The 121,896-nt window shown below is 37.9% G+C and overlaps 1 protein-coding gene across 1 annotated transcript; it reads left to right on the plus strand.

Moving 5' to 3' along the window:
• Nucleotides 1-16,492: 16,492 nt before the first annotated feature.
• Dcx (doublecortin) lies at nucleotides 16,493-112,838 on the plus strand. The gene is given in 8 exon segments (XM_048336318.1): nucleotides 16,493-16,594; nucleotides 16,596-16,711; nucleotides 17,034-17,419; nucleotides 24,937-25,277; nucleotides 92,029-92,131; nucleotides 92,849-92,971; nucleotides 104,125-104,219; nucleotides 112,782-112,838. Coding segments are annotated over 8 exon segments (1,323 nt in total).
• Nucleotides 112,839-121,896: the final 9,058 nt, after the last annotated feature.

The raw sequence follows: 121,896 nt of genomic DNA on the forward strand, positions 1-121,896 counted from the left end.
TAAAGCACTAACTAGCCCGAGTAAGCACAAGGTCTTGAGTTCAAACAACCCCACTTCCATTACCATATCTTCCTACAAATCACTATCCCTTAGAATATTTAAGCCCTTTAAAGTATTAATAGAATTTAGCAATGCACAAAAAGGATTCTTTGTGGGGAAGGATGAAAAGAAAGAGTAACAGAGAGGGTAGATGTGATCAAAATACATCATAGGCTTGTATGGAAATATTGCAATAAAATATTTGTACAATTAATATAACTAAGATGAATGGATTCTATATAATAACCTATAGAATTTATTCAAAAAATGAAGGTAACCACATTGGTAAATATGAAAGCAAATAAATAGCTTTGCCCTTGTTTTTGTTTGTAACTTCCATTTCTCTCCATCTGATTTAAAAGGCAGGTGAGTGAAGTACTAATCATAAATGTATATTAGTGGTACTAATATTTGTAATGATGCAGAATGTGAGAAAGTAACATAAAGGATTCACGAATATATAAAACTTCAGAAGTTTTTTTTTTTTAAACATACATTGGTCAACCTAGGCTTTTATTCACTCAACCCTGATTATTATGAAGTTAAGGTGTTAATTGTAATCCTGAGGTCAAACACTAGGGAAAAACTTAAAATACAGAGAGAAAAATGAGAAAGTAATCACACTACAGTAGAAAAAAATGAGTAACCAAGGTACAGTAATAGAAACACTAAAGGACAAGTGTTCTAAGATACATCAGAAACAAAGAAAAATGACAGAAATAAGCCTTTCCCTATCAGTGATTATTTTAAGTACAAAAATCTGTGCAAGTAAAAGAATAGGTAGAACAGATTGAAAAAAATAACAGAAACATGTTATTGTGTAGCTATAGCTATGCTCCTGAAGGGATTCACTTCAGATTCACAACCTGTTGATACTTAAATGACCTGAATAAATCTCTCAAAAATTATGCTGAGCGAAAAAAAAATTGAGTCCTCAAAATGACATACTACATGCCTCATTTGCATAACATTCTTTTTAAAATTAAATTTTATTGCCAAAGTGATGTACAGAGGGGTTACAGCTACATACTTAAGGTAGTGAGTACATTTTTTTTTTTTTTTTTTTTTGCCAGTCCTGGGGCCTTGGACTCAGGGCCTGAGCTCTGTCCCTGGCTTCTTCCCGCTCAAGGCTAGCACTCTGCCACTTGAGCCACAGCGCTGCTTCTGGCCGTTTTCTGTATATGTGGTGCTGGGGAATCGAACCTAGGGCCTCGTGTATCCGAGGCAGGCACTCTTGCCGCTAGGCTATATCCCCAGCCCAAGAGTACATTTCTTGTAACAAATTTTACCCCTTCCTTTATTTTTCTCCCACTTTCCCTCTGCCTTCAGTTCCCCCCAAACCCTAATTTGTACAGTTAATTCCCAATGTATTGTCTTCTGAGTCACGCTGTTGCATTGGTTCACCCTTTGTCCTTTGTCTCACCATTGTAATTTTCCCCTTCCTTTCCCTAACTCATATAAACATATATAAAATACACAGGGTACCGAAATAAAAAACAGTGACAATAGGGGATAAGCCATAGGAAAGAAAAACTAAAGAAATAACTTCACACAGTACATTAAAAACAACAACAGCAAAGAAAAACCTCTTGTTTCCATATTTTGGAGTACATTTTACTTATCATCATCTTATATGGTCATATGTACGTAGGTATGGAGCTACCGTGTTCCTCTTCTATACACAGCATTCTTGAAAGCAAAGGGGAGACAGATTCTTGTTTACTGGTGGTTTATGCCTGTAATCCTAACTACTCAAGAGGTTGAGATCTGAGAAATGTGATTCAAAGCCAGCCTGGATGGGAAAGTCCTTGAGACTCATCTCCAATTAACTACCAGAAAACCAGAAGTAGAGCTGTGGCTCAAAGTGGAGGAGTGCTAGTCTTGAGCATAAGAGTTCAGGGACAGAACCTAAGTCCTGAGTTCAAGCCCCATGATCGACAAAAAAATAAAAATAATAATTTAAAAAATAGGGAGGAGGAAGCTGTAAATGGGCACCATGACGGATTCTTGTTGTAAAGGATTGTTCTATATCTTGACTGTGACAGTGCCAATATTATCTTCATGATGTTAAATGTTAGCCTGATGGTACTAATGAAGTAATCTAGGTGATGGGTATATGATATCTCTCTATATCTTTTTCATGCATGTAACACTAAAATGACACAAAGGACAATATAATTTACTATATTAGAATACATGGAAAGATAAACAATTAGATGGCAATATAATATCTCTGGGCTAGCCTATAGCTTTTTCCCCCACATGCACACTTGGGCTTCAAAAGATTTGTCTAATATGAGCTGCATTTGGTGAATTTATTTTTGGTATTTGTACAGATAAATGTGGAACTATGGCAGTGGGTCACCCTTCTACTTTTCTATTTCCTTTCACACAAGACACACAGATTACTTCAGTGGTCTTTCCACAAGGTCTTTCACTTCAGTATGCCTCTATCTACATTTATAATTTACATTTACAATCTAGAATCTACCTACTTAGCTAGCAAAGACAAAAGCCTGGATGTGTGAATGGATTTCAGGCTTCAATATGGGGAAAGGGAAATTAGCAAGGAGGGCAAAAGGGCCTTTGCAACATCTCTGCTAAAATATAATACGCAGATGGAAAATGAGAGGAAGACTCCTGGGGTATGGTCATGCTTCTTATTTTTCATTCACCCACAGAGCTTTTTAAAATAAACCAAGAAATAGACATCTGCTTACTCTTTCTTCTCTAGAAATGCTAATTCTTGTCTTCTGAGGAGTGAGTGCCTTGCCTGCCTACTAAACAATAAAGCAAAGCCCTGAAAATTATTTGAAACATACCAACGTTTACCTTTGAGTCTTTTTAGACATTTCACCTTGTGTTTTTCAGCTAATGCTGAAAGCATGTGATATTTGAAGCATCTTCCCAGCACCCCTCCTCCACTCCAGGAGAGTTCAGTTAAAATTTCCGGAATTTCATTATGAAAATTTCAAAGATATGGAAATATAGAATTTACAGCGACATGTGCATACTCATCACCCAGTTCCTACAATTTACATTTTATTGAACTTGCTTTATCACAGTATTATCCATTTGTCCCTCTATCTTATTTCATTGCATTTCAGTCCACCTCCCCCTAACTACATTACTATCCATTTCATTACCTAGAGTTCAATAACTGGCTAAGGTTCTTCTTTGGTGGAAAATTTACATACAACAAAGATACAAATATTTTGGGAGGCAGGAAAATCAGGGGTAAAATACCACCCTAGTGAGACCCTGTCTCAAAATGAAACAGAAAAAAAGATATGGGACACAATCAACATAAAAATTTCCCTTCATGCCCTTTCCCATTCATTCCTAGCCCCATCCCCAGTACCCTGTAGAGGTAACTAGTGTTCTAGTGCTCTTGCATGATAGTTTAGTCTTGTCTGTACATGAATTAGGTATAATAGAATCATGCAGTATGTTCATGGGAGGCTTTTTTCCCACTCAGTACAAGGCATTAGAGAATTGTGACTGTTGTATAGATCAATTGGGTCTCCTTTTATTGCTTATTATTTTATTGTATGAGTACATCACAGCTTATCGTAGATACTTGCTTCTTTTCAGTTTTTGTGTATTATTAATAAAGTGTCTGTTTGTGCTCTTTAATGTTAATGAATGCAACTAATGTGAGGAAGTAGCCTAGGGAATTGCAGCTGCAGCAGGAGTATGCATGAGGGCATATGGCTATCTCCCACCTGGTAGCCTGGGACCTGCACTCTGGCTCAATGCTGAGTTTCCTGAGAAGTCAGCACTTAACCTCATGTCAGTTCAGCGCAAAGGTTTGCACTGTCCTGAGCTGTAGCTCCTCACAACTCATAAATCCCCCTGTTAGAGCAGGCTTCACTGTTTCAGAAGTTATATTCAATAGAAACTTTCACCTCCAATCAGTTGATTTGTCTCATTATCCACCAGCACAAACCTAGCCTAACCTTCCACTTCTTTTAGTGTAGACAGCTATAATAGGCTCCATTGGATAGCTCTGTTTCTGTTCTTGGTCATTCATTATGTCGGGGTCACTGTATGATTATTTTAATTTTTAATGCTTAGAATTATAAACAAAATGGATTTGGGTGTATATAGTCCTCTGGATTTTAAAACATGGCAGAGAAAATTGTATTTAGTGGAAAACTACGCATTGCCTAAAGAACACCCTTCCAGCCTGTCTGATTCAGTTTTGAATTTGTCTTTGCAAGGAACAAAATTATTTTGCAAATTGTAGATAACTGACAGATGTAAAAACTCTTCCTTATCCATTAGCATTTTGATTGGCTTCCCTTCACTATGTGGATTAAACCACTTTTGTCTCCCATTACAATTGGATGTCATCATATAATTGTGTACTTTAAAATTTTTTACTTGGAACTAGTTATTACAACTGCTTATATTCCTCACATGAATAAAAATGTCTTCATCACATGTTCATTTGTATAGTGTAGCCATGGTTTCACCTTTGTGTGCATGTGGTGTGTGTTTGCTGGTACTGGATTTGAACTAAGGGCCTAAGTGCTGTCCCTTAGCACTAAGGCTGGTACTCTACCACTTGAGCCACACCTCCACTTTCAGCTTTGAGATTGTAAATTGTAGATAAAAGTCTCATGGGCTTTCCAACCCTGGCTGTCTTTAAGTCATGATAATTAGATGTCAGCCTTCCAAGTAACTAAGATTACATGCATGAGCCATTGGCACTCAGCGTATGCTTTGTTTGACCATACATTTTTTTCTGATTTTGAAATTTATATAAATGGAATCACACAGTATGAACTTCTTGATGTAAGGCTTCTTAGCATTATGTGCTTGAGATTCATGTATTAGTAGTTAAGTCCTTATTCTTCTTATTTTTAACCATTTTATTAGCATATATATTCAGGGGTTTCATTAAGACAATTGTATTACTCCTTAATTCTGAGTATTCCATTGTATGAACAATTCATAGATTATTCTTATATTGATAACCATGTGGGTTATTTCCAGTTTGAATTATTACAAACACACCTACTATGGACAATAAGTTCTTTCTCTGAACATATATTGTCATTTATCCTGAGTAAATATCCAGTGGTTAAATTGCAGGATCACAAGAGGGGTACATATGTAAATTTACAAGAAACTATCTTATGTTTCCCAAAGTGCAGAGCAGTACTTATGCCATCAAGATGCTTACAAATCTCTGACTCATGGGTTTCCCAGGAATAGAAGTGCTCTTTATTCTGGAAATTGTGGAGGTTGAATGGATCCACCCCCTTCCTGGATGAGAAATGATTCAAGAATATGTTTCCCTGCTAACAGCTCTGTTCTCCCAGCTGCCAGCCCTGGTCAGAGAGAGGCAGGGAAGTTTAATTATAATGCTTCTGACAGTTCTGAGCAGAGAGCCTGGTGCCTGCTGCCCCAACAGCTGAGCTCAGCCTGGAGCTGCAATACTGAAGATTCAGCTCACAATGTGTGACTCTTCCTCTGTGGGTTTGCTTAATGGCCTAAAAATTTCATGTTTCCACATGTTCAGTCCTGGTCAGGTGCAGGTGGCAGGAGCACTTGAACTTAAAAAGCTTACGTCACTGTTCTCATCTTACCATGGGGCTAGCTGCCAGTATAAGCTACAGCTCTGTGAAGCCCAGATAACTTAAGAATGAAGCCCTGCACACAACCTAAGTTTTCAGAGCTTATTTCACTTGAACATACAACAAACGACTGAGTTTGCTCAGGTCCCTTAGGGATCCATTTATGTGTCCTCTGACACCATGGCTAAGGAAAGCAGGGGCAGCCAGGAGCACTGAGAGGTGAGGCACTTCTATTTTTCTCCTTTCATGAATTCTCATTACTTCCTCTTTATATTACTTTAGCTGTCATCCAGGCTGGTATTGAACTTTCAATCCTTGTGTATTAGCCTCTTGAAGACTTGGAGCAACTGCTTTTTAGCTGTATCACTTTTATGGCACAAACTATTTTCCATCCTGTATCATTGCCATTTGAAGTAATTTGTTAAGTGATACTCCACCTTGCTCACACAAAGGCTTGACGTTATTCTTCATCATAAATAAAATACAAATAAGATACTGCAAATTTAAAATGGAACAAAAATTATACAATGATGAAGACATAAAATGGGTCCACCCATTTCTGTTGTTTGCACACTCCTTGTCTTCCTAATAAATACGGAGAGCCATAAGGGAAGGATTATGTGTTGTTATTTTCTTTGTTTTCTCACAAGAACCAGTCCATTATTTTAAAGAGTATCTTTATTGACCTATAATTAAAATAATATAAAATTCAAATGTAAATTCAACAATTTTAGTATATGGACAGCCATATATGATCATTATCACAATCCAGCTTAGATCATTTTTATCATCCAATAAATTGAAATGGAATATCCAAATCGAGAGACAAAGGATAAAAAGACAAACGAATCCAAAAGCAATACTTGCAAAACCATTTGGTGTAAACCAACTGAACAACTCATGGGGGGAAGAGGGAGAGGGGGAGGGGGGAGAGGGGAATGAGGGAGGAGGTAACAAACAGTACAAGAAATATACCCAAGGCCTAATGTATGAAACTGTAACCTCTCTGTATATCAATTTGACAATAAACAAGAAAAAAATAAACCTAATCTTTAACTCCAAAAAAAATAAGAAATTAGAGAAATTAGCATTTACTCTCCACCCAGCCCTGGCAATCATTAATCTACCTTCTGCCTCTATGAATTTACCTATTCTGTATATTTCATAGAAATTAACTCAGACAGTATGTGGCCTTTTATGTCTGGCTACTTTCATTTTGCTCATCCGTGGTATACGTCATGTATCTGTGTTTTAATGGCTACATAATAGTCCATTCTATGGATATATCACATTTTGTTTTTCTATTCATTTATTGAGTTGTTCTATTCATTTATTTGAGTTGTTTCAAATTGTTAGCTATTATGAAAATTCTAGTATGTAGATATATGCATGTTTTAAAATTCTTTTCTTGGGCATGTACTTATAAGCAGAGCTGCTGGATTATATAATGACATTATTTTTAATTTTTCTTTTTAAAAATTTATTGTAAAGATGATGAACAGGTTACAGTCACATAAGTAAGTAAATGAGTACATTTTACTTTTTAACACTGTTATTCCCTTTCTCATTTTCTCCCACTTACCACGCCCCACTCAGTATTTTTAATTTCTCTAGGAACTGTCAGATTAATTTTCAGAGTGGCTTAACTATTCCCAGCACTAGTACAGAAGGATTCTAATTTTTCTACTTCCGTGCTAATACCACTTATTATCTGTCATTTTTTCTTCTTTATTGTCAAAATGATGTACAGAGAGGTTACAGTTTCATGTTAGGCCTTGGGTACATTTCTTTCATCCTAACAAGTAAAAAGTAGTATCCAATTTTGACTTTGCTTTAAATTTCTCTAATGATTAAACATGTTAAGCATCTTGTCATGTATTTATTAGCCAACTGTATGTCTTTGAAGAAATCTTTATTCAGATCCTTCTTCATTCATATTAATATTTTTCTACCTCCGATAGGCTAAATTTTGGGGATGTTTTCTCTAAAGATGATTAGCATATATTAATTGTAGAAAGGAAGACTTCATTATGACATTCCCATGCATATATACAAGTACCCCCAACCTACTTTCCCCCCTCATCTCTCTAATTCCCCTCCCCCTTCCTTTAAAAGTACTTTGGTTGTACTTACCCTCTTTATTGGCTCCTACCCCTTCAACAAAGCCTATTTTGCTTTCCTGTGATTAATTTTGTTCATTTTAATAATAAAGTTGCTTCTTATTTTTAGTTTTAGGAGTTCTTTATGTATTCTACCTCTCTCTCTTTCTCTCTCTCTCTCTCTCTCTCTCTCTCTCTCTCTCTCTCTCTCTCTCTGCCCAAACTTTATCACTGTCCCTGAGCTCTTTTACTCAAGGCTACTGCTCAAACAAAAACTAACAAACCACTTTGAGCCACAACTCCACTTGTTTTTCAGTGGTTAATTGGAGATAAAAGTCTCACAGACATTCTTGGGACTTTCTTGCCCGTGCTGGCTTTGAATCATGATCTTCAGATCTCAGCCTCCTGATTAGCTAGAATTATAGGCATAAGCTTGTCTTTTCTTAATGGTATAACTTTAATTACAAATGTTTTTCATTTTGATGAATTAAGTTCAAGATACCTGGCTTTTCATTGTTCATGGGTGTTTTTGATGTTGTCTATGAGAAAATTTTGTTTACTTGAAGTTTATTAATATTTCCTAGTTCTCTTTTGCAGACTATGGATGTCAGTACCAGCAACAATAGTGAGTAAATTTGTTGAGCTTGCACATGAATGATCCCATTTAACATTTGTGAAAAATCATTGAGGTAAACATGAATGTTTTCATTTTAAAGATAGGGAAACTGAAAATCAGAGATGTTTTCTGCTTATGATGAATGACCATAAATTAAACATTGATGTCAAACTGTGGGGGACTGAGGAAAGTATAGAAAGAATCACTTAGCAAACTGAAAATCAAAATAACACCAACCATAACATTATTTTTTTGGAAAGATTTATTTTTTTCAAATTTTTATTATCAAACTGATGTACAGAGAGGTTACAGTTTCATACGTTAGGCATTGGATACATTTCTTGTACTGTTTGTTACCTTGCCCCTCATACCCCCCTCCCTCCTCCCCCTTTCCCTTCCCCCCCCTTGCTGATATTTATCAGGTGTTTCGCAAGAGTTATCTAATTTACTAACCACATCAGTTATTTGAGAGGAAACATGTATTATAAGGGTCAGAGATGTTAACTATTGGAACAACTCTTGTTGATTACTTCAACTTCTTCCTTACTAAAAGAATCCCCATCTTTTCATCTTCCTCCAAGAAACTATTATTTTCTGGAGAGACTGAACTCTTTCACATTTTGAAGAGATTAATTTGAGCCAGTTAGTGCCTCATTCCACTTGCCAGTAATTGTTTTGGGCAAATATTGCTTAATATGGTTGGCCCTGTGTATGATGACTAGAACATTTGTAATGTAGTGGCAGATATGGTGAATTGGGGTATCTGAAAATTCACTAGATTCCCTATTTTTTGAAGGCTGAAAAAATGTCCAGGTTATCAGCTAAGAGTAGCTAACATGTCACTCTAGGTAGATATAGTGCTGACATTTGCCCCTTTGAACTTGCAAGTTTGGATTAAATGAAAGGTTGTATTTTACTGTATCACTATAGCCGTAACTTGAATCCTGCATGTTTTTCTTAAAGCATGACGTCAGTGTTCCTCCCATGTTCTTTTTGTTGCAAGTCCTGGGCTTGGGACTCAGGGCCTGAGCACTGTTCTTGGCTTCTTTTTGCTCAAGACTAGCACTCTACCACTCGAGCCACTGCTCCACTTCTGGCTTTTTCTGTTTATGTGTTGCTCAGGAATTGAACCTGTGCATGCTAAAGCAAGCACTCTACCACGAAGCCACATTCCTAGCCCCGTTCCTCCCATATTCTCTGTTCTATGATCTGGTTCCACTGAATTTCTGTGGGAGCTTATGATTGTGCCAATCCATTAAGTATAGTAGGAGTGATGCTATATTTTTTTCAGTGATTGAAACGAACCAAAGTAGCTTCTTGAAATGAAGGCTTTTCAGTTACTGAAGTTCCTTATCTATCTAAAAATAGAGCTTCTTGTTTTTCTTTTCCTTTTGCCAGTCTTTTTTTTGTCATTTTAACTTGTATGCCCCTAAATATTGAACCAAAGGGAGTAGAGGAAAAGTACATCTTACCCAGCACCAGCCATCATATTTTGAAACAATCAAAGCAGTCCAAGTAGGTAGACTTCATAGAGAAGCTCCATATGGAGGAGAATCAAGTCCTCCAGCTGACAGCCAGTATCAACTGACAAATATTTGAATGAACTAACATCTCTTAGGGTAATTTTTAAGCCTAACTCTATGAATTGTTACTATTATTTAATATCACCAAGTAACAGCCCAAAACTTTTTTTATTAATTAAATTTTGTTGACAAGGTGCTGTGCAAAAGGGGTACAGTTACATAATAAGGCAGTGAGTATATTTCTTGTGATATCTTACACCCTCGTTTTTCTTTCCCTTCCCTAGATCAGGTAGACATATATACAATACCCACTGTACCAAAATCATATACAGTAACCACGTAGCATACACCAAAGGAAATTCACCTAGAACTTTAAATGTAATGTCAACAATAGAGTCCTCCTGTGTCCTTCTCTTGGAATTGTTTTTGCTTATCCTTGTCTTATATGATCATATATACATAACTGTTGAGCTATTGTGATCCACTGATAGGTCTATTCTAGACCTTTTTATGTTTAGTAGTCATTTGGTTTTAGATACATAATGTAAGGTCGCTGACCCAAGCCTGTGGAAATACCATTTGAAAAGAAGTTTTTTTGTTTCGCAGACCTGGTCTCTACTGCCTCCCCCCCCAACAGTCATATATCAAGGAGACCATGCCCCTTTGTTCTCTGTGTTCTAGGTTTGTCTCGCTCAACATTATTTGTTCAAGTTCTGACCATTTCCCTGCGAATAGCAATATTTTATCATTTCTAATTGCTAGGTAGTATTCCATTGTGCATAGGTACCACATTTTTTGGATCCATTCATCTGTAGTGGGGCATCTGGGTTGTTTCCATATTTGGCTATTGTAAATTGTGCAGAGATAAACATGGATGTGCAGATGTCTTTTTGATATCCTGAGACCTGTTGTTTAGGATAGATGCCAAGGAGTGGTATGGCTGGGTCATAGGGTAGGTCTATATTGAGCTTTTTGAGAAACCTCCATACTGTTCTCCAAAGTGGTTGTACTAATTTGCACTCCCACCAACAATAGAGAAGGGTTCCTCTTTCCCCGCACCCCCTCCAGCATTTGTTGTTGCCTGAGTTCAGAGTATAGGCCATTCTAACTGGGGTGAGGTGGTATCTCAGGGTTGTTTTTATTTGCATTTCCTTTACTGCCAGGGATGTTGAAAATTTCCTCATATGTTTCTTTGCCATTTTTATCTCTTCTCCTGTGAAGTCTCTCTTTAGCTTCTTTGCCCATTTAATAATTGGTTTACTGGGTTTGGAGGGGCTTAGTTTTATGAGTTCTCTGTAGATGATGGATATTAGGCCTTTGTCTGTTGCTGTGCTGGTGAAGATACTTTCCCATATGGTTGGCTGTCTTTCTGGTTTGATGGCTATGTCTTTAGCTGTGCAGAAACTTTTTATTTTGTAGTAGTTCCATTTGTCCAGAGTCTCCCCTATAGTGCCCCTGGGACTATATTCAGGAAGTTCCTACCTGTGCCTATAAGTTCTAGTGTCTCTCCTACTCTGTCCTTCTGTAGTTTCAAGGATTCAGGTCTGATATGGAGGTCCTTAATCCATTTTGAGTTGATCTTGATGCATGGCGATAGGCTTGGGTCTACTTTGAGTTTTTTTACATGTGAACAGCCCAAAACTTTATGTGCCCAAACTTTATTCTTACAACTTTATGTGCCCAAAACTTTATTCTTATAACTTTCCTACAAGACTAGTACTGTTATTAGCTATATTATATATCTGAGTAAACTAAAGCTCAGTGAGATTAAATAGCTTGCTTGGGGCCATACAGTTAGTGTACATGCTGGGGTTCCAGGGTCATTTTGTTCCTGTGGTGCGAGAGTCCATTCTTACCCAGGACACACTGACAAATCAAGTGATATTTCTCAAAAAAAAAGTTTCCTTCAACAGCTGGGGAAGTGGAGGGGGATACATAAGTGTTTATCCCCTTGGGATTTGTCATCAGCTTTGTGGTATAGCCTCTAGTTGCTATAGCAACTAGGTTGATGAGTCATAATGGCCAAGGGCCAGGTATCAGGTGAAGCAATCCTGTCCTCTCAGTCTAGCGTGGACCAAGATGGTGTAAAGACTGAACTCCCTTCTTCTGGCTTAACGTATGATAGAGAACCAATGAGTTGATGTACTTCTGAAACCAGATGGTAAGAATATATTGATATTAGAAGAGTGTACTTTAAGATATTAATTAAGAATAAACAAATGAAATTACTATTTTTGCTATTTACTATTTTCTGGTTATCAGGCTAGAGAAAAGTGCCAGATGGTAACTGTATTAAACCTTTGAAGAGATGTGTTTATTTTTTAATAAATACATTCTACCTGAAAGAACTGTTTGCAATTAGGAAAACCTTAATCATGATGATAATTTGTTGATATTTTCTGTGTCTCATCCCTCTTTGGTACAGGCCAATAGATGAATTAAATGAAACTGATAGAAATTACTATCCTTGGGACTTTTAAGTTTTAGTGGGTGTAAGAATCTTTGTCACCATCTTAAAGGGTATGAAATTGTTGTCTTCAAGAAGACACATCTATAATATATCATATATATCTTATATGTATAGACATTAGTCTTTTGTAAATTATATACATTTCAAATACTTTGAGTCTATTCTTATCTTTATAACATTTTAATATTGTATTTTGCCTGCAGAAGCTTTGAATTTTCATGTACCAGTATATTGTTGTCATATTTCTACTTTGTGTGTGAGCTGGTCCTGGGGCTTGAAGGCAGGGTCTGGGCACTGTCCCTGAGATATTCTCTTCAAAGCTAGTGCTCCCATTTTTCTTCTTCTCTCTTGCTCTTTTCTCTCTTTTTCCCTTCTTCCTTCCCTTCTATCTACACATGGCTCCATCTTATGTGGGTCAGCAGTTTGTTCTCCTCCCACTAAACTCTTTTCTGCCTGGAAAAAAGCTAGTGATCTACAATTTGAGCCACAGCCCTACTTCCAGCTTTTTTTATGCTTCATTAGACAAAAGAGTATCATGGACTTTCCGGCCCCGGCTGGCTTCAAACCATGATACTCAGATCTCAGTCTCCTGAGTAGTTCAGATGATAGGTATAAGTCACCAGTGCCAGCAAGTTTTTTATTTTTTGTATCTAAAATATTTTATCATGAATTTAAACACAGATTTTTACATATTATCTTAATAATTTTTAGGCCAGCTCCTGTTGGCTCATACCTGTGATTGTAGCTACTCAGGAGACTGAGATCTGAAGATCATGTCTCAAAGCCAACCTGAGCAGAAATATCTATGAGACAGCATTGTATTTTGCTACCCATGAGCATGATCCCACTCTACAAGTACCCCCAGCTTCTTTTATGTTCTCTAGCAGTTTCATGATTTTTCTGCCAGAAGTCTTACGTTTGTTGGATTTCCTTCTAGATAACTTGCAGTTTTGTTGTTGCAAATTCACTTGCTATTTTTTTACTCTGCCCTACTTCTGAAATGTTAATTAAAGTAATAGTGTGTGTGTGTGTGTGTGAGAAATGGATCATCTTAAGATATTAGCCTTACTGGAATTTCCATATTCCCATGCTCTTAGTGTTTCTTGTTTTTGTTTGTTCAGTTTATTCCAGTACTATGGCTTGAACTCAGGGCTTCATACTCTCCCTTAGCTTTTTTACTAAAGGCTGGCATTCTGCCATGTTAGATATACCTCCCCTTTCTATTTGTTTGCTCTTGATCTGTGATGCTTCTCTTTCCCTGGCCTGAAAAATCCTAATTTTTCAGAAATTCCAACAGTGCATGGGTGGGGAGGCGTAATTGGGGAGGAAAGACGATAGAAGGAAAATGAAGGACGAGATAACAAGTTTGACAAGAAATGTACTCACTACATTGCATATATAACTGTAACTACTCTGTACATGACCTTGACACTAAAATTAATTAAAAAAATAATTTGCAACAGTGTCAGGTAATAACAGATGGAAAAAAATAGGGAAGAGTCTGTGAGGTATTTATCCAGAAAGTAGGAGAGCAGCAATGAGAGATATTGGTTGCATACTTGAGAAGCTAATACAGAAACCTTAGGCTTTACTGAGACAATAACTTCCAGAGGAAAAAAAGTACTTTGTAATCCAAATTAGAGGTACAGTATTAGCTCTAAGATTTCCAAGAACCAGGCAAAATGGAACCATGATAGTTTAAGCCTACTACCCTTTAAATGTATGAAGTCTTACTTGTCTTACTTGTAAACATGGTAATTCCACTACACACTTTCTCTTCCATCTTTCTCTTCAGTACTTTGGTCTGCTCTAATGAGGTCAATTTGAGTGTTTCTTTGTTCTTTACCACACACTTGATATATCTAGTTACACACACACACACACACACACACACACACACACCTTGTAGATATCAGATTCACTACATATGAAAAGTTCTCTGTGATGTACCCATCACGGAGAATTGAACTATCAAACTCAAGAGTAAATGTTACCGATTTCTTTAAACAATTTCTTACATAAGTTCTATCCTTCCATGAAAATCTGTAACTATGTTGTCTTGTCATTTCCTTCCCTCTTAATTTACATTGCTGAGACTTTATATACAACTAGCAGGGCTGGGAATATGGCCTAGTGGTAAAGTGCTCGCCTCGTATACATGAAGCCCTGGATTTGATTCCTCAGCACCACATATATAGAAAAAGCCGGAAGTGGTGCTGTGGCTTAAGTGGTAGAGTGCTAGCCTTGAGCAAAAAGGAGCCGGGACAGTGCTCAGGCCCTGAGTTCAAGCCCTAGGACTGGCAAAAAACAATAACAAAAAACCAACTAGCTGTGGATACATGAACTAAAATGACTAAAAGAATCTGCAGGTTTGATTTTCATCTGAAGAGGGTGAAAGGACGTTGAGTGTTGTGGTACATATCTATAATCCCAGTGCTTGGGTGGCTAAAGCAGGAGAATTGGGAGTTTGAGGTCAAAATGTGCTACACAAAAAAGAGATAGTGGAATCCTGTTTAACCCCCAACCCCCATCCAAAAGAAGGGGTAGAAAAGAAGGGAGCTGCAATTTCTAAGAAGCAAGCTTTGGTTGTCTGAGTCTATCCACCAGGCAGATTAGGCTAAGGCTAAGGTTTGGGCTAAATGAAATTGCGAATTTTCTGAAAGAAAGGGATAACACATTGCTCATTAGAGCATTCTGAACTTGCCTATGCAATCATTTGCTACCCTGCAATTTCCTGTTGGTTATAAATGAAACCTTTCTAGCTGTTAATGTGGGCTGTGAATTGAGGGAAAAAAGCATGCAATTAATCATAGGAGGTGGGGAGGGCGGTTCACTAAGCCTGAGTTACAGAGAGAAGCTGCACAAGGCACTAGGACCTAGAAGGCATCTATCCACCCTGGCAGGAATTTCTTGCTTGGAGCTCAGACAACAAAGGCATAGAGAGATTGGTTTTCTTTCTCTCAGCATCTCCACCCAACCAGCAGAAAACCGGTGAGTGAGGCTTTCCAGTGATTTTCAAGCAGAATGTAACAGATGTCAAACGGGAAAAGCACAAGGCAAATCTCTGCCTTTCTGTGTCTCTTTCTCTCTGTCTTCTCTTGCTTTGTCTTATTCTTTTGAATTTCCCCCCAAGATTCTACCTGGGATTTTCCTTTGGAAAAGTGAGTTTGATCATCTTTTGTTTTGACTATGATGTTCATTTAGAATAATTCTACCTCTGACTCTAAGGGGAAGCAATGCATTATTGGCATGTCTGGGAGAAATGCTTTGCTTGCTACTAATCTTGAGGAGGTGGGGTCTGACTGCTGCAGGTTGTCTGACAGAGACAATGCTAAGCTCAGCATAGGTCGTGGTGACATTGGGAAAAAGAAAGGGAGACTGAGACTGGCAAAACCACTAGCCACCAGTTCCCCTTTATCTTCTGTCTCCCTGGTCCGTTGCAAATCTCGATGTGGCAGTGTGTGGCAGCTGAGCCACACTTGCTTTGTGAGTCCTTTTTTTAATCCCCGTCTGTGAGATGAATGCTAATAGTTTGGTTCCTAGGGTGGCAGTACCTTGGCTTGCATTTGGGGCTTTTCTTGTATTTGGTTTCATATTTCCATTGTTTGGGTTGGGGCGTAGGGTTCAGCAGAAGGGGAAAAAATCAATGCCTGGCAGATGACCATCATTTGCACTGGCTAATACACCTGAACAGTAGACAAGTTTGGGGCAAATTTCCTGTCGTGAAGACGAAAATGCTGTATGGGTCAGGGTAGAAACTCAGAACAATGAAAGGTATTCTTGTCTCTAAAGGTCCCATATGCTTTTCGAGAGCTCATTTGGGAATCTTTGCATGATTAGATTCCATTAAGAGGTGTTATTGCATGCATTGGGAGGGGATAAAGCACCTGGGGATAAAAGATGGTGTGACCAAATGGTACTAAGAGGAAAGCAGAGCTAAAAACATGTTAAATCACTGTTTTTTCCCCTTGATGCCCGTTTTCAGCTTATTTCTTTGGAATTGTTGGATAGCTGTACTAGCTTGGTAGGGAGAGGGTTTGATGAATAGCACAAAGACATTGGCTTTTCCCTGGAGGCTGTCCCTTTAAGAGAGAATCCTAGTTTATTCTGGGGGAGGGGGCACACACACATTAAAGTAGGGAAAAAAGGTTTGGAGTAAAATGAAAATACCTCCTTTTACTCCTTGTACTGGGATGCAAATACTGCGTCCTGAGCTGGAGATGCTAACCTTGGCTAGTTCCTTCTGTTCTCTTCAAGGGGAATTGGTGTCAGGCTATGGATTCATTTACAACTGTTAGTAGTGTGGGCATGTGTGAGGAAACAGATGCCAGTTTTAATGTATTTAGCCTGAAGTTACAATTTGATCGGAACCAGTGTCAGTAAGTTCCAGGATTTTAAGCTGTTTCAAAATGCCCCCCCCCCCCGGTTTGGAACCATGCCAAAAGTGCCTCCCTTTCTATCTCTTACTCCCAACCCCCCTGCCCCTCCCTGGCTCAGCCCCTCCTCCTTCTCTATTAAGATCAATATTCCTGTGGGTCAGGGGCAAGCAGCAGATGGGTCACAGGCTTTCTTCCCCCACCAATTCTTTTCACAGGCAGCAGATTGCAGATCTGAATCTGGCTAATATTTGAATTTTTTTTCCCCCCTCATCCCTTTTTTTCTTTGCCACTCCTTACCCCTACCTCTCTTTCTAACACTCAGGTTTCTGAGGTTCCATAAAAATATGGAACTTGATTTTGGACATTTTGACGAAAGAGATAAGACATCCAGGAACATGCGGGGCACACGGATGAATGGCTTGCCTAGTCCTACTCATAGTGCCCACTGTAGCTTCTACAGAACCAGAACCTTGCAGGCTCTAAGTAATGAGAAAAAGGCGAAGAAGGTACGTTTCTATCGCAATGGGGACCGCTACTTCAAGGGCATTGTGTATGCTGTGTCCTCTGACCGTTTCCGCAGCTTCGATGCTTTGCTGGCAGACCTCACTCGATCTTTGTCTGACAACATCAACCTGCCTCAAGGGGTGCGCTATATTTACACCATTGATGGATCGAGGAAAATCGGGAGCATGGATGAGCTGGAAGAAGGTAATTCAAGTAGTGGGTGGTGGCTCTTAGCCTTCATGGGCTTCAGTCGTGGTCATGATAATTCATTGTGCTTATCTGCCAGGATATACAAAGGGAAATCTGAATTGCAGATCTAAATTCTAGCTCTTGTTCATAATCAAGCACTATCCAGGCTGACTATGAAACTATTAGGGTTTAGCAAGGAAGGTTGTTTGGTTGGGTTAATAGAGACAAATGTACTCACATTTCTTTTGAACTGCTGAAAATTTATTTGTGAATTACAACTCATTGCAAATAGGCACTCTAAAAGCAGGACTTCCTGGACATATTCACAGAGGATTATACTTTTAGGTAAGTGGTCACTGCTCAGCTGTTGCTTCTAAAAAGCTCACTTCAGGGTGTGTCCATGAGGCTGAGATCACTGGGAGAAATACCAGTGAAAGCTGTAGGTATGCCTGGTATTTTAATAAACATTGTTTTTTTAGAGTAGGAATGACTCAATATACCTAAATCTTTTTAAATCCCCTGTAGATTTTCATATTGCAACTGAATTTTACTATTAAATTGTCAAAAATCCTGACAACAAGGACACCCAATAAATGGGGAAATTTCACTTCTTACCAAAATTTACTCAGGTATAAAATCTCCTTTATGGCCATTCAGAATATAGACCTTGGGTCAGGTTGCTCATATTCGATATTGTCAAATTTTGTGGAATATGTTCGCCTATCCCTACTTTTAAACTGGTGAGCATAGCATAGGATCAGTTTAACCAGGTACAGTGCTTTGTAGATCAGCCTCAATAATGACCATGTCCTTTCTCCAAAGCTTCTCCTCATTATCCCTTCCTTCTTCCCTCCCTCGATTCCTTGAATAAAGATGTGTTAAGAGCAGTAGATCACTAAGGAAAACCAAATTATGAAATGACAAAAAAGGAGAACCAGCACATTGAATGACTGGGAGGTAATACCCATCCTGTACATTTATTGCTTTTCAGATTGCTGTGTTCCTAGACAAAGGAGCATGAGGGCTTACCTTGTACAAGACCCTGTTTCTCTCCTGTAGCTGCTTTTTCCAAGGTAGTAAGGCAAAAGGACTGGAGCTAATAACTTAGAAAAGATAGGTACATATGGCTGTTGTTCCTGAGTCTCAGGGTCCAAGCCTTCTGCATAGGTGACCTTGAAAAGCAATACTGAGGAGGCTTCATTATTTCATCATGTACAGAATGGAAAAGCATAGCTTAATCTTTAGCTTTTCCTGACCATCAAAGGATTGACCCTTCTAATGTATATCTTGAAATAAAAGCAAGTCAAGGCAAACTGGAAGGGCTTGAAGCTATGTTGAGGGAGCTGTCCAACAGAATAATAAATAGGATACATGGTCTTTGTTGCTGTAAGAGGCAAAGCTGAGGGATTTGTGGGATTTCTCTATAATGCTATTTACAAACATGTCTTCATTTCCTCTATCTGTGAACTTCTAAAAGTCTTAATAGATGCTGAAATATAATTCTGAACCAAGTGACATTGTATTTGGAACAAAGATTAGAGTATTCTTATATTGGTTATAAGAAAGGTGTTATTTTGATATATATATATATATTTTCAACCTAAATACCTATCTCTCTCTCTCTCTTTCTCTCTCTCTCTCTCTCTCTCTCTCTCTCTCTCTCTGTGTGTGTGTGTGTGTGTGTGTGTGTGTGTGTGTGTGTGTGTTAGGGGAGAGCAGATGATAATGTCAAATCAATATAAGTAGTTATTATCTGCAATTGTTAGAAGAGTGCAGCTTTCTTTTTCACTTCAGTCCTGCTAGGTTATACCCCTCTCACCTACCCTTCCTGGATGCAGTGGTACTTTCTCCTGAATTCCCACTCAATATAGAATGTAAGTAGGAATCACTAGTATTTATTCAATGTCGTCTACAAAGATAAGACAATGGATGAATGTCAGTGTTTTCCAGTCCTGAGCACTATCTATTTGGTCAAGGAAATTCAGGGGTATTCCTGGCACAGTGTTACTAAATATGATCAGTTTTCACACTTCCACAGAGCTAAGTAGGAAATGATTGGAATGAAAAGGATAAAGAAAAATTGTATTTTGTTCTTTACTCATCTAGTTTAAAAGGACTGAATCTCTTTATTTTGTTTGCTTGTGCAAGAGTTTGATTGAAAGATCCAAAATGCATACACATTGCTTCCTATTATGCTCCAAATTGAAAATATTTGGAAATAATAATACTAGATAAATAATCAAGCCAGATGCAGGTCGCTCATGCCTTGTAAACCTAGCTACTCAGGAGGCTAAGACTGAGGATGGAGGTTCAAAGCCAGCCCAGACAGAAAAGTCCATGAGGCTCTTATCTCCAATTAATGAGCAAAAGGAGCTAAAAGTAGAGCTCTTTTTCAAGTAGTAGAGCACTAGCTTTGAGTAAAAATAGCTCAGGGACAGTGCCTATGCCTGAGCTCAAGCCCCAGGACTAACACAGGAAAAAAAGTCAGGGGGTTGCATTGTAGTCTTTGAGTCAGCAGATTGTAATGGAAAAGGTACTATTAAGTTAGTTTTGTACTGCCAGCTGTTACTCTGTTCAATTTAGGGGGGAGCCATTAGAAGCTCTAGGCCTTGCTTTTCCTATCTGTAAAATGGGAATAACTGCCTTGATAGTTAAATGAGACAATGGATATGAGGTGCTTAACTTTTTTCAGGGTACACAGCAGCACTATCAATGGTAGCCATTATCATTTGAATCATTCTAGTTTATAGCTACTTAGCTAAATGATCAGGTGTTTGTGCTAATCACCAATGTGACTAATGGTATCTTTTTCTAAACCAATTTTTTTAGCTCATTGTGATAGCATACACTTGTAATCCCAAGCATTTGAGAGGCTATGACAAAAGTTTTTTTTGTTTACTTCCTAGGATAGCCTGTCCTATATCGCATCACTAAACAATATCAACAACCACAAAAATGGAACAAAACACCTTCTATTTTTTGTCTCATTGTGTGTGTGTGTGTGTGTGTGTGTGTGTGTGTGTGTGTGTGAAAGAGAGAGTTAAATTATACACTACATGTCTTTTGTGTTCAGGATGTTTTCAATGTTTATCCATGTTGTACCATGTATCAGTATTTTGTTCCATTTTACTGAGGATTATTCTTTGTGTTTTATAGTGCTCGTTTGGTATAGCTCTCAAGAGACAACTGAAATGAGAGTCTAGTAGTATCAGTTTTCTCTTTCCATTAGGATAGTTGTGAAGATAAAATTAGATATGGTATGGGTACATAGTAAAACTATAATAATGTAATAATGTTTTACATTATTGTTAATGATGTGAAAATACTAAAATAATAATAATCTAATAATAATGAGGCCAGTGACATCTTGTAATGGCCAGTGGTTCCGAAACCTGCCTTCCAAAAATCTTTCACAGCTTTAGAAAAGATAGGTTCTTGTACCATACTTCAAACCAATTGGATCCAAATCCCCAGGGCTAGGTTCCTAGAATTTGTTTTGACAGATCTCATTGAGTGCTTCTTATGAGATCATAGGCTTAGAAAATGTTCAGTTAGGTGATCATGACTATCTCCTGCAGCTAGCAACAGTGTTAACCATTCCTAGGAATGTGGAAATCCTTGATTTTGTTTTTTTAGTTTGTAGACCTGAAAGAAAGAATGGAGTGTATATAACATACTGTGTTTCCCAAATGCCACGTAATCGAATGATTTGCGTTAAATGAAATGAAATAAAAGGCAACTAATAATCACTCTGACCTTGTGGCAGCCATTTGTCTAGTGCCTCTTGACAACTGTCTGCTTACAAAAGCTAAAAGTTATCAGCGGGAGCATTTTGAACCAAAGGCAGGTTTTTGATGTCAGCTTTTCCATAGTTTCTTGAGTACACAAAGGATCTTAGCAAAGCCACAAAGGAAGTGGTTCTCATTAACTGCATCCCCAGGCAAGTCAGTGAATGCAATCCATTGGTGGCATTTCCTTTTGTCTTGTCTTGCCTTTGTTTTTCATTTTAGAATCTTTCTCTTTCCTCATATATCCTGTTCCATAGTTGCCACCTCTTTGTACACATGTACCTAGATCAAACTGAGGGGTGCATTTATGACTTTTCTGCATCTGAATGCCAATTGTGATAAATTTGAGCATTATAAAGCAGATCATGGGATGGAATATTTACAAGAGGACAGTCTTGGAAAATCTCAGCTGTATAATATCACTTATGATCCAGTTCCTTTGCCAGATCTCACTTGTTCCAGTGAGATGAAACTACTTTTTCACTAATTTAGTCTCATTACTAAAGCAGCCTATTTCTCAAAAAGAGGATTTTAAGATACCTGGAAAGGGATGCATTGCTAGTAGGTATGATCATTCAAAAACTATTATTTATGGTTTTAAAGTAAAAATATGACAAAGTATCATTTAATATTTTCCTTCTTGTTTAAAAAAGAGCCCTGGGAAAAGGGGAAAGCCCAGGTAAAGTGCTTTTGCATTTGTGGCTGAAAAAAACTGAGGCTCTGAGAGATTATGTGATTTGCATGAGGTCACATAGCAATTCAGTGCCTGGTTGGGCTATGAATCAAGATCACTCAGCCTCCTTAGTCACTCACTGGGCAGCAGCAATGGAAGTAGTAGTTTCGCTGAGTGCAATTTGCAGCACCTGGAGGGCTTCATTCAGAAAACAGCAAACCTTATCTTTGAGGTGGGAACCACCTCCCTCACAGTGCTCTTGTTGTATAGTGTTATATGTCTCCCTCATGGTTGACATTATTGCCTTCTCTCTCTTTCCTTCAATTGTAACTTCTTACTCCTCTTCCTTTCTCGCATTGTTTACTTCCTCCTTTCCCTCTTTGCACTTTGCTTCTTGTTCTCTTTTCTATTCTTTCACATGAAGGGCTTAATAATAATTATGACAATTTATAAAATGATAGTTTATAGGCTAGGTGCTTTCTGCCCACCATCTGATTTGTGATCCCCAACAATTCTATAGTGTAGGTATTATTATTAGCACCTACACTTTGCAGTAAAGAAAGTACAGGCAAGGAAAGTTTGGTAGCTTGCCGAAGAGCACACAACTAGAAAAAAATGTGCCATTCTGAATGACATCATAGCAGCTGTTCTTTTTCCATTACTTGGTATTCAGGCCAAAAGGAGAGAGTGGAGTGACTGAAATGTACCCTCAGTAGGTACTCAACATAGACTTGGCTGAAGGCTAGGCCCTCTGGAAAGTTCTTGGGGGCCATATGATACTATAGTTGTTTGTCATCATGCTCATTTTAATCTGGGGGTAGTTAATCATACTCATAGTTCAGAGGCTTAAGAGGTTTTAAGAGAGAGGAGCAAAAAAAAGTCTAGTCTCCTAATAGGGCTACACAGCTGACTCTCCAGAAGAGACTGTGGATGAGTGAATTCATAAATATATAGCCTTGCACATTTCCACAGCACCAGTTGTCTGACATGGTTTTGAAGTGTATGACAAGTAATGGAAAATATCTGACTCATAGGCAGTGTCCTTTTGGAAGGTACCCATGAATCGGATGAAGTACTAAGGCAAGAGGACCTTTCCAAGACTGAGGATGTTGACTGTGAAAGTATAATTCAAAGAGTCTCTTCACCATTTTCCCCCAGTGGGTGCCAGTCCTGGGGCTTGAATTTAGGGCCTGGGAGCTGTCCTGATCTTTTTTTCCCCTCAAGGCTTGTGCTCTACCACTTGAGCTACAGCTTCACTCTGGCTTTTTAGTGATTAACTGAGGATGAGTTTTAGGGGCTTTTCTGCCCAGGCTGGCTTTAAACATGGAATAGCAATCCTCAGATCTTAGCCTCCAGAGTAGCTAGGATTACTGGTGTGAGCCACCATTACCCAGATTCCTTTGCACTTTTGAGTCACAAATTAAATACTTATCTTTTAATCCTTTGTGTTAGATTGGTTAGCCAGTCAGGAAGCCAGAGCAATTAGGGTTTATCTTAGCTGGATATGCGTGCCAATTGGGGGGGGGGGGGGCGGTATTCCTCTGCTGACCTATAAGCCATTCCTCAGTTTCCGCTGTCATGATAGAACACTAGTGAGGCTGAGGGCATCTTTGAATGCCATTTATCCTTCCCTCAATGTCCTCAGAGGTCCCTTACAGATTGTGACAGAATATTCTCATAGCATTGAGAAATTTATTAATTAACATAACACAGGCATTTGGTGCTACTGCAGAGCAATCAATATTTGCAAAGGGAGTAAATTATTAACCTGAGGTTTTTAAATGTCTCTGTGCAGTTATCCTGCTGAGACCAAAGGAAGGAGAAGAGCCATCAGACTATAATTGCATTGCATGCTTTCTAGGGTTTATTTATTTATTTATTTATTTAGGGTTATTACTGCTTGACTTGAGCCTGATTAAATCACTGCATCTGCAGCTCAACCTCTGAATGAACTCCTGTAGCCCTTGAGGCTTATGTGCTTCATTCACCCAATTCAACCTTTTTCAATATTCTAGCCCTCAGGCTAATCTACTTTTCCTATTTTCTTCAACTTCTAGTCCTAGATGTCCAATCCCTTCCTCTTGCCTCTAATACCTACGTTTCTTCCACTGTACTAGTCATTTCCTCTAGCCCAAGATAAATGTAAAATTTTGACTATGTACCTCCAATTCACAAGGGCTGTGTAATATACTCTCACATTTCTAGCTCACTACTTGTGGCAGCCAAAGGAAGGGATCCATGAAGATGCCTCCAAATACACAGACCTAGTGTGCAGCATTAGAGAGGATGGAAAGATAGAAAGTGGTGAAAGAACCAAGGAAGCATATTTTTCAAGAAAAAGTTAGACTTGCAAACATAAGAAATGTGTGTGCTGGTGTGTGTGTGTGTGTGTGTGTGTGTGTGTGTGTGTGTGTTTGTGTGTAGAGATACTTGTTTCCACTCTGGACATTTGGGTGTATAATAAGCTGTAGAGGACACATTTAGGCATTGAACACACACATACACTTCATATTTCAGTGATCTACCACTTAGCACAATAATTTGTGTGAAAGATGATCTAGCTTTTAACCAAATACATATTTTATACATGATATACAAGGTTACTTGGTTCACTCTAATTGGAATAATAATGTGTTAACTTTGAAAATTCTCCTTGGTTCATAGTATAACAAAGAGATGGATCCGTAAGATTAAGGCAGCAACAGTGGGAAATACTCATTTAAAAAATGCACTAGTATTTTCCCAGAAGTTAGCAAACATTCTAGAAATGAATATGAACATTTAAATTTGAAGAAAACAATACTAAGGATGAGATCCTCAGTGTTTTAGCGTAAGCTTGAGTGTACATGATCCTTAGAACTATTAAATTATCTGGGTTCTTCAATTAGGTAGTCCATTAGATTAAATAATGTTGGCTGATTATCTTTGAATTTGAATGAGCTAGTTGTCAAGGAGTCCATTTAGGAATCATACCAAAGGTTGGTATTTCTTTTTACTCCAATGTCAATGTAACTTTAATTGGAGTCTATATCAAATGAACTAATCACCTAACCACTTATTTCTTCCCTTAGGGGAAAGCTATGTCTGTTCCTCCGACAACTTCTTTAAAAAGGTGGAGTACACCAAGAATGTCAACCCCAATTGGTCTGTTAATGTAAAGACATCTGCCAATATGAAAGCTCCCCAGTCCCTGGCTAGCAGCAACAGCGCCCAGGCCAGGGAGAATAAGGACTTTGTGCGCCCCAAACTGGTGACCATCATCCGCAGTGGAGTGAAGCCCCGCAAAGCTGTGCGGGTGCTTCTGAACAAGAAGACGGCACATTCCTTTGAACAAGTTCTCACCGACATCACTGAAGCCATCAAATTAGAGACTGGAGTTGTCAAGAAACTCTACACTCTGGATGGAAAACAGGTAAATAACTTTTCAGTTGTGTTATTTTCACTTTTTTATAAACTTTTTGATGACCATCTTACCCTTATTCATGGTTGCAGGAGGGACTCTTCACCTCTTGTCACCATCTCTCACTGATAAAGCATATGTCTCATTAGGTGAAAAAGTATTTTTGGTGGCAAAAAGTGGGCCAAGAATCTGAGGTATTGTAATTTGATCTGCTTCTGATTTATCTACTGAGGAAAAAAATGTTTTAGAAACCAGATCCTATGAATTCTTATTTACAAGTATGAATTTAGCTAGTGTATGATATTGCATTGAATATCCAAAACATATGACAGAAGATGTGATTTTCTCACTCATTTTCTTAGTTAACCTCTTGTTAGTATTCTGTCTGCCTTCTGTGAAAGAAGTTGAAGTGACCATCAGATTCTTTGAAAGGAGTCACATATGGAGTCACACTGATTCCTCTGGTTTATTGTCTTTGTTTACACTGCACCCTATTTTTCTTTCCATTTTCCATGTGACATAGCCTTTGGTTCCACTGATGATTTATGTGAGAAAGGGACTATTTGAGGATCCTAAAATTTGACCAGGATAAATGTGCTATCTGTTCCTCTCCAAATCAGGTTCTTCATTCCTTATACTACTAAAGTGCCACCTATATTCGTACCTAGGAAAGAATGCAGCCAGGCATCTCCATATGACAGATGCACCATTCTCTTGAGCACAGGGATCTGAAAATATATGTCAAGAAATGTTCCAAGAAAATTAGAACAAGGGCTCTGGGTGTAGTGGCTCTAAAGAGAATCTTGATCCATCATCTAGAAGACATGTGTGGATTATGATCAGTGCATAAGTACCTCTTAAAATGCCTTTTGCTTGAGCAACTATAAATATTCTATGTATTCTAAAAAAGAAGATTCACCATGCATGAAAATAACTGATGAGTGCTTCATCCAATAATTTGATATATATGTTCCAGGATTTTAGGTTTCGAATTTTACTAAATTTGTGGCTTTTACCTACTCAACATTATTTGATCTGAGAGATAGTTTACAAGCATTGGTTTTATCTAATTTGTATTTGTTATGCCGGAATACTGGATTTGAATATAATGATGGGGAAAGTTTCAACTTTCAAGCATTCTGTAAGAATATGCCCCTCTTCTGATCTATCTATCTATCTATCTATCTATCTATCTATCTATCTCGATCTAAACAGGAGCTGCTTAAAAACAGGGTTAATTACTACCACCTTTTCTGCGAGCAATATAACAAAGGAATTTTAGAAATATAGGATCTGAGTAGAAACTAAGATGCCTTAATCTTCTATGTAATGCACATGTTCTCTATAACCATTTCAAAAGTCAACCTACAGTTCAACAGCTGCAATGTAAAGTATGTATGTTCTCTACAACCATTTCATAAGATAACCTAGTCTTCTTTTCAACAGCTGTAGTTTTAAAATGTTTTATTTTGACTTGAGTTTGCTCTCCTATATCTTTTGCCTCTTGAGGTAATAAAGGAAAAAGATAAATCAAGGACAAAGACTGGAACTCAGAAGACTTGGTTTCTAGTCTTTTTCCCCATTTTTTATTACTTATTTTTTAAATTTATTGTCAAAGTAATGTACAGAAGGGTTACAGTTACATACATAAGGCAGTGAGTACATTTCTTATCAAACTTATTACCTCCTCCGTTTTTCTCCCACCTTCCCCCTCCTTGGTTCCCTCCCCAACATCCCCCAAGTTGTACAGTTGGTTTACAGGATATTGTCTTGTAAGTATTGCTGTTGCATTGGTCGGTCTTTTCCCTTTGTCTCTCCATTTTGGTATTCCTCCTCCCTAGTCCACAATGGAATTCTGTGCTACCTTTTGCTCAAGGCTAGTATTCTACCACTTGAAGCACAGTGTCGCTTCTGGCTTTTTCTATTTATGTGGTGCTGAGGAATCGAACCCAGAGGTTTATGTATGCTAGGCAAGCACTCTACTGCTAAGCCACATTCCCAGCCCATATTTACAGATTCCTGTGAGGATTATTTGAAACTGAAATACTTGCACATTTGCATACCATTCACCATTAACTAACATTTATGGTAATTCATACATTAATTAATAAAATTAATTCTTTCTGTTTTCTTTCCATTCTTTTGAGTTTCCAACATTTTATGAAGCTCTATTATTTCTTTGCATTCTGAGACTGCTCTAAACCTATAAAGAGACACCTACATATCTCCAGTAAGCAAGTTCTAGTTAAATGATGAGTGGCTTTTCTTCCTCAGCAGGCCATGCAGAACGGCAAGCTCTCTGCAACCCTTCTCAGTTCTCATTTCTTTGGGGAATACAGTACAAAATGTCAACATATGATGCAGTATTTATGTACAGAAACACAGGTGAATAATGCTCAGTGAAGCAGACTAATGCCCATTCAGGCATCTGTACCTCTGCATGTATAGGCCATTTGCCTTGTTTCTTCCCTTTTCTCACCCTAATCCTAGGAAATAATCTTTTAAGATCTAGTTCAAATGTTATTTTATCTTCTGAAACTTTTCTCTCCACAAGGGACACTACAAGAATTTTTCTTTTTAAACAGATGTTCAGTTTCCAATATATTTTGAATGTTTTACAAGTGTTACACACTTGATCTTAGCCAAAAGGCTGAGAAGCGATGCCTTATAAGTGTTGATTAAATGATCTGGCATAGTTTTTTGTGTGTCTGGTAGACATTGTGAGAAGCCTCTTCTTCCAGTTACTCAGACACCACCCTTTGGTCTAGCAGAAGAGACAGAAAATTTCTAAAGAAGGCCATATTTCACCTGGGCAGCTTTCGTTGCTATTTTTCTTGGAAATGCCCAAGAATAGACATTTAAAGCAGCGTGTTCAAACATATTTTTAAAGGATAACTATCTCCATATCTCCACCTGTAGAAGCTCAGGAAAGGATTCTATTTATGAAAAATAGATTGTAATAATACAAACTGTATGCTTTTCTTAGACATTCACAGTACTCATTAGAACATCTATGTTCTAAAAAGTGCTATAGCAAGGAGCAACGAAATCCATTAATTTTGGTCAATAATTTCCCAATATTATTGAATCATGGATATTTTAATAAAATAATATGTGAATATACACAGAAAGAAGAAGATGATAGATAGAAAGTTAGATAAGAGAGAGGTGCTACTTACAGAAGACACTGATGATTAGGAATTACCCTACTAATCTTAATCATATGCATGGGGCACGCCAAATAAATCAAACATTATTGTGTCATTTCAACAAGCACATTAAAATAAAAAATAGGGAATTTATTGACCAAAAAACCCACAAAATATATATTGATTATATTGACAGTTGATGTAAACTTCAAATTTTGAGACTCATTCCATTTCCCAATTCTCATGATAATAACTTTAATATTACCACTTGCCAGTCACTTCAATTTTTATTGGGTTGTCACACTAGGAACACAGTCTTCCTCTGTGGAAGGTAAAGACATTTATGTTGCAATTGTTTGAATTTGATTGCATGAGATTCAAGTGTCTGTGTTTGGCTATCTATGGCAGCAGGAACTAGTTGGAAAAGGAAAAAATATGGTCAAATCTATTTGTTGTGGAATATTTTATTCATGAAATTGAGGCTATAATTTGATGTGAGTGTGTACTGCAACTGGATCCCAATTCAACCAAATCATGGGTGATTGTTCCTTACATTAAAGTAGTGATTGACTAAAAGAGCCAAAATTTATTATTAGCTTAGTCTGATGATAAGACTGTTTAAGTAGGTCTGCCTTTGTTTTTATTTTGTTTGGAAGCGGTTTTAGAGCCCTTCATCTTTTAGGGCTTATGTTTTGCTGGCATTGAAGACTGGATTCCTATGCTCTTGTTGTAATTGTGTGGTTTATGTAGATAGGAAAGCTAACTCTCACTAGTACAAAGAGGTCCAAATTGATTCCTCTCCTCAATGAGGAATCGCTAACAGAATCAATGGTTGGAAGGCAAGACTCTCATTATTCACAGGAGCTGAGAAAGTTTTCTGCAAAGACCCAGAGGATATGGTAGAGCATTGGGCAATTATGTTTATCAATCTACTCTCAGGTTAGGTTGTTCTTTTGATTCTTTGGCTTTGGAATGATTGTGTTTGAATAAAATTCCTCAAGTATCAGTTTCTATAGTCAAGCCATACATTGACATTCATGTATAAAGGTCATGGATACATAATAACCGCAAACCACATTTCTGGTTTGCTTGATAATTAATAGTTCAATAGATGTATATAATCTAGCCTTAAAGTTAATTTGGAGAGCAGAAAGCATGGTGATACTGTGAGAGATTCACAGCTCTAATAATAGGTTTCTAGCTTTTTTTTTACATCAAACACAGTAGTGCAGCTAGTTCTTACACTATTCATTTTCATGCTAAATTAATTGGCAGCCCTAGGTTCAGTTTTGCCCACAGTAGGGTATATTTAAGAAAAGATTGATTATAAAGCCTCAAGATACCTGCCTAATTACATGAATTTGACACTATTTCTGTGCGCTTTCTTAGGCCAGTTTTCAATTGGATGAATTTATGTCATGCTTCTGCCAGCCCCATTCTAGTCCCAACTACTTAGACAAGGGATGGTAAATCTCCGGACAACAGGAGAGGATTAAGCTGATTCCATGATTATGCATAGCCTTGGGTTTCTAGAACAAGAGTGTAAAGAAAATATTTTAAATCTAGGAAATGAAAACACAAGGTACGTTTGAGCTGATACTACAGGGGTTTTCAAAATCTCATTGTACATAGTGATTGGATGCTGTGAGCGCAAAGACAATGGCAGGAAACACAGAAATGAGTGGATTTCCCAAGCACATTTCTTTCCCTTGTCTGTGCAGCCAGTTTTTCTTTCCCTTGTTATCTTTGTCCCTCTATTCGCTTCTGCTCTTAAATTTCTTAACTTCCAGCTATCCTAGAGTCTCTCTCCTGCTAGTGTTATGACCCTGTCAGTCAATGCTAGGCACAATAAAAAAGGCCACATGGCCCTAAATTATGCCCCAATAGGGAAGTCACTTATCATTGACCTGCACTTGAGAAAATAAAGGCTAAAAAAGTGATATTTATGAGATCAAAATTCTATCTTCTCAACTTTTCACAGATTCCTGGAGACAGATTTTGGGAAGACACACATGAGCATGAAATAGAAAATACCTAAGGTAGAAATCCAAGCTAGGCTTGTTGAAAGAATGCAAAGATACTTTGGGTATATGGTGGTAGATTTTGTACTTTGAAAAAGGGAATCTATAATGGAGGTGGCCAAATACCAAATTTATTGTCATTCTGGAAAAAAGGATGAAGTGTAACCTGGCAGTCAGTTAGGTCTTCAGGATTTTATTGTTGATGAGATGCTCTTGGCTCATAGTGGTGAAGAGGCAGGAGCTGGATATTTCAAAAACAAGCTTTGGCTTAGTAGTCTAGTCTTCCAGAAGGACTAGTCTGTCACTATCTAACATCCAACAACTCTAAAGAATCTTAAACTGGAATGGGAAAATCTGAGTTGTAGTTTTCATTGTTTCCTGTGCTATCCATGTGATGAAAATGCAATAAATCTCTTCTTTGAGCTTCAGTTTTTTTAGGGGAACTTAGTATATAGTAAGTAAGAGTTTTTCTAGCTCCACTCTAATAAGAATAATGTCAGAGTTATTAACCAAGCTTCAGTGTACTCCAGTGATTCTGGAATTGCAACATGATATAGTACTCATTTTGATGGATGTTTTATTAGTATGCATCTAATTGGTATCTACACAGTTCTGTTCAGTTTGTTTTTGTTGCTACTTACAATATTATCAAACAATATCTTCAAACTCATAAATCCAGTTTCACTTCCTTTTCTTTCCAATGTAGATTATATGAGATGTTGAAACTGAAAGATTCAGAAAGTAAGCAAGACAAAAAGCTGATGTTGGAATTGTGACAAGTGTGTCACAGTTCCATAATTAAGGCATCTCAGCAGTGGTGCTATTTTCATTGTTGGAGAAGGATGGTTGCTGGTGGGCCAGTTATCATGAGAGCTAAATGAATTGCTAATAAGTTGTTGTAATAGGCTTAGCAATGGGGATCTACATGTACAGGGACACAGACTGTTCAATTACTAATGATTGGAATGACTGGCCTCTTGTTCTTGGTTATTGACTTAATCTTTCTCATTATTTTCACTCCTTCAACATAGAAAATCCATTCTCTATGCAAATAAGCATATTAGTTATTTCTTCTCTTTTAAAAGTAAGCATTTTGAATAGTTTTATTGAGAGATAATCTCCATTCCATAAAAGCTATTCATTTAAGTGTGAAATACAATGACTTCTACATTCATGACTTCTATATTCATAGAGTCCAGTATCCATCACTACTACGGAATTTATAACATTGTTATCATTCCCCAAGGAAATATGTACCTTTTAGACCTCACACTCCAATCTCCCTATTCCACTTCTATCCCCAACCCCTGGGCAATCACTTATCTACTTTCCATTCACATAGATTTACCTTCTCAAGACATATGTGGCCTTTTTTCCCAGGATTTCTTTATGTAGAATAATGTTTTCAAGGTTTATCTATGCTATAACATGTATTAATGCTTTGTTCATTTTAATGGATGAATACTCTTCCATTGAATGGACATACCACATTTTATTTGGTCATTTGTTGATGAATGTTTGAGATATATTTATAGGAATAGTATCACAAGTGAGGCATGTACATGCTTATGGTTTTAAGAAGCAGTCCAAATGGCTTTCAAAGTGGCTGTATATTTTCTATCCTCACCAGCAATGCACGATAATTCTAGTTTCTTTACATCTCTACCAACACTTGTTACTATATATCTTTTAATGAATGTCATCTTGTAAGTGTGAAATAGTATCTAGTTGTGCTTTTTATTTGAATTTTCCTTATGGATAATTATGTCAAACATAATTTCACACATGGACATATGTCAATGATCTGTTGATTAGAGTGAAAGGTGAAACGGGTTACTCTTGAATTCTTTTGAAGAGGGTTCAGGCAACACTGAAGCTTATAGCTAAGCTGTATGGGTGGATAGTGAGGTCTATCAATGGGATAAGGAAATCCAGGGCAAGAAGGTAGGGTTTGGACACACTGAGTGTGAGGTAACTTCCTACATCTAGGTGGAAACTCTAAAAAGGTAAGAAAATATATGCACTGGGAGCTCAGGAAAGAATTCTGGGCCAGAAATACAGAGTAGGAAGTAATATGCAAAAAAAAAAATCTCTGGCTAAATTCAAGCAAATGAATGAGTTCACCAAGGGTATATATGAAAAGTTTATCCAGGAAAAGCCCCTTGGAGGATTTGCATTAAGAAGAATTGGTGAAAGGAGGATCTCAGACTTCGAATCATAAAGTACTAGATAAAGATATGGAGAGAGACGCTGAATAATTTTAAGACAGAAATGGACAGCAGTGTCAAATGTAGCAGGTAATGTCCATTTCTTATTTTTTCTAGATAGATCATATCATTGTACTAAGGGAATTTTTTCAGACGTCAGACTCTGCACTATACTTTAATCTTTTTAAAATTTAATTTTATTGTCAAGGTGATGTACTGAGGGGTTACAGTTAGATACATAAGCTAGTAATATATTTCTGGACAAACTTGTAACCTCCTCCCTCATTTTTCCTCACCTTCCCTCCTCCCCAACCCCTCTCCCCGAGTTGTACAGTTGCTTTACATCATATTGTCTTGCAAGTATTGCTGGTGCACTGGTTCACCTTTTACTCTTTGTCTCACCATTTTGATGTTCACCTTCCCTTCCCTAATTCAGATAAACCAGGGTACCAAAATCAAATTCAGTGATAATAGGCTAAACCATAGGGAAGAAAACACAAGAAAAAAGAAATAATTTCACATAGTACATTAAAAATAACATGAGAAACTACTTGTTTCCATACCTTGGAGTTCATTTCACTTAGCATAATCTTATATGATCATATGTACTTAGTTATTGAACTATTGTGATTTTCTGCTAGGACTATCCTGGATATATACTAATTACCAATGAGGGAAAACATAAAGTCTATGTTTCTTTGAGTCTGGCTCGCTTCACTTGGTATGATTTTAATTTAATCTTTTTGATTATCATCTTTAAGTAGTTGTACAAAGAAGCTTCTTTTATGACCGGAGATGTTGAGCAGTTTTTCATGTGTCTGTTGCAAAGTCCATTTCTGATGATGATTTAGGATTATGAAGCAATCAAATCCAGGTCATTTGGGGCATCATTATTCTTGGAAACAAGAAGAAAAACTGTCCAGTAGACTAGAATCAAGGCCTGGCTTAGGAAGATCCCCAGAGGTCACTAGCAAGATTGAGCCTTGATTGAGTCAGTCTATGGGGATCCTTTAGTTTCTTGGCAACTCCTAATGTTGCAAATCTATTTAAACTTGCCTGTTCAATGTCCTGTTTTCTCTCTGCTGACTCTTCTCTTATATGTGGTTTGTTGCCAAAATGCCTTTCCTGTATAACTAATGTCATGTATAAATATTAACATACAGAACTAGCCCTTAATATAACATTGCTCTGGTATTATATTAACATGTAAAGTCGTAACCTCAGGTAGGCTACAGCACTTCTGGGTGTGATTTTCTCAGAGCTTTGACTTCAACATATATATTCAGTTGGCAATTCTCCAAAATTAATCTGTAACATGATAGCCTCTGTTGATTTAGGGTCCTTTTTCCAAACTAGGGTGTGTGTGTGTGTGTGTGTGTGTGTGTGTGTGTGTGTGTGTGTGTGTGTGTGTGTGTGTGTAATACTAGTCTGATACAATACTCTTCAGTCAAGTAAGTTGAGTAACATTGCATAGTATACTCTCCTCTTAGAAAAAGACTGCAAGAAGCCTACTGTAAAGAATCCGGATCGATGTTTAGATCAGTATCCTCCAGTCTACTTTGAATACCAACAATGTGACACTATAGTAGAATACAGTATACAGTTTAGGAATCATTGGCCTTTGCCTTAGGTATTTATTTGCATTTTAATTAGAAAGTCTTGCAAAGGAAAACCCTTCAAGGCCCAAAGGAATAATTATGTTGAAAGAAAACAGGCATCATTGCATTCTGACAGGTCTTATAAACTGGAGTAAAAAAGGCTATTATAAATACAATACTGATAACCCTCAGAAAGGTAATACCCAGTCATAGACTGGACAAAGCAGCTTGAGAATATCTATAACTGAAACAGCAATTAGAAGGAAAAGGAGAAATAGAACAAAAATAGTGATATTTTTCCAGAACACATTTTAAGAATACTCCAAAGTTATAAAGATTGGAAAAAGTCTCTAACCTTAGTGGTAGATGCAGAAACATCCATAGCCATGTTTAGATCCCTCACATTAGATTTAGTCCAACACAAACCAGCACCCTCTCCATTTCTCCAGGCTGCAGAAACTCACTGGAAGAATCATACAGGTTCACTAATTTGGCTTAACTTCCATAAGTAGTGCTTAGCATTTAAATAGACTGCACACTTTCTATTGCACCGTGTCCATGCTTCCAGCTGACAACAATTTAGCAAAGTCGAAATGGCTTGTCCAGTGAGATAATTTCTCCTGAAAGAGGTTTTGGGTCAGAGAGCAGTACCTCTTCTATCTTCACACACACACTAATGTCCCTATTTCTTCAAGAATTGGCTGTCTCATCTGGTCGAACCACATGTAGTTACTTATGTCAGGACATTTCTAGTTTTACCAGAGACATTATGGCTTTGATGACAAGCTTCCTTCTGGCAGTATTTGACTCTACAGTTTATTTAGGAAGGCAATTAATAGGTGAACTTCCTCTTATTGTTTTCCTTGCTTAGTGTTTCAAGTGCTTCAAGTGTTTGACTTCTCTCAAGTGTATATTGGTGTTTGTTTTTTCAAAGATGTCCCTGAATTAAAGAAGTGTTGGTTCTCTCAATGGTCCATCCTACTGTTTAGATCTTGTATATTCAGTAACAGCTGATATACTATCAAAGGTGTTATGAGCTTTGAGGGCTCTAATCCTTTTAGCCTTTGGTGATCCCTTATTCTATTATAAAAGCATGCCACTGTGTTAGAATGAAGAGGAATATATTAATTTTATGTATTTAAATATTTTATTCAACCTAAAAGTCCATTTTGTTTCTGATCTGTAAAGAAACCACAATTTCTCATGGGCAAATGAAAGTAGTGTGGCTCTTAATCACTGTGCCTCATGTCTCTGCTCTTAGCTCAGGGCTGTCTGGCTCATGGGTTTGTATTGAGGACACATGTACTCATCAGCGAATAGAAGAATAGAAATACAATGGCTGAATATTCAGCCTAATAGAATGGTAGCTTCTTGGGTCTCACAACTAATACAGATAAACTAAGGGAGAGCTTTCCCTACCTCAGTTCTAATATACTTTGCCCATTATACAAAATATGATGAAATGCTGCTAATGGTTGCCATATTCTATGACTTGGTGGACTTTGAGTGGGGAATAGCCATCTGCTTCCTCAGCCTCTTCAAAGAGGGGCTTGTGGGACTGATAGATAGCATGATTCATTTCCAGGCTAGAATTGCTTCTGCCATTTAGACTGTATAACGGCAACTGTGAAGGTAGCATGAAAGCTGATTAGCCATGAGATAGATGGCAGCTGTGCATCCATAGAAGAGAGGGTAAATCTGGTTTAATTCATGCCTATATTTTGTGCTAGTTAGTATAGATACCTCTATCTCAACCCCAACCATAGAAATGGTCATTCAACCCTGGTAAAACTCTGAATGTTACCACTGCTGTTATATTAACTGCCAACGAGTTGTATAAAGTTTTACCAATAAACCCCATCTAGGAGCTGGTGGTACTTGGTATTGGGAATACACAGATATAGAAGACCAAGTAGACAGAATGCTCTTACAGAGTTTGACTTTTTAAACTGTCATCCTTGATTTTAGATTTTCATCTATGACTGAAACTAGTACTTGAACTCTAGAGACAATAGCTATTACTAACCAGGCTTAAAAATTTACTCATGCAACCTCACTCAGCTTAACAGCCCTGGCTCTGGTTCAGTTCAATGAGTGGTATGGAGTTTGGCTACTCCACAGGGACCTTAAGGAGACCCTGAGGTCAGACAGCAATCAGTTCTCTTACTTTATTGAAGAGGAAAACATCTGTTTAAATCAATAAGTCCCATCCCCCCACAGCTGAATGTGCCTTTCAAGGATGACAGAATCTGCTCCATACTGCCCTTGCCCTTGTCAAATTCCAGCCTGAAACAGAACAGAACAGTATGGAGGTAGTCAGGTTTGTGTACATAGCACATACAGAATGAATGCAAAGATACAGACTCTGGAAATCTTCATACAAAAGGCAGAGCTAGTGGGGATACAAAACAGGAGTAATCAGAGTGAAATATAATTATAAAGAATTAAGGCTCATCAGAGTTTGCATTCTCTAAGGAATGCTCCTTTGGAAAACAGAACTTGATCTTCAGTTACTCGCAGTACAAAAGATCAGAGGTCATCAAATTGTAGGTTTAAAAAAAGTAAAACATTGACAGAGACCAGGTGAGATCACAAAATTCAAAAGTTTCTATTGATATATAAAAATGATCATATTTACAAGGTAACGTTTTAATATATGTATACCTTAATGTATATTATCTTAAATATTTATCATTTTTTGTGAGAGGATCTTTCAAAATCCTCTTCTAGCTGTTTCACAATACTTGTTACAGATTGTTAGCTATAAGTAACAGACTGTGTGAAAGAATAACAGAACTTACTTTTCCAAGTAATGTGTTTATTATATGGGCTATATTAGAGTTCTCCTGAGAAATAAAACCAATAAGATGAATACATAGAGATACATTTTATAGAATCGGCTCATGTGGTTATGGGAGCCAATAACTCTGAAATACACAGGGCAGGGCAACAGATATCAACATAAGAGTTGAAGATTTTGGCCCAGAGTCCAAAGGCAAATCTTGCAGATCAGGAAGGAATAATGTAAAGAAACTTTCAACACAGGACTCAGAGACGTGTCCTGTCACAAAACAACAGCTGGTTAATCTAAGTTAAACTACTTATATTCTCTGAATTTCAGTTTTTCATTGGTAGATTACCCTAAAGTTCCTTCTATAATGAAATAATTCTACATATATAGTCATTTCTTACCTAAGGCTCCCTCATTCTAAAACTCAATTTTGAAAGATTTCAATCAAACTTCTTCCTGGGAATATTTAGAAATAATTCTGTGCTCACAAAGATTTATAGAATGAATTCTAATTATCCATAAAATTAAAAAGTCAAGTGTTTCTAATTTCTTAGTGACTTTCTTAGTAGTGGATTCCATTAATAAGAGCTAAAAGTCCTTTATAATCATTAAACAGAGATATACTTGTTATTGTACAATATACAGAGTGTTGTTGTACATAGGTACTTTGGGAACTTCTATAAGTACCAGAAACCAAAGTATCTAATCTTTAGGTGCTTACAGTCTATTTGCAAACAATTTTTCCATTCTAAAATGAAGCCTTATATATTTTAGCATAATATAAATACAACTTTGGGCAACAAAAGCCTTTTCTTGCTCGTAGAGGCATCCTTAAGGTCTAGAACCTTGCATATGCATAATGTATACTATATTTTGAATATGAATAAGTAGAGAGTAATTTAGTGAGTAGTAAACAATAAAGGGATGCATATACACTTAGATCAGGACCAGCAGGAGGCTAATTCAGGATAACATTCTAGTAGAGGCTCTTGTGAATTAGAGGAGATGTATAGTAAACTCAACACAGGAAGGCTTAAGGCACTTTTTATAAAGATATACATATGCAGTTATACCATACAGATTTAGACAGCTAGCAACAGAAGACTATGATTTGAAGTAGTAAGATAGAGATTAGGTTCTATTACCCTTCTTAGAACTGATAGTCAATTATCCCTTCTACCTCTGTATGCTTATCCATAAAATAAAAATGACATCACAATGTCAGAGCTGGAAGTGATCTTAGACTTCATTCTGTCCAGTGGGTCTCAATACTGCCTGCTCATTTAATACTTGGTAACCTTTTAGAAGGCCCAATAACCCAGGCCTACCCCATACCATTTATGTTCAAATTTTCCAGAATTGGGACCCAGGTATCAGTATCCATTCTTTAAAAATTCTCTCCAGTAAAATCAATGTTCACACAAGAGTAAGAACCATTGTTTTAGTCCAAACTTCTTTTAAATGACAAACTGAAGCTTAGTAATCATGCCAAAAGAAAGTATAAGTTCCAAAGTATCTCCTGTCATTAAATTACACTATGAGAACCATGCATGAAGTGAGTGTTCTTTTTCATTTTCCTAGTCCCTCAGGAAATTAGTAAAGGAATAAGTGCTTTCTTTCAAATGATAGAATATGGATTACTGGACTGGATTTTTGGCCAATGAAAATGATATGCATTGCCCTTGAAATGTACATTTTTTTCAAGGGGAGAATTTAATCATATTGTAAGATAAAAATGGATCCACAGCAAAGGATGCTAGTTATTTTAGCATAGTTCTAGCTACATCATCTGTTTGGGACATAGTCCTGTTTAGAAAGCGAGGAGGCTTGGGAGTTTTAGCCTGGAATCAGGTATTTTGGCTTGAGGCCTTGCCTCGTTCTTGGCTCTAGTGTCTTCAGCCTGTACTAAGTTTGTTGATGCCACACCCAATACTAGCCATTCAAGATACATTTCTCCATTCCTCCCTCTCTCTCTCTCTCTCTCTCTCTCTGTGTGCATGTATGTGAGAGAGAGACAGACAGACAGAGACAGACAGAGACAGAGAGACAAAGAGAGAGAGAGAGAGAAACTGAGAGAGAGAAGTTCTTGGGCTTAAACTCAGGGCCTGAGTACTATACCTAAGCTTCAGGCACAACTTCACTTTGAGCTTTTTGTTGTTGGTGGTGGTCATTTGAAGATAAGTCTCAGCCTCCTCAATACTTAAAATTACAGGTGTGATCCACCGGCACCTTGTAATTTCCCCATTCTTATTTACCCTTTCCTATTGAATTAGATCTACTCTTTCTAATTCATGCTCCTGTACAAAAGTATGAGGTTAAATGCATTCTCTAGTTCTCCTGTTTGGTTCTATGTTGCTGAGTTATGCATTGTCTTTGCCTTACAGATCGTTTTTGTTGAACAATATCAGGGAGAGAGACAAAATGTAAGATGATGGGCTTGGAATGTGGCTTAGTATTAGAGTGCTTGCCTAGCATGCATGAAGCCCTGGGTTCAATTCCTCAGTGCCACATAAACAGAAAAGGCCGGAAGTGGTGCTGTGGCTCAAGTGGTAGAGTGCTAGCCTTGAGCAAAAAGAAGCCGGGGACAGTGCTTAGGCCCTGAGTTCAAGCCCCAGGACTGGCAAAAAATGTAAGATGGTGTCCTATGCATACCTACCTCTTTTGAGAAGTTTCCCAATTCACAAACCTAGTTTTTGTGTAAATTATATTGATATATTACATGTTATTTTCCATTTGTAACAAGTTCTGAGGTGGCATTGATACTGGTTATCAAAGAGAGCTAGGGAGGTGGTAGTTTGTAACATATATTCCTTGGGCCAGCATCATCAGCATCACCTAGGAACTTGTTGGAAATTCAAGTAATGGCCAGCAAGCTAGTGTGGTGGCCATGCCTGCAATCCTCGCATTATGGAGGATATGGCAGGAAGAGTGAGAGAGATTTCAAGGCCTGTCTTATGATATAGTGAAAACTTGTTTCAATAAATAGCAGTAAGAGAGGGAGAGAGGGAAGGAAACATGAGAGAGGTAGGGAGGAAAGAAAAGAAAGGGAGGGAGGAAGGGAGGGAGAGAAAAAGGAGGGAGGAATGGAAAAAGGAAGGAGAGAAAGGAAGGAAAATTCCTTCCAAGTCTAGATTTACTGAGTATAAAACTGGATCTGGGCCTAGCATTCTGACTCAACAGTTCTGATGAGTGAGTCTGTCAGTTGTCAAACAATGAAAATCACTGCTGTAAATATTATTAGTAATGAGGTACAGCAGTGTGATGGTGTCAATTAAATCAGGTTTTTCACTCAGCTAGTCATGCCTCTCCCTAGACCCTGGTTTGCTCATTTATAAAATGGACATAGAAATTATATGCACAATTTCAATAAAAATTTATCCTGCCATGCATTTTGTTAGTTGTTGTGAATATAGGAAGGTGATTAACGTATATTCTCATTTTGTGTTACCCTGCCTAACATGAAAGAAGGATATTGTAGGATTTAAATGTGACTGTCTTTGTGAAAACGATCTGTATGAAACAAATATTTTTGATTTTGATTAGAACATCAAATCTTGCCAATTTCTCTTACACTGGGTGTCTGTAGGAGCTCTCTATAAATCTTAAGCTTTGTTTATGTTTAATTAAACTTTTTTCTTTATTGTCAAAGTATAGAGGTGTTACAGATTCATATGTAAGGCAGTGAGTAAATTTCTTGTTCAACTTGTTACCTCCTCCCTCATTTACCCCCTTCTCCTTTCCCCTTTCCCTCTCCCCCCAAGAGTTGTGCAGTTGATTTATGCCAAATGGTTTTGTAAGTATTGTTTTGGAATGGATTGTCTTTTTGTCCTTTGTCTCTCAGTTTTGATATTCCCTCCCTTCCCCAGTTATACTACCTGTATAAACAGTGTCCACGATATTCAGATGAGATATAGTGGTAGCGAGGGTACAACCACAGGAAAGGAGTACAAGAGAAACAAAACTAAACAAAACAATCAAACAAACAGAAAAGAAAAAAAAGCCAAAAAAATACAAAAGGAAATTGTATAGTAATAAACATATAGTCGTCTTATAGTTCATACTTTTATGAGTCCTCTTACGTTTTCTGTTCATTTTTTTGTAACAGTATCTCACAGTGTTGCCCAAGCTGGCCTTGTTAATTTCTGTCCTCCCTCATCCTCTATAGTGTTAGGATTCAAGGCTTGTGTCACCACAGCAAGCTCCTTTTACTTTATTGTCTGCTAGTTGTCACAAGAACCCTATGAGGTAGCCTGGGTAGAGAGGACTATTTTCACTTGACAGATATCAAATATGATAAATTCCATGATGTAAAGGTATTTATCCAAGGTCATAAAGCTGATCAATAGCAGAGTCAGAGCTAGAATTCAACCCTCTTGCCCCTTAGGTCAGTGTTTTCGCCCCAAATCATGCTGACTGATCAAAAAATTCATTCCCTAGATGCACAACGTGCTAATTAGGTTACTGAAAGCACAGATGTGAAACGAGCTGTAACGTTCTTTAATAATCTTAAATCTGTCCTGCTTTTCCTCATCTCCTTGAGTTAAAGCAGATATCCAGTGTTGGATAGGCGTATTCTTCTGTTTTAAATTTCTACATATTAGGAACCTTATCAACTACTGGCAGGCAGTTGGATTACATGTTAATTTCAAGAATTAAAGGCACATTTGATAGCTACATCAGGGAACCAGTATGATATTCTTGCATCATGGACATCCCTTGAGAACAGATTAAAAATAAGAACCCTATATCTTTTCATACAGGCTGAAAAGAAGCCTCTTCTTCTCCACTGATTTTTTTTTTTTGACACATGGCCTAATTTTCAGAGAAAGTGAGTGTTGAGTAATTCCAATTCTGGACACCACAGTTATTAGAACTTACATCTTAGTATGGACATTTCCCATTTGCAAATAAATGCTTGAACACATGAAAGTAAAAGATCAAATATGCTATTTTCTGGAGGAGGGAAGGATTGATTTTAAATAGGCTCTGGAAAAACTTGTCTCCTTCATAGTAAATACAGGACAAATTGTTGCATGATTGGGCCTTGAAGCGATTCTTTACTTTTCAAGCCAGACTTCCTGCTTACTCCCATGGAAACTTTACTCCTCTACCTGTACACAAGATAATTCTTCCACCTAGGATTCTGTCTAAAGTTCCTCCTTTGTATTTACCTATGTCATCAGCCAGTTTTTTCATTGGTACTGTCATTCAGCATTGTGGCCTGTCTAATCTTTCATGCTACATTTGGATATATTGCATATTGTTGATTCAGGAAGCAAATATTTTAACTGTAATGCAGCTAAAATTAAACACAGACTTGAAAATATCAGGAAATGTTTACTAGCTTTTTTATTGCTAATAGTTTGGCATATGGGAAAGAGGGAAAAGAAATTACATTCAAAACACAAACCTAACAGAGTTATTTCAAGAATATTTTCTATCATTAAAAATGAAAAGGAGAAAGTTTAGGCTGGTGATAAGGTCTTTGGGAGTCCAAAACTTTGAATTTAGGTGCAGCTCTGGCATTGTGTTAATGCCCAACTTGTAAAGCAGCTACTTAATCTTTCAGGGAGACAGTTTCCACATCTGGGAAATGAGGTAACTAAGCTTGATTTCACTAAATCACAGCTATTAGGAGATAGTTTGTGAAAAGGATAAAATCATGACTCATACAGTTACAAGGTGAAAATGTGCTAAAGAGTTTAATAGATAATCACTGGGAAAACAAGACAGATGTTTTAAACAATTTCAAAAGAGTATTGATAATGTTGTTAAGATGACAGTACTGCTTAGATTGATGTACTGATTCAGTGAAATATCTATCAAAACACTAGCATGCTTCCTTGAAAGAATTGATGAGCCATTCGTAAACTTCATTTGGAAATTCAAAAGAAGAACCACATTACAAGGACTTACACTTCTGAATTTCAAACTTAAAATGATCAAAATAATTTGGTACCAGCATAAATATATATATTGAGAATGTAGGGTTGAGAGTTCCAAAATACTGCTCACATTTACACCCAGCTAATTTTCAGAAAGCTTGTCAAGAGAATTTAATCGGAGAAAAGTAGTTTTTTCAACAAATGGCTTGAAATAAAGATATTTACATGGCAATGATAAAGTGTAGCTTATAACAAGTATTGGCTAAGAAAAAAGACAAAAAGAATCCTTATAAAATGATGGTAGGAATTCAGATGACACTTTTCAAGTAGTCTGGCATTTCTCTAAATGATCACAATTACATTCCAGAAAAGTGAAAACTTAGTCTACATAAAAACTTGTACACAAATGTTTTTATTTTCTATTTGGTAGTACAGAGGTTTGAACTCAGGGCCTTACTTACAAACCAAGCAACCTATAACTTAAGTCATGACCCCAGCCGTTTTCCACCTTAGTTATTTTTCAGGTAAGGATTCACACTTTGGATTGGCCTCAGACCAGGATCTCCCTACTTATCCTGTATAAATATGGTTGTCGACGTGCACAACAAAGTCCAGTTTTTTTTTTCTTGAAATGAGGTCCCAGTAAGCCTATGTTGGCCTAGAACAACAATCTTCCTGATCTCTACACCTCAGATTACAGGTGTTAGACACCACACACAGCACACATTTTTTGTGCCTTATAGTGGGGCTTGATGTTTAGGCATTAAGCTTTTGTTTGGATTTTTTTATGCTGGTCCTGGGGCTTGAACTCAAGCCCTGGGTGTTGCCTCTGACCTCTTTTTCTTTTTTGCTCAAGGATATCACTTTACCATTTGAGCCACAGTTTCACTGATGGTTTTTATGAGAACTTTATTGGAGATCAGAGTCTCACAGATTTTACTGCCTAGGCTGGCTTCAAACCTTGATCCTCAGATCTCAGCCTTCTGAGTAGCTAGGGCTACAGGAATGAGCTACCAGCATGTGGCTTACAAATTGTTTTAATGGCATTATTATAAGAGCAAAAAGGTGGAAACACTCCAAATGCTTACTAAGGGACAAATAGATAAAGGAAATGCGCTATATCTATGCGACACAATATTATTTGGTCATAAAAAGGAGTAAAGTACTGATCACATGCTATTATGTGGATGAACTATGAAAATATTATACTAAGTAAACTAAGTACAAAAGCCTATATGGTGTATGATTCCAGAAGGGGCAAATATCTAGACCCATAAAGGGGATTACTAATTGTCTAGAATTTGGAGGTTTGGTGAGAAATGTGGACTTACTATCAATAGATTCAGGGCTGATGTATTTGTGTGTGTGTGTGATGTGACAGTTTTAATATGGTGATGACAGTTTCATAACTGTGAATTTTTTTTAAAAAAATGGACTCTCCACTTCAAATTGGTGAATTGCGTGATATATGAATTATTTATCAATAAAGCTGATTTTAAAAATAATATCTATTTTACTACTTGGGAAGCAGAGAACAGGATCAAGGCCAGCCCTGGCATCAGAATTTGCAAGACTCTATATCAATCAATGGCTGGACAATCTGTATCTCCCCTGTTAGCTAATCTAGCTGCAGGAGAATCCCAATGGCTGGGAACTGTGGTATATACCTGTGATCCCCAGAAACACAGGAGAAGACCAACACATGTAGGAAGATCTCAGCCCCAGCATAAAGTGAAACCCCACCTTGAAACAAGCAATTAAAAAGGGGCTGGAAGAAAAAAAAGGGGGGGGGGGACTGGAAGTACTCAAGTGGTGGAGCAGCACTTGCCTTTCAAGCCTAAGGCCCCGAGTCCAATCTTTAGTACCATTCCAAAGGTATTATAAAGATAGTCGAATTTAGTAATATGGTTACTATGTGAATTAAAAATGTTTATTTATGAACCAAACTCCTGTTTTATGGTGATAAAAGAAAATACATAAACCAGTTCTAAAGGCTGAGAAGGCACAAGTGGATTTGGTTGTCTAGTGAGCACTATGTTTCTAGAAGTGAGGAACATCATGATTTCATGTGACAGAAGGGCAAGAGGGCTGAACATTGTGTGAAGATTCCTTTTTTTGTTTGTTTGTTTGTTTGTTTTTGCTAGTTCTGGGGCTTGAATTCAGGGCTTGGGCACTGTCCCTGAGCCTCTTTGTGCTCAAGGTTAGCACCCTACCACTTGATCCACAGTGTTACTTCTGGCTTTTTTTCTGAGTAGTTTATTGGAGATAAGAATCTCACAGACTTTCCTGACTGGACTGGCTTCCAACTGTGATCCTCAGAACTCAGCCTCCAGAGTAGCTAGGATTATAGGTGCCTAGTTTGAAGCTTTGTTTTTAAGACATTAATCATGAGGGAAGAGCCATCATGGCTTAATTACTTCTTAAAGGTACCATCTCTTAATTCTACCATATAGAAAACACTTAAAATCCAGGGAGGATGCAAGGGAATGGTTACAACAATCAATTTCAAACTTATTTCAGATCAGAAATCAGAATAAAATGGGTGCTTACTACGCAGACTACTGAAGACACAACAGTAGAATTAGTTAACTCCCTGAAGGGGCTTTCCATTCCCAGATACAGAAATTGATCCACTACAGAACTGGTAATATTAGGAAGCTAGGTCTTTCAAGGAAGATTGATTAGATGACATGAAGAACCCTATTTGGTTATCTAAAGACATATAATAAGTCTTGAATTGTGCTGTATAGATCTTTAGTTAAGAATCCACATGGGAAAATTATTCATTTCTTGAACCTTACCATATACTTGATAGACCAGATTTGCTAGAAGGTCAGACCTAAACTACATTTTAAGTAGCTTGACCAGGTAATCATCTACATGCTAATGTTTGAAAACCACTGAGTGAATCCTTTACCTTTATCGGTATTTGGAGCATCTCATCACTGGATACATATTCTAAACACCTGAGAAGTTTTAAAACCAGGCACGGTGACACACATTTGTAATCTCAGCACTGTAATCAGGAGGTGGAAGCAAAAGAATTGTGAATTTCAAGGCCAATCTGGGCAATATAGTGAGACTCTGTAGACCTTTCATTATCTGTCTAATTTCTTTGTCTGGCTTCTATGTTCTTCGACCCTGTCTGAACTGTGGTTCACCATCTAGTCATAATCACTGATTCTGAAGGCTCTTCAAGGTCAGGATTGCTCCAATTGCTGAACATCTACATTCCATCCTGATCGTTTCTTTGTTCTCCCAACATTTTCTTTTCACTGTTGCTCGTCTTAACACTCTAACAAGACAAACAGGATTGTAAATTGTTCAGAATAGGCCAAGTACTGTAAGCTCCATCTGCCTTAATTTACATCACTATTTTATGATCAAAAGTGGTCATAGTGGAAGGAAGGATGAAAAGAAGGAAGGAGGGATGGAGGGAGGGAGGCGGCGAAGGAAGGGAGGAAGGGAGGGAGGGAGAGAGGGAAGAAGAGTAGAGGGACAAAGGAAAAAACAAAGGGGTTGAATATTGATGCTGTATTCCATTGTTAAAAAATAAAAGCCTGTGTACCACACAGAGTACTTGACATATCTAGGAAACACCTTCATTCCCACCCTCCCTCAACCCTCTCATTTTCATACCTAGAGGTGGCTTCTAGAGAAGGTAGAGGTGACAGAAAGCTGAACTCAAGTGGCCTGATTTAACAATTGATTCTCAACAGGAAGGGGCTTCCATTCCTGCCTATCTTCCTTCACTGTAGCATAGTATTAGACCCAAAGACAAAGCTCAGATTGATGCAGTCCCCACCCCACTCTACTTCTCCTGGCTTCTTTTCTATAAGTCATGTTTTCAGTGTTCAGAGTCTGGCAGCTGCAAGGCCTGGTTGCTAGGGAACAATTTCTCAGCACAAAGAACCCTCAGCTGGGAAGGTCAGGTCTGTCAGTGTGAAACAGCTGTATGGAATATTTATTTGTCTTCCTCTTGTTTTGGTTAATCACAGGGCATGAAACCAGAATCAAACTTTTCATAGAAATGGAAAATGCTGGAGGGAACCAGTTCAGCTGCTTCTTTTCTTTTCTTTTCTTTTCTGCTCTTCAAATCACAGCCTTTCTATTTTAGCTCAAGGCAGCCCCAACAAGCTGCTAAGGCTGAAAGTGGTGTCAGGAGGTGGAGAAGTCAGGTGTTCCTTGGCCTTCTTAGTTTATAGGACATAGGTGAATCATGAACTGAGATATTGAGTCCTTTCCTTCAAATTGAAGTATTTTTAGGATTAGGCTTGCAAGACTAAATGTTAGATGCACCTAAATTTTAGTATCAAGTCTGGTGTGGTAGAGTACATCTGTAATCCTAGCACTCTGGAGACTTTGAGTAGTTGGCTCTAGAGTTTGTTAGCCTACTTGACATAGTAAGATACAGTCTAAAAATGCGATTTTAGATAAACCAATGAACAATTGAAATGTAACTTGGCCATTCTGCATTCTTTTTTTTTATTCTGTCTATTGTGGGGCTTGAACTCAGGGCCTGGGAGCTGTCCCTGAGCCTCTTTGGGCTCAAGGCTAGCGCTCCACCACTTGAGCACACAGCCACTTCTGGTTTTGTAGTAGTTAACTTGGAGATAAGAGTCTCATAGGGACTTCTCTGCCTAGGCCTACTTCAAACCACAATCCTCAGATTTCAGCCTTCTGAGAAGCTAGGATTACAGGCATGAGCCACTGGCACCTGACCATCCTGCATTCTTACTTGCCAAACTTGTAACTAATTAGTATACAATAACTTTTATGTAAATTTTTATATGTGAGTATATCAAAAGAGTAATAGAAATGGGAAAAGTAGATGGGTTTGGTGCTATTATAAAGGGTCAGCAGTGGCTTGGCAATGCTTTGACTAGTGTGATAGAAGCTGAAGTTAGAGGAGTTGTGTTTTTTTCTAATAGAGTTGCATAAAGAAAGCTATGATCTTGTTCTTAATGATGTCACTTCTCTTTTAGTTATTCATTAGCTCTTAGTGTAGTGATTAAATTTGAGCAGGGTTCACCATGATAAATACATGATTACAAATCATGTGGTACAATATGTAGGATTTGATGGGTGGATTCTTAAGCAGCTAAAGTGATTGTGGCCAAGTCGTTGCTCTTTTGGACTCAGTTGCCACTCTACAGTATAGCCTAGAGACTGATTTCCCAAGGTACCCCTTCCTCAATCAACAGCATCAGGAAACCTGGGGTCTATTAAAATGCAGAAGATTGTCAAGCTACCATTTATACCTTCTCAATCAGAAGTTGGAAGCCGAACCCTGTAATCTGTTTTAACATCCTTCCTCCTAATTATGATGCAAACTCACATTTGCGAATCACTGAGGTAGAGAATCTTTATTAACTGTTTCAGCTCTTACTTTTGTTGGTTCTGCATACTAATTGCCAAGCCCCAGTGCTTGGCTAGTTATATGGAAATCATAGTTTCATTCCCATCCTCTTCAGAAATTTATTCGAAATTATCTCAAGGCTAGTGAGTTGTCTATGTCACAGTACAAAGGCTTCCCTTATATTTTCACTTTCATTTGACCTTGTAGCCTTTCTTATTTTCATATACCTTGCATATACTTTGGCATATTGGGCAAGGATTTCTAAGATCAATTCTGCCAACAGGCTAGTGCCAAAGTGAAACCCTCTGTAAGCATCAGGAAGGCCTCTGAGCACTGCACTCTTACTTCATCTCACTGCTAGAAAAAGGACTATTTGGATGAATGTTTGTATGCAATAATGACTATTGAAGGACTCATTTCATTCAGGCTTCCTAAGTTGTTTTGAACCACAGCTGTCTTGAATTCTGATTTTTTTTTCTGTAAAAAGCTAATATGAAAGGGCTGGGAATATGGCCTAGTGGTGGAGTGCTCACCTCATATACATGAAGCCCTGGGTTCGATTCCTTAGCACCACATATACAGGAAAAACCCCAGAAGTGGTGCAGTGGCTCAATTGGTAGAGTGCTAGCCTTGAGCAAAAAGAAGCCAGGGACAGTGCTCAGGTCCTGAGTTCAAGCCCCAGGACTGGCAAAAAGCATACTCCTCCCCTATCTTGTTCTGGATTTTTCCTATAAAGCAGTATAGAATCTCACCCTATGGTCCTTATAAATATCTGGTTATTAAGGAGAGGCTAGAATCAAAAGGAGAAACTCAGGAGCCACTGAGCACCCTCTGCTGCCTGTTCCCCACTGTAGCCAATGGTGTTGTCCATGGTGCTGAATCTGGTTGTCCATCCTAAACTCAGAATTCTTTGTGGGAAATGAATGCAAGAAAGGGAAGAGAAGCTGGATTGTTGTAGCAGTTTGTCCTTTGTTTCACTAACCCAAAGAGACAGCATAATGAGTCAAACCATGCCATGCCACTTAGTCAGGAAGACCAGTGCAATTATGTTGCCAGTGCTTTCTATGATGCTTTTCTACTTGAGTAGCAGAGATACACTCCTAGCTCAAATAAGGGTATTTTATTCTGATGAAGAGTATTTTATGTAAAATGTGTGGTTGTGTAAGAGCAAAGAATCATTTCCAATTGCTGACTATAAATATGAGTGGGTGAGAAGAATGCTAAGATATGAAGTTAGCAATTGAAAACTGCAGTAGGACTCACAAGTCATGCTATCAAGCACCCTTAAGTGTGAGATTATTCAAGTATGCTGCCATAATACTGCCAAAGATAATTACAGAATCTCATTGCTGTAATAATGTACCTGACACAGACTACATATTGAGAAATGGAGCTTTATTAAGATCTCAGTTTCAGAGGTTTGAAGTAGAGGATTTGGTAGAACCCATTGATGGGGTTTCTGATGAAGGTGCAGATGGGGGCACATCATGGTGCATGTGCATCTAGAAGCATGCTTTCACATTGGAAGCAGGAAGCCTAAGATGATGGAAATGGCCCTCTTTGCTACTTTTAGAACAACCCTGTCAAGAGCTCAAGGAAGTCCTATGACAGCTACCTTACGAGAACATCCCCCCAGTGACCTAAGGAGAATACTACACCCTAAATCTTAAAGTTTCACCATATCCCAATAATACCACATGAGACTGCATGGAGAAACAAACCATATTCAAACCATAGCTTCACCACCACAAACTATATACATAAGTGTTCTATCACTGGTCATGCTTACTATAAACCCACAGTCATTCCTCCCTCCTGACATACCTATGTATATAACCCTTAGAAAGCACTGATCCATTCTCCATTGCAATAATTTTGAAATTTTCAGAAGGTTGTATTGATCATTTATATTTATTCTCAGTCCCTTGAAGTTTAACTAAGTGTGGCATGTTTCAATAAATTTTGTTGTTGTTGTTGTTGTTGCTGCTGCTGCTGCTAGTACTAGATAATATGGTAATCAACAACTGAGAAGACTGACAGGAGATGCTAGTTCAAAATATCAGCATGCTGTTACTACTCTTCCCTAGAACTGAGGAAACAAGTTAGTATTATCTGAGCTTAGGGGCAGGGTCACCTGATAAAAAGCTGTAATTGTCAGCTTGACTGGTGGAACTGTATTCATGTAAGTTCTGTGGCTTCCACAAGGGATGATATTTGAAATGGATGTGGAGACGGGGCTGGTTGAGAAATGTCTTGTCTCTCCCTTCCTTCCATGTTCCATTCTCCCTTCCATTGCTTTCAATTGGATAAATCAACTGTAAGGCAGATGATATCGGTATTGAACACAGGCAGCTTTGTAACACTCGCCCTACTGGCAACTTGAGCATCCAGGGAGCAGAGGATAGTGGATCTGAGGATAAATAAGCTCAAGCCCTGAAATTTGTATCAATTTTACAGACAATGAAATATTACTTTTCAAAGTGATGGTAGTAGCATGTATTCCTATAAAAAGGTTGCATAGATTCATATGTCTCCTAATATTTGGATTATCTGTGGACACAATAGCTTATGAAAGTCACTCTTGGGTATACTCAAATGGGTGAATACATGGATCCAAAAAGCTGGTACAGAATAGCCCATCTCTTAGAAAGATCTCCAACCCTGCCCAATGGAACTTGGTTTTCATTACTTCTTTGAGGTTCTCATAATGGTATGGGTTCTATTTTAGTTACTTTTGGGGGGTGTCATGGGGGTTGAACTCAGAGCCTAAGCACTGTCCCTGAGCATTTTTGCTTAATACTAACACTCTACCACTTTGTGCCACAGCTCCACTTCTGGTTTTCTGGTGGTTCATTGAAGATAAGAGTCTCATGGACTTTCCTCTCTGGGCTGGTTTCAAACTGAGTTCCTCAGATCTCAGACTCTTGAGTAGCTAGGATAACACACATGAACCACCAGCTCCTGGCAACTTTTAAAATAAATTCTTTGTACGTCATAATGTACTATCAGACCTACCCTACATAAACACCTATGTAATGACTTAAATGAAATTCTATGCATTTCATAATCATTTGGGTAGTCCAAGTAAGAAAGGACAGACAGAGAAAACCCATAACTATTTTTCTACACCATGTCTAGGACAAGATAAGGCAGAATGTGGATAGGTAGGTAGGTAAATAGATAGATAGATAGTAATACTAAATAAGTTGGTAAGCCTTAGAACCTTGGTTTTATCATCTATAAAATGGGTGCAGCAATATTGAATATTGCGTGGTTACTATATGCTATAAACTGGTACAACAATGCAGGGCCCAGGTAATAATTAGATTAATCTGTTGTGAAATATCTGATGCACAGTAGGCACTCAAAAATGGCACTTGTTAATACTACTGGCAACAAATATTTACTCAGCTTGTAAAGGGAATCTGAATTCTGTTGGAATAACTTTCTTGTTGGCCAGGAGCTTATTTTGCCTAATTGCTCTTAGCATGCCTGGTAAATGTGTCCCCCAAATCACAATTGTTCTGGGAGACAAGAGTAAATGTAGCCAATCCTTGGCTCAGCAAACACCCCTGTTGTGTGCTAACAACACTGAATGAGTAGCAAGTTATCGTGGAAATACTTGACTCTCAAGACTGAGAGTCAAAGAATCCATGCAGGCAAGATGCCCTAAAGTGCTGGGCGAACTACTGATGAAAAGTATTCACACAATTTCTTATTCCTGTTTAATGGAATCAGGAACTAGGGAAAAGATTTCTTGTATCTTGATCTTGGCCCTCTGTCTTTTATCCCTACAAACTAGTTCCTCTGGAGTTAGAAGGAATAATGATAGAAAGGCTAAAGGCTAGCTTTGTTGTGTTTTGGGCTAAGTCTAGTAGTTGCACAAATCAAATCATATTGACCTCCCTCATAGAAAACCTCATTCATTGCATCAGCTTTCACCTTTTCTCTATTGGGAAAAATCCCTTGATATTATAATAACCCAGTCACTCATTTTTGAATTGCTAGCTGTTTTTCTTCCCTAGCACAAGGATCCCTAATAAACCTTCCTAATGACTGAAAGTAGTATGCATTGTGAAATTCCAAGGAACCACTGAGCTTGAAGGCTCAGTACCTCTCCTTGTCTACTTCCCATTCTGCTGCCTGCCTGGTTGAATTGTCATTCCAAAGCTTCAAATTCACCAGCGATTTGTTGGTTTCCTAATGGTGATGAAAGAAGTTCTTTGTGATTTTCAGCTGTCACCATATTGCCTCCTTTAGACGCATCTATAGAGTTTACTTCTTGATGTTCATCTACTGCTTTATTCAGAGCATGCCACCCTCTTTCCTGAACCAGATGACTAGTATCATACCTCTGTGCAGACAAGCTATTAGGCTGAGTGGCCCAATGAAGAAGGCTGAGGGGTAAGATGGTTCCATGTGATGCTGCCTTACTTAGGAAGAAAATGGCCTCTGATGTGCATAAACAGCCACCTTAAATAGACTATGGCTAATTGTCCTCTTTAATGGGGTTTTCATTAGGGGAAAGGGTAACTTAATATAGCCTTAGCCAGTCCCAGTCCTGCCCATTCTCTGATTCCTTGGAGATGTTAATCATGCTGCTCCTGGCAGGTCTGTCAGAGCTGAAGGCGATGATGTAACCAATTTTCCAGCAAGCCTTTTGTCTGAGCGACTGCAGCACAGCTGCAGAACAGATCAGAATGCCCGGAGAGCTGAATGTGTTAATGGGAAGAACCACTTTTCCTAGTTCTTTCTTCCAGATGAGTGTTGTCACTGAAAGCCTTGTATGTTGGTCAGCATAACTGTGTTGCTGTAGGTGTTGGTAGCTGATCTTATTGTGAGTGTTTTCCAAATCACAAAGAGAAGGGTATTGTTGGGAACACAATAGATATAAATGCTTGTGCCAAGGTTTAGAGCAGCTCTGTGCCTTCATTTGGACTCTAATTCAGTAGACTCTATAAATATTGTGGGTGCACGTGTGTGTGTATATACAATGCATATAATGAATATATAGCATCCCTGACCTCTTGTTCTCTGTTATGTAGAAAGAAGGAAGTATAGTGGTTAACTTGTGGGAATGTGTTCTTCAGAGTAAAACCACATAAAGATTATATTCTGGCCCTTCCCAGGATTAGCTGTGCAATTTTGAAAAAAATTACTTACTCTTTCTAAGCTTCTTTTCCCTATTGTAATGGACTTCTAACAGTTGGAAGGATTAGAGAGATCACCCATGCTATTAGCTTAGTGTGTAACAAATTGTAAGCCTTTAACAAACAATAACCTTATAACTAGTTTACTTATTTTATCATATTTGTCTCCCAATCAGTCTTGCATAGTAAATACTATTGTGATCCCTATGTTATGAGTGAAGAAACTGAGGTATATGCGGGTTAACTTGTCTAGAATCTTATCAATATTGTTTGAAGTTGATTTGGCTTCAAGATTATAGATTTCAGAGATGTTAGAGCCAAATACAGTAGGGATTGATTGCAATGCTAATAAATAAGCTCAAGCTACCTGTCTCCCTTGAAAGAATACAGGCCTCCCTGTATCCCTTGTGGCTTCTCTGGCTATATAAATTGGAGTCACTTGGGAAAAAAAGTCAGGACAGAACAGTGTTGGTCCTCTGGGTGGAGCTGCTATTTACTGGAAAGACTAACAAAGAGATTGGTTCCATATTATGCATTTGTCAAAGTTCATCAAATGACACAAGTTCAATTTATACATTTCACTGTATGTAAGAAATTAGTAAAATGTACTATATTTTTTTATGTGCGGGTAGTGGGGCTTAAACTCAGTGCCTGGGCATTGTCACATAGTTTTTGTTTTTTTTGTTTGTTTGTTTTTGCTGAATGCTGGTGTGATACCCCTTGAATCACAACTCTACTTCCATCTCTTTGCTGGCTAATTGGAAAAAAGAGTCTTGTTGTCCTTTCAGCCTCAGCTCCTTTCAAACCATGACCCTCAGATCCCAGCCTCCTGAGTAGTCAGGATTACAGATATGCATCACTGGTACCTTGCTAAAAGGAACTTTAAAGAAATATGGAACTCTCACTAATTATCCATGTAGAAGTGTTTAAGGGTAAAATGTACTGATGACTGTATCAAAAATAAAGTGCTTTGATAGAGGGATGAATACAGGGAGAAAAAGCAAATAATAACTACAGCATCTAGATAAAACTGAGTTTTGTTATGTGCTTGAAAACACTACTAAAATTAAAAACAAAGAAAATGAATCACTCTGAGTGTAATTTGAAAGAATAATGGCGCCTAGGGTCCTCTCAGTTTCAGAAATAGTCAGGAGTAGGACACTGGTATGTAGTTTTTTAAGTTCCACAGATAATTTCAACACATACCCAAGAATGAAAACCATTCATTCTAGGGCAAGCCTAATTTTCATATGTGCATTTACTAATGGATAATTAATAATGTACCTTAAATATTCACAGAAGACCCTGGGCTTTGAAAGCCAGTTCATAATAAGTACCTCTGAATTCCAAACTGAAAATATCTTGACAGACTATTTCTGACACTGCTGAATGATAAGCACTGGAATGTCCTCCACACAATAAAGACTTATCCAGCCAAAAATGTCAGTAGTGCTAAAATTGAGTGCCTCACAAATTTAACAGCACATACCACTCATGTAGAAATTATATTAAAATGAAGATCAGGAAGGTGAGGTGAAGTCTGAGATTCTACATCTCTTGCAATCTCCTGACTGATGCCCATCCTATCAAAAACATGGACCACACATACAGAGTAATTAGGACCTACAATTCCCTTCTTTGTCTTTCTACCAAATAATGCTTATCTTCATGTCTCATGCTTAGTACGATATTCTCTTGAACAGACTCTTCCAAGAAACTATTAAAAAGAAAAAGAAGGATGGGGAGTGGATTTTTGTTCTGAGATATCCTTCTGAGGGTTAGGGCAATATTTGAAAGAAGAGTTTTTAAAAGTCCAGTGCCCCCAGACTTGTTGATTTTCCTTACCCTGCTACCCAGCACAGTGCTTGGCTCAAAACAGATGTCCAAAACATGCTTCATGAATCAATTGACAAATTACTCATTGCTCTAGAGATACCCACTAAGAATAGTTGAACAAGAAAGTTAAGTAAGGCAGGTCTAGCAAGACAGGACCAGCTCATGGATACCTAAAAAAGACAGGAAAGAATGCACTTCAACAAATTTCCATTCAAATAGGTATCTCAAAATGGCAGTAGGATATCAAGATGGCTGCAAGATCAATTAAAATGTCAGTGTGCTCATTCCTCCTCCTTGTTGCAAGTAGGATGATTTGAATGTCCAGAAAAGAGAACCTTTACCTGTTCTATTTTCTTTGTCACAGGGAACCCTTTGTAGTGGGGACTAAAGATTCAGTCTATGGGAGAAGGAATAGGAAGAGGTGCAAACAGGTGTCCTCTTTCAGTGCTGACCTAATCTGTTCTCAGTATCCCTCTAACTCCTACTTTTGATTTTTGAAAACAAGTATTAATTTGATGATGTAATTTACTTTCTGCCAACCAAAAGGCCACCCACATTCCCTGTGTTATGTCATACTTCTGTTATGCTATCAAAATGTACTTCTTTTGAGAGTTTTCCTTGGATCATGCAGCTTTTCTAGTGATTTCTATTAAAATATATAGGTTTGGGACCTGAATTGTAGCTTAGAAGTAAGGAACAATTTTAGCATTCTTGAGGCTGTGAGTGCAATACTCAGCTACCAAATAAATAAAAAAACATATATAGGCTACTATATATAGAGAAAGCTAATTGGTTTTTTGTTTAGGGATGGGAAGATGTAAGAATTGTGGAGTGACTTCTAAGGACAGTATGCTTCTTTCTGATTTGACTTTGCAATAATTAGACACATACTAATAAGGTAGAAAATTTTCTACCCTGCAAATTGTAGATTGAAATAGATTGAATATTAAAAACAGCTCATTTATTTATTATCACTGTTGATTTCTTTCTATGAATAAAGGTTCTAATGATTTGATTAATCTGGAAAAAGAAAGACCTTCCACTAGGGGAAGCAGATACAGACTAAGAGGTTGGGAGCTAAACACAAAGGCTTGACTTTCTCTCCGTTTTCTCTGGGTTTCCCTGTCTCTGCTTATGGTCAGTAACTCCTGCACCTGGAAATATAAATTGAGTCAGGGCTTTCAAAGCAATCCAAAATTTTCATAACAGCCTCCAAAGACCTGAGTATAATACTATAGAGTACATTGTTCATGATTTGATACTCTTTTTGCCACCCCCCACCATGATGCCAGAGAAAACAAGACAAAGGAAAGGTTACAGGAAGAGAAAGCAACTGGGCATTTGATGTAGTTATTAATGCTTTTCACAGCAAAGTGTCATCTCTTTTGGATGCTTATTGGAAGTGGTCCAACATTTGTACAGTGAATGGCCTTGGGTATAAGAAAATACCAGTTTTCAAAGAATATATTGTGGATACTCCTCTGACTGAACTTATCTCATTTGGTAGAGGACCTTGGATTGTTTACAAGGCATAATGACATCCTGCGAGACTCCTTTTCCTGCTAAGAAGAGATTTTTATTATCACTCCAGATTTAGCACCAGGGTCAGTCTCATTTGGCTCCATTTCCTTATGTCTGCAGTCTTCAAATAATCAGGGAACATCTTGTCAGGATAAGGCCAGATGGGCAGACAGGGAAGCCATCCAGCCCCTTAGGAAATACTGTTCAACCTAGCTCTGCTCCCAGACAGCAATGGAAAGTCAGGAAGCAGTCAGAGATGCAGAAAGGGATACCTCCAATTTAGCTCAGAGCTGCAAAAACCTTGGGCCAGAGGAGCATTTGGGAGTTTGAAGAGGAAGAGATTCAGATTTCCAGGCTGTAACATCTTATGGTGAAATCTGATACCAGCTTCTCTGTGTGCTCTACATGAACTCAACCCTTTGCTTGAACTGGAGTCTCAGAGCCACAGAATCTTACAATGTAATTCTCCCTCCTCATACCTTCTGAGTGTGGGAGGCATGGAGTAGATAGTGTGCTACGTGCTCTAATTATGTGTCCAAAGTAAGGGATATTCTCACCGCTTTTACATTTCAATCTCTGAGAGATCTGTTTTCCTTTGAAGATGATGTGGTAAGTGCATTTTGCAGTACAACATTATTTGCATTCCCACCATCCAGCACAGTGCCTCCTATATGGTAGCATTCAAATGAAAGTTGATAATAAATAGAGCATGGAGGGACAGAGAAAAAAATCAAAAGACCGGCTAGTCCTGACAGCATATATATGTATATGTATGCATATTATACATATATTATACATATATCATAACTATGTATGTATGTCTATATATGAAGCCACAAGAAAGCTTGAAGTACAGCTGTGGCTCAAGTGGCAGAACACTACCCTTGAGCAAAGCAAAAAACTCAGGAATTGTGCCTAGGCCCTGAGTTCAAGCCCTAGAAATGGCACATGCAGAGCATACATTATAAAGGCCTAGGATAAATATATACAGATCAGAATGAGTATGAAACAGACAACACATTAGCATTAAGTTTGGAAGCATGGGACAGATTATGAAGAACATAACATGACTTTATGTTCTTTCTTTCTTTCTTTCTTTCTTTCTTTCTTTCTTTCTTTCTTTCTTTCTTTCTTTCTTTCTTTCTTTCTTTCTTTCTTTCTTTCTTTCTTTCTTTCTTTCTTTCTTTCTCCAGTCCTGGGACTTGGACTAAGGGTCTGAGCACTGTCCCTGGCTTCTTTTTGCTCAAGGCTAGCACTCTGCCACTTGAGCCACAGCGCCACTTCTGGCCATTTTCTATATATGTTGTGCTGGGGAACTGAACCCAGGGATTCATGTATAGGAAGCAAGCACTCTTGCCACTAGGCCATATTCCCAGCCCTTAATTATGTTTTCAACCAATGATTTTTGACCAGGAACCATCTTGCCCACCAGGGAAAATACAATAAGGTCAATGTTGGTTTGGAATAGCAGATGTCTTTATCTTGAGGCTCCAGTCTAGTGGTTTGATTTTCAAATACTCCCACCTTACTCTTTGTCCTTTTCTGGGAGTGACACAGTTAGCAGGCACCTGTGTATTTATTTAAAAATACTCCTGCCTCACTCCCTCCTTTTCTCTATCTGACTTACAACCCTTTTGCATTACTAACACCCACTTTCTTGCACCCTCCCTTGCCTAACTGTGAATGTCTCATCATTACCTGCCCTCTTACCAATCCCCACCAGACTGCACTACACATCTAGCTTGAGGCTCCCATCCATAGGTTTTTATACCCCCAATAAACCTGTGGAGATGTTGAGCCAGCTTTCTATGTTCAGCTGAGGTTGAACTCCACATTCTATAGTCCTATTTTTGTGATGTTATCTTTGAACTTTTATATTTGCTAAGCAAGTACTCTACTACTTGAGCCATGCCTACCAGCTTTTTTGTTTTAGCTATCTTTCAGATTGAATCCTATACTTTTTGCCTCAGTAAAAATGTGTGTGATAACATGTCTGGCTTATATGTTGAGGTAGACTCTTGCTAACTTTTTGTCTGGGCTAGCCTTGAGCTACTACCCTCCTAATCACCTTCTCTCTAGTAGCTGGGATTATAGTCATGAGTCACTATGCCTAGCTCTCTACAGACACATTAATTTTTTATTGTTATTATAAAGGTGATGTACAGAGGGTTTACAGCTAAATAAGTCAGGTAAACCGTACATTTCATTTTGAACAACATCACACCTTCCTTCGCTCTCTCCCAGTTTTTCCCTCTCATCCCCACCCAACAGTTGTATAGCTCATTTTCAACACAGTGCCTAGTGAGAAACATGGCTATATTTGTTCACCCTTTATCCCACCATTTTTTGTGCTTCCCCTTACCATCCCAAAGACACATAAATGAACAAAGAAGAAAATATAAAAAGAAAAAAATGAAGAAAAATAATCTCTTTCCATTTTCTTGAGTTAATTTCAGTATTATTTTATATGATCAGATGCACATAGGTATTGCACCTTTGTGTTTCTATCGTAAGAATATCCAAAGAATATCCTTTGGTCTAACTGTGTGTAAATGCCTAGTATATTTGATGCCCATGACTATGTGTGCTACTGGCATTTAGTTGGTAGAGTCCTGGGATACTGTTAATAGTCCTACAATAGTCAGGATACCCCCCACCCCGCCACAATAGTGAATTATCGGATTCAAAATATCAGTAGTGTCAACCTTGGGAAACTTAGTATTAAAGAAAGAAGCAAGATATAAATAATAGATCAAAATCATATAAATTATGCCTAGACGCATCCTGAGTCTTTTCCTGGCCTAAGGTACACTTTGTTGACTTTATGAAAAAAAACAGGAAAGCAGTTCTATTAGGGAACAAATTTTCCAGGCCTGTTTCTGCCACTGCTGCATGTTTCTCTAGACTGTGAGCCTTTATGATGCCAGCATCTTGACATTGAGCAGCCAGCAGGTACTGCCAGTCAGATTCGCTTCAGTCACATACAAATCTGATATGTGGTAAAGTATAAAGGACCATGAAAGGCAGCGTGTGAACGGGATGTTATCTGTGGCCCGTGCAAATGGCAATTAGGACCATTAAATTTCACTTAATCTTCATTAAGAACATCTGTTGTCTAGCCCACATGAGAAAGCCAAAGATGGGATTGGGTGATTGTGACTACTGAAAACAAGTTTTTTTTTTCCACTAGTTGAGGATAAACCAAAAGTGATGTGCCACCGAAAATGTATATGTAATAAATAGTGGCCCCAAAATACACTGTGAAATAGTAGAAGTAAATGGAAAGATTTGTCAAGACTCTAGCATATTTGAAAATTAGGGAGCTTATAAGCCAGGTACCTTTGCAGTGAAGAACATGATTTATTTTATTGTTGTAAATAGGATAAGGAAAAGGGGTTCCAAAGATTTGACCAAAGCTGGCCTTTGAACAGATGGAATATGGCTAAAATAGGTATGCAAAATCACACCTTTGTGGCTTGCTTCAGTTCTTTTGGTTACCCCAGATGTGGAGGGATTGAACAAGGCTTATATATTTCCTAATATTGCTGTTTTCTTTGGTTCATAGAAAGTGTCTAAGAAATGTTATGAAAGGATCACATTGGTCATGGGTGGGGGTTGCTGTTCTCTTGCAGCTGTGTGCTTACACTTCAGTTAAGTTACTGGTATTCTGTGGTGATACCGTCAGTTTCAAAAGTGTTCACACCGAGGAGGTACAAAAGGGATGTCAGAAGAAAGGCAGGGCTTTCTGCACCTTAGCCTGCATTTAGGCAGTTAGGTTTTTCCTGACCATCAGCTACTATGGTGAGACTTTTCATTTCTAAGTAAGTGAGGAATCAGTTGGAAAGTCAATGGGTAAGTAAGCGATCAAAATCATGTTCTTTTGTTTTATGTACCAAATGACTGACTTTGATAACCTTACCACATTTGTGAATTTACATCTTTGTGGTGACTGTTGGTTAATATCAATCTTCTCTACCAGCTTGTTAATGCCATAGGAATAGAAACCTTATCTCCCTTGTTCATCACTGAATCCCCTACATTAAGCACAAGTGTTTATCACATGCTAACTTCAAAGTCATATTTATTAAATAAATAAATATTTGTGAATTTCAGGTTCTTAAATTAGAAGAAAGCCAGACATTCAGACAGGATGATGGGGGAAAGGCATTTTTGAGGGATAGGGCATCTCGCCATCACTCTACTCACACCACAGAGAAACAGCTCACCCTGAATCTCCAGTCCAGCTTTGTCTAAAGCTGCCCACAGCTGTGACAGTCGTTTGACGTTACTAACAGTATCTTCACCTAGGAAGGCTGAGAATGACTGAGGTTGAGGCCTTGCCTTTGAAAATTTAGTGTTTTCCTATCTTGAAGGTACTGTTTTCTCTGGGACCCATGTCCATTCTCACGCACACAATCATTTTGCTTCTGGGAGTCTGGGGGAAAACTGCCCACGAATAGAAACTTGAATAGAAGGGGAACTGAATGACTAAATTCAAAACAAAGCCAGGCTGGTGTATTTCTTGTACAGTAATTGCCCCAAAAATCTACCAGTATAGAACTATCTTGGCTCTCAAAGAAAATTAACATGGAAGGAGGAGAAAATAAAAGTTTGGAAAATATACTAGAAATGGAACAAAGATAGTATTTTGAAGAAAGTTTAGCTCAAGCTTTGTTCATGACAGTGGAGGAATGCTGCTTTCTCATTCCTTTCCAAACCTTAATTTTTCCCATAATCGTCCTCCTAATCTATTATCTATTGCCTGAAATTCTTGCAAAGTCTATGCCTCTGTTCATCAACAGTAGGAATGAGATTCTGACTGAGTCCACAACCTCTCCCATATTACTCTGGATTCTGGTTCAGAGGAGCAAGTTGAAACATTGAATGCTTTAACCACATCAGCCCCACAGCTGCTATTAACTGGGATAGCTCTTATTCATAAAACCAAACCCAGAGATTTCCAGTGAGACCATTGCTAATCCCATAAACTCAGGAGCTATATAAGGCAGTTGGCTTGGGTATCGCTAATTTCATTTTCATGCTCATGTTTGCCATCATTTACTGAAGGACAAGAACAAGTCAGCTATGATAAGGGCAACTCTGGATGAGCGTTGGGCAATGTAGCTGTAAATTTCACTGTAAATGAAATGTACAAATGATTTGAAGCCAATTATAGAGGAAACAAAAAGATACAAATGAGCTTTTGATGGAAAATAACGTGGTTATTTGCTTAGTTGGTCATTTGGGATTGGTTTCTTTTTTACACTTTTACAAGGATATAGTTCCCAGTAGGCCTGGAGATTGGGTTTCTAATAACAGTTTAAGAGCTTACTGAAATTTATAAAATCAAACATTAAATGTACTGAGATGAATGCAAAAGTCTGAACTCTGGCTGTTTTAAACAGACTGACAATTCCTCCCCTTAGAAGCCTGACATTTCTAGGTGCATAGAGTAAACTTTATGGGGTCACTCACTCTCGCCTTCCATACAAAATAACAACAACAAGAAAACCTCTTTGTCCCAGTGGTCTTTCAAACTCTATGCCCAGAAACAAGAAGCTTATTGTTCTTTTTTTTCTGACAGTTGTGGAGCTTGAACTCTGGGCCTGGACACTGCCCCTGGGCTTTCAGATCAAGGCTCGCAGTTTACCACTTGAGCCACAGAGTCACTTCCAGTTCTCTGGTAGTTAGAGATAAGTCTTTCCTGGGTTGGTTTCAGATGCTAGCTATGACAAATTGCGCTGCGATGCCCCTCAGTAGACGAATGGATCAGGAAAATGTGCTACATATACACAATGGAATTTTATGCCTCTATCAGAAAGAATGACATTGCCCCATTTGTAAGGAAATGTAAGGACTTGGAAAAAATTATACTAAGTGAAGTGAGCCAGACCCAAAGAAACATGGACTCTATGGTCTCCTTTATTGGGAATAATTAGCACAGGTTTAGGCAAGTCACAACAGAGGATCACAAGAACCCAATAGCTATACCCTTATGATCACATAAGATGATGCTAAGTGAAATGAACTCCATGTTATGGAAACGATTGTTGTATCACAGTTGTAACTTCTTTCAACGTCCCATGTGTAGCTGTAGCTTCTACTATTGATGATGTTCTTGTATCTCCTTCCTGTGGTTGTATCTACACTATCTCTGTAATCTTATGAGTATATTGGAAACCGTCTATACTGGTATTAGAACTAGGAAATTGAAAGGGAATACCAAAATCGAGAGACACAGGGTAAAAAAAGAAAAACAACTACAAAAGCAATACTTGCAAAACTGTTTGGTGTAAGTGAACTGAACACCTCATGGGGGGAAAGGGAAAGGGGGAGAGGGAGGGGGTAATGAGGGACTAGGTAACAAACAGTACAAGAAATGTATCCAATGCCTAACGTATGAAACTGTAACCTCTCTGTACATCAGTTTGATAATAAAAATTTGAAAAAAAGAGTCTTTCCTGCCTGGGCTCAGTTTGAAAAGCGATCCTCAGATTTCAGCCTCTTGAGTAGCTAGGATTACAGGCGTGAGCCACCAGTGCTTGTCCGAGTTCATTTTTCTTTATCATTGTGTCTTTAAAAGATACACATAATGTATTAGCCCAGTATCATTTTGAGACATACATTTGCTCAAGGGATTCTCAACCAGAGCCAATTTTGCCCCACCAGGTCACACTTTTGGTTAGCTATAGGAAACTACTGGCACCTAGTAGGTAGGTAAAAAACAAGGGAAGAGGCTAACCATTTTAAAATTATTGGGACACAATGTCAATAATGCTTAGGTTGAGACACTAAACATAGAAGTAGAGATCAATTTAATTATACCTTCCTTTCTCAAACAAATGGGATCACACAATCTCTTATTCTGTGACCTACTTTGGAACATTTAGAGCTCTTTTTATATGGTGCATATATTTCCACTACATTCATTTTAACAGCTGTATGCTATTCTATAGTATGAGCACACTGATTTAAATAATCACTCAGCCCTTCCCAATTGGTAGATATTTATGTTAGTTTCAACTTTTGTAATCCAATATTGTATTAAGCATTTTTGTACAAATATTATATATTAGATAAGTTCATACAGTCATTATATCAAAGGTTGTATGTATATCCTATCTGCCAGGTACACTTCCCTAAAGGATTCATAAATGTATCCTTCTATTTGTAATATCTAATAGTGCTGTTTTCTCAAACTTTTAACAATATTGCTTATTCATCTTTTTTTATCAGTCACATAGGAAACAATAATATTTAATTGGGCTGGGAATATTGCCTAGTGGTAGAGTGCTTGCCTCGTATACATGATGCCCTGGGTTCAATTGCTCAGCACCACATAAACAGAAAGGGCCAGAAGTGGCTCTGTGGTTCAAGTGGTAGAGTGCTAGCCTTGAGCAAAAAGAAGCCAGGGACCATTGCTCAGGCCCTGAGTTCAAGCCCTAGGACTAATAAAAAAAAGCACATTAATAACATTTAATTGCTGCTGTGATTTGTACTGGCCTGATACTATAAAGCTGCACAATGTGAGTGTAGACATTTAAGATTAATTAATTGCCTGTTTCTTTTTCTTATTTTTGGTTTCTGTTTTCCTTTAAATTATATATTTTAAAAGGAATTACTTTGTTGAAAATGTTGCAAATATTGGCTCATATTTAAAATTGTAATACAAATTGTAATTACAAATTTGGACTTATTAAACACATCTGTCCAAAAGTTTTTAAAATTATTTCATAGTTAACTTTATCATTCCGTTGTTTTACAGCTGTTACTTTTTGAGTCTTTCTGAAGAGGGACTTCCTCATCTTCTTTAAATACTTATTTTCCTTTTCTGTTCATCTCTTCTTTTCTGTTTGGAGTAAGCTTGGAAGGATGATGTCTAAGTTAAATTTGTAAGATAATTTATTTTCTACTCATGTTACCAGGATCATATAACTAGTTCCCACTGTTCTATTTCTGGACTATATTTATCCCACATGTCTATTTCCTGGACTTACTTCCGTGTATTCCTGCCCCAATAACTCCCTAGTTTCAAGTAGTATAGTCTATTTAATGCCTGATATCCTAAGTCTACATTTGTGATTTTTTTCAAAATATCATAAGCTATTCTTATACATTTTATGCTATATGACCGTTAGACTCAGATAATTTTCATAAAATTTTATTGACATTTTATTTGGACTACTTTGAAGTTTATACCTAAGTTTACCTGGAGAATTAATAACATGAAAATATTTTAAAAACAGAAAGATTTTCATTTTCTTCAGTAAAAATTATGTAAACCCTCACCAAATAGCTTAGTATATTTCTTGTATATTTATAGTAATTCTATAATTTTTCTTGCTATTATGAATACACCATTTTGCATTAACTTTTTTATTACTAGTTATTACTGCAGAATAAGAAAATTATTATCTTTGTATGTTGATTTGGTCTGTGGCTGCCTGGTTGAACTATCTTACTGAAGCAAATATTTTTAACTCATTCCTTAAGATTTTCTGAGTAGACAAATATACAGAATGAAAAGAATGATAATATTTTTATTTTACAAAATTTATACCTCATTTTTTATTATGTTTAGAAGATCATTGTGTCATAAGGTTAAATGCTTAAAGTTCATTATTATATTGAATAAAAATGTGTTCTTAAGTGTTCCCATAAAGTTCTTTTAGATCAGTTTTCTAGAGGTAAGTAGAATAAGGCAAATTCTTTTTCTGCAGAATACCTCTTCAAATATTGGATTGTCGTTTTCATGGTCATCTCCCTTGCTTCTTCTGTTTTCCAAGATAAGCAACTCTGTTACCTTAAATATATGGTATACATTCTCATATCCTTTCCCATTTGGATAATCTTTTCTTAAATTTGCCCTATTTTCCCCATGTGCCTTTCAACACATAGCACACAAAGGTGATGGAAATTAGGTGTTTTCTGAATATGATTGTAGAATATACAAATATTAATTTCATTAATTGGTACATAATGTGCTTATAAATGTGTCATCATTAGAGCTAAATGATATACCATTGTTTTGCAATATAATCTTCTTATAAATGAAATTTTAATCAGAACTTCAGTTGTTCAAATGGGTAAAAGCAGTATTTTTTTCTTAGAATGAAAGAAGAATAAATTATAGAACCTTCATTCAATTTCCTTTTTGTCTCACAATGTAGACCAAGAGGAATCCTAAGGATCTCTAGAGAACCATGAATTAAGCTCAACTTCTTCATAGGACAGTGTGCCTCAAAGAGCCAAATACTGTACCAATAGCATACAATTCCTAAGTCAAATATAGAATCTAAATTCCATTTTAGTTTTTTTTTTCCTTTGCTGTGTCATGCTATTTCTCACCATGAACAACCCCCCCCCCCCTTTTTGGTAAGTCCTGATCAACTAAAATTGTTAAGTTTCTGTTATTATCAGTTTTGTTCCATCTCATAGCACTAAATTTTGAAGGTCCTTATATTTACATGAGACATTCATAAAAATTCATAGAGGCATTAAAATATTTTCCTTTGTCCCATATGGCCTGTCTTTAAGAAACTTGTAAAAATTTTATTTTATTGCCTATAAACAATCTTTCAGCTTTTGATTCTTTTGGTAGAACTTTTCTATTGCATTACAACTCAGTGCACTGAAATTCCTCCATTTGCTAACAATGTGTGATCAAGAACTATCTTTACTATCTCTAACTTAGGAACTCAATTATTGAAACCTATTTCAAATGCTATTTCCTATGTGAAATCTTCGTAAGTCCCCAGATTCTATTGTTGAAGCAGAATGGAAAAGGTCTTATTTCTGTTTGTTATAGAAGTATCATATCTAATACACTTCTTCTAGTCGGTTTTGAATTCCTCACAATTCTTAGGTATTCACTGCATTCCCAGACTGTGAGTCTGTAACGGCAGGTGGACTACTAAGAAAAACTGTGAACTTGTATAGTAACTCAGTGGAAAAGAATGCTATGAAGGGATAAGGATTTGTCTCACAGATTTAGAAGAAGGTATTTTGTCAACCTAGTACTGATCCTGGAGCCTGACTAACTTCACTTTTGATACATTTGACTTTTACCCACCCCCCAGATATCTAATAATTTTGTCAAAAGTGAAGTGAGCTTGATATGGTGTGTGTCAATGTTTATTTTTGTTTACTGATAATTTCACTTGAGTGCTCAAGAACTATATTCTAATAATAATTTTTATATTTTTTTCTGGGTCACAGCATCAATTACTAATTTTTATTTTTTGAGATATACTTCTTCCCAATTGTAAAAATTAGGATAACATTTTCTTGTGTTTAGCCTTCTGGCACCTCTTCTATTTTCCAAGAACTTTCCAGGTGGTGGTGACTCATTTGGAGAAAATGGTCTCTTTCACTCAGACCTTTCAACATCATTGTTTGTAATGGTCAGGGGCCATAACTAGGAGAGCTGTTTCTTGGAAAAAATATATTTGAATTGGGCAAATCAGAGGATGGAGTCAGGATGGCCAGTAAATGTGTTATTGACAGAGGCTTGGCTTAGAAAAAGAACCAAGTCTAGGGAGGCAGTTTTCTCTGAACCGTGGCCCAACAAGCATTTCAGACGGCCATCCCTATCTTTCTTCCCTTCCTCTTCTCTTGGCTTTATGTTCTCTTCGCAGCATTTTGTCTCCTCTGAGCTGAATTTGGATGGCTAAAGTGTAGCCTCAGCACAAAAACGACCAAAAGAATGCACATCTGTCCTTGAGTTCCCAATTAGGGCCAAGGTTAGTAACAGTGACAAATATAAGCAAAATAGGAAAGGGTTTCAAGAAGTTAAGCATAGTAGACTAAAAATGTTCTTCAGGATGAATATGTTTGAGAGAGAAGACATCACCTATTTAAATACTTAAAAAAAACAGTAGAGTGATCATTCGTTTCATTCTTAAAAATAACAGACTTTTTTGTGGACTTACTATCTGCCCAGTCTTGTGTTAGACACCAGAAGGAGGCAAAGATATAATCTTCAAAGGGGTGCAATAAATTTTAAAAATCTAAAATAATAAAAAATGACAAACAAGAGTTTCGTTTTTAAAGCCCTTTACTTTAACAAAACTTGGAACCAAAATATCAGTGACGTTTTTAAAGGTTAGCCTCCAAACTCTCTGTTCCAACCATATGTTAGTTAAATGACCCTTATCTACTGTAAATTTGAGGAAAATGTGGGTTGTTTTGTAGAGGTTGCAAGAAACTTGGTTCACCATTGGAGGAAAACTCTTCAGGTTCAGTCCAGCTAAGGTTCCAACCCCTTCAACGTGGGTTGTACCACTTTTTGGTTAAGATATGCAGAGAGAAAGGATCCTGTGATCCTGCTAGGTGTTGTCTACTCCTATAAGCTATTGCAAGCTAAGCTTCTGATCCAGGAGCCCATGCAAAAGGCAAGTGTAAACAGGGCTGCTTTGCTCCAACTGAAAGGTTTGAGTTGAGCTCCTTCCAGGTGATCACACTGGTTGCCATTTTATACAGTCTATTTCTGTCTTCCTGTACACATCCCTCAATTTGCATTTCTGCTGAAACTTGCCACTGGTTCTACCGCTCTGTGGGGGAGGTGGAATAGACCTGGAGGGTAAAAAGAAAGGCCTTATTTGTGAGGAGTGGCATATAGGACTTTCACTGGATGTTCTTCCTAGATGTCTTCAGAGACGAATTTTTTCCTTGGCCTCTTTGAGTGCAGTTACAGAAACTCTTTTAGCACAGATACAAGCCTTGGTTTCTAACATATTTGACCTTGACTGAGCTTGAACTAATGTGACTCATTTTTAAAAAAAGTAATTGGCCTTGTAGTGGTAGCTTATAATCCTGGCTATTCAGGAACATGAGATCAGGAGGATCATGGTTCAAAGCCAGCCCAGGGAGAAAAATCCATGAGACTTCATCTCCAATTAACCAGTGCAAAGCTGGGTTAGAGGTAAGGCTCAAGTGGTAGAGCTGAGCGAACAAGCTGAGTTGGCATGAGGCACTGAGTTCAAAGTTCAGAATCTTAAGAATAAATTACTGTTATAACAGCAAACTAAAGGAAAGAGAGGTGAAAACAGAGCTCTTAAAGCTGATTTGTATAAAGATGGTGATTTAAAAGATCATGATAGGTCCTCAATACCTCTCACCATGTAAGTAACTACTATTAGAGATTTATTCCCCTAGATTCAGTTCTGTTCTCCTTGGGTATCTATATCCTTCCAGGATTAGGGGAATACCTAGAAATGACTATAACTGAGCTAGAGCACGAATTAGCTTATCACACTTTGGCTATGTGCTCAAACTTTCCTAACAACCAGTTGTTATTAGTTGCCAATGTATCAACCCTGGACTCCTCCCACTCCATCACTTTTTTAAATTTTTTTTTAAATTTTTGTTATCAAACTGATGTACAGAGAGGTTACAGTTTCATACGTTAGGCATTGGATACATTACTTGTACTGTTTGTTACCTTGTCCCTCATACCCCCTCCTGCCCCTTTCCCTTTCCCCCCATGAGGTGTTCAGTTCACTTACACCAAACATCTATGCAAGTATTGCTTTTGTAGTTGTTTTTCTTTTTTTAACCTGAGTCTCTCAATTTTGGTATTCCCTTTCAATTTCCTAGGTCTAATACCAGTATACATGGTTTCCAATATACTCAGATAAGATTACTGAGATAGTGTAGGTACAACCACAGGAAGGTGATACAAGAACATCATCAATAATAGAAACCACTCCATCACTTTTTAAAAACTGAATGTGATGTACAGAGGAGTTATAACTCCATAAGTAATGAGTACATTTGTGCTCAATCTGTGTTACCCCCTCCATTTCCTTCCTCTTTCCCTCCTTCCGGCTGCCTTCCCCTACCCAAGTTGTAAAGGTCATGTCCAACATAATGTTTTGTGAAGAACGATGTTGCATTGGTTCGCCCTTTGTCTTTTGTTTCACCATTTTGTTATTCCCTTTCCCTTCCCCAAATCAGATAAATGCATATATAAGACACAGGATACAAAAAAGTGACAACAGGGGGTAAACCAAAAGAAAAAAAATAATTTTACACAGTACATGTACATTAAATAAAGACTGTTGTTTCCATATCTTGGAGTCATTTCAATTAGCATCATTTTATATGATCATATGTACATAGCTATTGAGCTATTGGGATCCCATGCTAGGATTATCCTAGTCATATACTAATTATTACAAATGAGGGAAACAATGGAACCTATATGTCTTTGGATCTTCATTACTTCACTTAATATGATTATTTCCAAGGCTTCCTATTTCCTTATGAATGGAGTGATGTCATTCTTTCTGATAGAATTCCATCATGTATATATACCACATTTGTTTGATCCATTCATCTGGGCATCTGGTTTGGTTCCATATCTTAGCTACAGTAAATAGTGCTGCAATGAACACAGCTGTGCTGGTAGCTTTATTGTGGGCTTTGTTTAAACTCATTTGGGTAAATGCCCAGGAGTGGGATTGCTAGATCATAAGAGAGCTCTATGTTTAATCTTTTGAAGAACCTCCATACTGTTTTCCAGAGTGGTTGAATGAATTTGCATTCCCACCAACAGTGTAATAGAGTTCCCTTTTGGCCACATCCCCACCAACATTTGTTATTATTTATTTTCTTGATAATGGCCATTCTAACTGCAGTGTAAGGAATCTCAATGTAATTTTTTTATTGCTCTCCACCTTCTCTTTTAAAAAAAACGTTTTATTTTATTGTAAAGGTGGTGTACATAAATGTAGCTTTGATTTGCATTTCTTTTATGGTCAGAGATATTGAACATTTCTTCATGTCTATTGACTATTCTTATTTCCTCTCCAGAGAAGTCTCTTTTTTATTCTTTTGCCCACTTATTAATGAGGTGGTTGTTTCTTTGAGGAGTTGTTATTGGGGGACATTATTTTTTTTGCCTCTAGGTATATTTTTTATATGAGGCCCTTGCCTATTGTATAGCTACTGAAGATCTTCTCCCAATCTGTGGGCTTTCTATTTATCTTGGTAGTTATGCCTGTTGGCGTGCAGAAGCTTTGCAGTTTAGTGCAGACCCATATATCCAGCTTTCCTTGATTTGTTGTATTTCTGGATCTTTATTTAGAAAGTTTCCAGCTGTGCCAAGGAGACCTGTGTCCCCTATCCCTTCCTGTCAGTGTATCTGTAATTACCTCGAGGTCATTATCCATTTGGAGTTGATTCTGGTGCAGGGTGATATATAAGGATCTAACTTCAGTTTTTTACACATGTATAGCCAATTTTGCCAGCACCATCTGTTGAAAAGGCTGTCTTTCTTCCATCTGATAATTTTGGGCCCTTATCAAAGAATAGGTGGCCGTAGGTCTGTGGGATCATGTCTGAGACTTCAATTCTATTCCATTGGTCCACAGACCTGTTCTTGTGCCAGTAACAAGCTGTGGGGTTGTGTGTGTGTGTGTGTGTGTGTGTGTGTGTGTGTGTGTGTGTGTGTGTGTGTTTATAACTACGGCTTTATAAGAATTTGAAATTTGGTATTGATATTCCTTCACCACAGTTTTTTCCCTGCTAAGGATTGTTTTGCTATTCTATTATTCCATAGAAATTTTGGGACAGTTTTTTATAGTTCATTAAAGAATGTTGTTGAGATATTGATGGGTATTGCATTGAATATGTAGATAACTTTTGATAATTTTGCCATTTTCAGAATGTTATTCCTCCCAATCCAGGAACATGGGAGGTTTTTCCACTTTCTAAAATCTGCTTTAATTTCCTTTCTCAGGTTTTTAAGGTTTTCATCATAGAGGTCCTTAACCTCTTTGGTTGAGCTAATTCCTAGGGTTTAGGTTTTTTGTTTGTTTGTTTTTAAGTTTTTATAAATGGAGTTGCTTTTCTGATTTTGGAATACAAAAAAAGCTACTGGTTTTTATAGGTTAATTTTATACCTTGATACACTGGAAAAATTTGGATCAGGTCAAGTAACTTGGGAGAGGAGTCTATGGGGTTCTTTAAATACCAGATCATGTCATCCACAAAGAACGAGAGTATTACTTCTTCTTTCCCTAATTGGATACCCTTTATCTTTGTCTCTTGCCTTATTGCTCTGTCTCGGAATTTCAGTACTATATTGAAGAAGAATGGAGACAGCAGACATCCTTGTCTCATTCCTGCTTTTACGGGAAATAGGTCTATGTAGGTTTCCATATACAATCTTTTTTACATTGAGGAATGTTCTATAGATTCCCATTTTCTCCACAGCTTAGAACATAAAGGGGTGGTGTATCTTGCCAAATGCTTTTCCACATATATTTAGACGATCATGTGGTTCTTGACATTGCTACTACTGATGTGCTGAACTACAATATATGACTTGCGTATATTGAACCAGTTTTGCATCCCTGGAATGAATCCTATTTGGTCATAGTGTATGAACATTTTTTATTAGTTATTGATATCAGTTGGCCATAAGCTTTTCATCATTGGTGTTCATTAAAGAAATGGGTTCACAGTCCTCTTCTTTATGGGTCCCTATCTGGTTCTGGGATGAGGGCATGCTGTCCTCATAGAATGAGTTTGTTAATGATCTTTTGCTTTTAATTTCATTGAAGAATTTGAGGAGTATTGGAGTGAGTTCTCCTTTGAAATCCTTATAGAATTCAGCTATGAATCCATCTGGTCCTGGGCTTTTCTTGGATGGGAGGTCTTTTATTGCCATTTTTATTTCAATACTTGATATGGGTCCAATTAGTTGGTTAGATATTCTTAATTAATATGGCTATATCAATATTTGCTAGAAATTCCTCCATTTCTTCCCAATTCTCAAATTGTTATAATAAATATTTGCAAAGTATTCCCTTATAATGTTCTGAATCTTGCTTGTTTCTGTCATGATGTTCTCATTCTCAACTCTGATTTTATTTATTTGGGTGTGTTCTCTTTTTTGTGTGTGATTTGCTAAGGGTCTGTCAACCTTGTTAATTTTTTCAGAGCCAAATCTTTGTTTTTTTGACCCTTGCTATGGGTTTTTCTTTTAAATTTTGAATTCATTTAATTTTTTTTAAAATTTATTTATTTATTTATTTATTTATTTTCTCAAATTTTTATTATCAAACTGACGTACAGAGAGGTTACAGTATCATACGTTGGGCATTGGATACATTTCTTGTACTGTTTGTTGCCTTGTCCCTCATGCCCCCCTCCCTTCCCCCCTTTCCCTCCCCCCCCCAGGTGTTCAGTTCACTTACACCAAACAGTTTTGCAAGTATTGCTTTTGTAGTTATTTCTCTTTTTTTACCCTGTGTCTCTCGAATTTGGTATTCCCTTTGAATTTCCTACTTCCAATACCAGTAAACACGGTTTCCAACATACTCAGATAAGATTACAGAGATAGTGTAGGTACAAACATAGGAAGTTGATACAAACATTATCAATAATAGAAACTACACATACACATAGGACGTTGAAAGTAGTTACAACTGTGATATATCACTTGTTTCCATAACATGGAGTTCATTTCAATTAGCATCATCTTATGTGTTTCTAAGGGTATAGCTATTGGGCCTTGTGATGCTCTGCTATGGCTTGCCTAAACCTGTACTAATTATTCCCAATAAGGGACCTTCTGCACGGCAAAGGACATAGCTCTCAAGAGAAACAGAAAGCCCACAGACTGGGAGAAGATCTTTACCGGACATTCAACAGACAAAGGCCTCATCTCTAAAATATATGCAGAACTAAAAAAATTACCTTCTTCCAAAACAAAACTGCAAAGAACCAATAGCCCCCTCATCAAGTGGGCTAAAGACTTACAAAGAAACTTCTCTGATGAGGAAATGAGAATGGCCAATAGACATATGAAAAAATGCTCTACATCACTGGCCATAAAGGAAATGCAAATCAAAACAACATTGAGATTCCATCTCACCCCAGCAAGAATGTCATATATCAAGAAAACTAATAATAACAATTGTTGGAGGGGATGTGGCCAAAAGGGAACCCTACTTCATTGTTGGTGGGAATGTAAACTGGTTCAGCCACTCTGGCAAGCAGTATGGAGATTCCTCAGAAGGCTCAATATAGAACTCCCCTATGACCCAGCAGCCCCACTTTTGGGTATCTATCCAAAAGCCCACAAACAAAATCACAGTAATGCCACCAGCACAACAATGTTCATCGCAGCACAATTTGTCATAGCGAGAAGCTGGAACCAACCCAGATGCCCCTCCATAGATGAATGGATCAGGAAAATGTGGTACATTTACACAATGGAATTTTATGCCTCTATCAGAAAGAATGACATTGTTCCATTTGTAAGGAAATGGAAGGACTTGGAAAAAGTTATACTAAGTGAAGTGAGCCAGACCCAAAGAAACATGGACTCTATGAATTCATTTAATTTTGATTTAATTTTTTAAGTTTAATTTTAATTCTTTGTTTCTATCTACTGGATTGGAGTTTGTCTTGTTCTTTTTCAAGGAGCTTAAGGTGAATCATTAAACTGTTGGTTTGAGATTTCTCCAATTTGTTATTGTAGGAATTCAGATCTACAAATTATTGTCTGAGTACTGCCTTTGTTGTGTCACAAAGGAGCTGATATTTTGTATGTTAATTTTTGTTAAATATGAATGTTTGAATTTCTTTTCTGATCTCTTCAATGACCCACTGATAATCCTTTAATGTGTTGTTCTGTCTTCATGAGTTATAAAATTCTCTATGGTGTCTGAGCTCTAATTTTATTCCATTGTCATCTGAGAGTAAGCAGGGAATATTTTCAATATTTCTGAATTTACATAAATTTGCTTTGTGATCTAAATGTGGTATATTTTGGGGAATGTTCCATATGCTGCCTAGAAGAACATATATTCTAATGCTGCTGGGTGAAATACTCTCTGTAGATGTCTGTAAGTCTAATTGGTTGGTGCAATTCTTTAGTTCTGAGGTTTCTTTGTTGAGTTTTTGCTGCGTTTATCAATTCAGAGATGACAGTGATGTTTTAAAGTAACCAACAATCAATGTGTGATTTTAGATTAGTGTTTATTTGATGAATTTGAATGATCTGGAATTTGGTGTACAGATATAAAGAATTGTTACATTATCCTGTAGAAAGATTCCTTTATTTGTATGTATTGTCCTTTATCTCTTCTCACAAATTTTAATTTGAAGTCTATTTCATCTGATATTAGAATTGCAAGTCTGGCCTGCTTATGGGGGCTGTTTGCATGATAGATTTTATCCAAGCCTTTCACTTTAAGAATATGTTTGCTTTTGTGGGCAAGATGTGTCTCTTGAAGACAGCAGAAATATGGACCTTGCTTTTTGATCCAGCTAGTGAATCTATGTCATTTATTTGGAGTGTTAAGAGTATTGAGAGGTGTTTGTAGTTCCTGCCATGTTGTCCACCTTCTTAGGGTCTGTGCCTCATTATATCCTAGTATGATTATCTGATTCTCTGTTTTGGGGCAGTTTCTCTGCCTATATATTGTTCTTCCTTTTTTCTTTTTTTTTTTTTCTTTTTTTTTGCCAGTCCTAGGGCTTGAACGCGAGGACTGAGCACTGTCCCTGGCTTCTTTCTGCTCAAGGATAGCACTCTACCACTTGAGCCACTGCGCCACTTCTGGCTGTTTCTATATATGTGGTACTGAGGTATCAAACCCAGGGCTTCATGTATATGAGGCGAGCACTTTACCACTAGACCATGCTCTTAGACCCCTATATTGTGTCCTTGTTGGTTTTCTATGTGTAGAACATTTTTAAGTACCTTTGTTAATACTGATTTGGTATACATATATTCCTTCAATTTTTCTTTGCTGTGAAATGTGTTTATTTGTCCCACAGTTAAGGAGAGTTTAACTAACTACACTTGGTTGATAGTTGTTTGTCTTTTGGGCGTGGCATACTTTGTTACAGGCTCTTCTGGCTTTCATGGTCAATGCTGAGCTATCTGTGTTACTCTGATCGGTTTTCATTTATGGGTGGTTCATCTTTTCTCCCTGACAGTTTAAAGGATCCTTTCCTTGGTCTCTGTTGATCCTGTGGGGATTACAATGTGGCAGTAGGATGTGTAGTTCTGGCTGGTATGTTCTGTTTGGGGTTCCAAAGGCTTTTTGTATCCAAATCAGCCTATCCTTTTGAATGTTCAGGAAGTTCTCTGCAAATATTCTTCTTTTTTTGTGTGCCAGTCCTGGAGCTTGGACTCAGGACCTGAACACTGTCCTGGCTTCTTTTTGCTCAGGGATAGCACTCTGCCACCTGAGCCACAGCGCCACATCTGGTCATTTTCTGTATATGTGGTTCTGGGGAATCGAACCCAGGACTTCATCTATATGAAGCAAGTACTCTTGCCACTAGGCCATATCCCCAGCCCCCCTCTCTGCAAATATTCTGTTAAATATATTTCCTGTTTATTTAGCTTCTTTGTCCAGGTACTCCTCATTTTGTATTAGCCTGAAATTAGGCCTTCTGACTGTGTCTTGTACCTCTAGTAAGGATCTTGTTTCTTAGATTTATTGTTATTTCTCTGTAAAGTATAGACTATCTTCATTTCCAGAGAATCTACCTTCTGCATTGTCTAATCTACTGTCAATATTTTCTACTTCATTTTTTAATTTCGCTTCCTTCTAATTGCTCATTTTTGATGGCTTCAATTTATTTGTAAAAGTTTTGTTTTAGATTTTCTATAAAATTCTTTACTTCTTTACCTGATTTGATTTTCAGTGTTCTCTCTCAATTCCATTAATTAAGTAGCTATATTTTCATTGGACTACCTTTCCTTATCTTGGAAATCATTCAGCTTTCTGTTTGTGGATTCCATGAATTCCTCTAATAATCTTTGGTTACACTCATCATGCTCATGCATAGTCATATGCAAGCTTTGTCTTTTTATTCAGCATGATTACTAGTAGTGTTTGTAGAGCATTTTGAGAACTGTCCTCTTGATTTTTCCTTAATAGCTCTGTTTCCTTTTTATTATGAGTGGGAATTGAGGTTCCTTGACTTGCCATTTTTCTTGTGCTTCTATGGCTTGTTCTGCCCATTTGTAAATGAAAGCAAATCCAATACAACACCAGAACACAATTTTAAGACAATCAACCCAGAGTACTATAGATGGATAGACTTTAAAGGTTCACAATCACAAACAAGTAGTTTCATGCTATCTCTCCTTTCATGATACAAAAGCAGATCCAGTATTACCCGAAGAACACATTTTAAGACAAAACCAGCCTCAAGCACTGTAATTGCATTGATTTTACAAGTTCAAAGTCATAGATAGGTATTCCCCTATGTACCTCTCTTTTTATTTGTTAGGGGAGGGGTATTGTAATTCAGGAGTGGAGATTATATATAGTTGACAGCAAATCTGTCATGAGATTTATAAAAATGTGAACCAAAAGGATAACAAGATGAGCCACTTTGACACAATCAAAATGGATAGAGAGCTAGCTTATCTCAATGACTAACAATTGGAGTCTTTGTGTCCCTCCCCCTAGACTAACCCACTGGGAGAGTGGATCTGCTTTGTGTGTAAAGAAGGAAGGAAGTGGCTGAATTTTGTAGTTTGGAGTCTCTGCAAGTGAGCTTCAGTGTAGGTGGGGTTGTGGTGTGTCCTGAACCAGTGGCTTTTCCCAGAGGGAATAGCTCCTGAGACTCTCTTTTGGCCCAGTCTACAGATGCTCTCAGCTTTAGTGGCCTTTTTTTCTCTTTTTCTTTTCCAATGAGGTTTTACAGACTTCTGGCTTTTTAATTCCTACAGCCTGCTAAACTGCAGGTTTAGCTGCTTTATGAAGTCTTTATTCACTGCAGAGCCTTACTGAGCCTACCCTAATCAGATTGTCCCTCCCTGGGAGGAGATTCCTCCTCCTGGGTGAGGGAACCTTCCTCTGGGTAGAGCTGACTCTCACTGGTCAGATTTATTTCGCATGTTGAAAAATAGCACAGCTGTTGCTGCTTCTCCATCCCGAGTTATCTACTAGCTGCTCTGGCTAGCTGTATGCCAGTATCAAAGATGGCGTTCTTTAGCTGCGTAGATTGTGAGGCGCTGTGCTGGGTGCTGTGCTGGCGCCGGCACTGGCGTGGCAGCGGGACACCGCCTGCAGCTCAAATCTGTGTTTTCAGACCAGCAAAGTCGATTTTTCCTTCCTGGCCAGAATCCCTGTACTGTTAGAACTTACTTGGGCTGTCTTTCTAGGAGTAGAAGTTTCTCTGGGGTAAGAAAACTGCGATGTCGTAGGGAGCTCAGCTAGGGCTCTGCTGCTCCTCTGATTTGTAAGGAAATGGAAGGGCTTGGAAAAAATTATACTAAGTGAAGTGAGCCAGACCCAAAGAAACATGGACTCTATGGTCTCCCTCATAGGGAATAATTAGCACAGGTTTAGACAAGTCACAGCAGAGGATCACAAGAGCCCAATAGCTATACCCTTATGAACACAAAAGATGATGCGAAGTGAAATGAACTCCATGTTATGGAAACAATTGTTATATCACTGTTGTAACTACTTTCAACCTGCCATGTGTAACCCTAGCTTCTATTATTGATGATCTTCTTGTATCCCTTTCCTGTGGTTGTACCTATACTATCTCTGTATCTTATCTGAGTATATTGGAAATCGTGTATACCGGTATTAGAACTAGGATATTGAAAGGGAATAACAAAATCGAGAGACACAGGGTAAAAAAAGATAGACAACTACAAAAGCAATACTTGCAAAACTGTTTAGTGTAAATTTACTGAACAACTCATGGGGGGACAGGGAAAGGGGGAGGGGGGAGGGGGAATGAGGGAAGAGGTAACAAACAGTATAAGAAATGTATCCAATGCCTAACGTATGAAACTGTAACCTCTCTGTACATCAGTTTGATAATAAATTTTTTTAAAAATTTAAAAAAAAGATGGCGGTCTTCTCATGTGGGTGTGGAAGGGCTACCTTCCATAAGCTGTTTTGTGAAAAAGGAATGAGGATGTCTTTTATGGGGGTATTCACATTTTCCCTTGGGTTTTCAGTCCATCCGCAGTTTGTGTCTGTTTGTGCCCCCGCAGGATGTGGATTTCCACTCCTAATCATCCAGCTTGTGCTGGAGGTGAGTGAAAAGACACATGCACTCTATCTCTGATGCCTTTGTTCCGGCTCTGTCTGGACACGACCATGGCTGCTGCAGGCATGTGCTCAACTCTGTCTTCAACTCTGTCTTCTTGGACATGCCGCCTGAATTTTTCCTCTTTGGCCAACATCTCTGTACTATTATGGCTCATGTGGTGTGACTCTTTAGCTGTGAAATTTTTGCTGGGACTTTAAAACTGTTTTCTTGGAGAGAGCTCAGTTAGTCTCTAGTTGTACCTCAGCCATCTTCCTCAGCCTCTACCTCCATCATACTTAATGAGAACAAGTTTAATTGTGTAAGTAAACAATTATAATAGGCTCTGAAAACAATGGTATGAATCAAAACTTGGAAGAGAAGAAGTTTGGATGGCTACATAAACAATGTCAAAAGTCAATTTTTGTAAAATGAAATGTAAGTTAGATGCAGGGGAGAAAACAAATTATGATAGAAAGAACTCAAATGAGAATTTTCTACTATATAGCTCCTTAAGGATAAGAAGCATGTTGTAACCATTACTGGACCCCTAGTAATTACCAAAGTGAGTGAATTATCATAAATACTAACTGAAATTTATTCAATAAGTGAATGAATTGAGAAGGTTGATTCTAAGATTGGTTTTTGAGTATGTTAGTTCTGGGAAATCCTTTTCCATATAGTATATAAATTCATAATCAGAAGGTTAAGTGTGAAAATTATATTCTCCATAAGTACAGAGAAAACTGAAGCTTATCTATTTCCTCTTCTCCTCCTCCTCTTTTCCTCTTCTTCTTCCTCTGTCTCTGTCTCTCTGTCTCTCTGTCTCTCTGTCTCTCTCTGTCTCTCTCTGTCTCTCTGTCTCTCTGTCTCTTTGTCTCTCTCTCTCTCTCTCTCTCTCTCCCTCTCCCTCTGGTTCACACAACCAGATTTTCTGCTGCAAAAACTAATAATTTGTGTTCATATAGCACTGATAATTTGGAAATACTTTCATATGCACTATTTGTTATAATTTTAAAAACAACACTCTGAGGCAGTCAAAGTAATGTTTTCCACTTTTAGATGAGGAATATAAGATGTAGAGCACTTAAAAAAATATGTAGAGCACTTATATTACTTGACTGCAGTGTGTAACTAAACCAGGAATAGACACAAGTCCCTGTGCTCAACACCACGTAAGTCTCAAAATGTAGGCATGAAAATTTGTTAGGAGAATCATCATACATTTTATTGTTTCAAATTCTTTTTGTCATACTCCTTTCTAAATATATTAGGCTGATACTGGAGAAATTATCAAACCTTACATTTTCACAACTACAAGGTTCAAATATGTTCAGCTTCCCTGTTTAAATATGTCATTGATACTTAACTAGCTCTAAAACCATCCTGAGTAGGGTACCTTTCTCTGTCTGCTTACACCAGCTGACATAGAAGTCTAAAATGTGTTGCCCCGCGATATGATGTATCTCCTTTCTCCCTACTTCTCTCTCTCACTCTCTCTCTCAAACACACACACACACACACACACACACACACACACACACACATTCTTCTCATCATTTGGCTGCCACAGCAGGAAAACCTCTTGTACCAGTTGATAGTTCATAGTCAATTATTTCCTGGTTCTGGCACCTTTCTTGTGGAGATTCAGGAAGCCGCATGTCCAGTGTAATTACCAGCCCAAACCCTTTCTGGTACCCCAGAATGGAATTATTAAAACAGTATACAACTGAAACCATAGAAGAAGGTTAACCTCAGAGCCTGGGAAGGATGCCAGGACTAGAAAAACTTGCAAAACCCAGAGGTCCAAGCAGGCAGAGTCATTAACCAGACAAGCAGTTAGAAACTAGGAAATGAACTTCTACTGCAGTTAAAGCAAGGCAAGGGTTAAGAGTTATGTAGCAACACACTATAGGAACAATAAAATCACCCTGGAAATGAAATAACTTTTTCATTTACTCAGAAGCCTGCTGATATGGAGCTGATTCTAGGAGTTGTCTGAGATCCATAGGTGGGAGGAAGAAAATCATCTTTGTAGCTGAGGAGTATATAGTTTAGTTGCCAAAACTAAGCTGATAATATTGGCTCACTAGTGCCCTTGAACAGGGTTTCTCAACTGTGGCATTACTGATATTCCTAGGTATGAAAGCAGAATAGAAAGAGAAGACGAGAAGCTTTTACTAAGACAGTTTAGAAAATACTGTGTCTGATTACCTCTGCTTGGAAGAAGTAGAGTATTAAACTCACTTATTTCTGTCCTAACTTAACCTATTCCCTCACAACATAGCATATGGATCCTTTTCTCTAAAATATGCAGAAGATGTGTAAGTATTTTTTCTATATTTTTGCTTCTGGGTGGGTTTGTTGAAAATAGGAGAAGTCCTCTGAAAACTTGCCAGAATAACATTGTAAATTAAAACATGATACAAAGGATACAATATGATATATTAGAAATGGCATTAGGACCCAGAGTACAAATTCAAGTTCTAGTTCCTCATCTTCTGCTCTTGCAAATCATTTAGCTTTGGTGGAATCTCAGTTTCCTCCTCTATAAAATAGCATTATTTGTGGGCACTCACACCCATAATCCTAGTTAATCAGGAAGCTGATACTTGAGGATCGCAGTTCAAACCCAGCCCAGGCAGAAAAGTTTGTGATACTCTTATCTCCAATAAAATACTCTGAAAAAGCCAGAAATGACACTGTGATTCAAGAGGTAAAGCGCTAGCCATGAGCATGAGTAGGCTCAGAGACAGTGCCCAGGCCCAGAGTTCAAGCCCCACTACTGGCAAAAAGCAAAAACATTAGCATTATTCACATTATATACCTCGGATGAAACAATTGTGTGAAAATAATATGAAATGTGTAAATACTTTTACAAATGCAGACTGAAATTTTTTCTGCTTAATTGCTATGCATACTTTTTCTACATTCCAGATTATAACAATGGTGCTTTCTTCCTGCCTACAGTGGTACATGAACTCTCTAGGCTTTCCTCTCCAGATATTCTCCCTATTCTACTTACTCTACTTGAAGACCTTGTCAAAAAGTTCCCTTTGGGAGTGGCACTGTGGCTCAAGTGGTAGAACACTAGCCTTGAGCTGAAGAGCTCAGGCATAGCACTCAGGCCCCGAGTTCAAGCCCCACAACCGACCAAAAACCAAGATCTCTTTGTTTGCTGGACTGAAGTTGTGTTTGGCTAAATGAGAGCACAGGCTATTTCCTGGCACTCTGCCTGACTGAGACATCACTGGCTGTCTGTTGACTAACAATCACAGGTCTTACAGCACTCTTTCCATGTGATTTTTTTTCCTTTCTCTCTCCTTACATTTGAGACCTGGTTACTTCTACTTGCCCTCTCTTCTTCATTTCTAAAGCTAATAATGAATCCCACTATTGTTATTCCTAGGATAATACAGTATCTCCTGGGATTTCTCTATATCTTACTTCTCTTTCTGTTATCATTCCCCTTTATTAAACTTTACTCAGATGTTGGAGACATGGCTTTGGTAAAGTACTAGCCAATGAGTGAAAGCAGCATGTACCAAGATCGAGTCCAAGTCTTAGACCTTAAAAAATAAACTTCTACTCTATCTCCTCTGATTGTCACATGGTTTCTACATAGACCCTGACTATGTACCTAAAAGAAGATTTTATTTGCTTCTTCCCTTCGCTTATATACAAAAGGCAGTAGGTTTAGGACCATTACTACTCTGTCCAACTATGTGGAGAATTAGCTCCTAATCACCATCTCAGAACATTTACATTACAGCTGTATGTCCCTCACCAATTGTGCAGTCATGCTTTTTGTCCTATCCCCCAATCAACCATGAGGAACGTATTTAGAGGCCATGACTCCCATGCCTACTCTCTCCCACAAAGTTAGTATCCTTGCTAAATTCCAGCAACCTGGGAGGCAATGGTCTAAGGCATACTCAAGTCTCTGGTTTGCTGTAAATCAGTTTGCACTCACTTGCTTCCCTTGGACTCAGTTTGCATAGAATGAGCTTATATCCTTTTGCTTCCCTTGGATTCGAGTCTCAGGAAGCCTGGGAAGGGGGGTACAGTTAAGCCTCTGGGATTCCACGACAGCTGCCAGCATTCTGGCCCGAGTGTCTCTGCTCATTAACTGTGTCCAACCTGGAATGTTTCATAGATTGTTGGAGCTAGAAGAGACTTCTGAAATCAAATAGGCTAGAAGATCTTAACTTAGGATATACAGACAAACTGCAAAGAAATCCTTAACTACTCTAGATTATACTGAAGCTTCACACTCTGTACACACATGTAATTTTCTGGGGAGAATCCCCATAGTTATCATTAAAGTCTGCAAAGAGCTTTTGAGGAAAAAAAAAGTGATATAAAACCAAAATGTCTCTAGACTAGTGTTATTTACCTTCTATCAAAGGAAACTAAGGCCCAGAGGGAAAGCAATGGGTCAGTCACCAGTCTTAACTTTGAATGTGGGTAGACATGAACTTTCTTAAAACAAGCAAACCCTTCTCTGACTAAATTCCTAAAGCACCTCCCATCATGCTTTGTATGTAGCAGATGCTAGGTAACTATTCCATGTAACAGATAACTACAAAAGACCCTACATACATACTCTTATTTAATTGACCTTACTAAACAGAATCTGGAGTTGTGTGGGGCCCAGGGCCAATATCAGAGCTTAATGGTGCCAAGGGATCAAGCAAGGTTTTTCCACCCCAGTTCTCTCTGATGAATGGAGTTCTGTCTCATCCCTATTTTTTGAGCCAACTTGTCCCCAGGGCCCTATGGCAGGGCAGGTGTCAGTCCTGGGCATGGACTCAGCAGCCCCACTCCAGTGCCTCTGCAGCTGTTCTCATCCTTGAGAGGCCCCCAATGGGAACTGACATACAGTCGTGGAAAAATGGCAAAAGGAAGATAAGGAGAAAACACTTTTGAATATTTAGTGGTTGCCAGACTTCCAACAAGGAGGTGGCATGACCAGCTCCTGAGAAAATGGGGCATAAGGTTGAAAGTCTCATTCTTTCTGATATCCCCTTGATGCCCCTCTTTCTCAAACCCAGTGGTATATTTGCATGTTATTGAGAGTTTCTTTGTTTTCTTACCTAAAGTTTCCCTGTTTAGACTATAAAGACCTATACTTTATACCTTATATAGTCGGTGTGTCAGAGTAAAATAAACTAACTTGAGTTCTACTATAAGGTCTGTCACTAACAATGTGACCTGTGCATGTCACTTAACTTTGGTGGACTTTTATGTTTCATTATTAATAATGAAACTAATGGATCAAATGAAGTAATAGAAATAAGAACATCTCACAAATGTAAAACAGACAAAGCTATCTTTGGTTCTTCAGCATTAAAACTTAAATTGTAAAGATTTTTCTAGGTGATCAGAGGAAGTCAATCCCAATAAGACTTGCCATAAGTATTAGTAAACTGAAAAGAGGCTAGAAATTCCCAGAGAATGACATAGAAGAGGACACCAATGCCTCCCTCAACCATCACTGGTGAATGCTGTTGCCCAAGGCCTTGGTATGTCACACACTAAAGCTAAGCTTGGGAAGACAAAATCAAAGATATAGTTAGACTTCCCAAGAAATAGGAGAAAGAGGTACAAGGAGCAATAACACATTGGAGGACTTAGGTAGTAAGCCAAGGAAAAGGTTTGACACGATTATTTTAAAATATGATTAACAAACAATTGATTAGGCCACAAGACAATTGGTTAGGAAACAAACAATTGATTAGGAAACAAGACCTAGAATTCAGTAAACAAGTCATAACACAGAATAGAGTGATTAATAGTCTAAAGATAACTTGTGTTATTCTATGTCCTTCATTTGAATTAAGGTTTACTTATTATTACACTTAAAATTACTAATAATATTAATAATAATGTTTTAGGTACATGACTCTTTACACTTGAACTTAGTGCGTATAATGATGAACTTATCAGGCAGTCTCCACTTCTCCTTTTTCTAGCACTTGAAATAATATATAATTGACACACCACACAGTTTACACATTTAAAGTATGCAATTAAATGATTTAATGTATTACTAGTATTCTAGATTTGATAAAATATATCTAATATAAAATGTACCATCTGACTATTTGTATGTACGATTCATTAGCACTAATAATATATTGGTAAATCAATGGTTATATCCAGAATTTATTAACAACCCAAATAAAAACTATAGGCATTAAATATATCTTCATATATCTACTTCCTCTACAATTCCCAAATAACCTCTAATCTCTATGATTTTTATTTTTTAAATATTTCCTATGACTGGGCTCATAATACGTGTCTTTTCTTTGCTGGCTACTTCATTTCACATAATGTTTTCCAGGTCCATGTATCACAATTCTGGATAAATAATATTCCGTTGTGTGCACCTGCTACATTTTGTTTGTCCACTCATCTGTTGGTGGACACTTGTGTTGTTTTATTTGAGATTTTCTGCAGTGAGTGCTGGCATGAAAGAATCCTTTTTAATTTCTCTTAAAATTTCATTGGTATATTATACCTACAAATAGAGTTATTGGGTCATAAGGTAATTCTATGTGTAGGATGCTTTTATAAAATGGAAACTATACCAAGCCATTTGAAAATGCAATACTTATAAATGCTTTTTCAAACTTGCAGAAAACAAAGAAAGGAGAAGGGAAAGAAACCTCAAATTGTAGGACGAGTAATAGGCAGTTTCTGAAAACTTAGGCTTCCAGGGAGGTAAAAGCCTATACCTAGAATTCAATGTTTTGGATATTAGTATGCATTGAGGCATACATGGTCTTGAGAAATTGAGAAATATGAAGGTATGCCCCTTACATTAAATTACATAATCTTACATGATCTCCCTTAAAAGAAGATATATTCTAATGAAATTATAGTTGTAAAACAAGAAACTGACATGGGAAAAATGATTCATCTTGCTTCTTTGATGAATACAAGTGTAAAAAAAGAAGTAATTAAGGGGCTGGGAATATGGCCTAGTGGCAAGAGTGCTTGCCTCGTATACATGAAGCCCTGGGTTCGATTTGCCAGCACCACATATATAGAAAACAGCCAGAAAGTGGCACTATGGCTCAAGTGGCAGAGTGCTAGCCTTGAGCAAAAAGAAGCCAGGGACAGTGCTCAGGCCCTGAGTCCAAGGCCCAGGGCTGCCCCCCCCCAAAAAAAAATAAGTAATTAAGACCGTTATTATTGCTGCTATGCTGACTTATCCTGAAGTATATTCTTAAGAGTCTGTAACCCAAAGCTTGCTTTTAAGCAAATCTGCTGTTAAATATTTACTATTCATGCAGCAAGGGAAACCATAGTAGACATCTAAAAAGTAATACTATCTTAGTACCTCCTTCCTGGCATATAGTAGGAAAAAAATCACTTTTTTTGAAATTCCCATACCCAATTTAGGTCCTCAGATTTTCCAAGGATTTAGCTTAGCCAAATATATTCTTATAGTAAAATCACATTCTAAACACATAATGAAACAACTATGAAGGAGAGAATTAAGTAGAAGCAACCTATTAGGATGCCAAGGATTTTAAATACTAGAACTATCAGATACAGGACAAAAATAACTATCATTATGAATTGTGTGAAGAAATAGGAAACCAAAATGGAATAAGAAAAAGAGACTATTAAGCTATGACTAAAAATATTTTGGAAAGTTTAATGTAATTTTTAAAAGTAAAAATAATTAGTGAAATGTAAAGTTTTGTGAGGGAGTTCAATAACAAATGCATTTGAAGAGATAGAGAACTGGAAAATTTGAAGACATTATTCAGAGTACAGCATTAAAAGTTAAATTAGAAAATATGAAAGCAATATTAACAGATATCCAAGTTAGATTGGGAGGGTCCAACATGTACTTAATTTAAAAGTGATCCTAAAAGAAAAGCCTGAGCTTTAATGAGAAATGGTGAAGAAAATTATATATAGGTAAATCAAAAATATTTAGCACGGAAAATAATGTAAACAACACTTCATTTGTGTGATTTAAAACACAACATAATGATCTGTAAGTTCAAGATTGCTCAAGACACATTTGTGATATTTAAAATTAATTGTGAAGAAGATCCAATCATAGGAATGTCTGGGAAGAGAACCTTCTAGATAAAATGAACTACAAGATTGAAAACACTGGGGATATTGATGTGTTTGAGGAAGAAAAAGAAGGCAAATGTGGCTGGAACTTGCCAGTTAGCACATGTGATAAGACTGACTAGGTAACACAGAGTTAAAGCAAAAAGGTTAAATTTTATGCAGGCTACAATGTGCAGGGAAGCCAAACGGAAGGTTTTAAGCAAAATGATATACTTGATTAAAATTGCCTGATAAAGACTTAGTAGGTAGCATAGAGGTAGTTCTTGCCTAGCATTTGCATGAAGCCCAGGGTTCCAACCCCAGTCCCATATAAAAGAAAATAAAATTTGTAAAAATGTACTTTGAGTACTGTATGGAAACAAAATAGGTATATTTGGTGGCAACTGGGGTACATGCTGCCGAGTGGATATGTTTGGAGTCCCCGTAACAAGCCTGTTATAATGCACCTCTAAATTGTATCAGTAATCATGGAAAGGGAAATAAATGACTTAGTTTTCTCATCTGGGCAACTTAGAGAGAGTTGTGGTATTAGTTACTGAAATGAGGAAAGCCAGTGGAAAGTAGGATTTGCAGAGGGGGCAAATAAAAGTTTGGTCTTTGATATATTAAATTTGGGATGCCTATCAGATAAACAAGTAGAGATATTAAGCAGGCAAAGGATTATGTGTCTACAATAAAGGGGAAGAGGTTGCCTGGTGCTGTTAAAGTGTGAGTCATCAGTATATAAATGTGTAAAGCCTTAGGACTGCATATAATCAGTAAATAAAGAGAAAAGTGATCTGAGAACAGCACTGAGATTTTCAAATATTGAAAGATCTGGAAAAGTATGACTCTCTGGCAGAGGAGATTGGAATCCAGAAGACTGTAATATCCCAGAATCTAAGAAAGGAAAGTATGGAGGAGAGCTAGTTCTACTTATGTCTACATTGGCAGGGGGTTGAGTAAGGCAAAGACAGATAGTGGCATTGGACTTGAATACATGTGGCATTGTTGATATTCACAGAACAGTCATTCTGGGGAATATGCAGATGAAAGACTGCATTGGGTTGACAGAATTACAGGTGTGGAAGAGAATATCAAGTAGAAGGGTTTTCAAAGCAGTAAAATAGAGAAATGCAAGGGACATGGGTATTATTCAGCAGAGACCTTAAGGAAGTTTGAGATGTGGAATAAAGTGACCTGTATTGAATGGGGGCTCTGCCAACTAAGGAGCTGCTTCCCAGGCAAAAGTGTTACCATGAAAAACCCATGATCAAAAGTTCAAGTTAACACCAAGGAAATGAGTTTGATAAGGAAGCCAGGGTCATCTTAGAAGTATTGCATAGCTTACCAAGACATCTTGGTGCCAATCTCTGATCGTATGCAGTCCACAGCTGGCAAGGAAGAAATGTTACAGACTGAGAATGGTTTTAATTTTTATGAAAAGCCTCATTTATGCATATGATCATATAAAATGATGTTTATCAAAATGAACGCCAAGAAACAGAAACAAGAGGCTTTTAAAAAAATTTGCTTTTGTTTTGTTTCGTTTTTTCCTTTGTTGCTGTGTTTGATTTCTGTACCTTTTGTCATGTGAGTTTGTCTTGGAGAGGGTAAGAGGGAGCACAGAAATGGTGGAAGAGAGGATGAACTAATTCACTAGTGGTACCCACTAGACGCTATGCTGAAAATGAACTATATACCATGTAGATGTGGAGCAGAGTCTGGAGGGAAAAACTGAGAGAAAATGAGGAAAGAGGTGACACTGTCCCAAAAGACATGTACTCGTTACCTGACTAATGCAACTGTAATACCTTGGTACATCATCTTTATGATAACAATAAGAACATTGTTAATTTACTGAATCTATCATTCAACTTTGCAAAGCTTACCAGCCATTCTGTATGCCCAGCCGATACAGTTGGCAAAGCTGCAAACTCAGTGGGCAAGGCTGCAAACTCAGTGGGCTATACCTTCCTTGCTGCAGGGGTTTCCTTTTCTACACTATTGGGACTACCTGTTCCCACATACATTTTAGCTTTCTCTTAATCCAAATTTTACTACTAGACAGTTAATTCTGTATTTTTTTTTTGGCCAGTCCTGGGCCTTGGACTCAGGGCCTGAGCACTGTCCCTGGCTTCTTCCCGCTCAAGGCTAGCACTCTGCCTCTTGAGCCACAGCACCACTTCTGGCCGTTTTCTGTATATGTGGTGCTGGGGAATCGAACCTAGGGCCTCGTGTATCCGAGGCAGGCACTCTTGCCACTAGGCTATATCCCCAGCCCCTAATTCTGTATTTTATCTGTGTGGAAGCTTGACAGATGGATCTGGGCAATTGTGCTGTACACAGCTTTGTAGGGGCAGGGTATCTCTGTTACAGTAGCTAACATGATGCAGCTTTTTTAGGGCTGTTAAGAAAAAAGTAACATTCCTGACTCTGCCTTTCTTCATACAGTTATGACTACTTGGAATAACTATCTCCTTCATCCCAAATCCCACTTACTCATCCAGATGAAGTTGTGGTGAAGTTTTCCAAAGTTCTCATGATTATAATTGTTATATTTGTCTTGTGTGCTTTCCCTTGATCTTTTTGTTTCTAAAATAGTACATACTTGTATTTTAATTCCACTGTCAGCTCTTTTGACACAAGGCCTCTTACATTTCCATATGTCTCTCAAATGGTTCCTTTGGCCTAGTAAAAGTTTAATGATCAATACTGGTAGAACTGAACTTTCAGTAAATATATTTTCCAGGCTAAAAATGGTTCTCATTGATTTATCAAGGCAGATTCTCCAAAGGTAACATTTCTGAATAATTCGGTAAGTCAAATGTAGTATCTTCTAGCAGCAGGCACGTACAAAAACTGCCAGTATCTAATCTGTGGGTAGAGAATCTAATCAAGCTTAAATCAAGTCACAGAGTAAATTTTCCATTTACAGCTAGTAGACTTAAACCACTCCTACATAGTGATCTGTTGTGTCCATTTATCAATTTGTACTTTGACATTTAAGCCACTGGGCCATGGATATAATATATTGTTCATACTAATGCACAGTCAAGTTGTCCTCCTTTCTCCCAACACTTAATTTTTTAAGGTAGAGCACTGAATTAATTGTTCAATGTTAGTGTGAGTTGATCTTATTGATTTTGTGCTGGTGGTAATTAATTATAAAGATAGGTCTCAGGCTTCTGAGTTCTTTGCCTTCAATTCCCAAGCATGACTCATACTGAAACTGAGGTCAGCAAGACCTTTTCTCACTGAAAAGGCTGGAATGGTGTCATAGTGATGATCGTGATAAGGATTTTTGTGTTTACCACATTTTTTGCAACCTCATGATGGAATTTTATCTCAAAAGACTCATTTGGAAAAACACATTTGAAATATATGTCAAAGTAGACTGTGTCACACTACCTATATGTAATTTCAAAAAGACATTAAATGACAGTGTTTCATTTGAGAATTATTTCTTATATTCCATTCTTATTTATCTTCTGTTTTTCCTTCTTCCTGTTATATTATTGTTCCTTCTTGTCTTCTCCACTACATACTCAGTTGCCACTAATTAATTTGAATTTTTTTCATAGATTAAAATCTAATTTGAAACTTTTTAATTGAGTGAGATGTTTTAATACACATTGGACATTGGCTAGAACAAATAGAGATTCTTCTGTCTAGACTGTGTATTCATTATTTTTCCTTCGGGTGATTTACTTATTGTCTTGGTCTCAATTTTTTCATCTGTAAAGTAGTGGTGTCAATTATATCAACTTGCAGGGGTTTGTGAGATAAAATGAGATGACAGATTATGAACTATTAGTAGAGTGCTTGTCATACATTCAGTCAATGGTAGCTCTGATTGACATTACATGATCGTGGAATGATTGGTGTGGAACAAGTGGGCTAAAGAAGAGGGTTTGATGAAGTTGAGATTCAGAGCTGGTAAGAATCTTAATAGGAGCAATACTGGCAGTCTTCCAAGACTTCCCCCCTTCTCTTGGCATCTCATAGCTGACTGGGAGGCTGAGCAATAGACATTATTGTCTAGTTAGTATCTTTCTTTCGTGTATGGCTTACCATCATTGGCTCAGGGAAACAAGGATTGAATAGATCTTGAGTAGGGAATGATATTATTAACATAAACATTTTTCAAATGTAACATATTGCTCTCTGCACCCATCAAGCTGTTGTTAGTTTGTAATAACTTTGCCTTTGGAAAGCCATTGCTGGCAGCTTGAATGAGAAGCTTAGAACAATTAGAAGCTTTGAATACTTATAAGCTAAGGAGTTGGATAAGCATGGTTTTGACCTTGTGGATTCTCCTGGGGTTTTCCTGATGTGCTGGACTAATTATCAAATGTAATTACAAAAGCTGAGAAGTGGGGAGACGCAGGGAGCAGCATACATTTTCAGGCATCCCCGTTTCTTTGTGCAAAAAGGCGAGAAAGAGACCCTTATTGTGAAGAAGCAGCAACTCATAGGGCATATGAGGGCAGGACAGGTTCTTGGCCCATGGCTTTACTAGAAGAGCCTCAAGTCTTTGGGATCCATTGTTCTCAATTAACTTTCAAGCAGTTAGCATAGTTTTCTGCCTCTGGTTTTTCAATGTGGAATGGTATTCTGAGCCTTTTGTTTTGTTTTTAGCAAAAGCCCAATTTTTGTGTGTCCAAAGAAGTTTAGAAGAGGTCTATTTCCTTTAGAAGTCATACACATGCGGGGAAAAAGGACTTTTCACCTCTAGGTCAGTTTTAGAGTCTATGCACCACACGCAGAGCAATTACTCAATTTCTTTGACCTAGACCACTGGCTCCACAGTTGGGCCAGAAATACTGTGTTTTTGAGGCTCCGAGGAAAGGTGAGATTTATAGGACCATCTTCTGACTAACTTTTCTTTAGCAGTGGCTATTCCATTTGGACATGGTCTCATTCTTACTATTGATACTTTCAAAAGTGGCACTTACATTTTTGCATGCTAGCTAAGGGTCATGGTGTGGAGTGTGAATGTGGTAGGTGTTTTCAGAAAAAGGAGATTGCTGGGACAAAGAGATCATGATTTTCTTCTTGCCATCATGACATGAGGTTCATTGTCACAAGAACATCACTTTCCAATTCAGTGTTTTCTGCTTTTCCTACAGGTAACCTGTCTTCATGATTTCTTTGGTGACGATGATGTATTTATTGCCTGTGGTCCTGAAAAATTTCGCTATGCCCAGGATGATTTCTCACTAGATGAAAATGGTAAGTACAACCATTGGGGTTTGTCACCTGATTGTTTTCCTCCCTTCTTTCCTATTGGATTTTCATGGGTTTATGTAGCCAGGAAATCTTCCAAGCACATCCCTTCAAGAGAAAATATTGATAACTTTTCTTGTATATATTAGTGGACATACGTCATTGCTGGTACATTTACTTATCTGCCATAAAGGACTATAACATGCATCAGAAAGAGTTGTATAAATGCACGTTAGTGGACTAGTGCTTATTTGTATATGACATGATGTTCATAATGTTCCTATTACAATGTGTGGCATGTAATAGACAAGAAGTGATCCTTCTTTACTCTTTAAATTACTCACATGTTGCAATTGTGTAGCTATAACCTCTGAGAGATATCAGCCTCTCCTCCAAGAAAATCAAACATTGTATTCATTGGTGCTATGCTCAAGCACAACTTGTCTGCCTCAAATGATTAAAGGTGACCTATAACTTCTGACCTACTTGGCCTACTTTCTGAATTTCTGCCTTTTGCTGCCTTCAATCCAGGGATTTAAGCACCCAGTTTGGCCCAAGTAACCTGAAAGCTTTCCTTGTGCCTCTCTCTCCAGAGTTCCTACAGACAATGAGGTTGACCTTGTAGTCCTGAGACACTTAGGTCTGTAGTAATAGTCCAGTTTCCAGAAACTATATGCTGATAGTTGGACCCTCTGCTGAGCTGTCTCTATCTTTTTGCCCCAGAATGCCGGGTCATGAAGGGAAATCCATCAGCCACTGCTGGCCCAAAGGCATCCCCAACACCTCAGAAGTGTTTGGGCAAGAGTCCTGGTCCTATGCGCCGAAGCAAGTCGCCAGCAGACTCAGGTAACGACCAAGACGGTGAGTGTTCTTCTCCTAACTGTGCATGTTGACTTCATTTATGGAAGCCGATACCATCTCTGCATGCAGAGGAATGACTTCCTCATAATCATCACTATGATCCTCATGATCATCACCCATTTTCTCATTTCAGAGACTCAAGCATGTTTGGAATCATGGAAGCACAGTCACAACCAGAAATCTAGCATATATGCTGTGCTCACTCTAATACTTAATATCATGGCTATCATCGTTGTCGTTATCTTCAACATCATTTGGCAAAAAATATTCAATGACATAAGCCATGCGTAATTCTGAAATGAAAAATCAGCATCAAGGACAAGAATGTAAAAAACTGACATCCCAAAGTTTATGCATAACTGATGTAGTCAAGTTTCAACTTTGATGCTGACCTAAGAAAATACTATAGCAACAAAATAAGAGAGTCACGAGCATTATCTGTATATATGATTTTTTTAAAGATAAGACAAAGTATTTCACACTTTCAATGGGAAAAGACACAGACAAGGTTCTGAAAACACCACAGAGATTTATCATATATTTAGTGGATTGTGAGTAATCTACAAATTGTGGTCAATGGATCACTGCCAAAGTATGAGCTGTTTGTTATCAGCCAGTGTGCAATCTTAAAGGTTTGTGCCAAATGTAAATTAACTCTACCACTAAGCAAACATTTAGATCCCCTGACCTTTCCTTTCAGACCATTATTTTATTAAAGGCAGCAGTGAGTGTTTTTATTTACATTCTGGCAGAAACTTCTTTTGTGATATTGAGGACTGAATTCAGGGCCTATGGTTTGTTTTTGCTTTTGTTTCTTTGCCAGTGCTGGGGCTTGAACTCAGGGCCTGAGCACTGTCCCTGGTTTTCTTTTGCTCAAGGCTAGCACTCTACCAATTAGCCACAGACAATTAAGCCACAGATCTACTTCCGACTTTTTCTGTTTATGTGGTGCTGAGGAATCATACCCAGGACTTCATGCATGCTAGGCAAGCACTCTACTGCTAAGCCACATTCAGGCCCCAGGGCCTATGATTTGAAAAGTGTCTCTAGTCCTTTTTGCTCTGTGTGTGTGTGTGTGTGTGTGTGTGTGTGTGTGTGTGTGTGTGTGTGTGTGTGTGTGTGTGCCAGTTCTGAGGCTTGACCTCAGGATCTGGGTGCTGTCCCTGAGCTTTTTGATCAAGGCTAATGCTTTACCACTTGAGCTACAGCTCCACTTTTCACTTTTTTGGTGGTTAAGTGGAAATAAGAGTCTCTGCCCAGGCTGGCTTTGAACCTTGATCCTCAGATGTCAGACTCCCAAGTACCTAGGATTACAGCCATGAACCAATATGCTCCAGATTTTGATTTTCTTAGTTTGTTAAATAAGGTCCCATGCTAACACACACACACACACACACACACACACACACACACACACACACACACACACACGCACACGCACAGACACACGCACAGACACTGCATATTGGTCAGGCCTACCTCCTCCATCTCTTTCCCTTATCTCTCCCCACCCCTTTTTCCCAAAGCAATATCAACAATCCTCATTATTCCATTTTCACCCATTTACATGGGGTATTTTGGCCATATTCACCCTCTATTTGAATTCATCACACTAAAAGAATTTTATGACCCAGAAAATGTGCACATTTGTCCTCTGAGTGCTTAGAGATCATCATAGGAATTCTAGCCTGAGACTCTCAGGGAAGCACAAGGGCCCTTTAATTTGATGGCAGCTTGAGCGGCTTTAAAATTCCTGTGCCTAGAAAAATATCCTGTTTTGCCTTACTCGCACTGGCAGCAGTGCTTGTATCACCAGCCATCTCTTTATTCTAAGGCAAAGGAAACTCAAGTGTGAAAAAGCATAACCATTTCTTTGCATACCCTGTTTCCTAACACTTGGAATGCTATCCTTCCAACCCACCACTGTTTGCTTAAAAATTCCTATTTATCCTGCAAGACCTCACATAGAGAGTTTTTCCATTCTCTGTAGTATCATAGCATGCCATTTATGTCTCTGGGGTAATTTGCACCACACTGTGTTGTAAGTTATGTGTTTGTCTGTCTATTCCCTGAACTAATACTGAACCTCTCAAGGGCAAGGTGCCATGTTCCTTTTGAATCCTCAGTGGTGAGCAGTGCCTGACCCATAGTAGTAGATGCTCAAGTAATATTTTTAAATAAATAATAAAAAAGCACCTATTTCACCCAGCATGGTGCTAGAGACTTGAAAACATTTACATAATATTTGCTGAAGGAATAAAAACACGTGTGCTTTGATGGCATCTTGTTCAAGAATGCAGAAGAGTGTATGGGTGTAAGCTAAGCAAATTCATATTGCTTAAACTACAAAGATCCAGGTTTTAGCATTTGGATTGAGAATAAAACTATTTGGACAATTTTTAAGGAAAGACTTACAAACAGGACCTTAAAACATTTGTTTAAGACTTACAAAGTCTGGCATTAATTGCTTAGCTTATCTTTTTTTTCAGAACCAGAACTAGCTGTTTCCTGCTGTGAAACAAATTACCCAAAGACTTGGTGGCTTAAAATAAGCTTTTATTATCTCATGGTTTCTATGAGTCAGGAATTCTGCAGAGGCTTAGTTGTATGGTTCTGGCTCAGAGTTTCTAAAGTTGTTGTGGTTAGGGTGTTGGGAAGGAGTGTAATCGTCACAGGGCTGAAGTGGAGCTGTAAGATCACCTTCCCAGATGACTATGAGGAAGCTCTGTCTCTGGAGTCAATGATTCAAGAGAATGCACAAAGAAGATGCACTGCCTAGTCTCCAAAGCCAAGACTGTCACCTTTAGTTTATTCTAATCTTTAGAGGTAGTCCGCAAGTATAGCCAACATAAAAGGGAGAGGAACTGGGCTATTTTTCTCAAGGATGGTATAGAAGAATGAGTGGATCTGCTTTTTAAACCATCATATAACCCGTTCATTAGACAGTCTCAGATAGTATCAGCTCTAAACAGATTCTCTTTGCAAACTGTATTCAATTGGTTACCCAGAACATGTGAAGGCAACTATCTGTAATTATACACAGCTTGAACATATGTCCAATCACTTATATATGATTTGTTACCTACAAAGTTGCCTTCTGTAAAACATGCACTGCATTGACAAAAACAAGTAGGAATACCTTGGACTCAAGGAATATTTGCCAAGTTGAAAAAAGTTGTAGAAAAATCTAATCCTAGGCAAGCAAGCTCTGCTCTTGCTCCATCAGACTACACCTTGCTGAAGAATGAATAAGGACATAGTCCAACTCACAAATAGATTTACAATCTTGGAGAATGGGGAAGTTTACTTGACATATGTTAGAATCATCCACAATCCTTTTCCTACAATCAATCATTCTCAGTATACTATTAGAAACTTTACTTCAATTAGTTTGTGACCATAAATGAATTAAAATCCTAGTCTCTACAACCTGTAGGGAAATTTCAGAATGTTTGCACTTAGCTTAGGTGCTATGTCTAGAGCCTCTACCTGCTTTCAATTCCAGTGGGTCGGAGGATTCATATAACATAACAATGTGTCGTCTCCAGTACTGTTTAGAACGAGTGCAAAGTGTAATCAGTAAGCACTCAAAAGTGGCAAAAGATGGTCTCAGGAAAACAGTAACTTAAATCATTTTAGGATTTGGCATACACAATTTCTCATCTCCACCTCCATTTCAGACTCAGGACCACTCCCGGATAGGAGATAGAAGGAGGTAGGGTATGGAAGAGGAGAGGGAGACATCTCTTTAAGAATGCCCAGTTATGTCACTTTCTAGCTTCATAAGCTGAGGTAAATTTCTTACCTTCTCTAAGACTGAGTATGCTTTTTTAGATAAGACAGAATTTGAACACCTCCAGCTACTATTTTCTGTTATTGTCAATTGTTTATCACTTACAGCAACATAAAATAGCTCTCACGGGTTCAGAAAGAGGTAAGGTAGACAATGAAGTTTTCAGTTGGTGTAAGTTTCTTCTTAAACGTGTTGGAGATTTAAGAAGAAAGAATCAGGGCTGGGAATATGGCCTAGTGGAAAGAGTGCTTGGCTCATATACATGAAGCCCTGGGTTCAATTCCCCAGCACCACATACACAGAAAACGTCCAGAAGTGGCGCTATGGCTCAAGTGGTAGAGTGCTAGCCTTGAGCAAAAAGAAGCCAGGGACAGTGCTCAGGCCCTGAGTCCAGGACTGGCAAAAAAAAAAGAAGAAGAAAGAATCATATCCTAAAATGCAAAGTTACTTTCTGTGTATTTTTAATAAGGGAAATACGCAGGGCAGCACAGATTTAACTCATGAATAATAGTGTTGGGTGAGACCAGACATCTTTGTTTTCTTTTAGGTCATGGCAGTTAGCAGCTCTTTATTTCCGTCTCATGTTAATGTCTTGGATATGGATCTTATGGAAGGGTTCACAAAACTCCATGCAGACTAAGTAAAGGTTGTGAAGAGGCCAATTTTAACTACCTTTCTCGGAAGGAAAAAGTAGCCAAAATTGTTCCTCCATGCCACAGATTCAAACCAAATGAAACATTGGTTCAGTTCAGGATCAGTTAAAGGAATGTTTTGATGTTCTCGTTCACAAGAAAATATATAAGGTTTTATTCTGGTTTGAGAATATTTTTTAGCTCTTAGTATGTATACATTTGGTCCAGTTCATGGTTCAGCTAATATCTGAGTTTAGTTTCACTTGAGGTTTTGTAAATTGATGCTATTTGGTCTCTAATGTGCGTCATAATTTGATTCCTTAGTCCTTAAGCTCTCTCCTATTCTGCCCTGTGAATAAATCAAAACCTTACTTTATTCTCTTCAAGTTCACTTATCCCTGCCAATACTGAGTTTTTCTCCAATGGAATGTATGTTGCTAAGCCCCAAACATCAGTGAAGTAAGGTTTGTTTGTCTCTATACTGTTCCTATAAGGAATTCATTCTTTCTGAGCACAGCCGATAGTATCATAGAACCCAGGTCACATTCACCGTGTCAGTATGTACAGCAGCCCAGGGAGCTGAGGTAAGCTGATATAATCTGAACCCAGGACATGTCTTCTGGCTATCTGAGGAAGGTTTGTGCAATGACATATTTTGGTTAACCCCTCACTTGCCATTTTGATAAGCTAGCCAAGTAAGCCTGGCTTCAGAACTAAACAGTGACATTTCCTGTATATCTACCTCTGCTTCTACTTCAGTCATTAAAATCTTAATTTTCCCTTTTGTAATATTTGCACCAATTGAATTGAAAAAATAAAAATAGCTTGTTACTGGGAAGGGATCATTTCCTTTCCTGCTTCTTTCCATCCTTCTTTTCTCTCTTTCCTTCTTTCCTCTCTTACCTCTCTCATCTCTCTATTTCTTTGTGTCTTTCTCTCTCTTCCTCCCTTCATACCCCTCTTCCTTCCTTCCTTCCTTCCTTCCTTCCTTCCTTCCTTCCTTCCTTCCTTCCTTCCTTCCTTCCTTCCTTCCTTCCTTTCCTTCCTTTCCTTCCTTTCCTTCCTTTCCTTCTTTCTCTCTTTCTTTCTTTTTCTTTCTCCCTAAAGAAGCTAATTACTCACCCTGGTATGCTGAAGGAACTGATATGTGATAATTCATTGGTTGTTCTTCAACAATAAGTCATTGTTGTAGCAACCAATGCTCTCTACCTACCAGAAGATAGACATGTGTACATACTACTGAAAGGCAAATTATAAGATGTTCCTAAACACCCTAGAAAAGAATGACCTTTCTGTCAAAATGAACAGTTTTTAAATGGGGAGTCAAGAAACACAAAACAGGAAGATTCAATGAGAAAATTTGATCCCGGGAGCCCTTTCTTGCTGAACATGTGCAGTCTGCTCAAAGTTGCTCAAGATAGATGGAAGTGGATATTCCTACCATACAGACAGACCAATTCTGTTCAGTTGACATAAAATGTGAGCCACAAAAACAAATCATATGTGGATTTAAAAATTACTAGCCACATTTCTAAAAGTCAGAAGAAAAAAATTAATTTGAACATGTTTAGCAATATGTTCAAAATGTTGTAATAGCAACATATAATTAATCTAAGACATTATTGTGATATGTGTATTGTTTGAAGTCGAGTTGTATATATTTTACACTTAATAAGCACAACACAATCTGGCTAGCCACATATCATACGATCAGCAGCCACATATGATTAGTGGTTATTGTGTTAATCCCTTTCTTCTCCAGCTAAGAGCAGTTCAGTGTAAAAGTTCCTCCTATAAATTAAATGCTGTGTGCTTTGAAAGCATTATGATCTCCTAACATGTCCCTCATAACAGCATTGTGAATGAGGCTGGATAAAAGTAAGTATCTGGTAGTTTTTATTCTAGATTGAGATAATAGAGGCACAGGATCAGGTTCAGGATCTTAGAGTTTTCCTAATGTTGAACACAATTATTTTAGCACTCAAGCACTAGAACCCAGCTCTCCTTCCCAGCAAACATTTTTTTTGCAGTGTCCTACTGGCTTGAGTGTAAAAGTCCAGTGAGGTTAATGCTAAGGTCTTGTTTGGATAGTCCTTCCTTCTTAGCTTCTTACTCTCTACTCAAATCCTGGCCAGGGATGTGGGATAGCACAGAGGATTTTAAGGTGTCTTTGTGTTGCTTTGAGTACAGTGCCATAAGTAATATGTTGTTTCCTGTGCTCCATCTTACATATTCTTTCACTTTCTCTACTGTCATTTCAAGTAGAAGAACTGGACTTGTTAGGATTGTAGAGAGATGAAAACCTCCCTAGCTCTCTCCTCCAATGGCATTCTTTCTAATACTGTAGCTTATAGGCAATTTAGCTGGAATAACTAAGTCAACTTTTCCATTACCATTGGAGAGCCCTTAGGATATGGCTTGATTAGACACAACAGTGAAAGCCACCAAGAACCATGCAGTGCATGAGGTATGCTGCTCCATCCCTACAATAAGAATCCTATCAGCCTACTCTAGACAAGGACTTGCATTTCAGTACAATTGAATCTCTACAGTCTTGGTGAAGTACCAAGTAGTGCTAGGTGTTAAGAAGAAAAAAAATAAAACAAGTATCTTGTCACTAAGGCATTTGTTTTATTTGTATAGCTAGTATACATGCAAATACTTCACAGTTTGGTTTTTTTTTTTGCCAATCTTGGGGCTTGAAGTCAGGACCTGGGCACTGTCCCTGAGCTTCTTTTGCTCAAGGCAGGCAGTCTACCACTTCAGTCGCAGCATGACTTTTGGCTTTTGCTGTTTTTGTGGTACTGAGGAATCGATCCCAGTGCTTCATGCATGCTAGGCAAGCACTCTACCACTAAGCCACATTCCCAGTCCTGTCCCACTAGTTTTTATGACAGCTTTTTGGTAGTGGCCCCTATAAACTAATTTAATCTTTATAACAACCTTACATGTAGTATTGTTAGCCTTTTATTAAAGATGAGGAAAATTAGATATTGGAAAGCTTAAGTGATTTATTCAAGATTACTCAGGCTCATTGTCCCACAAACATGCTCTGAGCAGAACCACCTTAACAGGAAAGAAAAAGTGTATAGCATTGGCAGGCCTGAACAAACAACCTAGATATTTCCAGTCACCTTAACATGAGTCCTCTTATTGAGAAAAATTCATCTGTATCAACATATTGCAGGGTTAAGTATAACTGAAAGGCTCAATCCCCTTTTTTGAAAGGATTCACAACTTCCTAAGACTCTTCAGAAAATTAGATGTAACATTCAAATTTCATTTTCTAAACCGACAATATTTCACAACCTACGTGTTTGTGTTTGGCCTGACAAGCAACCCAAAGATCAAATCATTGGGAACAGTTTCTGGGTTCTCTATTCTTGCTTTCCTAATGGATGGGGCTAAGGAGATGGACAAAGGATTTCTTTTGTGCAAAAACAATTAGCAAAGTTAACTCAAGGTCTTTCAGGAATAAATATGTATGTGAAAACCATAGGGTCTGCTTCTCTTGGCCTCATTTTAAATTAAGTTCAAACCACCTTCACACCACTCAGATAACCTTCTAGAAAATTCCCCCATATATGTGAAGAGGAAACACAATTTCTTTGGGCTCAAAAGGACAACTTAAATCAACTCAATATGAAAAAGTGATGAAGTGGCTGAACTATGCATTCAGATGTCACTCTGCAAGGCATTAGGAAATGAGAGTACAGACAGAAAATAAGTCACTAAAGATCACAGTGGAGATAAATGATGGGTAATTGTTTAGACTTCTTGAAATAGATTCTGAGGTCAGATCCTGGAAGCTACCATCCAGGCAGGAGAGGTAAGATTTTATACACTTTGAACAGTATGTACCCTTATCTGAATCATTATAACTTTGTTGATCCTCTCAAGATTATTATGAGAATAATGAAATGATTAGAAAATAAATATAGAATCATTACTACAATGAGAAAGTGGACACTGGAATTGTTATTATGGATTTCGTGGTAAGTGAGTTACTTAGATTGACCAATGTTTTAGAAAAGATGTCGAATTAAAATCAGTGGAGTTGGTTTTGAGTTGAGTTCAATATTAGTCTCAGCATAGAAAGGAAAGGCCTCTCATTGTAGCTCATTCCTGTAGACTTAGCTGTTTGGGAGGGGGAGATCAGAGGTATTATGGTTTAAGGCTGTATGTTAGTAACCTAGAGCAACAAAGGACTGGAGGTATGCCTCAGGTAAGTGCATGACCCTAAGTTCAAGCTCCAAACAGGCTGCAAAAACAAAAACAAGTTAATGGAATGGGGTGGAAATCCAGGGCTAAGTGAAAAAACAATGAGCACTTTGGTCTCAGTTACAAGCAGAGAGAAAAGCAAATGCTGAACCGACCCTTCTTTAGACCATTCTGGTCAAGTGCATTTAAACACAGAAAGGACAGTGCACTTTGCCTTACTTGCTGCCTATTGGACATTTTATCCATAATCTCTGGGACCACTTATATCCAATCAATACAGTCCCCCCAGACAAGGGAGTCCACAGTGTAGAAGCTCAGTGGTAACCCTCTCTGCCCGATGACTGTTCACTGTGTCCTCAACTAACCAAACAGAAAATGGACTCTTGGTGTTCTTTGGGAACTAGCCAGTCATCAACAACCTAATCCTTACTCCTGGGGGCCTTTTTTTCTCCTCATATATTTAAATCCCTGTCTTTGAGGTAAGTTGGCCTATTTGCCTTACCATCATCCATCCTGCTTAGGCTTGTCCTGATCCATTCTGACAGGAAAGGCAGACAGAGCTAGGTTGCTAAGGATGAGTGCTGGGGCAAGGACAAGCACATTCATTCAGAGAAGTCAGTGAGACAAGGCCAGATGGGGCAAAGCTTGGCAACTGTGCAACATAGCTGAAGGGCATCATCTAAGAGAAGTGACAGACAGGACACAAATACCATCTCAGAGAGCTCCATGGCATGAAGGTAGTTATCCCATTCTGGTTGTTCTGCCTTCTATTGTTTCATGGCATCATGGGTTTGTCAAGATGTTTTGCAACTCTTGCTAACCACCTTCCAATCAAACCAAATCAAATAGGATAGAGGCTTTGATGATGGCTGTCAGCTCTGGTGTCTGTCTTTACCTTCTGATTCCTTTCTCTTTGCTATGCCAAAGTCTTGAATCTTTCTCCTCAACCTTTGTCAGAAACTTGTCAATGGAAAGAATTCTTGAAGCAAATAATTTTAAGGAGGGAATGCCAAAAGCAATGGACATAGGCGGAATTTGAATCCTGACTCTGCTACTTCCTCTATCTGGAACAAGTTATCTGTGTGTAGGGGGGGGGTAAGGGGGTGTTACATGCAAGAGAGAGTGAGAGAAAGCAAGCAGAGGAGTGAGCAAGAGCTAGTCTAAGTAAAAACATGGCCTAAATGTCACTGCTAGTCCCATGGATAAAGCTTATACTGCTGTTATCATGAATATTTCCTGAGGATATAATCTTTCCACATCACTATCACCTAAATATCGCCTAAGTTTTTCAGAACATACATGTTAATAGTGGAGGTGAAAAAGATACCAGTGTGTTAGCAAGTTGTTTCAAGTGCAAGTGAGCAGAAAAATCAGCACTTAGGTACCCACTTACAGGCTTTAAGTATTCATTCATCTCTCATAGCTCCTGAAAAGACTGTCCCTTTTCACATTGATTCCTTTAGCCAACAGCTATGGAGCACTGCCTCTAAGGTAGGCAAACCATTAGATATTGGGATATCAGAAATGATTAAGTCACTTCCTGTGGGGAGGCAGGCAAGCATAAAGTTAAGTGTGGATACAGAGCCATACATCATGTTTTATTGGAGCTCAGAGCATGGACTATATCCGGAGGCCTTGAGGCAATACTTGAGAAATCATAAATGATGAACCTGGTGTAGGCATAGCTATACAGACAGAAAAAGTAGATTATTAGTTGCTGGGGCTAAGGTAGGGGAGGGGTTGGAGGGAACTAAAAAATATCTACCAACTGGCAGGAAGTGAGCAGGAAAAGAGCAACAAAAGATTGACAGTGGGACTTCCTGTACCTTCCTCATCACGTGCTACCAAAAGTGATGTGCCCAGGCCCAAATCACCCATACTTTTACCCCTTTAATGTAAGGCACACAACCTCTCTGTGTTTCACTTTTCTTCTTTATAAAATTATGCAAGGCAAAAATAGTACTTTGCTAGACTATCTCTCAGAGATGTAGTGGCAAACCTGGGAATGAATATGAAAAAGGTTTGAAAAGAAACTGAAGGGGAGGCCATGGGGAATGGGGAGAGTGATGTGCCTTGCTCTGTAAACTGAGGATTACAGCTCTTGCCCTTTTGAGGAATGTGTCTTTTTTTTTTTTTTTTTTTTTTTTTTTGGCCAGTCCTGGGCCTTGGACTCAGGGCCTGAGCACTGTCCCCGGCTTCTTCCCGCTCAAGGGTAGCACTCTGCCACTTGAGCCACAGCGCCGCTTCTGGCCGTTTTTCGGTATATGTGGTGCTGGGGAATCGAACCTAGGGCCTCGTGTATCCGAGGCAGGCACTCTTGCCACTAGGCTATATCCCCAGCCCCGGAATGTGTCTTTTGATCCTTGTTCTGCTCATCAAATCACTTGTCGGTGTGCCTTGTTTAAATGTTCTTATTGTTGTAGAATGGAAGGATAACTTACTCCTGAGTATATTTTTTGATTTTTTATACCTTTTCTCTTGCCTTGGGCTAGCAAATGGAACCTCCAGCAGCCAGCTCTCTACTCCCAAGTCTAAGCAGTCTCCCATTTCTACACCCACCAGTCCTGGCAGTCTCCGGAAGCACAAGGTATTATGTCTCTTATACCTTACTAAACCCCTTTGCACTCCATTTCTTTATTGGATGGGTGGAGGTTTTTTATCTATTCTACTTCAATGTATGTAGCCACACCAGAATTTCATTTCATCTGGCTCCATTAACTTCATTTACTGAGAATTCCAACTGGGTCTAAATTTCCAGTTACAATATCAAGCACCCATTCTGAGGTAATGGTGTAACCAGACCATGATTGTGGCATGGGTTTTGCTCTTGTCTCCTTAATTCAGTGAAATAGAAAGAAAGTGTTGAAGGAAGCATCTATCACCAGGTAACACGCCAATGGAAATAATGTAATAGTGGTTAAAAGAAAAATTGCACTAAGTTACTCCCTTTTGATTCAGTGGACATCATTAAACAAATGGGCCCTATTTCCACTGTATACTGTTTATTACCAGGCAGATTCTGGTGCAGTATGTGAAATATTTGCACAAACATGTTGCACGGGCCAAAGGTACCATTTAGACCCCTTACACTAACTCAAATAAATACATCATTAAAACAACAGGAGTGTAAGAGCTGGAGGCATAGCTTAGTGGTATAAGGGTGTTATTTTACATAAAAGAAAATGAGAAACAGATAGGCAAATTATTTCCTAGGGCAACTTTGTTATAAAACTGGTACCCAAGTCATCACAAGGTGTATTTCGAAGTCAGTTCAAAACTGTCTCTTAAGAACATATTGTATACATCACTTCCTATGGTCAGTGACATTGCATTGGCAACTTGAACTCTGCCATGGTAAGAGTAATTACACCATGGAACTCAGGAAAAAATTATGTAATTTAAGATTGTCATTTTCTCATAGAAAGTCAGTTGTTAGCATTTTACAGTACACCACTCATTGACATCCATTTTCATTTCCTTTCCTCTACATCAGACTTTTCATTTCCTGGTTAATCTGATTCTTACCTACTCTATCATTGCTAATGCCTATTTCATTCCTTTAATAACCTCTTTAATTTCTAGTATTGAACTTTCTAATTGTCCTGCTGAGCTATTTGGCTTCAGTATTTGCTGAATTGTCTGTACAGACTGTCACCTCAGATATCAAGAGCTAGATGAAAATTACATTTATAGTCAGTTTTCAGTTATCAATGAGCAGAAAACCTTGTTATTATGGACATTACAAAATAGGACAACCTATATTTGTTGTTTAATGCCTGTAAGGAACCTCCAATACCACCATGTTTCTTCCATTATATTTGCCTATGCCTTTGTGCCCCACCTTCCTTCTGGAAAAAGCTGCTTTCCTCAGTACCTTCCATCACTACTTTCTCCAAAGTGCTGGAGGCAACTTAAGCATTTACTCTGCACACTAGCATCAATCAGTTTTACATCATCCATGTGCAGTTTATTTAGGCTGAGGATCGATCATCCCTTGAGCCCACTAAGGTGAGTGTTGACATTGTCAAACTCTTTTTTTCTTGTTTGTTCTTGCAGACACTTGTGGTTTGGTTATCTGTGTGTGGTAGTGGGATTTACTCAATTCTAAAACCATTCTAACCATTGAAGAACTGAACGTGACAGAATTCTCTGATCCTTACTGATTCCTTCATTCTCAGTATTTCAATATGTGATTTTATTTTTAGAATAATCTTTTTTGTGTCATTCCTGGGCCTTGAACTCAGGGCCTAGGCACTATTCCTGAGCTTTTGTACTCAAGTCTGATGCTATACCACTTGAGCTACAGCTCTACTTCCAGCTTTTTGGTGGGCAATTGGAGATAAAAGAATCACATACTTTCCTTCCTAGGTTGGCTTTTAACTGTGATCCTCAGGTCTCAGCTCCTGGGTACCTATGATTACAAGTGTTAGCCACTGGTTCCTGGCATTAAAATTATTTTTTAGTCAATAATACAAACATGAATTAATAAATCTAGAGAAAGCATTAAAATAAATACTTATTGCTGTATGCTGTGCTATTTTGTAAACATTCTTTAAAATTTATTTATTTTTCTGTATGCCATGATATTTTTATAAACATATCTTTATATTACTTCCAGGTTATAGAAGGGCTATAGAAATTTTATATAAATTTACCAATTCCATTTTGCCACATTTATTTTATTTTTGCATTCTCCATCTATGTGCATGCACACAAAAGCACACATATACTCATTAGACCTTACTATTTTTCAGAACCATGAGATTAAGTTGCAAATATCATGCTTTTACATTTAAATATTCAGTACATCCAATAAAAGAGACATTTTCTGTTCTAACCACAGTGCAATAACCAAAGCTATAAGATTTAATTCTACCATCATTTTGTAGCACATATTCAAGCTTTATTGATTGCTTAAATGATGTTCTTTCTCTGTTCTAAGATCTAATGTAGGATCATAAATTATAATTGGTTACAATGTCATTTTCTTTGTAGGTAATCTGGAAAATTTCCTGAACCTTTATATTTCAGGAAAGTACATTCTAAAAGTGAAAAGCACAGGGTGGTTATCTGGTGGTCTATCTATCTTTTTCCCATTTTTTGGACTGACTACACTTGCTCAGCATAATGGCACAAATTTGATACTCTACCACTTGAGCAATGTCTTCATCCTGGATTTTTGCTGGTTAACTGGAGAATCTATCCCAGCCTGGCTTTGATCCTCAGTCTTTCAAGTCTCAGTCTCCTGTGTATCCAGGATTGCAGGCATGAGCCATGAGTACCTAGCTCTTTCTTTCAGGTTGGGCTTGTCTTGTTTTCTCATGACTAGACTCAGGTGATACATTTAGACCAGGAATATTATGTAAATGATATCACATCCATCTCACTGCACACTATCAGGAGGCAATAGCTTCATGTTTTATATCACCAGTGATGGAAGCAGAACTGGATTTACTGGATGAGATTTAAAAAAAAATGTCTTGTGGCCAGTGGGATTACACTGTGCCTCAGTTTTGGGCTTCACACCACTCCTTTACCCAGCTCTCTGAGCCTTAACTCCATGAATATCTCTAGACAGTGGCCCTTAACATATCTCATCTGAACCTCTGTTCAAATAGACCTGAAAGGTGTGAGTCATGGTGGAAACAGGAAGCAGGTGGCTGAGGCCATGGCTTTCCTGCGTACTTGGAAAAAATCTTGAAATCCCAGCATCCCTTTGGTAACTTTTGATGGCTTGTGGCAGGCCCTAAACTGTAATCAGACTTTTGGCTTCTCTTGTAGAGCAGCTCATGGAGAATCCTCTTTAATGCAGCTGCAATGGGGTTAGCCAAAGTCCGCATACTCAAGTGCTACAATATGGACACAAAGTAAATCTCTGAGTTGTTGAAGAGAACAACATTTTGCTTTTCTGTACTCCTTTAACCTTTTGTGATGCTATTTTCTCATTTACCATTATGATATTCCTGTGGAGGAGTTGGGGTGAATAACATTCCCATTGTAGTGATTTGAAAAAAGGAGTGTAAAGAGATTAATGAGAAAAATTTCTTGAAGACACCATCTGGAGATAGTCTCCTATTGATGATGTTTAAAAGCATATAGAAACATAAACTCTTATGTTCAATTCATTTTTTTCAGGTTACTCCATTTCGCTCACAGAAATTGAAGAAAACTATACTTAACATATTATCTGAATCTCTCTCTCTCTCTCTCTCTCACACACACACACGTATGTCTATGTATTTAGACTGTTTCATCCTCCTGCATATTGTTGGAGAGATCATTTGAACCTGAAATCAGATACAACTAACTCTAATAATAAGTGGCCTTGCCTAGTGTAATCACAGCTAACAAAATGACCACAGGAGCAAAAGCAGAGTAAGAAAGTAGGAGAGGGGAAAGATTTTTCAAAGACATGACATTTAAATGGGATCTCCAAGTCTAGGTAAACTTTTGATCACTGGTGTAGAGAACAGACATTCCAGCTTTGAAAAACATCCATAAGAATAAAGCCACCCCTCCACAAATATTCACGGCACGTTGGAGAAATGGCAAAGCCAGACTAGAAGCCAGATTTCTCAAAATCCCTTCATGACTATAATCCCTTCTTTGGACTATAAGTTCATTGGACCACAGACCAACTTTTTTTTCTCTAATGCAATAGTATTGCCAGCACAGCTGTATTTGTTACAAACATTTTGTTCTCTAGGGCTCCTAGGGACTAAGCAAATGAATTTCAGGTGCAAATTATTTGTATTGTTAAGCGATATGTGTGTTTCTGTATTTCCACATACCAGTCAACAAAAACAGAATTTGGAGATAATTATTTTCTTTAATACTCTTTTACTCATACAAGGAAATAAACTATAAGTAGGAAATAAATTATCAATAGGAAATAAATTAAGGGAGATCCGAAGTTCAGAGGTTCATACTTAGGTCTAGTCTCACGGGTTCTCTCCATAGCCTTATCCATCCACACTCTAAGTCATTACTACAGTCTTAGATGTTTACTAATTCGTCTGAGCTAAAGTCTGGAACAACATTCTCATAGAATTACTTCCACCAGCCAATTCCAGTAAGTGTCTGTTACTTGAACAAGTTAGAGCAGAAGTGAATGTTGAAGCCCAGTGGTTAAATGTGGTAAGACTCACAGTGGCCTCTAAATTATTTAAAGCCCTTGTGTACTGCCTGAAAATTACTCCAGAAGTTCACTAACAAAAATATTCAGCTCATTTCATTTGCATTAGTGTAATTAAAGACAAATGAAATGATTGGAATTGCATCTATACAATTTTAGAACTAGAAAGAACATGAGATCTTATAATCCATATCTCCCTCAGTTTTCAGTTTTCAGCTAGAGGAAGTGGGAAGCTGGAGAAAATGAGAGAGGGAATAACAGTGTTCAAAAAGAAATGTACTCATCACCTTACTTATGTAACTCGAAACACCTTGTTCATCACCTTTACAATAAAAAATTAATAAACAAAAAGAAAGCAAAGGTCCTGAAAGCATAAGTTAAAAGACAAAGCTAGGCTTATCACACACATCTCATGACTCTTAATCCTGTCCTTTTTTTCTATGAGAGGGGAGTTTCATAATATGCACGTTGAATTTATAAAATTCATCTAAATAAAAAAAGTAAAACTAGCTGGGTGCTAGTGGCTCATGCCTGTAATCCTAGATACTCAGGAGGCTGAGATATGAGGATCATGGTTTGAAGCCAGCCCAGGAAGGAAAGTCCTGAAATTCGACTCTTCCATTAACCACCAGAAAACCAGAAGAGATGCTATAGCTCAAAATGGTAAAGTAGTAGTCTTGAGTGAAAAAGTTCAGGGACAGTGGCTAGGCCCTGAATTCAAGCCTAATGTCTGACAAAAATAAAATTAAAAAAAGACAAGCTTCTATACCCCCTCTTACATTTACATGTATTATTACATCCTAAATATTACTTTGTTCATGATAAATCTATGTATGCATTTTGCTGTATATGATCTCATTCTGTTTTTAAAACTTTTTTATTGTCAAAGTGATGTTACAGTTATATACATATGGCAGTGAGTTCATTTCTTATCAAACTTGGTACCTCCTCCTTCATTTTTCTCCTACCTTCCCCCCTCCCTGGTTACCTCCCTATCCTCACCTGAGGTCTACATTTAGTTTACAGCATATTGCCTTGTAAGTATTGCTGTGGTGGCATTCTTTTTTAATGTTTAATTATCTTTAAGTAGTTGCACAAAGGAGTTGCCAAGTTGAACAAGAAATGTACTCACTGCCTTACATATGAAACTGTGACCCCTCTGTGTATCACTTTGACAATAAAGGAAAAAAAACAGTTTATGAATACAGTTCATCTTGATCAATGTCACTCATTTCAATATTCTCATTCATCCTTCACAAACTACCACTTCCCTCATTATTCTTAATTTTTTAGGATATTCATGGAATTCTTGACTGCATTCTCCTCTTCATTCTGTCTGCTCTGTTCCCTATGACCGCACCCCACCCCCTTTAAAGTACTGGCTTCCTGTGGTCATTTTGTTGAACTTTGACTCTGCCTCAGTCTTTACTTGCTACTTACATAGGGTTTCAATGTCAGTCAGAGAATATGCTCAAGCCTCAACACATGCCTGGCCTTATAAATTCCCAGGAATATATGTTAGAAGATTTCAAAGCTCCCTAAGAGCAGCTTCTTCTATATAGTTTTCCTTATGAGGTCTGGAGCAGCTTTATTCCACCTTTTGCCCAACTTCAGGCAACTACAATTTTTTAACATTTGCATCTGATTTTAACACTCTGAAAATACTGTTCCCAACAAGTGTGCTCTGAATCAGGTCAAATAAAGAACTCTGTAAGATGGGATTTCCAGGATACTACAACACAGGCCAAGTTGTGACAGTTCTCTGGGAATGAGACATTTGGTGTTCTCCAATCCCTTACCTTGAGTGATGTCCAAGTTGCTTTTTGTAGATCTTGGAAGCTGCTGATTTTCAAGGTTGCTGTGAATCCTGAAATGGGAAGAATGAAAGTAGGGAAAGTTAAGACAGCAAATATCTTAGTATTGTTACTAGTTTCAAACATTTTTCTTCAATAAATAGCTATTTTAGTCTTGAAAACCTTTGGTTCTTTTCCAGAGTTATGAAAAAGTTACTTTGTCAATGTCACTGTATTTATGGAAGAACAGATTTTCACGGTACTACTCCAACTTTCTGGAAGTGAAGCTCAAAGATATTTTGGCTTTCATTGAATTTTAATTTTACTCAAGCATTTAAGAATTTAATACCTTCAGAGACAACCATATTATATGTCCCTTTGTCTTAATTCAATTTTATAAGCATGTGTTACACTTTCATTATTTCTCAAATTGTGCTTCTTAGATATTTATTAGTTTTGAAATTAACTTCTTTTTGATAGTTTAGGACAGGTACCCCTCTGCCTGAGTCCTACAATATTTTTTAGTAGATAGCCCCTGATAGAAAAAAATGTAATTTTTATTAATTAATTAATTTATTGTCAAAGTGATGTACAAAGAAGATACAGTTTCATACATGAGGCAGTGAGTACATTTCTTACCAAACTTGTTACTTCCTTCTTCATTTTTCTCCCACCTCCACCCCTCCTCAATTCCCTCCCCACCCAGTTGTACAGTTGGTTTACAGCATATTGTCTTGTAAGTATCGCTGTTGCATTGGTTCACTTTCTACCCTTTGTCTCTCCATTTTTATGTTCCCCTTCCCTTCCCTAATTGTGATAAACATATATACAATACCCAAGGTACCAAAATCAGTTACAGTGATATAAGGAGTAAAACCACGGGGAAGAAAGACCAAAGAAAAAGGCATAATTTCACATGGTTGAAAATAACAATGATAAAACACTTATTTCCATAACTTGGAGTTCATTTCACTTAGCATCATCTTATGTGTTCATATGTACATAGCTATTGAGCTACTGTGAAATCTTAGAGAGATACAAAGAAATAAAACTCAAAGAAATGAAGAAGAGTATGGGAAACAGAACATCCATGACCATCAAAGAAAGTCCAAAATATTATTGCGTACCCTTTTACAAAAAAATTTTGTTAAACTCTTATATATACTGAGGAGGGAACAGTAGTTGATGAGAGTTGAGTTAATTTTTTATGATTGTTTTTATTGTGTTTTTAAATCATTCAATATTCCTTTGAGAGCCTCTGGTTATATAGTCTCAGAGCTGGCAGAGGCCTCATAGATTGTCTATTCCAAAGTATGCATTTTTTAAGGTGCTATCTTATTACTTACACCAGGCCAGTCTTGAAATCACAATTCTGGGATATTTATCCCAGAAAAATCAAAATGTATATTCACAGAAAAACCTGTTCTTGAATATTTATTTCTGTCTCAGGTTTGGGAACTGTCCCTGAGATCTTTTGCTCAAGGCTGTACTACTTGAGCCACATCTTCACTCTGGCTTTTTGGTGGTTAATTGGAGATGAGTCTCGCAAACTTTCCTTCCCAGGCTTGCTCAGCTAGGATTAGAGGCATGAGCCTCTGGCACCTGGCTATATGTACCACAGTTTTATGTGAGATAACCCAGAACTGAAATCATCCCACGTGCCATTCAGTAGGTGAATGGTTAAAAGGTGGTATATCCATACCATGGAATACACTCCACAGTATGAAAGAGCAAACTACTGATACACAGAACAACTTGGACGAATCTCCAAGGGATTATGTTGAGTGAAACAGATGAATCCTAAAATGTTATTTTGTAGTTCCATTTATACAACATTCTTAAGATGCAAATTGTAGAGATAGGGAACATAATTGGTTGTCAAGGCATAGGGATAAGGGAAAACAAATCTATAAAAGAGTAACATAAGGACACTCTGTGTCACCACAGTTCTGTATTTGTTCACATGGTACAATCACATAGGATTACACACATACGCACAAATGAGAATGTCTAAAATTGCCAGCTATTACCTATGGGAGAAAGTGAGTGAAATGGGCATCACTGCATGGGCACTACTTATGTCTTTTTCAACTTCTGCTGAATCTATAATTACAAAATAAAAATTAGAAAAAATATAAACTAGAAAACAACATGAAACAACCATCCCATATCCTGAGAGGTGAAAGAAAAGGAAAATTAACTGTCTCTTCTCTTCTTACAGGACCTGTACCTGCCTCTTTCCTTGGATGATTCAGATTCACTTGGGGATTCCATGTGAAGGAGATGTGACTCTTCAGAGTCTAAAGTATAAATGCAGGCCTACCACTGCTGTCATTTTGCTTAAATATCCAACAGGGCTATTGGTGCTTTCAAATTTTGTTGTTGTTGTTATTTTCAAAACACACTGTAGTATGTTTGGGTTTACTTTCCTCTGACTTCTCCTCTGGGCCACTAATTCACAGTTACCAGTTATGAGATAGATTGATAACCATCTTTTGAGGTAACTTCCCAGGAATGCACAATGTGCTAGTCCATGAACTTTCTACTGAACACTTGGGAACCTTTGTGATTTTTCCCATCTCACTTTGCTCTTACACTATAGACTTCCTTCTGTGGAGGACATGGCACTCAAAATGTTTGCATATGGTACAAAAATTCATTGATAGATTCCAAAGTGATAAACACAAATTCCTTTTGTCTTTAGATCTTAAGAGTGCTGGAGGATTCCAGAAGTTTGGCAAGGCAGCTCCCAGCATATCTTTTCACTCTTGAGCCCCAGCTTGTTGTCTAGCACCAATTCTGGCTAAGGGGGACATACATCAGCAACTTGCAATTATGATACAAGATTGTTATGATCATGGTGCAGTAATAGTTGAAAATAGTGTGACAGAATTGGGAAATGCTGAAGACATGTCAGTAGAGTTTATAAAGCACAATGAATTCCTGGCCACGCACTCCAACAGGACAATTTGGAATCAATAAGCAATTGATAAGAGTCTGGGGTAAGGGACTTCATACACCTGATTCCTCAAAGAGGCTCTCTAACATACCAAGTTATTAGGTGAACTGTGTGGTATCCATCTATCTCTGTTCTATTGAATGCCTTGTAAACAGCCAACACTGAAAACACTGTGAGAATTTGTTTTCAGGTCTGACACCTTTTGGTCAATTTTTGTAGCAAGAAACCAGTATCCTTTTTATAAAAACACATGCTGTATTTCAGGAGCACACTCTTCAGGCTCCTTTTTTATAAACTGGTGATTTTTCTTTTGTCTAAAAAACACATGCAGAAAACTTACCAAAAAAAATGCAGAAGAATAATGTAGTTTAGAAATCATGCAGTCACTGCCAAACAGAAACTTCCAGGAGAAAATAAAATGAATAGCAAAGGCCAATTCAATAGAATCAGTCTTTTGATAGCTTTTTAACAGTTGTGCTTACATTAATAATAATTTCAATGTGGACCAGACATTCTAATTATATTTTAAATAAGATGTTTTGGCATATTTTAAGCAACTCTTTTTAATCTATAATCCTAATATTTCATACTGAAAACACAGCAACCTTTCACTTGACTTTAGCAGTAGAAAGGATTTCTCTTTACAATGGACTGATCATTTAAAATAGTTTTTAGACTTTGAGGTACAGGTACATAACACTAATTTTTGTCTGTAATCATTGCCCATAATAGCAAAGTCAACTAAATTTAGGTGAAAGCCATGCATGCCAATTCTATGTTTGCTATTATGAAGGTTTCCTTGGTTTTTGTTTTGGTTTGGTTTGATTTGGTTTTTGTAATTACACAGATATTTTGAAAGGTGCAGAATTCAAAGTCAGGTTGTTGCTTGACTACTGAGTGACTTGCAGTTGTCCCTCCATTCTAAGTGGAATGAGCTTATGCTCTGTGTGTGTATGTGTGTGTGTGTGTGTGTGTGCATCCATGCATGTGTGTAGGTGTATGTGTGTGCCTGCACACACATGCACATCCACAACTGCTTCATGATATAGAATATAGTACAGGTAGTACAGAATAACTCAACTTGAAATGGTGGCAATTTGGTGACACCAATTGTGCATTGCTGATGTACAGGGAGAACCAGGGTGGAATGGGTAGCTTCTTGTCCTGACATAAGTATAAAATGTACTTAATTACTGGAAATATCTTTGCTTCAGAAGAAATGATATGATGGCAATACTCATGTCTGGTTACACTAGTCATTGAAGAATACTGTGGGACTCCACTTTTGCCCCCGTCTTTATTTGTAGACACATTCAAACCCATTTTACTCAGCCTCTATTTCTTTCTAGAAGCTCAGGGTTTCCTTAGTGCCTCCCAGAAAGTTCACAGTTAATTAGGGAAAATCGGTACATGAAGTGAGAGTGGGGATAGAGTGGTGAAGGTCTATTTTTAATCTTCCGGCTAGATCCTCCCCAAATACTCTGTCCTTTCTCAAGATCTCATTTAACCCCAGGCCTTCATTTTGAGCCAAGGAAATAGATACCCAGGCAGCTTTATGATCTTTACTATGAGAATTAGGAGCAGAGGAAGAATTCATATTTCCTCATGCCCGGTTCCATACACGAGCTCTCTGAGCATTTCCTTGGTTGTGACATATGTACCACCAGAAAACACTAAGTGGACATATTTTCCTTAGAATAATCTTTGAACCAACACTACTGTATAACAATTATACCAATTTCCCTCTTTCTTTTAGCTCATTAGTAGGAAATTGTTTTTGTATTGCTACTTCAGGGGACTTGGTTCACAACTCAAGTTTCCAATAATTACGTTTTAAATTTGGCCTTTTCAAGTCCTGACCTTTTATTTCATGTGGAACTGAATTCCTTCACCTCTGTTATTCATTCCCAATTTTACCCAATCCAGTTTTACCACTTTAGTCCCCTTGTGTTGACTTCTGCATGGTCAGAAAATATGAAGTCAGCAAGTATTTGCCACTATTTATTACCCATAGCTTCTCTCTCTTTACACAGATACACACACATGCACACACACACTTCATCGGTTGCTTGTTCCTACCTCCTGATATTCCCTACAAAAATAGAAATAGGGACAAAGAAAGGGAAATGTATATATGGGAGCTGGGCTGAACAACTAACTTCATAAGTAGTGTTAACTAGAGAGAAGAGCTCCTTTTCTCTTCACTGTTTGGGAAAGGATAGCCATTAGCATGACTGCTTTGTGTCCTTATGGACTTAGTATTAGCCTAGATAGAATCATAGAGTTTGCTAGCTGGAAGGAACCTTAAGATCACTTCATCTATTCCAAATATCTCATTTTTCTTGCCAGAAAATGGAGTCACAGAAAAAAAAATTTCCCCAAGGTCACCCAGCTGGCCAGGGGTAAGGCTAGGATTAGAACTCACATCTTTTGGCTCTTATTCCAGGACCATTTCCCACTAACCAGCATTTCCTTTCACTAGGCTCTTGAGAATTATTTCCCAGGGTCATGTTCAATTTGGATCCATATGTTGCAATCACAACATGAAAATCACCCAGGAACCTCTTAAGGCCTTTTCTCCTCATGCTCCTATGGCTCCAATCCACAGAGGCTACAGATGTCTCCAAAGAGAGAAAGATATTGAGGAACAATAGGAGTTGTGTTCCATCAAGCTATGAGTACAACTGCACCACATTGAGGAGCCTTCCAAATAGCCCTCTGAGCAGTGTCAAAACAGAATTGGAGATGAATTTTCCCTTCAAGCTCACCTCATATCCTCTCATGCTGGTTGGTATTCCAAGGACAAAGGAACGATTTCTAATTTCCAGAGCAAAAATGGGGGAAAAAATCCGAAGAGTAGAATAATATCTTTTGTTTCTTGTAACTAGCATAGCTACCACTGCCGCTTGACAATGATTACTTTTAAACTATGGGAGTGACAAGCTACAGAAAATAACTTATGTTATTGTGGTTGCCCTCACTCACACCATGTCCCTTTAGTTATCCTTCCTTGATGGAAACAATTTCCAGGCAAAAGCATTGATTGGGCTATGTGATTAAAATGTACCATGTCTGATGTTCAACATTGCCTCCTCATGTCTGCTCCAAAATAGCAAGCAGTGTGTTCTCCACACTAGGCCCATCTTCTTCTGTACATTGCTTCTATGGCCAGGGTAAAAAGGTCTGAACATATAGTTTTGCCTGACACAGGTTGTTCCTGAAAATTAAGGGCTATTCATTGAGTTCTAAGAAATCTACTAGCCTCATCCCATTCCTCAGGTACCTCTCTACTTTCTACTTCCTACTCTTTCTTCTCAGCCAGAAGTAAACAAGGCATCTTAAGGAAGATGTGTAGTGATCTTTTAGACACTTTCTAGAATTATCTAGCACAAGTCTTAGAACAATAACTCATTCTTTGCCTTGGGTAAAATTGTGTCTGCAACCATAGTCTTTTTAATACTCTGGATAGAGATGCCCCCATGCCACTCAATGCCATTTGATTAGTAATAGATTTTGCTTTTTTATAAGAAAAAAGTCCAGTCTCTCTGGGACAAAAAAATGAGCATGACAATGTCCCCAAAATGAGCTCCAGCACAGTGATTAGAATGTTTTGAAGGATCAGCCCACCTCAGAAATATTTATATCAAGAAAGTTCCTTAGACAGAAGCACTAGGGCAACGTAGTTTCAATGCCCTCCTTTGTGGTGGTCCAGACTAATGTCGCCACAAAAGGAACTAGATATTTATTTATTTCTTCCTTTTCTTTTTAATAAACAGAGATAGTTGCAAACTGTCTTCGGCTACATGGGACTACTTGGATCTATAACTAGACATCACTCATGTATTATCCTTGCTGTTAAATGTTTTCGGGGTTAGAGTCCAGCAAGTTTCCTAAGTAAACAATCTATGTTTTGGATCACATCTGGAGCTGAGAACTAGCTGAAGGCCTAGATTTTTGGACCTTGAATCCAGAGAGGGCAAAGGCTGTATACTGTCCCAATCACTTATATTGTCAGGAGTGACTTGAGATCTCTTTGGAATAAATGAGTCCTGTAAAGGCTAGGCCTTCCTGGGTCTTTCCTAGTATAGAATTTAGAAGCTGGCATACTTCTTCCTCTGCCCTAAGAGGGCCCCATGTAAGCCCTATTGCTTTCCATGAATTCATGCAGGTATGATCATGTGGAGTAAGAGTAGTTCATTGCTTCTTTTTTAAGCATCTTTGTATTGTTATTATAAAGGTGATGTACAGAGGGATTACAGTTACATAAGTCAGGTAAAGAGTATATTTCTTTGTGGACAATGTCATCCCTTCTCTTATCATTGATTCTGTGTCAACATTTTGGTAAGAAAGGCATCTCCTTTAGGTTCTCAGTGGCCCAGACTGTTGTACCTGATGAAACACCTGTATTCAGCCTTTAAATGCTGTGGTTATGCACTAAGACAGTATAGGTTATTTCTTAAAAAAAGTAATTCCTAATCTTTTCCTTCCTATAGTTAGCAGACCTCACTTCTCTAGTAGGCAAAAGGTTATAGCTCTTGTTACATAATGGTTAAGATATAAGTATGTGGAGTAAAATGCATTTCTAAAACTGTAAAATAATGTCCCCAATGGGGAACATACTATGGTCAGAGGTTAGTTTAGCCTAGCCCTGTCTACATTTTTTCATCAAAGACTAGAAAGCTCTCTCTCCATAAACTTGTCTTTCAGTATGTCTAACTGAAGAATACTTTAGTCCCTAGAGCTTGCTTCCATCCCAAAGGTCTAATGAGGTCCTTACACCCAATCTCTTGCTGTTGCTTCCTGCTGTCTCCTTGTGAAAGATCCGTACATAATTCACATTTGGTCAAGCTACTGTTACATTGGCTATCATTTGAGATGAATATCATTTTATCCCGTAGTTTATTGGCTTCAACATTTTCTGGAATTAGAGGCCATTTTTTTTTTTTTTTTTTTTTTTGGCCAGTCCTGGGCCTTGGACTCAGGGCCTGAGCACTGTCCCTGGCTTCTTCCCGCTCAAGGCTAGCACTCTGCCACTTGAGCCACAGCACCGCTTCTGGCCGTTTTCTGTATATGTGGTGCTGGGGAATCGAACCTAGGGCCTCGGGTATCCGAGGCAGGCACTCTTGCCACTAGGCTATATCCCCAGCCCCAAGAGGCCATTTTTTTTCTTACCTTGAATGCCTGAGGATAGAATTTCCATTGGGAAATAAGGCACCTATCTGCTCCTGATTAGAAGGGCAGGTTAGTTCAGAGACTTCAGATTGTACAAAAGTCTGAATAATACCTCATACATTAAAGCAATGTTTTGAAGACATTAAAATTTATCATTTCTTGGAAATAAACAGCTATTTTTGCCACCTTCACTCCCCTTTTCTCTCTCTTATTCCCTAGATCGCTCTCCATTTATATTGTATAAATCTGTCTTTTCATAGCACAAACATAGGCAATAATTCTTTGACTTGTGCGATTCGTCTCCTTTTATTATTGTATTTTATTCCTCCCTTTCTAGGCACTGGGCATTTGCCTATGCTTAGCCTGTGATTTTCGCCTTGGGATTGATGAGAGATTCTTTTCTGACTCAAGTAGCCTTGGTCATACCCCAGTCCAGTTGGAAGTATGTTGGTGGAAATCAATTCTGATCCTGGCTCTTCTCCATTTTTCAGTCTCAGCAGATTTCTCAAGCATTTTCCTTATAGTTTATGTATCTTTAGGTCTTTGCCTTCCAAGCACTGTACAGAATTCTTTGTGATTCCTTTTTAGTCTGCTATTTTGTAGAGCAATGAGGCATGTTAAGAAAAATAATCAGCTGAACAGAAAAATCCAACCATGGCTTCGTATCAGCTAAATACTATTAGTTGATTTTGTTTCATTTGCTCATCGTTTTAAAAGCTGCAATATAATATAGTGAGAGACCACAGGTAATTGCCCCTGTCATTTGGTTTGGCTGGGTGGGGGAGGGAAAGCAGGAGCAATTTGTTTAAACTTTTACCACTACCCATTAAGTTCTCTGTAATAACCTTATGTTTAAGGTTTGCCAACTGTTGAGTTGTTTAGCTTAAACTAGTAGGCAATTGGAGTTAATTTAAATGAAAGGGGTATTTAACAAATCCATATTATGAAAGGCACATTCCCTTAATTGAAATCTATTTTTCCTTCTGTTACTAGATTCGCCTAAAATTTTACTTTTGACACCAACTGTTCATGATCCTGCACAGACAGTCCATGTATGAGTAATTAGTGGGCTTAAAGAAACCAGCTCATAGGTGCTAATTTATTCAACAGAGTGCACAGCCCCTGGGAATGTCATTGCTTGGCAATACCATCTGGAATGGCAACTTTTCCAATGACTTTCTTTAAAAGTTCTTTTAATGGGGTTTCAGAAAGTAAGAGGTGATGCCAAAATGTCACCAATATATGGTCCTGTAATATATTGCAGCTTGAAGCCAATGATCCCTCATGACTTGTATACAATTAATGCATGTTTTGATTGAATTTTGCATTTCTCATGTGCAGTAAGTTCTTTAAAATGTTTTTGGTCACCTTTTTGTGCCATTAAACTTGTACAGAAAATGCTCTTATGGCCATTTTTCAAAGGGAGAAAGTTTAAAATGGAAACAGCCCACCCTTTCTGCCCTATAGCAGTAGTTAGAATTGAGTAACTGTAGCAAAACAACTGTAATTGGTGGTTGTAGTGTTAGAGGCGTTAGTTTGATAGCTTTGGAGAGTAAATGCATGGTATTGTACATCACATTTCTTAAATAACTCATTTTAACCTCTGAACAAAATATACTATCCCTTGTGATCCCTCTTCCTTCTCTAACTCCCTGCTCCCAGATATCTTACAAATTAATTGTAAATAACTGATTTATGGGGCCAATAATTCTTGCCAAGTAAAATCAGCAAAGAACAAATACCAAAAAGAAGAGAAAGATATTTCTCACCAATCTTTCAGCAGTTATTATGGACTATTTCTCAAGGAAGGCATGTGATTGAAGACGGCTTCCTTGTGCATTAAAAAAAAAACAAACCAGGGGCAAAATGATGGTGCTTTTGGCCCTTGGATTATATGACAGGATTGAACAATTTCCAGAATCACACATAATCTGAAAGCAATAGATAAGGATGTCCCTGATCTGTGTAGCAGTCTTGAGGTATTTGGGGACATCAGGAGACTCAGCCTGAGTATCTGAAAAAAGAAGAGAAAAATAGATATTTAGGGGGCCTTACTAACCCCTCTAGAATAATTAGAGCCAGCCAAGGCAAAGGCTTGTGTTTATATGCATTTCAGTTTCCCAGGCCGTGGGATTTAGACATTCAAAGGCAGTATTTCAAGAAGACATTCTCCTTTTGGTTTGTTATTTCCCCCGTAGACTGGTAGGTTTTGTGAGGCCCATGTAAACTGATTGGAGCAGACCCTTTTTATCTCCTGTGCCTGTTACCATCCCTCCTCCCTCCCCCTTCCATGATTTGATGAAGGCACTTTGATCAGAGGATTTCAAGGTTGTCTAGAGACGTTCCCCCATATGTGTTAAGATGTTGTAAACTGTAAATGCTGCAGATGTGCAGTGTTCAATACTGGGCAGCCAAAGAGCTGCATTTGAAATCATCTTGGCTCTCAAGCTCTGTCCTCCATTGCATTCTCATTTATGTGTACATTTGCAAGATGTGTGTAATGTCATTTTCCAAAAATAAAATTTGATTTCATTCAATAGTTCTGGCTGACATTCTCTTTTTTTAAAAAAAAAATCAGTGAATCGAAGATCATAGAACCATGAACATCCAGGCTGACAGGAAACTTAGACATTATATTGTCCAACCCCTTCATTTTATAGATGAGGAAGCTGAGTGTCAATGTAGGCTACGAAGACCACACTGAATAGCACCGCATATTCGTAATATGTCAAATCTCCCTTCAAAGTTTTAACAGAAATCAAATTACCTACTTATGTATGTAAAATGCATTTCCTAAGGCCAATCTCTGTCATCCAAATAGGAAGTCACTTTGAGATCCAAGTAAACATTTCATATTCCTTGAACACACCAACACCTGCTGCCTGCAGATACTTTAACAGTGTGGCCTTTTCTCCCTCAGAGGTTAATGGTACAGCCACTTTGAAAGAGGAAACAGAGATTTTATTCATCCTTGGGAATGAATGAGTAATAACTATTTTTCTCAGATAAGGTTTTAATAGGATCAAAACCAGAAAGAATTTGGCTTTGGGAGAGGTTGAGGGATAGGGTGGGAGGAAATAGCTCCAAGAGAGGAGGCTAAGGTATTAGAAACCTTTTGACCAACATTATTTTGTGAAGGCTAACCCTGCAGCTCCCACCTAATCTGTGCTTGGAGTAACAAGGTGCCAGAATCTCACTCCCCAGG

The sequence above is a fragment of the Perognathus longimembris genome, chromosome 28, assembly GCF_023159225.1.
Source record: "Perognathus longimembris pacificus isolate PPM17 chromosome 28, ASM2315922v1, whole genome shotgun sequence".
In the NCBI taxonomy this organism is placed as follows: domain Eukaryota; kingdom Metazoa; phylum Chordata; class Mammalia; order Rodentia; family Heteromyidae; genus Perognathus; species Perognathus longimembris.